The 127,121-nt window shown below is 42.3% G+C and overlaps 1 protein-coding gene and 1 pseudogene across 7 annotated transcripts; one reads left to right on the top strand and one right to left on the bottom strand.

Annotated features, from left to right (window-relative positions):
- Positions 1-25,586: 25,586 nt before the first annotated feature.
- LOC129860506 (sodium channel protein type 8 subunit alpha-like) lies at positions 25,587-113,788 on the bottom strand. Of its 7 annotated transcripts, none has more exons than XM_055930937.1 (27): positions 113,485-113,788; positions 106,011-106,343; positions 88,431-88,548; positions 85,611-85,701; positions 85,076-85,204; positions 84,435-84,526; positions 72,289-72,510; positions 72,051-72,114; positions 69,763-69,904; positions 64,918-65,124; positions 63,800-64,087; positions 60,593-60,916; positions 59,533-59,553; positions 58,381-58,516; positions 56,315-56,553; positions 53,918-54,091; positions 53,162-53,518; positions 52,439-52,912; positions 49,423-49,543; positions 49,048-49,202; positions 47,562-47,735; positions 40,229-40,351; positions 34,273-34,557; positions 33,719-33,910; positions 33,312-33,416; positions 32,340-32,610; positions 25,587-31,937 (listed from the first exon to the last, which is right to left on the bottom strand). In XM_055930937.1, the coding sequence occupies exons 2-27, from the start codon at positions 106,284-106,286 to the stop codon at positions 30,787-30,789; spliced, it is 5,931 nt and encodes a 1,976-aa protein (XP_055786912.1). In that variant the 5' UTR covers positions 106,287-106,343; positions 113,485-113,788; the 3' UTR covers positions 25,587-30,786. The 7 variants fall into 7 exon arrangements, with proteins under 7 accessions (XP_055786912.1, XP_055786911.1, XP_055786913.1 ...); XM_055930936.1 differs by lacking the exon at positions 84,435-84,526 and adding an exon at positions 84,116-84,207 and having other exon boundaries at positions 113,485-113,786; XM_055930938.1 differs by lacking the exons at positions 84,435-84,526; positions 113,485-113,788 and adding exons at positions 84,116-84,207; positions 112,644-112,791.
- An 868-nt stretch (positions 113,789-114,656) lies between these two features.
- LOC129861421 (serine protease hepsin-like) lies at positions 114,657-125,502 on the top strand (annotated as a pseudogene).
- The last annotated feature ends 1,619 nt before the right edge of the window (positions 125,503-127,121 follow it).

Genomic DNA, 127,121 nt, shown 5'->3' with positions numbered 1-127,121 from the left:
AAATGTCAGAATAATAGAGAGAATGATTTATTTCAGCTTTAATTTCTTTCAACACATTCCCAGTTGGTCAGAAGTTTACATACACTCAATTAGTATTTGGTAGCATTGCCTTTAAATTGTTTAACTTCTTATGACTGGGGGCAGTATTGAGTAGCTTGGATGAATAAGGTGCCCAGAGTAAACTGCCTGCTACTCAGGCCCAGTTGCTAATATATGCATATTATTATTCATATTGGATAGAAAACACTCTGAAGTTTCTAAAACTGTTTGAATGATGTCGGTGAGTATAACATAACTCATATGGCAGGCAAAAACCTGAGAAAAAATCCAAAGAGGAAGTGGGAAATCTGAGGATTGTAGTTTTTCAACTCATCGCCTACCGAATATACAGTGGGATATTGGTCATATTGCACTTCCTCAGGCTTCCACTAGATGTCAACAGTCTTTAGAACCTTGTTTGATGCTTCTACTGTGACGGAGGGGGGAATGAGGTCTCTTTGAGTCATGGGTCTGGCAGAGTGCCATGAGCTGACCATGCGCATTCACGTGAAAGTTAGACACATCGCATTTCTACAGACAAAATAATTATCCGGTTGGAACATTATTGAAGATTTATGTTAAAAACATCCTAAAGATTGATTCTATACTTCGTTTGACATGTTTCTACGAACTGTAATATGACTTTTCGTCTGAACTCTCGCATGGACTTGCCCCCGCGTCGTGAGTTTGGATTGTGTACTGAACGCGCAAACAAAAGGGAGGTATTTGGACATAGATGATGGACTTTATGGAACAAATCAAACATTTATTGTGGAACTGGGATTCCTGGAAGTGCATTCTGATGAAGATCATCAAAGGTAAGTGAATATTTATAATGCTATTCTGACATCTGTTGACTCCACAACATGGCAGATATCTTTATGGGCTTGTTTGGGCTCTGAGCGATGTAGTCAGATTATAGCATGCTGTGCTTTTTCCGTAAAGTCTTTTTGAAATCTGACACAGCGGTTGCATTAAGGAGAGGTTTATCTAAAGTTCTATGTATAATACTTGTCTTTTATCAATGTTTATTATGAGTATTTCTGTAAATTGATGTGGCTCTCCGCAAAATCACCGGATGTTTTGGAGGCAAAACATTACTGAACATAACGCGCCAATGTAAACTAAGATTTTTGGATATAAATATGAACTTTATCGAACAAAATATACATGTATTGTGTAACATGAAGTCATATGAGTGTCATCTGATGAAGATCATCAAAGGTTAGTGATTCATTTTATCTCTATTTCTGCTTTTTGTGACTCTTCTCTTTGGCTGGAAAAATGGCTGTGTTTTTTTGTGAGTAGGTACTGACCTGACATAATCAGATGGTGTGCTATCGTCGTAAAGCCTTTTTGAAATCGGACACTGTGGTGGGATTAACAACAAGTTTATCTTTAAAATGGTGTAAAATACTTGTATGTCTGAGGAATTTGAATTATGAGATTTCTGTTTTGAATTTGGCGCCCTGCACTTTCACTGGCTGTTGTCATATCGATCCCGTTAACGGGATCCCAGCCATAAGAAGTTTTAACTTGGGTCAAACGTTTTGCGTAGCCTTCCACAAGCATCCCACAATAAGTTGGGTGAATTTTGGCCCATTCCTCCTGACAGAGCTGGTGTAACTGAGTCAGGTTTGAAGGCCTCCTTGCTCGCACACGCTTTTTCAGTTCTGCCCACAAATGTTCTATAGGATTGAGGTCAGGGCTTTGTGATGGCCACTCCAATACCTTGACTTTGTTGTCCTTAAGCCATTTTGTCACAGCTTTGGAAGTATGCTTGGGGTCATTGTCCATTTGGAAGACCCATTTGCGACCAAGCTTTAACTTCCTGACTGATGTCTTGAGATGTTGCTTCAATATATCCACATCATTTCCTCCCTCATGATGCCATCTATTTTGTGAGGTGCACCAGTCCCTCCTGCAGCAAAGCACCCCCACAACATGATGCTGCCACCCCCGTGCTTCACGGTTGGGATGGTGTTCTTTGGCTTGCAAGCCTCCCCCTTTTTCCTCCAAACATAACGATGGTCATTATGGCCAAACAGTTCCATTTTTGTTTCATCCGACCAGAGGACATTTCTCCATTTATCTTTCTTAGTCCCCATGTGCAGTTGCTAACCGTAGTCTGGCTTTTTTATGGCGGTTTTGGAGCAGTGGCTTCTTCCTTGCTGAGCGGCATTTCAGGTTATGTCGATATAGGACTTGTTTTACTGTGGATATAGACACTTTTGTACCTGTTTCCTCCAGCATCTTCACAAGGTCCTTTGCTGTTGTTCTGGGATTGATTTGCACTTTTCGCACCAAAGTACGTTAATCTCTAGAAGACAGAACGAGTCTCCTTCCTGAGTGGTATGGCGGCTGTGTGGTCCCATGGTGTTTATACTTGCGTACTTTTGTTTGTACAGATGAACGTGGTACCTTCAGGCGTTTGGAAATTACTCCCAAGGATGAACCAGACTTGTGGAGGTCTACATTTTTGTTTCTGAGGTCTTGGCTGATTTCTTTTGATTTTCCCATGATGTCAAGCAAAGAGGCACTAAGTTTAAAGGTAGGCCTTGAAATACATCCACATGTACACCTACAATTGACTCAAATTATGTCAATTAGCCTATCAGAAGCTTCTAAAGCCATGACATAATTTTCTAGAATTTTCCAAGCTGTTTAAAGGCACAGTCAACTTAGTGTATGTAAACTTCTGACCCACTGGAATTGTGATACAGTGAATTATAATTGAAATAATCTGTCTGTAAACAAATTGTTGGAAAAAATACTTGTGTCATGCACAAAGTAGATGCCCTAACCGACTTGCCAAAACTATAGTTTGTTAACAAAAAAATTGTGGAGTGGTTGAAAAACTAGTTTTAATGACTCCAATGACTACAACATAAGTGTACGTAAACTTCCGACTTCAACTGTACAGTTGTTAAACTAAGTATGAACTTTTATTAAATCATTTCAAATACTCTATACCTTGGTGCAAAGCCTTATAGTGATAACTACTAGCAAATTTGCAAAGTTACTCTTAAATAGCTATTCTCCCATACTCTGCTAATGAAGTGTTGTTGTTGTCTTCTGATTGGTTCTCGGCCAACAAGAAGCAGGAAGTCAATCATCTTCCTGTCAGTGTTGTTAATTGGAAGTAATTAGGCGAGTAGATTTTATAATGAGATAATAAAAGATGCTAATGATGCACCATCATATTTACTCATAATACTGACAGAGGAGAGGAGAAGAGAAGAGAGGATAGGAGAGGAGAGGAGAGGAGAGGAGAGGAGAAGAGAAGGGAGGAGTGGAGAAGGGAGGGGAGGGGAAAAAGGAGAAGAAGAAGAAGGGAGGACAAGGGAGGCCTCACAACAAGCTTACAAAAACTTAATCACATTGCACATGGACACAATGTGAAGTCTGCCCCCCTCCCCCCTATCTCTGTCCAACTTTTCCCTATCGCTCTCTTTCTCTCTATCTCTCTCTCTTTCTCTCTCTCTCCACCTTGCCTCCTGCCTCTCCATTGTCCAGGCCTCTCTCCCCCCACCCCCACCCCCCCCTCTCTCTCCCTCAGTACGTTTCTCCAGCTCAGCGCTTCTTCTTGCCACTCCATTGTTCAGGCCATGCAGCACAACAGCCTTGATACTGACAAGGTTGACATCAGAGGAGAGACCTGACACGGGGTGAGTTAGAGCTGCCAGCTGCTAGCAATCAGGTCTATTTTGAAGTCAGGGACGCAGGGACCCCCAGGGCCAAAGCAGCAACCAGCCCAACCCCTACAGCCCCCACACTACCCCTTTCCCTACAAGTCCCACCGTAGCCCCCACAATCCTACCCCCCCCCCCCCCCCCCCCCCCCTGGGCCCACACTATAATACTATAACCTCCACTACTATCATGGCCCTCACCACCCCTATGGCCCGTATTGTGGCTTCCACACTGGCTGCCACCAAAGCCGCCACTCTCTGGCCCTCACTCTACCCAGGCCCCCACCTCATGTAGCCCCCATTTACCCTGTGCCCCACTCTGGATGGCCCACAAGCCCAGAGCCCCCCACCCCATGAGATACTCTACCCTACTCCTACTACCCTGCACAGCTCTATTGGTTCCAGATGTGCAGCCCAGACCAGTCCAGCAATAACAGCAGTGAAGGGCATTTACCTAGGAGCACCCCGAAAATGATTACAGGCTAACTGGTAGCGGAGAGTAGAAAGAAATCCCTGCATGCATCAATGCTCTATCCTAGCCAATACTCTACCCTACCCCTACTGCCCTAAACATCAATTCTCTGAGAGAAGGAATGGGGCTGAACCATACCCTATTTCAAAGAGGCTATTTCAAAATACTATTGAATTCAACATAGAATGAATAGGATTCCCTCAACCAAATGTCATATTCTCATATTTTATAGCCACCTTGTCCTTGTCCAGCAGCGATATTTTCATCCTATTTCACCCAGTAAATTAAAGAAAATATAACCAGAATTTGTAATGCCCTTGTAACGTTTATTTAACTAGGCAAGTCAGTGCCTTGTTCAGAACGACAGATTCATATTTTTTTTACCTTGTTAGCTCAGGGATTCGATCCAACCTTTCGGTTACTGGCCCAACGCTCTAACCACTAGGCTACCTGCTGCCTCAACGTAAGTTATCCTATTTGTATTGGCATGTTGGTTGGGGGTGTGTTTGTCTTCAATGTGTAGGCTACTAAAGACTGAAACTTGAATGACAACCCTGGCGGTGGCTGCTCTTGGTAGACTCTGATGGCATCTTTTGACAGGAAGTAAAAGTCAGTTGATATCATATTTTGGAACAGTACTACTGTTGTTTTGTTTATTTACAGACAAATTGTAGTAATATTTATGAAAAGAAGGTCTTTTCACTATTTAAGAGATCAGCTACTAACCCAACGTTTACCTCGACCAGAGAAGGCCAACATTGCCTTCAGAAAGTATTCATACCTCTTGACTTATTCCACATTTGGTTGTGTTACAGCCTGAATTCTAAAGAGATTAACCTTCACAGGCAGCTCACCCGGGCGGTTGAGCTGCCTGTTTAATTTAATTTTAAATGAAATCAAACATATGAATTTTGTTTGGCATATTTTATCGTCTCAACCAATGCCATTTAGTAAAATTATTTATCATATCATTCATTATCGGACTCCTGCATTTTTGTTTAACACACATTCAAATATGGTTGAAAACCAGGAAGTGAAGCAAAACCGAACCTCATTAATCACACATTTTCAGACCTAATTGTGTATAAAATGGGAAATTACAAGCCTGTAAAATGTTGTTGATCTCTAAAACATCCTTTTGGAATTATGAAATTATTCAAATGTTGTTTTATAATTTTAAGAACTCTTGAAAAATATTCTCTACTAGGCAGTTGAGTTGCCCATTAAAGGAATGCAATTTTGTCAAAGCTAGCTATTATGGACAATGGGAAAATATGTTACGGGATTTTATTGTCTGTGCAAATAGACAAATATTTTCATTTTCATATCAGTATTTACCGTCTGCCTGTTATCTTCAGTATGTTTCACAAAATTATTAATATCATTTTACGGGTATTATGAGCATATTAACAGTAAACACATTCATTTACATATATTTCAATATTCTTATTTTTTCTCCCCAATTACTATCTCATCACTGCAACTCCCCAACGGCTCGGGAGGCGAAGGTCAGGTCATGCGTCCTCCGGTTTGACCTGCCAAACGGAACTTCTTAACACATGCCCGCTTAACCCGGAAGCCAGTCGCACCAATGTGTCGGAGGAAACACCATTCAACTGACGACTGAGATCAGCCTGCAAGCACCCGGCCGCCCACCACAAGGAGTCGCTAGAGTGTGATGAGCCAAGTAAAGCTCCCCCGGCCAAACTCTACCCTAACCTGGGCGACGCTTGGCCAATTGTGCACCGCCCTATGGGACTCCCGATCACGGCCAAATGTGGTACAGCCCGGGATCAAACCCGGGTCTGTAGTGACATCTCTAGCACTGCGATGCAGAGCCTTAGACGGCTGCTCCACTCGGGAGCTGAATATACATACTTTGACAAAAAATGTATTATATTTTATTCCTATTTGATATCCGTCCTCATTTAACTAGGCCTTTCTTCTATTAAGTAACTGAAGCAGACAATGTTAATTAATATATATTTTTTTTAATGATTCATAAAGTCTATGCAAATTCCAATACAAAATTAGTTTACCGTAATTGGGCAACTTAACCAGCTGGTTGAGTTGTTTGCAATGAGTTAGCTATCAAATATTAAGTCATTCAAATAAAACATATTCATGTATGGCCTATATTAAGGCTAAATACACATATCTTTCTGGGATTTTTGTTCTGATATTTATTTCTTGCTGTGCCAGTTAAAGGGTTAAATATGTTTGTTCTCACCCATCTACACAATACCCCATAATTACAAAGTGAAAACATGTTTTTAGACATGTATTGAAAATAAAATACAGAAATATCAAATTTACATACAGTAAGCATTCACACCCGAGTCAATACATGTTATAATCAACTTTGGCAGCAATTACAGCTGTGAAGTCTTTCTGGGTAAGTATTTAAGAGCTTTGCACACCTGGATTGTACAATATTTGGACATTATTCTTTTAAAGATTCTTCAAGCTCTGTCAAGTCGGTTGTTGATCATTGCTAGACAGTCATTTTCAAGTCTTGCCATAGATTTTCAAGACGATTTAAGTCAAAACTGTAACAAGGCCACTCAGGAACATTCAATGTCGTCTTGGTAAGAATCTCCAGTGTATATTTGGCCTTGTGTTTTAGGTTATTGTCCTGCTGAAAGCAGTGCTTGACTTGGACGGAAATAGGTGCCGGTACTCAATTTGGGTGCCGGAACTGTTAATATTTAGGTGCAGGAGCTCCACAATACTTTTGCGCTTATAACAGGAGCTCAAGCAGTAGAACACTTGATTTGCCTGTACTCAGCTCCAGTGAGCTCCTGCCTAAGTCAAGCACTGGCTGAAAGGGGAATATGTCTCCCAGTGTCTGTTGGAAAGCAGACTGAACCAGGTTTCCTCTTGGATTTTGCCTGTGCTTAGCTCTATGCCATGTATTTTTATCAAAAAGAAAACTCCCTAGTCCTTGCTGATGACAAGCATACCCATAACATGATGCAGCCACCACCATGCTTGAAAATATGAAGAGTGGTACTCAGTGATGTGTTGTGTTGGATTTTCCCCAAACATAACCTTTTGTATTCAGGACATAAAGTTATTTTCTTTGCCACATTTTGTGCAGTTTTAAGTTAGCGCCTTATTGTAAACAGGATGCATGTTTTAGAATATTTGTATTCTGTACAGGCTTCCTTCTTTTCACTCTGGTATTTAGGTTGGTATTGTGGAGTAACTACAATGTTGTTGATCCATCCTCAGTTCTCTCTTATCACAGCCATTAAAGTCTGACTGTTTTAAAGTCACCATTGGCCTCATGGTAAAATCCCTGAGCGGTTTCCTTCCTTTCCATCAACTGAGTTTGGAAGGGCGCCTGTATCTTTGTAGTGACTGGGTGTATTGAAACACTATCCACAGTGTAATTAATAACTTCAGCTTGCTCAAGGTGATATTCAATGTCTGCTTTTTATTTTATTTTTACCCATCTACCAATAGGTGCCCTTCTTTCCGATGCATTGGAAACCTCCCTGGTCTCTGTGATTGAATCTGTGTTTGAAATTCACTGCTCGACTGAGGGACCTTACATATAATTGTAAGTATGGGGTACAAAGATGAGAGTCATTCAAAAAACATGTTAAACACTTTTATTGCACACCGAGTGAGTTCATGCAATGTATTATGTGACTTGTTAAGCACATTGTTACTACAATGGAGTTGAAAACTTATTGACTCAAGACATTTCAGCTTTATATTTAGATTAATTTGTAAAAATGTCTAAAAACATAACTCCACTTTTACATTATGGGGTATTGTGTGTAGGCTAGTGACACAAAATCTTAATTTAATCCATTTTAAATCCAGGCTGTAACACAAACATTTTGGGAAAAAGTCAAGGGGTGTGAATAGTTTCTGAAGGGACTGTAAGTACATTCAGACCATTCCCTAGCATTGGAGCCTGTAGAGGTACAGTATAAGCCTCGGAGAGTAGTACTGCCATCTGTTGGTGAATACGTATAACTACATGCACTGGGAGTAGAGAGGAGGGAAGCAAGCATGGCTGCACTATAATGATGTACAACACACTCACAAACTCACAAACAAACTCAGTATAGTCTCAGCTGCTGGGGCAAGGGGCTCCAAACAATGGGAGAGGGAGAGGAAGGGAGGAGGAAGAGGGGGAGGATGAGGTCGTGTTCATTACGGCATGCAACAGAAAACCTTTTAAAACGTTTGGCAATGGAAATTAGTGTTTCTTATTGATTAAGTCCAAGTAGTCTCTCCTGTTTTCTTTCATTTGGAGCCTAATAAATAGGAACCTGGAGTCTTTGTCTGTTTGTAGTATTTCTCATGCTGTAGGCTATACAGCACACACACCGTGAGAGAGGTGGGTAAACCACAGCCATCTGGCTTGACTCATATCCCAATTACAGCTGAGGAGTGTGTGGCCTTCTGCAGTCCTGCGGTATGTGACAGGGACCAGGCCTGACCTCATACAACCCCTAACCCTTGACCTCTGACATCATCACAGGCCCAATCCTGGGGTCACAGAGAGGAGTCTAATGAATGACAGACATAAAAGATTGTCCCAGAGCAGCTGACAGACCACAGGGTGGCCACACATCTCTGGCTTCTCTATTAGTATGCTATGGATTATTTCAAAGGAATTCTAACTACTGATCAGTTGGACATCAACTGTCGAACATCAACTGTGCCAAATAATGTTTGAAGAATACTGCCACATGTAATGGCCCTAGCAAAGATACATGTACATGTAAACTAATTGGAGTTTTTAGTAACTTATTCAAGTGAGTTGTAGGCTAGTACATAGTCTACGGCGCACATGCTGGAGGTGAATGCTGGCCATCTATTCAATTTGACTTTTATTAAATGTTAATGTCTCTCAAGAGAAACTGAAATGACATTTAAATGTTTAAACTAGGAGCATTCTAAACCGCAGTGTTGGGTGCTCTCCGGGGGCTTTATTTCTCTACGCCCATTTCTGACTCATTTCTGGCGTAAATGGAGATTCTAGGATTTGCGTGAGCAACAAATTATTAGGATTTATTTACGTATGTTTTCATTGATAAATCAGAGCCATACTACAATTTAAAAGTAAATGTTGCCTACAGCCCACACTTCTATACAAAAGACAAATTGTTGTGCAGCATTTTGTTTATCAATACATGATTGTGTTTCTATTTACTGCCTTGGTATAGGCTTTACTGCCTTGGTATAGGCTTTACTGCCTTGGTATAGGCTTTACTGCCTTGGTATAGGCTCTGAGATTAAATAGGCTATGACGTCACGTTCCTATCGCACAGAAATGAGTCTACTGTAGCCTACCCATACTCTCAAATATTTTAAATAGGCTACTGGTCTATTTACTTTCGAGCATGGTTGGCTATTGAATGAACGATGGATATAATTGTTAACCTAGTATTTGTTGTGTAGCGGGAATAAACCAGTCATGTCAGAAAAGGAGAGACATGCGCTGCAATATGATTAAAATGTAGGCCTGTATAATACAAGTCAAATAAATAACGGCCTGCTGCTATGCGATCTCCTTACCAAACGCAAATGCATCTGTTTTATCAGTAGGCCTAGGCCTAACTATACATGCTTACAATACAGTTGATCAACCACTAGAAATTGTGCATTTGCATTGTCTGAGATTTGCGTGGAGATACATACACTTTCCCGTCAATTTCGAAATGGATAAATACCAACCTTAGCGGGAAAACTGGCGCACTCAAGGTTTAGGCTTTTTTTGTGCGCACGCACCTCAGATAAATGAGTCCCATGCTCCTTCACACTCCCTGACACTGATGGAATATGTCCGCATTGAAATGCAAAGAAAGAACACTTCCTATCTTTTCCATAATGGCTTCTGTGACAGCATAGGTAACGTAATTGTGGGCTGGCTATCTCTTCTATGAGTGTATTTCTTACAAGTCTAAGCAGTTGAGGGGGGGGGGGGGGGGGGGGGGCTAGGATGACACGTGGAATTGTTTCAATACGGTGGTAGGATGGATCATTTAACTATTTGATTTATAATTTTAGGACCCCTTTAGATTTAATTTTTTTCCTTCATAAAATATAGAATTTGGTCTTTACTACTTTAGCCCAGAGAAACACATTGAATAACACATCCATAAATGGCAACAAGAAAAAGGCAATCAAAAAATGAAAATCACAAGAAACAAGGTTTTGAAGTGTTTCTCCTAGGAGATATAAGAATGCTCAGGAAAAATATATACAGTTGAAGTCGGAAGTTTACATACTCTTAGGTTGGAGTCATTAAAACTCGTTTTTCAACCACTCCACAAATGTCTTGTTAACAAACTATAGTTTTGGCAAGTAGGTTAGGACATCTACTTTGTGCACAACACAAGCTCTTAAAGACTTACCCAGAAAGACTTCACAGCTGTAATTTTTCCAACAGTATTTTCAGACAGATTACTTAACTTATATTTCACTGTATCACAATTCCAGTGGGTCAGAAGTTTACATACACTAAGTTGACTGTGCATTTAAACAAATTGTACAATTCCAGAAAATTATGTCATGGCTTTAGAAACTTCTGATAGGCTAATTGACATAATTTGAGTCAATTGGAGGTGTACCTGTGGATGTATTTCAAGGCCTACCTTCATACTCAGTGCCTCTTTGCTTGACATCATGGGAAAATCAAAAGAAATCAGCCAAGACCTCAGAATTTTTTTTGTAGACCTCCACAAGTCTGGTTCATCCTTGAGAGCAATTTCCAAATGCCTGAAGGTACCACGTTCACAATAGTACGCAAGTATAAACACCATGGGACCACGCATCTGTCATACCGCTCAGGAAGGAGACACGTTCTGTCTCCTAGAGATGAACGTACTTTGGTGCGAAAAGTGCAAATCAATCCCAGAACAACAGCAAAGGACCTTGTGAAGATGCTGGAGGAAACGGGTACAAAAATATCTATATCCATAGTAAAACGAGTCATATATCGAGATAACCTGAAAGGCTGCTCAGCAAGGAAGAAGCCACTGCTCCAAAACCGCCATAAAAATGCCAGACTACGGTTTGCAACTGCACATGGGGACAAAGATTGTACTTTTTGGAGAAATGTCCTCTGGTCGGATGAAACAAATATAGAACTGTTTGGCCATACTGACCATCGTTATGTTTGGAGGAAAAAGGGGGAGGCTTGCAAGCCAAAGAACACCATCCCAACGTGAAACATGGAGGTGGCAGCATCATGTTGTGGGGGTGCTTTGCTGCAGGAGGGACTGGTGCACTTCACAAAATAGATGGCATCATGAGGAAAGAAAATGATGTGGATATATTGAAGCAACATCTCAAGACATCAGTCAGGAAGTTAAAGCTTGGTCACAAATGGGTCTTCCAAATGGACAATGACACCAAACATACTTCCAAAGTTGTGGCAAAATGGCTTAAGGACAACAAAGTCAAGGTATTGGAGTGGCCATCACAAAGCCCTGACCTCAATCCTATAGAAAATTTGTAGGCAGAACTGAAAAAGCGTGTGCGAGCAAGGAGGCCTACAAACCTGACTCAGTTACACCAGCTCTGTCAGGAGGAATGGGCCAAAATTCACCCAACTTATTGTGGGATGCTTGTGGAAGGCTACCCGAAATGTTTGACCCAAGTTAAACAATTTAAAGGCAATGCTACCAAATACTAATTGATTGTATGTAAACTTCTGACCCACTGGGAATCTGATGAAAGAAATAAAAGCTGAAATAAATCATTCTCTCTACTATTATTCTGACATTTCACATTTTTTAAATAAAGTGGTGATCCTAACTGACCTAAAACAGGCAATTTTTACTTGGATTAAATGTCAGTAATTTTGAAAAACGGAGTTTAAATGTATTTGGCTAAGGTGTATGTAAACTTACGACTTCAACTGTATATATCTTTTTTTACACATATTTAACCCCTTTTTTGGGTACAAAACTACTTTCATACTTCCATTATAATTTGTTTTACCTGTACTGGTTATCTTTAGATGAGTCCCATGACACTTGTGGGGGTCATAGAGCAAAACGGAGAACACCATCATTTTCGTATAAATCTCCCATTTGCACGGTGGGGTCACACTGTTCGGACGCTACACACGTTTATTTTGAGGAGACCGATTTTCGGGATGTCTCATGGTCTGACATCGGCGGATGCGGTGGTTTGAGATGCACCCAATGCAAAAAAACAGATATCTCTAGCTTGAACTGATGGATGTTGATGGGGATTTTTGTATTATGCTATTTAGATTTATTGACACACTGGTGTGCCAATCAACTCTAGGGGGGTTATCAGTAGTTAGTAGACACACTGAATACAACCATCTACTGTCCTGGAGTATGTATAGTCTGGACAGGTATATAGCCAAGGTTGGTGATTTACTGCCACCTACAGTTATGGAATTTTTGGTCAGGAGTATAAGTAGTTGGCTGACACCTTCTGCTGACCTGGATGGAATTATTTGATCCTTCCTTAACCCATAGTAAGTCCCACACAGTTGACGTTGAACAAAGTCCTCATGACGCTGCCCTTTTTAAAACAGGCTTTGCGTCAAGTGTGTCCTCTATCCATCTCTATGTATGTCAGCCATCAGACACTTCCTGCCCTGTTCACACCTGCTGTATGAGAGAGTCGTGACTGATGGAAGACTCTGACCCTTAACCTGTATGGAGAGGTCACCTCAAACCATTTCTAATAACTTAATAACTTCCACCATAATGAGAGAGGGGGGGGGGGGGGGGGGGTAGGAAGAGACAGACAGAGAGAGAGAGAGAGAGAGGGAGAGTCTTTGCACCATGTGGGCCATCATAATGAGAGAGAAAGGGAGAGAAAGAGAGAGAGAGTCTTCAGAGAGTGTTGTGGACCCAACAGTGTGGGAGGAGGTGACCTAGCTGTCACAGAAAGGTATCCTTATTAAGTGACAGGGATGATGACAGCTCTCCAGTGGTTTGCGAGAGGAAGCCCTCTCTCTCAAAGTGTCTTCAGTCTACAGTAGTGTGTGCAGTGTACCCCTCTCTCTCAGATATTGTTTTAGGTAGATTGTTGGCTACAATAGACTTCAGCTCCCAGCGGTTCCTCTTGCATGCCACAAGCAACGTAGGCTGGAGGAAGACTTCCAAGGACCAGCGTCAAAACTCTGCTGCTGCACATTCTAAAGGTCAGTTTTAAAACTCTTCCATTGACTGCATGTTTGTTTGACCGACTGGGTTTGAATTTGGGTCGTCTGCGAGCCACAAGACCACTGTGTTAGCCCGCTGAGATAAAGCCTACACGTATTAGCTTGGGGAGCCAACATAAGTCTTCTGGACTCAGGCAAGGTACATGTGCTTTGCTCATGCTTGTCTCCCTGTTCTCCAGTGTGGCGACCAGACCAGACCCAGATTCAGGGATGTGTGGTGCAGTGTGGTGTCTCCTGCTGCTCTGTCCTGGTACTGATGAGATGGTGCTGGAGGAAAAAGCCTTAGCCAGCCAGTCAAGATGACACTTTAGGCTACCCTCAATGCTTATCTACCGGTAGTTAGTTATCTTTGTTGAGCCATGAAGTTGAAATGACTGAATAATACATTCTTCAAGGTTTATCCAGTCAGTCCAGGGTGTAAATTGAAATTCCAATATTGAAATATCCTAATTTTAAAAGTATTCTGTTTTAAAATCTACAAAATGGACTCTATTCAAGTAGTTATTAACATGCAAATCATAAGGAGAATAAATTGTTGCCCCTCATCGTTCCTTGTCTCTCCAAGGTGCCATTCATATGAGTTGGAGAGAGGACAGAATGGCATCACCACCTTCAAAGGGCATTCAGACGGAACGTTCATCAACGACTGCACCCACTCCCTGGATAAGATCAAGGCTAAAGAATTTGTACAGTGGCTGGCCAGCACCAAACGAGAGAGGTAATGGCACTGACATTTTGTCTAGTAGTACACCACAGATAGACATTCCAGTCAGGATCAGGGTATTGTAAAGCAGGCAGGCCATTGATGATGTGACTGACCTTATACACTTTCACACCACTGAGACAAGCAGAACCGAGCCAAACTGTACTGCACTGATCTGTTTACGCATCCACCATAGTTGTTGGAGCATTCTAAATGTGTTCTAGGACCATGTGAAAATATCTTATGTCTGAGCCAGCCCAATACGTTTCAGTTAGGGAGTCAGCGCAAACGTGTGGAAAGGAGGTAACACTTCATTTTAAGGGGTCCTTATTACATAAGTAATTACACTGTAACGAGTATTGTAACTAATTGTAAAAATTCATAGTTACACTGTAATAACATGTTGTCACTGCAGTCTGTAATTACAGGGGTGTAACAACGAATCCGTGTTACCATGCCTGTAACAAATGTTAAAGCTGCCATTAGCATCCCATTGCACCATGTTTCAGCCTGCACAAACCATGTGATAAGTGTTAGCCAATTGAAAACCCACCACCTCAATGACACAACTCTTGCAATAAATGGCCCTGGAGTCTGATGCCTGATGGTTCACAAATGGTTTGCATTAAAAATACTTTAAATTGTTAAATCATTTAATGGTGTATTTAACAATGGGTCAATTACTTTAACCATCAATTACATTTTTTTAGACACACTAATTAAAAATGATGATGAAAATCATTTGTGCTTCCCAAATTATAAGCCTATTAACTAAGCTTGATTGAATAATGATTTATAAATGCACTTAAAATGGTCATAAGACAAACCCATCATAAGACAAATGGTCATAAGACATGTAACCTTGCAACGGTTTCATTGTTGAGGAATATTCTCACTTTGGATGGGATGTATTTGTGCAATTATTTATCTATCCCAGGAATTAAGGCATCATCTCAAGGTTTACATACAGATTTGCTGCTCGTTCCCGACTGTAGGCTATTCATTATTATTTGGCTACAATCCACAATAATCTATTAATCCTCTGCGGCTAAATTATAGGCCTTCTCGTGGTCTAGTAGGCTATAATGAATTATTTAATTTATTTCTAAACAAACAGCAGTAATTTTGCCAAATTTATTTCAATGAATCAGGTGTGCTCCAGCTCCTCCAAAACCCTTCGCGAGGCTATGATACTCCAAAGAACTAAATGATGAAGTCCAACGCTGGAGAGATGAGTTGCAGGCTCATGTCTATCAGAGCAGAGAGGGAAAGAGATCATAGAAAGTGAATCTCATTGAAGGTATGTGAGCGATACAGACGTGTCTATCAGAGCAGAGAGGGAGAGAGATCATAGAAAGTGAATCTCATTGAAGGTATGTGAGCGATACAGACGTGTCTATCAGAGCAGAGAGGGAGAGAGATCATAGAAAGTGAATCTCATTGAAGTTATGTGAGCGATACAGATGCGCTTCTCACACAGCCACCGCCACCCCTTGGTCTCACACACAGTCGGTTACAATGTTGCGCAAACCATAAACCCGGGCCGGCCCCCACCCAAATCAACACTTAGAATATAGGCCCGGGCTGAAAATCAACTTTTTCACATTATGTTTTTTTGTGGGGAGAGGAGAATTAAGGAAGAAGCAACTCGAATGAACTTTGATCGTTTTTATTAGAATTTTTACTTTGCAAAATAATTTTTCATGCCATGAAAGTTACCGGATGCGGCCATATAGGTTCCGGGAACAAAGTAGTCCAAAACGGAGAGGTGCCGGATCTTGTTCCTGCAGGATCCGGCTCAAATTAACCACTGCGTTATGGGTTTATCCTCTCACTTGGATGGTAAGGAGGTTTAGGTTGTTATAATGGGTAATGTACACATTAATTAAATGTTATTTTATTATTATAATCTGGTATGACCCCCATGCACTCTAAAAACAACTAGGGGTTCAACAAGGGTTATTCTAAGATCCTCAAAGTTCTTAGAAGAACCTTAGGGTTCTTGGCACTGAAAATGGCCCCCAAAAGGTTATTCCAAGAACCCCATAGGAGGTGGGGTTCATAGAGGAACCTGCTTAGTTGGTGGGGGTTCTTGCAGGAACCTAACTGCCCAACTGAAACATTTGAATTTGAAAGGACAGCAGGTGCAGGCACTTAGCTGAAAAATGTAAAGACCTCCTCAATTTAAGGTAAGGTTTGTCCCTTGTATGATCTAAATAGATATTGTTTTATGATGATACCATCTATCTTTTCATATTTGTGCAAATCTTTCTAAAACAGAAAATGGATACAATTCAATGGATATCAATCAACAAAGAGGTAAGAATTTGTAGGCTATAAGAATATGTTGAAGGCTAGCTGTATTGCGTGCAGATGATAGAACTGCTCACTTTTGTGTCTGTAGGTATACAGACAAGGAGGCATACAAAGGTATGTCAATTGGTATTGGGGATACCTAGTCAGTTGTACAAGGTGTGTATGAAAACCATTATCAAAACCATGGTATGAATTCTGTTGTGTGAATGTTTTGTTAATCATCTGTAATTAATGTTTTTGGGATTCACAGACTTCTCCCTTCCTACACCTGGTGATCAGGAAACCCGTTCGATCACCATGCACTGCAAAATCATTTTGGCATGGATACGGAGAACATCAACACATTAACATCAACACGCCAGAGGATATACCCATTGGACTTGGGGCTGCTTTACACTAAAATCGGAATAAACACTGAGAACTAAAATAGTGTGTTATTGTTGTTATGCTTAAAAATAATAGGGGATTTTTTTTGATGAACTTATTGGGCTTCCCTCACAGTTTCAATTTGAAGAACCTCTAAAGGATACTCCAGGAACCTTTTCTTTTTAGAGTGTATGGTAGACCCAAATCAGTGTGGTTGACTTATATCTGCTCTTTTCTGTACACTCAATTTAACCCAGGTGGTACACTTTTGGTACTAGCAACAATACTGAATGGAGATTTTGAAGAGTCCACATTCTCGGGTAGGTAATTAGAGCCTTTTGAGCCTCCAACCTTTGTAATCTTGGACACCCAGCGCATCTGTTCACAGCAAATTACTACCTTGTGACAGTTATTAGTTGAGAAGAAAATAAACACTAAATTGGTGATTTTTTTTGTAACACACATGGTAACACGAATTTGTTGTTACACCTCTGTAATTACAGACTGCAATTACTACCAAGCACATGTTGTTATTACAGGGAAACTATGAAATTATGGAACTACAATGAACTATTATACTTGTTACAGTGTAATTACACATGTAATTACACTGTAATAATGACCCTTTAAAATGAAGTGTTACCGGAAAGGGTAAGACAAAGGTGAGGCTTCTACAGCCGTAGGAAAACTGTTAAATGTGTGTTGTGTCGGTATCTACCGGTGTACAGAGGCGACAGATTCAACTTGAACAACCTGAGTCTTCCCAACACAGGAGGTACCAAAGTAATTTAATCATATTAAACCATGTCATGGTCAACACCAATGTTTTCACATTTTTACCCTGCTTTGAATTAGAATAAAAGTCTTGCTCCGATTTGAAAATACCAGTGTGAACAGAACAATGTTCATTCCAGGGTTAAAATTAATTTTGTTACAATATATATGAACATTTGTGACCTTAGAATTACAAGGATCTATATGCAAAAATATGATTCTGAGATAATTGATAATACAGTTGAATGTTGTAAGCCATTTTTATTGGTAGAGAACATTGTACAGAACAAGGCCATGTCAATAACTCAATTTGTACACAAATGCAGATATAACCTTTCAAGCTCTTGATTTGTGTGAATATTAAATGTTTTATTTAACCTTTGTTTAACCAGGGAAACCCAGTGAAAGGAGGGTCTCATTTCCAATGATGCCCTGTGAACAACTATTCATCATATCAATACAATACTACAAAATAAATTACAGTTAACTTCAAAAGGGAGCAATAGGTATAAATTATATCAGTCCTCTATATCAGTCCTCATTTATCAGGTTGAGTGTCTTGAGTTCCAAGACACTTTTATGAGAACAGTCTGCCCTCAAATGCTAGCCACCTGACGTAAGCTAGCGAATCAGAGTTGGCAGTCATTTTAGCTAGCTAGCCTGTTGAACAAGCTAGCTAGCCTGTTATGCTAACAATGACGCTAACCGTTTAGCTAGCTAATGTCAGCAAGCGAAATACTGTACATAGCTATGAGTCTGGCTGGTACTGGCAGGAGTATGGGGTAGCGTTGGTTACATTAAATTCTTCAACATCTTGCTAACTAGCTAGCTTACAACATTAGCGAAGCCAGCGGCAGTCACATATTGGCTACCTAGCAACATGACATCGTTTATAATTTATGGATACAGTGGAAATGCAATTTGAGCTTGCCCACCAAGGCCAGTGCAACCTGGGTTGACTTCAACATGAAAACGGGGCTTAAGAGTTCCAAACCTCTTTGCCAATAACAGATAGTTTTCATTTTTCCCCTTCCCACTCAGACCACTCCCAGAGAGTCCTAGCAAAATTCTTGCTTGAGAAATTGCTCTTTGCTAAGAAGCTATTTTGTTTCTTTTTGACCATTTTGACTGAAAACAATTACTCATAAATGATTTGATATTGAGATAAAAATGACTGCATTGGACCTTTAAAGGACAGCTTTATCATCAATCCAAATACTGAAATACTTACAATGGGTATGTTTGTTGACTTCTGTTTGTCAAAATTGTTAGAAAATATCATCTTTTATGTTGTTGTTAGAATTTTTAGTTATTACATTGTTATTGAAACAGATGTTTACATTTCGACCTGCAGATGTGAGGACTTTCCCCTCCTTAACCTAGAGGGATGTGAAAGGACCCAGACACTAGAAGTACCACAAGGACATTTCCTAGCTCCTTATTACCAAATACAGCAACATAAAACAAGACTTTCTACCACCAAAAAAGAAAAGGCGTCCTGTCATTGGTTTATGTTGTGGTAAATTACATAGAAACCTGGACGTTATTTCTGAACTGTATTACAGGCTATGTCATGTATGGTAACAGGCTGTTCTGATTTTCTACAACAAAATGTCCAGGTGATTACATACAAATTGAGTTTGCTGTGCAACAGAATGTCAACCTTCAGGTCTAAACAGCTTACAATGTATTTTCAGTAAAAGTGGCCATTTTGGTTTTCAAATAGGACCGTAAAAATCCACATCAACCAAATTCGAAGGACAGTTCGGTCAGCGATAGCACACTATACAATGTCAGTCGGTAGAGCATGGCGCTTGCAATGCCAAGGGTTGTGGGTTTGATTCCCACTGGGGCCACCGATATATAAAAATGTATGCATAACTGTAAGTTGCTTTGGATAAATGGCATATACTATTATTATTTTGAGGGTTTTTATTGGATGATAATACGGGATAACAAATAAAACGTGTACTGCATTATGACATTTTTACATTTACTGTGAAGTATTTAACTTTGAGCATGAATTTGTGAACTGAAAATCTGCATTTATGGAAAAAAGCTGTATCATTCCAACAGACTGATACACTCTGTATTAGAGGTTGTACATTATGTTTGACAATTTAATAATTTGGATGGTGCTTATATTTGTCCTATTTCATACATGTACAAGTGTGTATTATATTATTTTTGCATTTCCCAACTCCCCCTGAGAGTGGGGTTGTGGTCAGCCATTATCAACATTGACCCTGGAACAATTAGGATTAAGTGCCTTGCTCAAGGGCACATCAACAGATTTTCACCTTGGGGATTCGAACTAGCAACTATTCGGTTCCCGGGAAGGTGCCACGCGCTGCCCTTGTTAGTGCATAGTCATGCTTGAGACACAGGGCTGTGACAGAGACAGGTGATTTCGCAATTAATCTTTCCTCAATTACTCTATCGTCTCTCTTCGGCTTTTACTCAGAGGCCGACAGGTAGCCTAGCGGAGAGAGTGTTGGGCCAATAACAGATAGGTCGGTAGTTCAAATCTCTGAACTGACATGGGGAAAAATCTGTCATTGTCCACTTGAGCATGCCACTTAACCCTAAATGCTCCAGGGTCGCCATTAACAATGTCAGGAAAGTTGTGATACACACTTGTAAAAACAAGCTGGATTTAAACCATATCGCCAATGACCCGTGTTAAAATGTCAAGTTAATATCTGGCATTTACTGTGAACGCAGGAACACGCCTGGAACTGTTCAGTGCTACAGCCCCAAATGTATTTTATTTTATTAAACTGTGTTGGAGGAGAGAAAGGGAGGAACATTATACTTTCTCCTCCAATACGGTTGAGAAGGAGATGAGGGGCAAGGAGATCATGGGCGCAAGGGATCATGGAAAGAATAATTGAGATAGAGCCTAATACATCATCTGAAATGAGACACACTGAGGGGGACTGTTGGTAGACTAGCCAATAATGCCAGCCTACTAGTTTCAGTACACTTACATCACCTAACCAGTAGTGGGCACCCTTGCTCTTCAGATGACACACCAGCCACCAACAACAGAACCACAGCTTCCCACCACAGACATGTATGTTGACTTGGGAATGTAGCCTAGAAACGCTATGCGTGGGAGTGAGTAACAGCATATGTTTAGCAATCACAGTAAATACACTGCAAACATCAACAGTGTCTTCCCACCACAGTAATTATTGCAGGCTATCATCCATGTTACTCATATGTGCTGGCTGTATCATGTGATAGATATCTAGAGAAGGAATGACTACCGGTAATAGAATTGCATTATCCACTGATGGAAGGAGGGCGAGATGGAAGGTGGGAGGGAGGGGATGTAGATGCAGGAGGGAAGGAGGGGTACATCGCAGTCTGTGTCCGCCTCTCATTGGAGGGAGATGCTGCTGGCCACTACTGAAATGGAGAGAGCCCGGTCCCTACTGAAATGGAGAGAGCCCCCTCCCGGCTACCCCCCTTCTCTACCCGGGTTCCCCTGCACAGCTCCCTGGAGAGAGACAGAGGATGCAGGGAGGACCAGGAGAGAGAGAGAGGGAAAGCGAGGGAGAGAGAAAGAGAGGTAGCGAGAGAGAGGGGGGAGGGAGAGAGGAGGCAATAGGACTAGGGGGGGATAGAGGCAGGGAGAGACAGAAAAGAGAGAGAGGGGTAGAAGAGAAGGCAAGGATAGACAGAAGAGAGAGAGGGGTAGATGAGAAGGCAGGGAGAGACAAGAGAGAGGGGTAGATGAGAAGGCAGGGAGAGAAAAAAGAGAGAGGGGTAGATGAGAAGGCAGAGAGAGAGAAGGCAGAGAGGAACAGGAGTTGCTAGAAAATGCTGAGAGAAGTCACACATGCTGTTCTCACTGCTGATTTTGGCTTTCACCACCTTGGTGTATTGAAAATGGCTAATTCCATATTGATTAAATTCTGTGTTAAATGTCTGTGTTAAATGGTTAATAGCTAGCACAATACACCTGTCATATATCATACACATGCTATTCCTGTGTGATACACGAATTGAAAGATCTTAACAAAGCTATACCAATAAACAATAATGGTTGATTATTATAGACGTAAATTGTTAACCAGAATAATGGCCCCCAATTCGTGTCATAAAGAGAGGAATCACATTCTAAGTACTGCAGCTACATGACCAAATACACCCCAGTGAGAGGGGAGGGGTGTGGAGAGAGAGAGAGAAAGGGGCAGTGAGAAAGCGAGAGAATGGGAGAGAGAGTGAGTGGGAAAGTAAGAAACAGAGAAGGAGACAGGAGAGAGAGCGGTAGGTGTGGCTGTCTATGAAGTAGGTCGGACTGTAAGCCTGCCTGCTCACACTAAACACATGACCATTCCGGGGCTCAGCCTATGCCTACAAGCTAACTTCCCCTCCCAGCAACCCATGGGACAAGGGGACTTTGCTCTGTAGCTCTGGTCCTTCAGGAAGGCTCAGCGTTAGCAAGCTGCACTAATGCCCTGGACCAGCGCTAACTGTACTGTAGCTAGCTAGCAGAGCACTCGCTGAACACCTACCTACCAGTTCACACAGACACCCCATCACACCGCCTCCACAAAATAAAAACATTAAATAACATCACTGTACATGTCTGTCCTGAGACGAAAAGAGGTATAGGGCTGTCCGTTATATTGGTTATAAAGCTCTATGAATGTGATATGTGTTTTTGTTTGGCGTGTGTAGTGTGAGCAAGGTGGAGGCAGGGAGGCTAGTAGCTAGCACAGCATATCCCAGTGCCATGGTGATGTCCCAGTGCTCTGGTTGTTGTCTCCCAGCACAGTCACTGGGCCATGTGTGTGTGTGTAAGTAGGGGGGGGGGGGGGCATACTGGGAGTGGGCTGCTGAGTCAGCCTGCTCTGCTGCATTAATTTATCTGCACTGCAGTGCTCCACTCCACCACTCCCTCCCCCTCCCCTTCCCTCTCTCTCTGCCGCTCTATCTCTCCACCTCACTGCACTCACACAGCCATCCCCGGCAGAGCGAGGGAGAGGCGAAGGAAGAGAAGAGACGGTCAATAGAAAAAGGACTGGGTCCGACACACATAATTGTCTAGATGAATGGATAAGATAGAGAAAAACATTTCATATAGAAAAAACCCTGTGAGACCGAACGAGAGAGAGGAGGAGCGGGGGAAGAAGAAGCGAGAGAAACACTGGGAGAGAGCTGAGCAGAGCAGGGGAGACCATGTGACTAGAAGAGAGAACCAGGCAGGGTTGAACATTTTGTGACAGTGAAAAAAAGGGAGAGGGAGGGAGGGGACAAGAAGACGGAGCAATGAGAAGGAGAGAAAGAGGGAGGGAAGGGACAGGGAGAAGGAGAGAGAAAGAAGAGGAAGGAAATGTGAATGTGTACAGTGCAATATACACATAAAGAGAGTCAGTACCATACACTGTCTGTGTGGACGTCAGCAATACAACTCTACTACATCAGATTCATACAACTCCATCTCCTCCTAAATGTATTTCCCCTCTTCCTGCTCTTATTTCAGGTGATGACAGAAATTCACACATATGCTGCATCCCAAATGGGAGCCATTTGGTCAATATTGCTGCACTATAAAGGGAATAGGGTGTCATTTGGGACACCTGATCAAAGGTAGTGAGCTATAAAGGGAATAGGGTGTCATTTGGGACACCTAATCAAAAGTAGTGAGCTATAAAAGGAATAGGGTGTCATTTGGGACACCTGTTCAAAAGTAGTGAGCTATAAAGGGAATAGGGTGTCATTTGGGACACCTGATCAAAAGTAGCGAGCTATAAAGGGAATAGGGTGTCATTTGGGACACCTGATCAAAAGTAGTGAGCTATAAAGGGAATAGGGTGTCATTTGGGACACCTAATCAAAAGTAGTGAGCTATAAAGGGAATAGGGTGTCATTTGGGACGCAAACAGGGTCTTAAGGTTAGGGGGGGTGATAGTGATACTGGACCATTGGGCTATCTACTCTCTGGTTCTTTACAATGTACCACAAAGAGAAGCAACAGTGTTGCTATACAGATGAACTCACCAACATAATGGTCTTTGGTCTGTCTTATGGCTGTGGGGGGGATGTCGTTAACATGGGGCTTTAAACAAATTCAATACAGGCCCTACATTTCAAAGGATGGCTTTCAACGGCCGGGAAGGACTGTTAGCTGCTATACCATACCACACTTGACTCTATTTCCTGGAGTGTGTTGTGATGCACTAATGACATCCACAGTACTGTAGGAACCAAACAAAACAAGCTAATACACACAGAATGGTGAAAGAGTGCAGGGCAAGGGATTCTCAGTGCTAGGCTAGTAACAACACATTGTAAATGATGAGTAAGAGTCAGTAAAAAAAGAACTATAAAAAACTTTCATATTCGAATTTGCATCAAAAGTGTTGCCTACTGTAACTAAAATGAGTGAAGAATCACAATATTATATAAGTCTATACTGTAGATACTGTGCCTTTGGAAAGTATTCAGACCCCTTGACTTTTTCCAAATGTTATTCTAAAACGGATTAAATACGTTTAAAAAATGTACAGAAGTATTCAGACACTTTGCTATGAGACTCGAAATTGAGCTCAGGTACATCCTGTTTCCATTGATCATCCTTAAGATGTCTCTACAACTTGATTGGAGTCCACCTGTGGTAAATTCAGTTGATTGGACATGATTTGGAAAGGCACACACCTTTCTACATAAGGTCCCACAGTTGACAGTGCATGTCAGAGCAAAAACCAAGCCATGAGTTTGAAGGAATTGTCCGTAGAGCTCAGAGACAGGATTGTGTCGAGGCACAGATCTGGAGAAAAGTACAAAAAAAATTCTGCAGCATTGAAGGTCCCCAAAAACACAGTGCCCTCCATCATTCTTAAATAGAATAACTTTGGAACCACTATGACTCTTCCTATAGCTGGCAGCCTGGCCAAACTGAGCAATCGGGGGAGAAGGGCCTTGGTCAGGGACGTGACCAAGAACCCAATGGTCACTCTGACAGAGCTCTCGAATTCCTCTGTGGAGATGGGAGAACCTTCCAGTATGACAACCATCTCTGCAGCACTCTGCCAATCAGGCCTTTATGGTAGAGTGGCCAGACGGAAGCAACTCCTCAGTAAAAGGCACATGACGCCCACTTGGAGTTTGCCAAAAGGCACGTAAAGACTCTCAGACCATGAAAAACAAGATTCTCTGGTCTGATGAAACCAAAATTGAACTATCTTGACTGAATACCAAACGTCGCATCTGGAGGAAACCTGGCACCATCCCTACGGTGAAGCATGGTGGTGGCAGCATCATGCTGTGGGGATGTTTTTCAGAAACAGGGAGACTAGTCAGGATCGAGGCAAAGATGAATGGAGCAAACTACAGAGAGATCCTTGATGAAAACCTGCCCCAGAGTGCTTAGCACCTCAGACTGGGGCAAAGGTTCACCTTTCAACAGGACAACGACCCTAAGCACACAGCCAAGACAACGCAGGAGTGGCTTCGGGACAAGTCTCTGAATGTCCTGGAGTGGCCCAGCCAGAGCCCGGACTTGAACCCAATCAAACATCTCTGGAGCGACCTGAAAATAGTTGTGCAGCAACGCTCCCCATCCAACCTGACAGAGTTTGAGAGGATCTGCAGAGAAAAATGGGAGAAACTCCCCAAATACAGATGTGCCAAGCGTGTAGCATCATACCCAAGAAGACTTGAAGCTGTAGTCACTGCCATAGATGCTTCAACAAAGTACTGAGTAAAGGGTCTGAATACTTATGTAAATGTTATATTTCAGTTTTTTTTATTTTTATATAAATTATAAAAACCCTGTCTTTGCTGTCTCATTATTTGGTATTGTGTGTATATTGATGAGGGGGAAAAACTATTTAATCAATTTTGGTATATGGCTGTAACGTAACAAAATGTGGAATAGTGAATACTTTCCGAAGACACTGCACGTGGAAATATTTTGAAATCTCAACCAATTGCTTTAATAAATCTCAATATTGTAGAAATCTTCTGTGCTGTAGAATACTGATATTCTGAATCTTGATCTATAGTTAAAAATAACCCACAGACAATACAGTTTGTAACTGGAAGGCTGCTTTATTGGTAATAAAAAGGTTCGTGCTCAAATGAAGACAATCTTTCATAAGTTCTTACTAAGAGTCCAAGTGGTTGTGCATCACTACCATCTTACTGTATATATCCTGTTTTATATCACGGTGTTCAAATGATAAACAACAGTTTGAAAAGCACTTTTTAATTATTTTTCAGCAAAAAAAGAAAAAAGCCTGTAATAAATCCATGCCAAAAAAAAAAGAAAGAAAAAATAAAACAAAGTCCCGTAATTTAATTAATTCAATATTGATACAAAAATAAATTTCAGATGGAAAGAACAGAAATATAGAAGGCAAGCTGCTTTTTCACAAGCGATAGAAGTGGGTGACACACATAAGCACAAGAAACATAACATTTTGAGTTTGAGCTGTTTTGTTAGGTAACATCACATTGTTGGAGTCTATCTAAAAGAGAAGAAGTGGGGTGTTAGTTTGTTTTCTGGCTCGTAATAGTTGTTAGGATGATCTGATCCTCGGCAGTATAATTTCTGACTCCTCGCGTCGTATGGTACGAACAGACGGTGTCATGCTGTAGGCTCGAGTCCCCGATATACGTTGTGCTCCATACGTTTCAACTCAACGACCACCCCACCCTCACCTGTTCCCTCCTTACACAGTTTTGAACATTTAAGTGTGGTATCATCATCTTCCCAAAAATCACAGAAAAAAGCAGAAAAAGGCACATGCCAATGAGTGGAGATAAACACTAGATTAGAAACAAATCATTCAAAGTAAAAGTGAGAGACGATTGAAGCACAAATGATCAGACATTGAAATGTTGAACTGTAACAGTACTGATGTTGTGTGGCTGTATTTATGTGTGGGTAGTTACTCCTAATAGGCTTTGTGGATGTAAGTGTGGATAGATACATTTACATTGACACGTAACGATAGATTGGCCTGCTATACCTTATGTATAGATAGATAGGTACTAGAGCGTATATCTATAGACAGATCTACTATGCCTTGGTTGGGATAGACATACTCCATCTTCACTGGAAGAGGCAGTCACATCCAACCTTGTTGGGACAAATGACTGATTAGTTAGGTTGGTGAGTGAATAGTTGTGTGTCAATTTGAATGTGTGTGTGTGTGTGTGTGTGTCTATTCTGTGTATGTGTTTGTGTTTGTTAAGTGAAGGTTAAAAAGTATGAAAAGTTTGCAGTAGAATGTGAGAAATGTGCTGGTAGCATAAACCTCTAATCATATCAGGCTACAATCCATGGCAGCAGCTCCAGTGACATTGTATGAGCTATTTCCCAACACATACAGTAGGGTGCTGGAAACCAACCAGTTTTAGACATCCACTGAACATGTTGCACATAAATCAAATGTGACAAACAAACAGTGTTCTTTTGTAATATGTATATACATATAGACATATATATGTATACATGTATATATATTTTTGTATTATATAATATCTATATTTCATTCAATTTCCGTCAACAAAGTGAAAAGTGTCTCAAAAAATCCAAAAGGTAACAAATGTGACAAAGGGCATAGCTGGAAGCCATTCTATACTGTTATTGTTTCATTTTACATTATTAGTGGTAACCTTTTAAAATTCCGTATTTACAAAAAACACAACAAAGCATGCCGATAAAATAAAAGAATATAATACATTATTTATAGTTTCTCTCAAAAAGTTCCTTCCTTTTCAGTGATTGTGCCACCATAGCCTGCACTGTACATATATTTCTTATTTTTGTTCATTTTTTCTCTCTCCAAGTAAGTTCAATGATCAATGCATCACTCATCTAAAACATCACATCCAAAATGAACACGGGTTAAAATTGGATGGCATTGTTTGCTCTTATGGTTGTATCGTCAGTGAACGATCAATCGGGAATGTATTTGGTTTTAAGTGTGCAGCAGCCAAACAGACGTTATCGTTATCTGGAGACATGTCTTCATATTGTAAACAGTCCTCTAGATAGTATTATAATAGACAGGACATGGGGATATCAGGTACGGGTACAGGCAGTGTTCAATCAACACACCACAATGGCTTTAATGGTGTGTCCGTAGATACCAGGTTGTTGTCCGACCAGGCATCCGTTTGTTTGTTTGTTTGTTTGTATAGAGGACCGACCATCACGCCTGTGTAAAAAAACTAACAGCAGACACCTTAAAGAGGAAGTGTTAATATTATGTCTCATCTTGTCTAACCTGCCTGTCACTCACAGAGATCTGACTCGTATCGTTGGTTCGGCCTACGCTGGCTTGGCCTGGCCTAGCGCTCGCTCTCTCATCTTGTTTCATCTGAGTCGTAGTAGCTTCAAACTGCCTTTAAAAACGCCTCACGTGTTCTTAAAGGCACGATTCTACTGTGAATCATGAATCAACTTACCATGAGTTGATACGAGTTGATCATACAAGGCCTATCTGATAGAAGTCTAACAAACTCTTATTCTGAAGAGACAGAGACAATCTGTGAGAAACTACGGTTGGACGGTTCACGCCACTTTGAGCTTATCCCCAGGCAGATTTTTCATTTATCAAACATACAGCAGGTGACCAATAAAAGAATAGCCTGCTAGCATATGACATGATGACGCAAGCCTGGGTCCAACATCCATACACTACAAACAGTGTTGAAGCGGTCCCACAAAGCGCAATGATACACTGACAAACATGGGACTTTCAGCACTCACTCCTAAGAAGACAAAATCACTATTCTCCCTGCTGCTCTGGCTCGCCATCTTTACTTTCTCTGATCATTTTCATTCATGGCAGTCAGTCTAGAAACTGTGGAGGGTCCGGGAGAGGATCTGTCGAGTCTCTCCATTGGTCCATTGTTATACCATCCTCCAGCTCCCTAATTAAGCCTATCAAATCAGATCTGTTTTTATTCTCTACAAACCTTCCATGGCCGACCGTCTTTTAGTCCCACAGCACATCATGCCAGGAGTGACTGAGCATGCCTTGCTGCAGCTGCTCTATGTACCCTCTATCTGCCCTCTATGTTACTTCTACAGTATGCATCTATGCTGCTTTATAGATGCCACATACATTCTCACTGCTCGAAAATTCAAACTTTCTTCTGAGAATGATTGCACTGCAAGAAGGACATCAGATTCAGAGAAGGACATCTATTTACTTCAGAGCTGGCAACTCAAAGTGTCTGGAAAAGGCCATTGATGTACCACTGGGTCACAGTGAACAATATTCTAAGGGAACTAACTGAGTGACAGAGGACAGAAGTGGATAAAACAGATATGAAAAGAAGAACGAATCTATGGAAGCATCACTATATCTTTAGTACATTTCAAACAGCTGTTTCAAAATCTGTTACATCTCCCCCTACAGATGACACTCTCTCTTCTCTGTCCACAGATAGACAAAGCATTGGAGGAGAATTAAACATTTCAACTGACACTTGAGCTCGCTACACACAAATCTGTAAAGGATATGGCTATACAGGATATGGCATCAAACATTGCCTGTTCGTACTGCCACAGCAACAACAACAACAAGGAGTTGGTTGGAGACCACAGGTAAGGGGAGTAGCCGTAGTAACACAGCTAAGACTGGTAACCATAGTAACACAGGCAAGGGTGGCAACCGTTGGATGTAAAAAGGTAAATCAAGGTATGTTGCTAAGCCCCAGATTTGGTTTCTTTAGAATGGTCTGAAAAGTTTTTTTCTAAATCTGTGCATCCTCATTCTGAAGATATACTCTTGGTACAACTCAGCAGCAACTTTCCCTATCCCTCTCAGTACAAACAGAGCAGCAAAAAACCCTTCTAGTTTCTATTTTTCATAAATGTGCCTGAATAAAACTTTGCCTCTGAGTGCCTCACTACATCCCCTGTTAAAATCCCAACGGGCTTCATAAAAAGATTGGTCTGGCAGTTGAAAAGCAACATTATAATAAAGGGTAGGTCATACCACTTTATTCCTTCAATATTGTATATGTAGATGTATATATATATATATATATATATAAATCATTTCCCAGTTATAGTTCTCATATACATTTTTCCAGTGGACGGCCTCAAACGTATGGTCAAGCCATTGTAGTGGTCAGAGAATTAGTGTCTTGTGGACTATGATTACGTCATGCATGATTCCTGATCAAAACATGCCTTCATGCAAGTCATTTCTATGCATTGAACGAGCACAATAATTATTAGTTATCTGAGACTCAGTCGGTCAGAGCGAGTCCCCGCCCTTCTTCAGCCCAAGTCTAAACGCTGACTAATGCCCCCTACCCAGTGTGACAGTGTGAAAGCTCATGTAGAAAATGTATTTTCCATTATGTCGGTATAACAAAGAGAGAGAAGATGAAAAGAGGCAAGTGTGACATGGGCTAAACGTTATTTGTTCTTTTTTTTGCTGCTCAAATAATGTAAAGACGCAAGTATATTCAGCACAAACAAACGAAAAGTAAAAACCCTTTGTCTACTGTTCTGGGTTTTTTCCTTTCTTTCTCTAATCTTTCATTCTTCGTATTTAAAACTTGCTTAGATGTTGATTATTGTATGTGTTTCCTTGATAAGAAGGACGGTACAGGAACTGGATGTTACAGAGGCCCAGTCAGACTGCGTGGTAGAACAGTTCTAGAGGGTTCTGTAGTGTTCCGTTCCGTTCCACTCCTGGGGTGCTCCCATAGTGGTGGACCTTTCGCTGCAGGGGCTCGTCCACACAGGGTGGTGGCAGTAAGAGACTATTTGCTCCAATAAATCTCCCTCCATTTTGTTTGCAGGGGTTTCTGTCCCTTTTTTCCCGACGATACCCAACATATATGTAATATGTAGTATGTCAATGGTGGGCACACTTTTATTATTATTGAGTTATTATTGATAATTAATTATATTATCATGGTTCTTCCTCACATTATTTCCAAGATATAAAGAAGAAATTCATCATTAGGCAGTAAAATCCTTTTGTGATAATGATGGTGTCCTAACTAAATCCTTATCGTGGGCAACATGTACATCGCCATCGGTGGTTTTCTTCAACCGACCCTAAGTATCCAACGACGAATCTCGATCCTTCATTTTGTATTGAATTTAAGTCCGTAAACATGTTTTTTTATATAGTTTTCGTACATTTTTTTTAACTTGCAATTGATCTTTTTATACAGTTGTCTGTTTGTTGGGCTCAGAGTCTGTTCTCGTTGTGTGTCTTAATTTGCTAATGACAGTCACTGAACCCTAACTAACACTTCGATTCCCGCTCATCTTTTTGGTTTCTGTCCTTCTCTTTCCTCTCTCCCTCGTTCTCCTCCTGTTTCTCCTTGTCAGGTTTGGTCACGCTGTCGTAGGAGGGAAGAGAGGCGGTGGAGGGTGTACTCTCTTTCTTCTCCTCGTTGTTGGTCCCACCATTCTCCAGCTTGGTCTTGGGCCTGCGCTTGCAGATGAAGCCCCGTTTAAGCAAGTGAGCGCGGTAGGCTTTCTGGATGCACCGTGCGGATACGTCCTCCTGGCGCCGGCGCAGTGTAGAAGTGATGGGCTCGTATGAGACCTTGGAGGGGTTAGCCGCCACAAAGCGCTCCTCCATCTGCGTGCGTAGCATGTCCAGCTCCCCACTGTCGCCCAGCACACGCTTGGTGAAGGCAAACAGGATGTCCAGGCAGTGGATGCGGTCGCCGCTGACCATGGGCATGTCCATGGCGATCAGCTCGATGGTGTTGGGTTTGGGAACGCGGAAAGGGTGCTCCAGGGTGTCGGCAAAGTCACCCAGTTTTTGGAAGGTGATGAACTGGGAAGCAGAGGGGTCGAATTTCTCCCAGATTTCATAGAAGGTCTCGAAGTCGTCTTCACTGAGCGGGTCGGCGCTCTCTTCTGTCGCTACACTGAAATTCTCTAAGATGATGGCGATGTACATATTGACTACGACAAGGAAGGAAATAATGATATACATGACAAAGAAAAATATGCCAACTGAGGGGTTGCCGCAGTTGCCTGTAGACGGTGCACCTGGGTTCTCCATGGTTGGGTCACAGTCAGGAGGGTAGTTGAGGATGGGGAGCAAGAGACCATCCCAGCCTGCAGACGTGGTGATCATGAATAAGCAGATCATGCTGTTCCCGAAGGTCTCAAAGTTATACATGTCGTCTATCCCGGCCCCGTGTTTGACGTAGCCGAAGTTGGACATTCCGAAGATGCTGAAAATGAACATGACCAGGAAGAGCAGGAGGCCGATGTTGAACAGGGCTGGAAGTGACATCATCAAGGCGAAGAGTAAAGTCCGTATGCCCTTGGCTCCTTTGATCAGACGCAGGATGCGGCCGATTCGAGCCAATCGGATAACCCTGAAAAGGGTTGGCGAAACGAAGTACTTCTCAATGATGTCAGCCAGGAACATGCCTGTGGAGGGAGAAGGTAGACAAGACAGAGCACACAGTCAGCAGAAATGACTCCCAGTGTCTACCTTCAAAATGTCTCTTCCCTTCTACGATTTTTGGAATTATAGTTACGTTTCCATCCAATTGGCTCCAGAATTTCATGCGAATATTCTACAATCCGCATAAAGAAAATCTGCCATTTTCCCACCAGCGGATTGTTTCCACAAAACGGACTTGTTGCGGATACAAATCAGTGCGTTTTGATGTAGTGCTCACAGAATGTACTTTTTCGCTGCGTCCTGGTCAATAAGTAGTGCACTACATAAGGAAGCGGGTGCCATTCTAGACACAGCCTCACACTTCTTACACAGCCTCACACTTCTTACACAGCCTCACACTTCTTACACAGCCTGACTCCACTTACCCGCGATGGACAGGATGACCACGACCGTGTCGAACACGTTCCAGCCATTGGTGAAGTAGTAGTGGCGCAGGGCGAAGAGTTTCAGGACGAACTCGATGGTGAAAGCCACAATGAAAATGAAGTTGACCCAATAGAGGATGTTCTCCGTCTCATCCGACTGGTCGTCTGTCTCCACCATCATGGTGACCATGTTGAGGCAGATCAACATCATTATGGAGATGTCGAAGACTTGCTGGGTCACAAAGTCAAACACCAACCCTTGGATATAGTTCTGTAGAGACAAGGAGACAACAGCAAGACACACACACACACACACACACACACACACACACACACACACACACACACACACACACAAACAGAAACGTACGCATGCAGAGAACACACACACACACACACACACACACACACACACAGACAACAACAACAACAACAACAACGACAACAACGACACACACACACATTTTGTTAATCGCAGGGAAATCAATATGTTATCGATTGAAATCAATATTTCAGTGTTAACATCAAATCAGAGTTTATTTGTCACATGCACAGGATACAGCAGGTGTAAACAGTACAGTGAAATGCTTCCTTGCAAGCTCTTCCTCAACAATGCAGTTATGTATAAGTCATATAAAATAAATACATGAGAATAGTTCAAATAATGCAACAAAAAAAACCCCACTAAAAACAACAGAAAACTGCAAAGTTGAGTAGGCGCTAGCAACAAGGCGACAGTCTCTGTCATCTTTCCATATCACTATTCAGTGTTCCGTCAACAATGAAATACTGACAATACTGATTTCATTCTTTTGTGGCAGTGTTTTACACCATAAAGACCGAGCCTTGTCCCATACTGTGTGTTGAGCTGGCTAAACAAATATGGAGTGATATTACTGCCAACAAACTGTTGGCACCAATATCACTCCATAAAAAAAGCCAAGCTAATAAAAGCAGAGAGCAACAGCCAACCTGTGGTCTGGGAATGGGTTTCTGGGGCTTCTTTGAACCCAGTTTCTTCATGGCGTTGTAGTACTTCTTCTGTTCCTCTGTCATGAAGATGTCCTGACCTCCAAAGTATAGGGACACACAAACATTTGGTTACAACCCACACCTAACCCTAACCAATAATACAACACTAGGCCATTAGCCAAACGTTGATAACAATACCATTAGCTGCTTTACACATTCAGAGCCGTATGCAAACAGTGTAAATAACTACATTAAACTGTGATACTTTCATATGACCAGGTATAATGCTTTATAACATGTTATAAGCATGTTTGAGCCATTATAATTTTATATTATGTATATAATATGCTATAGGATTTAGCAAAAAGAGGAGGATGAGGAGGAGGAAGAGAGAAAATAGGTCTTATCTTTTTCTTCTGTTGGTTGAAGTTGTCAATGATGACACCGATGAAGAGGTTGAGGGTGAAGAAGGATCCGAAGATGATGAAGATGACGAAGTAGATGTACATGTAGAGGTTGTCTTCATAGATGGGCTGGTCCTCCACCCTTCTGGAGTCTATGGCTGCGTACATGATGTCCATCCAGCCTTTGAATGTCGCCTTTGGAGGCAAAGAGATCCAATTAACTTAGAATATTCAAAGCACAAAAAAAGTTGCGTCTCGTTGTCATATGAAGAAAAATAAAAAATGTCGAACTCAAACCCAAATTTGATGTGTGTCCTGGAGGAGAGCTTGTACATGGAAAGAAATGAGGACATGTGGAAAACTGTATAAAGAACCAACAAATGGACAAACGCATAAAGGAGAGGAATAGAGGGAGAGAGAAGAGCCTCAGAGCACTGTGCAAGAGGATGGAAGGAAGAGAGAAGAGTAGACACAACATGACAAAATAGGTTAAAAACAGTGAACTGACGTGTGTGTGGGGGGGGTGAGAGAGAGAGGGGATGAAGTGACATTCTCACCACTTGAAGCAGAGCCAGGTATCCAGCGCCAACATTGTCAAAGTTGATCTTGACATTCTTCCACCTGACCTCAGTGAAGTTCTGATTGATAAGGGCCAGGCACTGTGTCTTGTTGTTGACCTCGGTGGCAAGAAAGTTATCCTCTGAGGTCTGGTTGAAACAGTAGTAGTACTTGCCCGCGAACAAGTTGACTCCCATGATACTGAAAATCAGCCAAAAGATGAGGCAAACCAGCAACACATTCATAATGGAGGGGATGGCTCCCACCAGGGCGTTGACTACCACCTAGACCCGACCCGACGGAGGAGACAGGAGGATAGAACAGTGTGAGAGACAAAACATACTCCATGATACCTATCAACCCCCATCAGAGCAGCAGCATACTGTTATGGCATCTTATAGCAGAAAGTGGTAGCGAAATTAAATTTGACATGTTTTATTATTGGAGTCATATAACAAATTGTGTTTCAACGTTATTATGATATTTGTATAAAGTATAGTATTGTCTACAGTATGGTTAAGAATATAGTTAGAGTACAATTTAGAGTATGTTTGTGTATATTGTAGTATTGTACAGTATAGTATAATGTAATACAGCACAGTATACTACAGTATTGTCCTAGTATAGTGTAGTACAGTATCATATAGTATATTACAGTATAATATAGTATAGTTTAGTAAAATCATATATAGTATAACGGTGAAAGAGCAGTATCAGCTCTGTTCTAATTAGAACGAATAGTCTTTGATCTGACCGAGCACACAGCTAGGATTGCCTAAGGGGTCTGCGCACAAATGCCGCACTTTCCTTTAGAGTGAGCATATAACTGTCAAACAAATTGAACTACAAGTGTTTTGCCACACCAGTATGCGGCCTCATCTCTTCCCAAACATTCACCACCCTCCCTCCCTCTGTCCCTTTTCATAAAACAGGCTCTAAACACCCTCCACCCAGACTAACACTATCATTTCAACACAATGCAATGGAAAGCATTCTGATCCATAGGGTGCATCCTAAATAGCACCATATTCCCTATACTGTATAGCGCATTACTATATTACAAAAGTAGTCCACTTTCTGGTTAAAAGTAGTTCACTATATAGGGAATAGGGTGCAATTTGAGGGACAACACATAGACTACGTCCCACTCCCCCCCGCCCCCCCATTTCCTCCTTTATAGCTTCTATCTCCACACAACCCAGCATCCGGACAGACCGGCCTTCCATACACTGACGTGGACTAAGCTCAGCGTTCTATACTATCCAGAACCTAAAAGGGTCATTCGGCTGTCCCCAAAGGAGAACCCTTTGAAGAACCCTTGTTGGTTCGAGGTAGAACCCTTTTGGTTCCAAGTAGAACCCTTCGGGAACCCTTTTTTCTAAGAGGGTAGTGCATAGTGGGGTTTACCACTAGCTCACTAACAGTGTTAGGCAGGCCGACCAGACCAGCAGCTCTCAGGCACACAGCTGAGCTAAGCATGCATGTCATCTGTTTTTAGCAGACAGACTTGTTTTGTGGAGCCATATTCCCTCCTTGCATACAGTCAGGCAGACAGAGAACAGAACGAGAGCTTCAGGAGCAGAATTCTCTCAGCAACGTGCAGGACATTGCAATGATTATTTAAAGCTACAGTCAGGGATTTTGGGAGCTGTTCAACGGTCATGTCAATGATGGATATTTATTGATTTACCCATTGGTTCTTGGAGGAATATTACTTACGAATGCTTTTAGTGCTTAGCATAAGTGGATGTCTTTATTTTAACCAAAAATATAGGTTAACTCTTCTCTTAGAGGTTAACATGTAAATTATGACATCATAGGTACTCTCTTTCTACATGTTATTGGAAGTGTTAACTACAGGCTTTTGACTGTTCCTCTTGAATGATTATGGCATATGGAGCTACTGGCTGCTAACTGGCTGCTATGGCACGGGGGTTGGATAAACACCATATGGCCAGAATGGACGCTTCAGGTAGTTGGGTGCCAACTTCTGTCTGTGTGAGTATTATAAAAATATTATAAAAATAGCTTACTGAAATAGCTGAATTAGCCGAAGGCTTGTTCTTGGACCTCTAATAATACATGTAAGAATCTATTGTGAAAAAATGAAATAGCTGTGAAGGAAAAGCTACCTTTTGAGAGGAACGATCACGATGCGTAAAGAGTTAGCAGTATGCTGCATCATCTCGCTAACATCACACCTCCCACCTTTCCCATAAGAGAACACATATCACTGCTTTCCCATAAGAGAACACATATCACTGCTTTCCCATAAGAGAACACATATCACTGCTTTCCCATAAGAGAACACATATCACTGCTTTCCCATAAGAGAACACATATCACTGCTTTCCCATAAGAGAACACATATCACTGCTTTCCCATAAGAGAATACATATCACTGCTTTCCCATAAGAGAACACATATCACTGCTTTCCCATAAGAGAACACATATCACTGCTTTCCCATAAGAGAACACATATCACTGCACGTGCTGAGAGAAGGAACTACTTGCTCCTACTGAGGTAGTATAATTTAACTTGTTTTCAAAGATTCAAGGTAATATTAGCCATGCCTTATATAATCAAATTGGCCATGCCTTATATCATATATAACATATACCTGTATATATCATATATTATAAATATATTCTCAAAGCAGAGGGAAAATGGCTTTCAAAAGTGCATAATGTGCATCGGCAATTAGAGTACATGCGTGTTGTTACATGGATGGCATTGTTGTGCAATCTCAAGAACCGTTCAAATCGATAAATAAACAGATAGAGAAATGTTTTGGATAGAGAGATAAAGAGATAACCGCCCAAAATGTTGCTCGTCTTTATGTTACATATCTACCTGACAAGTGGATTTGACACTTGTGTACCATCTAACACAAACCAAGACCAGTCCGGAATAGATGGTGTAGAGTTAGAATTCAGTCCCTCTGCTCTAAGAACTCAGACATCTGCTTTAAGGTTCTCAGAAGTCAATTCTAAGGTTCCATGGTTCTAAGGTCTCTGTGTGATTGGTCTGTAACTCATGATGTTTCCTGCTAACGTGTCCGCTGCACATTTTTTACATGATGCAGCTGGAAGGTATTGTTTTGTTTGTTTTACATTTAAAGTGAATAATATAAAACATGTTTTAGAACTAAACATTGAAAATGCAACCAAAGACTAGAGAGCAAGCTCATTAGATAATATATAGTGAGACAGTTGTAAGGGTGACTTGGCGACTGTGTCATGCTTGTACAGTACATTGCATTGCTCCAAAAGTAAAAAATGAGGCTACAAAGCAGCATACTTAAAGATATAGCATTTAACAAGTGAACATAGGCAGTCAGGTAGGTAGGAACAGCCCATTGCATCATTGCATGTTAAGCAGTGCAATATATTCAAATGTAAAGCTGTGTTATGCTGCCCTCTCTCAGAGCTGTTGACTTGCATTGGCCTCCACCATCACACAACCTTCCATGACCACAGCCAGGAAGCTCAAGTCAACAAGAGTTCTCAACATTCTAACTCTCCAGAATCTCTTGTCATTATTATGGTTGTCGGTGTCATCTCTCCATTCTCGTACTTCCCTATCCATTTATTTACTACTTTGACTTGTCAATTTTAATATCAAGTTTTCAAAACAAAATAGCAACTCAATTGATGAACATAGACATTGTCTTGAATAGGTGAGTAAGTAAAGTGTTTTATTTTATTTCACTGCTACAGGTATTAGCCTACTGGGCCACCCTCACCTCCTACCACACACACCCAATGAATGAGATCATTCATAGGGGCAATGCAATGTTTGACTACAACATTCCTTAAAAAATGTACCATCATTTTTCGCCCAAAAATGACATTGGAATTTGACCAGTCTAGCCGCCATAGAAATAAAACCCTTCTAATCCAATGCTAGTCTCATACCTGAGTAAACCAAACAAAGTAAGTATAGTAGCCATAAGAATAGTATAGTAGCCATAAGTATAGTAGCCTACATCCATAAAGCCTATCCAGGGCCTAAAAGTTTTGCGATGTCATCCTCATATTTAGCCACTGGATATTTAATATGAATGGGCACTTCAGTATGAACAGAAATGTCAGTCAAATTGATGATTAGCTAGCTAACTTCTCCTGTACCGTAGTAACAGTAGTGCATAGCACACGTCTAAGCCACTAAACCTGGTCTGTCATTTTTGGGACATTATGAAGAGGAATGGGGGAAATGCTCTGCGACTGTCTAGGGGTTAAGAAAGACGAGTGTTGTCCTTATAGTTTAATATAATATTAGCCCTGCCTGCCACCCAACCCACACCTATTATATAAGAAAATATGAGATATAAGAGAAAGCTCCAGTGTGCTAAACAATGTTGCCTCCCAGTTTTACTTCCTGTGGGAGTGGAAGGCAACAGGAAGCAGGAAGTAGGAAGCTCTATAAGACCTGCAGTATAGTTGCTATGTAGCATATTGTGTTATGACATGGGGATAGTAATGCCTTAGGTGAGATGGCAGCCTATCAGCATATTTCCTAAGCTTCTGCCTTAGGGTCAAGAAGAAGACGAAAAAGCTAACATACTGAATCTGGTCTGCATTTACATTAAATCGTCTCTCGGGCCACATCTGGCCAATGGGCCGTGAGTTTCAAGCCCCTGGTCTACATTGGACTAACTGACATGACTTAACTCACCTCTGCGATTCAGCCATTTAACATCTCAGCCATTTCACATCACACAAAGTGATAATCACAATGACACAGGCAGAAGCTTAGAAAATATTCTCTTCTCAAACCCACAACAATGTGAGTGTGGAGTGTATGTGTGGTTCTTTCTCAGTCCCTGATGATGCAGATAGATCCTGGACAAGCAGGAAACAGAGAGGAGCAGACAGACTGAGACCTGCTGCAGGCCCAGCAGATCTACTTGGCAAAGATGGAGTGAGCAGTGGAAGGTTAGGAGGAGAGGCAGGGGTAGAGGTAAGGGGGTGCTGCACAGTGCTGCACTTACATACGAGGCTTCAGGAGAGGGTGAGGGTGGAGAGGGTGGTAAGCTCAAACTAGACGACAACGCAACCAATCCAAGGATAGGGAGATAGAAAGGGACTACATGTGATAGAGAGAAAGAGGGACTACGGGTGACAACAACCAGTTGTAACCTGTCTTTACCACCAGGTACCTGGTTCCTACTGGTTGTTCTCTGTGCCAGATAGATGTGTTAAATGATAGGGTGAGTATAGTGGTTGGGGTGAGAGTTGGGGTGGGTTAGGGGAACTGGGGACAGGTGGTGGTAGGGGGGAGGGGGGCTTCTCGATTTAAAGCAGAGATTGAGAATCAGGCCAAATGAACAGCCAATTGTTGATTCAAATGTTCTATGAAATGGTATGTAGTTTGGCTTTGTTGACATGTAGTGTTGACTAGTATTAATTTGATCTTATCCCTCGAGCCAATCATAAAAAACTAAAAATAAATAAATAATAGTTAATTTTTCTAGTTTTTATGTGATGAGGCAGCTTTGTGACATATCCCTCTAGTTCACTCTTTTTTGTTCTTTTCTTTCTGTACATAGCAGTAATACTGAAAATATGAATTAGCATTTATATTTTTTTATTCAATTGAAACCAGGGAAATAGTTTCTGCTGGTAATACTGTATAACTTTGTAGCATTAATATTTAACATTACTTTACACTTCCAGCTGCATCATGACGTGTGCGTATATATATCTATATATAAATTGTATGTGTAAAGTATGGTACAGGATTTGTGTGGATGAAAAGGTGACTTCTTGTCTTGACTATTTTCTTCAAGTTTCTATAAAAAAAATCCCCCAATAAATAAATGTATCATTTTTTTGTCATTAAAAAAAATCGAGTTTGGTTACTTTTTGAAAATATTTCAGTTTCTAGCATGCTTTAATAAACTGTTGAATGGGCATGCGTAAGGATCAGCTGCTTAGCTTTAGGATCTTACCCTCATCCCTTCAAAACGTGACAAGGCTCTGAGGGGTCTCAAGGCCCTTAGTGTCCTTAGTGATTTAATAGGACCTAGATCCGAGTAGCCCAGTGCATTAGCTACCAGACTGATTATAGACACCTACACACAAACAGAGAAGCAAAAGAGTTCCAAACTGTTAGAAGTAGTGAGAATATTCTCTAAAAGTAGAAGAGAGACTCAGACGAGAGCCCTTGGAGCAATAGGGCTGGCATGGGTGGAGAGAGTTGCTTGACATACACACATAAATCTATATGTATGTATATACATGTATAATATTGCATTTATATATGTATATACATTGAGAGAGAAGGTCAATGTTTAGTATAGGTTTTATGTGCGTAGTGTTTTAGTAGCAGTAGTAGGTAGGCCGCAGGAGGAGGGGTTTGTTTCTGTTATTTAAGGGCAGTTGGACGAGACTTGACAAACTCCTTTGTACCTGCAAAGAAACTTGTGGTTGAGAGAGAGAGAGAGAGAGAGAAAAAGAGGAGAAAGAGAAATACATAAGACTCAAAGGAAGGGAAAAATAGGCCAAAATGTTTTGCCACAGCACACGACTGATTCAGTACAGATACAGACAGGCGAACGAAGGGGACCGGGGAGGAGGAGGAGGAGGGGAGGGAGGAAAGGAGAGAGGTTACAACCTGTAGAAGTTAATATAAAAACCCAACAGACTTGTAGAACCTTACCCTGGCCCCTCTAACATTGTCTCTCCATGTCTGTCGCTCTCGGCTGAGGCATAATATCCCATATAATTTAAGACAGACAAACTTAACGGAACCTAAGAGAAAGAATACAGGTAAATATGTACATGTACGTCATTTTGATTTGCCAAAAATCTCCTTATTATATTCACACAGCATTAGAATCAAATAGGAGGCACATACAATTCATACAGTTAACCACACACTGACAGTAGTAAAGGGCTGGGATAGAGGGTTAAGGGGAGATTGGACACATTAGTTATTTGGCACTGGATGGCACTTAAAGGACCACTGGAGAGACACTGAGTACAGTAGAGTTACACACAGGAACAGGTAACAACACACAACCTCAAAGAAACGGGTGCATCTCCCCCACTCTCACACACAATGGCCCAACACCAAATCAACCCCTAAGCTATGCACTTGTGAAGTACTGAGAGGATTTGTCAGGGGTAAGTAATACTGGTAATAGCTCCACCTTGCTCCCCCACTCTCACACACAGTACCGCAGCTGCCACTCAGTCATGGGGCCCGAGTTCTTTTATTTGGATACATTTCTTTTTTAAGATTCATGAGCGTTGATCAGGTTTTATTTGTACTTGCAAACATGATTTTGGGGGATAACACTAGCCAAAAAGAAAAGTTTACAGCAGTGACTTGTCTGTAATCAACACAAAGAATTCACGTAAACTTGACACTTTAAATATTGATTAGTCATCATTCTTCACATTTATCATTCATAGAAAGGCAACGTAACGACAGTCAACAAATTAATTGCTTCCATCTCAGAGGCTTTGTAATATAGCTAGATAATAATGCATTGGACCACTCAGTAAGTGCTTAGCCCAGAGCTGTGCCTCAGACTCTCAGCATTCTTAAATAAGCTCTGTTTTAACCTATGGAAATGGACTAGGAACCTTGGTACTAAGTTCAAGCATCAGGTTAGACACTCAGTGGAAAGGGAGCTTTTGCAGAGTCATCATTAACAGCAGAGTCTGGTGATCAATAGGCAGCAGCACATACTGTATGCACTGTATAGAAGCGAGGGAGGGGTGTTAAGAAATGATGAGGTAACCTCAAGGAGGCAATGCCTGTCATTAGAAGATGAAGGGGAGCTGCTGTGACCAGTAGGCCTGTACAGTAGCCACTTCCTGTTGTATCTCAGACACAATTGGGGTCGGAGCGCCATGAGTCTGGAAAGCAGAACCAGTAGGCATATAGTGAAGAGAGGAGAGCAATGTTTTTCAGTCAATTTAGGAAGTAAACTGAAATTCCAATGTCAACTTTCATCGTTAGTAATTTCCGTTCACTTCCTGAATTGAAATAGAATTGACCTGACGTGACTAAATGCTACTACAGTATCTCATTGACTCAACGTTACAGATGTCCATCTAATAGTTCTTAGAACGGCAAACACAAAAAGTTTGGCCCGATCTCTCACACTGCCATTGTTCAGGTGGTGAGACTGGGAAGAGAGAGGGCACCAGTTCCTTAACAAAGGGAAAACAGTGGTAGACAGTAAAAACATGTGAAGGCACCTCCAACCAGCCAACCAGACCATACTGGTCAAACTCACTGCAAAGAACACAACATCCAAAGCTGACCAGACCAGTCACAGATAGAGGGGGGATTCTAACAAAGGCAAAATCTTTATTTAGATTTTAAGGCCATTGGCGGTACTACAGTCTATGAAAACTGATATACTACGTACAATGGCACACTGGTCATTCCAGTTGACAGCGATGAAGCTATCGGCATGGAACTCACCACTGGACTCATGACTCATGATGAGTCATCTCTGGGTTATGTGGTTCAAGGGCTCCTGAGTCTCCAGGACTCCGTATGACCTGTATATTACACACGATTCCATCAGATTCTAGCTAGCTCAATTATTTTAGTTGAGGACATCCCATTTGTTAATAATCAGTATAGCTGTATAATAACCCAGAAAGCTGTATGATCTGGGCAATGATACATTTAAATATAAATAATTTAAATTTAAATATTTAAACACACACATCAAGGATAACACAATAAAGTCACTGACTTATTTCCATTGTGCTTCTTTAAAACAGATGCAAAAATAAAATAAAGATTTTGCCTTTATTCTACCGTCACAGTATTTGGGGTATTTGTCACCTTCAGCCTCAGCCTGACCCCTTGGAGTGCCCCTCCCCCTTAGAGATCAAGGGGCCTGCTGTGTGGGTGTGGCAGCCCTCAGCGAATCAGCGTCGAGCTCTGCAAGGCAAGGCCAATCACATCTCTGGGCTGTGATCCAATGAGGAACAGTGGAACAGAAACAGAAAGAAAAACAGAAAGACAACGGAAACTAAAATCAAACAGAACAAAAACAACAATGATGAAAATGGCTAAATGTCTTATAAAATAAAAGGATGGATGGATGGATCCAGCCTCATTCCACTATTACATAACGACTCCATCCCCAAACTCGACTGGATACTAGCTTTACTAGAAGGATTTGTTTTGATCTAGATTCTACCTTACAGCACTGTGGCTATGTAATTGAATGCTGAGTCCTGCATAAAAATGTGGGTACACAAAGAAATACTGTACTGTATTATTAGGAAAGTGTCATTAAGATAGCGGTGTACTGTAACTGACTGTTTTCTCAACAATGTAAAGCAACTGATTTGATAAAAATCTATTCTTCAACTTTGGACCAAATAGACTAGAGGTATATTGTAAGTAATGTATGGCTAAACAAAGCAAGGGTTCCGTAAGTCTTCTCATAGTAATTCTACTGTATCACATTTGCTATTCACATTTCTAAAATACAAATCAAGAACCAGAGGCCAATGAAAATATAACTCAACAGAAATATATCAAAACACAAAAGGTATGTGGAACAGATAAACACACACACACAGAGAGTAATTCATGCTCGTATAAACTTAAGCAATGATGGTGTCCCCCTTCTGATGGTGCCCACAGAGTGACAACGTGGTTAATTCCAAACCAAACCACAGACATCACAGTGACAATGACAGACAGTAGAGTCACAGACAGGCCACAAACAGACGGACTACCCAGGACGACCTAGACTCGGTGAGGCACAGCAGCATTATAAGAGGGACTGACTGCTTGTTTGCCAGTCTGGAGGACCAAACTTACCAACTGGCTGCCACCATCATTACATCATCACCTCAGCACAAGGTCACTCACAACATTCCTGGGGTAAGAGGAAGCGTAAGACTTTAAGGAGGACGGGAGGGGGGTGGGGGTTGGGTCGAGGGAGGGAGGGGGGAGAGGGGGTGGGGGTATGTCACACTTTGTTGTCAAACATTGACAGCTTGGGAGGGGATTGTCGGCCCCCGTACCATACGACCATCCCAAGTGCATCTTGGGAAATGTAGGCCACTGTACGGTCGTAGTACAGTACGGCCATCCTCCCAAGTGTTGGTTCACACCGCAACAATGAACACACTGCAGCTCTGTGCATCACAACCCTGTTGGCTCGGGCTGAAGCCGAGGGTTGTGGGTAAAGATGGGGGTGGGGAGGGGCATGGTAGAGCCATCAATATACAGAGTTTGGTGAAGTGTTCTGATAGAACCCCGTAGTGGCACCAAACTCACCACCTAACTATATTGTAGTGTATATCAATGGCTCTGGGTCGTGGGTTACATTGGAGTCAGTCAGTCCATAGAGGGGACACTAACTCTGTGGGGTACATATAAGACTTCAATTAGATTTAGGTAGAATTTGTTGTACCAGAATCAACACTGAAGGTAAGGTGTCTTGTGTTTTACATGATTGTTTTGTAAGCTACGGTATGTTTTAGGTTAGTGTTAACTATATTCTACTGCAGTTACTACTGTACATAAAACAGCACCATATCTGGAACATGTTTGACATTAACAATGACTGAAAATAGTTAGCAGAAAGACTGTAATTAATTCAAGTTGATTATTCCTTAGGGAATTACTGTGTAACAATGTCATTTTAAAGGCATGAAAAGGAAGTAACTGTACTAAAATGAGATCGGTATAACATGCCTTCAACTCTGACAATGGCTGATGCCAATCAATACAGCCTATTGTAAAGTCAAACATACTGTGACCGTAAAGGCCAAAACACACCATGACTACCAACAGCTAAAAACAGCGGGCGGCCGTCATTTTCTGTTCATTTCGAGTCTACATATTGTATCACCACCGTTCGTTGACACCCAGCAGGTGTTTGCTAACAGTGCACGGCCACCCGCTGCTTTTCGCCGGTTGTCTTTTTGGTGCGTCTCAGCAGTGTTTGTTCGGTGTTTAAGAATAGAAGGGTCAACCACAGAAATACATAGAGAATCACAGGATCTCTATGGGGTCAACAGTCACATTCTCATACTGTATCATCTCCAGTGGCGGCTGGTGGCACTTTAAACTGGAGGACGGGCTCACGGTAATGGCTGGAACGGAATGGAATGGTATCAAACACGTATTCCATCAATGTGTTTGATACCATTCCATTCCAGCTATTACTATGAGCCGTCCTCCCCTCACCAGCCTCCACTGATCATATCTAACCTCTAACCATTAGGGGTTAGATAGAACTCCTGTCAGACAAAGATGGCTTGGGCTGGACCATACAAACAGTGTGTCGGCGACTGTTGAGAGGTGGTTAGTTCAAGGACAGAGGTAAGAATTCAAAAACACACAGAAGAGAGCTTCTTCATCTTTCCAATGACAAGGTAATAACCAAGGTCATTGGCCAAATCTGACCATCGAAGCAGGATTTCCACACCACAGATACAGTTCAGTCAGGGGATCATATCTATGCAACATGACATTACTCAATGCCCCTTGCTGAGGTGTCAACTTTCAAGTCGGAAGGAATTTCTCTGCCTGTTTTTATATATATATATATATATATATTGTTGGTTGCTTTAACAGTAATATATATATATATATATATATATTACTGTTAAAGCAACCAATCGTGAATTATCATTCCCATAACTAATCAATTCAATGGTCCTGGATTAATTTAGAATGAATTAATCAACTTAGAATTAAATAACGGAATTAAAGAAATTCCACTGTTCCAAAGACTGTCAAGAGTGGTGTCACAGAAGGGGCAGAGAATGAGCAATAACAAAGAGATAGAAAAGACATCCAGTACATTAAGACATCCAGTAGATTACACTGTAGACAGGTCAGAGACACAGCAGAGGACACAGTAGAGACACGGTAGAAGACAGTAGAAGACGCACACCCTGTTGTTGCTGAGCATTGCTTGAATATGTTGATCAATAATCCTGGTTATTGATTGGCTGATTGATTCCAATGTGTGCTGCTGCTTAGCTACCAGCATTCACATTCCAATATCATTGTCATCAAATTTGAATCATTTTTCTTACCGCTGTTATGTCCTGAAACAATAGAATTGGTTTCCATTTGCACATGATGGGAAACAGAGAGCGCACAATTCCTTGCTTCATCGCACACGAAGGCACATAATAGCCAAACTCACAAACAGAGAATTGCCGTTCATATTCAAGCATTGCAGATTGACAAGAAACCAAGTAAACAGAGAGAGAGAGAGAGAAATTGCTTCATGGAGATGCAAGTGGTGAGAGACATAGATTCACTTAAAATTGATGGACTAACTCATGGTATAGTAAACATTACCATGTTCTCTTGGGATATGGATATTGGATATTGTAAGATTGATGTATCCTACACTTTCTGTTAATGTGAATATCATCATGTCTTCTCACCCATTGCGTAACATGAAGTTGCTGTTCGTTTACTGCTCTATCTATCCTCCCAACCCTACCATACCACACCACACCCTGTTAGACAGAAGCCTATGTTAGGAATCACTGTACCGAATACCTATATAAGGGATAACTTAAAGTAATTGTCCAGTGATAATCTCACTTTTAAAAACACATCATCTGTTAATTCATGCTCAAATCGAGATGTTGACTCGTCCTATACTCATATTTGTTGCCAAAGCATAAATTAGAGGAAAAAAACTCAAACTTGTATGACAAACAGACCGTTTGAAAAATGTTTTCTATTTCCTCATAGAGTATGACATACAGTAATGTTTTTGTCTGAGACGTCTCATTGGCTGAACTGGCCAATCACCTGTTAACTTGTCATAAAAAACATTTATTTATTGACAGGTATACGCCCACACCATTCTGTTGTTGGTGTACGCCCACACCATTCAAACACAGAAAAGCTGCTTTTTAACATACTTAATTAAAAAAAATTGGAAGGAAAACTATTTCACTCATATTGTAATTAATTATAGATCATATTTCATAGAAATCTGGAAACACTGGACAGCTACTTTAACAGTGTACTGTGTGACTGAAAGCACGCCTTAGGCCCTATATATAATATATGGAATATATCTATTTTTACATAAAAATGTGTGTTTTTCACTGTAACTCTACATGACAGGCAGTGTTTTAGAATGTACACAGTATAGTATGTTGCTTCAACAGAGTGTGGTTGCCATAGAAATAGAATTCCTAGAATGGGCCTCCCTATTCAAGTCAATTCTATTTCTATGATCCTAGCCTCCTATCCTGCCTATACAAAATGGCTACCAAATCTACCGTAAAGAACCAGAAAATGTTACTTACATCGACAATAAAGAAGTCGAGCCAGCACCAGGCGTTGGTGAAGTACTTGTGGAATCCGTAGGCGACCCACTTGAGCAACATCTCTAGGATAAAGATGTATGTGAACACACTGTCGGCGTATTCCAAGATGGTCCTGATGGTCTTCCTCTGCTGGATGTACACATCCTCAAAAGCCTGGTGGGGGGGAAGCACATACACGGTTAGCTTCAGCTGAATTGGGGGGTAAATGATTGATGAATTTATTGATCGATTTTAAATACATAGCCTATAAATTTTCCTCAGCCAAATACATATAACAATGAATATATAATAAATCATGGAGGATTAGAAACACAATAAAGTCAACAGACTATTTACATTAAAAGTGATGAAAATGTATACAACAACGGTTCTGTTGCTCAATCAGGACAAAAAAAATATTTTAAATTCCCAGGAAAAATGTAGCATTGATTGCACTATTCCATTCCTGCTGATTTGACGTCATGCCTGAGGACATAGCTCCCTTGGCAGCAGAAATAGATTCCCCCCGCCTATCCTATCTGATAAATCACACAGTCCATTAGATCCCCTCTCAGATAAATGGTACAGTCCATTAATCACAGAGAGAGTCCATATGTGTCTCAAATGGCAGCCTATTCCCTAAGTAGTACACTACTTTTGGTCAAAAGTAGTGCACTATAAAGGGAATAGACTGCCATTTGGGACACAACCTCAGTCAGGCTCTGCTCTGATGCTCCTGCCTGGACCCTCCCCCCCACTCTCCTTAGAACAGTGACTGGCTGAGATGCTCCTGCCTGGCCCCTACCCCAACCCTTCTTAATACAGTGACTGGCTGTGATGCTCCTGCCTGACCCATCCCCCCCACCCTTCTTAGTACAGTGACTGGCTGAGATGCTCCTGCCTGGCCCCTCCCCCCACCTTAGTACAGTGACTGGCTGTGATGCTCCTGCCTGGCCCCTACCCCCACCCTCCTTAGTACAGTGACTGGCTGTGATGCTTCTGCTTGGCCCATCCCCCCACCCTCCTTAGTACAGTGACTGGCTGTGATGCTCCTGCCTGGCCCATCCCCCCACCCTCCTTAGTACAGTGACTGGCTGTGATGCTTCTGCTTGGCCCATCCCCCCACCCTCCTTAGTACAGTGACTGGCTGTGATGCTTCTGCTTGGCCCATCCCCCCACCCTCCTTAGTACAGTGACTGGCTGTGATGCTTCTGCTTGGCCCCACCCCCCCACCCTTTTCAGTGACTGGGCCTGCTGACTGCACCACTCCATGTTTTGTCCTATGTCCTCATAGCCATGCAGAGAGAAACACAGCCCTTAAATAGCCAACCTTCTCCACTCACACGCGACCTCCTTTCTGCGTCTGAAATGGCACCCTAACCTATTCTCTAGCGCACAAATTTTGACCAAAGCCTCTCTGTCTCACTGTGTGTGTGTGAACATGCATTTTTTTGTGTGTGTGTTAACGTTCCACACTGTGACTTACCAGGGCCCCACTACTGAGTAGGATCATAAAGATAATGACGGTTTCGAACCAGTTATGCTCCACAATTAGATAGCATGTCTTTCTCAGGAACCACCAATATTTTCCCCACCCGTGAGTGATAGGCACGTCGCAGCATGGATACTTGATAATACACTCTGTACGGAAGGGGACAGGAGCAAACACACAACATCATACCGTTACTAAAACATTGAAAAGAATGTACGAATTACAAACTGGGAGGAGAGGGGCAGGGCAGGGACCGGCGCAGGGCGCAAGGGAGTGTCAGGGAGTGGTTTAGGGCAGGGAGGGCAAGGAGTGGTTCAGAGTGGGGGAGAAGGGAGGGGCGGGGCAAGGAAGAGCAAGGTGCAGTCCTACCAGGTGTCCAACAGTTTTCTGGGTCTAGGTACTCTTCCACAGCCTCCACCACCACCGCCTCCACCTCCACATCAGGCTTGATGTCTATGGTGCTGCCCTCCGATGAGCTGGTGTCGTCCAGCTACACACACAGACAGAGATACACACACACACACGCACAGAGATACAGACAGACGCAGAGCGAGAGAGAGGGACAGAGACACACAGAGATACAGGCAGACGCAGAGCGAGAGAGAGGGACAGAGACACACAGAGATACAGACAGACGCAGAGCGAGAGAGAGGGACAGAGACACACAGAGATACAGGCAGACGCAGAGCGAGAGAGAGGGACAGAGACACACAGAGATACAGACAGACGCAGAGCGAGAGAGAGGGACAGAGACACACAGAGATACAGGCAGACGCAGAGCGAGAGAGAGGGACAGAGACACACAGAGATACAGGCAGACGCAGAGCGAGAGAGAGGGACAGAGACACACAGAGATACAGACAGACGCAGAGCGAGAGAGAGGGACAGAGACACACAGAGATACAGACAGACGCAGAGCGAGAGAGAGGGACAGAGACACACAGAGATACAGGCAGACGCAGAGCGAGAGAGAGGGACAGAGACACACAGAGATACAGGCAGACGCAGAGCGAGAGAGAGGGACAGAGACACACAGAGATACAGGCAGACGCAGAGCGAGAGAGAGGGACAGAGACACACAGAGATACAGACAGACACAGAGCGAGAGAGAGGGACAGAGACACACAGAGATACAGACAGACGCAGAGCGAGAGAGAGGGACAGAGACACACAGAGATACAGGCAGACGCAGAGCGAGAGAGAGGGACAGAGACACACAGAGATACAGGCAGTGCAAAGCAAGAGAGAGGGACAGAGACACACAGAGATACAGGCAGACGCAGAGCGAGAGAGAGGGACAGAGACACACAGAGATACAGACAGACGCAGAGCGAGAGAGAGGGACAGAGACACACAGAGATACAGACAGACGCAGAGCGAGAGAGAGGGACAGAGACACACAGAGATACAGACAGACGCAGAGCGAGAGAGAGAGACACACAGAGATACAGACAGACGCAGAGCGAGAGAGAGGGACAGAGACACAAAAGACACAGAGATACAGACAGACGCAGAGCGAGAGAGAGGGACAGAGACACACAGAGATACAGACAGACGCAGAGCGAGAGAGAGGGACAGAGACACACAGAGATACAGACAGACGCAGAGCGAGAGAGAGGGACAGAGACACACAGAGATACAGGCAGACGCAGAGTGAGAGAGAGGGACAGAGACACAAAAGACACAGAGATACAGACAGACGCAGAGCGAGAGAGAGGGACAGAGACACAAAAGACACAGAGAGGACGTGAGAATGACAGGACAAGGGACAGAGGAAATACATCAGCAGCAGCAGGTTGACTGGTCAATAGCCCTGTCGGCAGCAACGGCTCTTGGGTTATTGGTACACAGAGAGAGACAGACAAGAGAGAGAGAGACATGACCAACGGAGAAGCCTCTCTCACAGCCATTCATACATACTGCTGCGTGCATTGCAGTGGGTCTCACTTCCTGTCTCAATGTATAAATAGCTACCTCCCTGAGGCTTCATATAGGTAGACAGACAGATGACGATACAGAAATGAAAGGATGATGAAGAAGAAGATGTAGACATAGTCCTGGGGCTAAGATACATTCTGGTCATACACATAATGAGCTGCGTCTACCCATGTCTACATGCGGAGTGTGTGATCTGTCATACTCGACGTGTTCTAATTGACCTTGAGTAAACACATGTCATGACTAGCAGAGTACCAATGACCTGGTTGTAATTCACCTGGACTTTACATTACATCAGAGAGCGCTAGATTTTAAACGAGAGCCTCCAATGAACGATTCAAGTTGACTTAAACGCTAAACTACCGTAATAATAAGCAAACGATGAGACTTAACTGTAAATATAAAAACTACAGCAGCTGACTGCGATTCCTAACATGATGATATGCCACAGATTTAAGACGTACTGTAGCCTACAGGGGTGGAATATCAAATAACCATCCACTCCAGCCATACTGCTAAATGTATTAGCGACGTTTTAAGAAAAAAAAAACACCAGTCAGCAGATATCCATTTCATCCACGGCTGTAGTCATTACTATATGAGTGTGTGTATATATGAGTAATGGAGTTACATAAGAGCCTTGGGCAGTGGTAACTAATGTTACACTGGTGACCACACCCATGCTTTACAGCCAGGAGACCACAAAACAACAACCATGGAGTAATGCATCACTACAACATTACTACAACATCACCGCAACATTACAATAAGATTACCTCAACATTACCAAAGCATTAATACAACATTACCACAACATTACAATATGATTACTGCAACATTACCAAAGCATTACTACAACATTACCACAACATTACAATACGATTACTGCAACATTACCAAAGCATTACTACAACATTACCACAACATTACAATACGATTACTGCAACATTACCAAAGCATTACTACATTACCACAACATTACAATACGATTACTGCAACATTACCAAAGCATTACTACAGCATTACCACAACATTAATACAACATTACCACAACATTACAATAAGATTACCGCAACATTACCAAAGCATTACTACAACATTACCACAACATTGATACAACATTACCACAGCATTACTACAACATAACCACGCCATTTGGTGACTACAACATTACCCCCATGCAACATAACTACATCGCTGCAACATTACAACATAACCACAACATTACTTACCCCCTGCAAAAATACCACAACATTACTACATAATCCTCAAATGACCTCCTGCAACATTACAACAACATCATTATTATCAAGAGACAAACTATGGGTGTATCTAAAATGGCACCCTATTCCTAGTCATGCACTACTTTTCATCAGAGCCATATGGATGTACCAGGTTCTCATCATATTCATTAAACATTTGGCTAACTAACTCTCTGTTCACTCACCTCTTTGCTGTTCTCGTTCTCCGACTCGCTACTGAAGTCCTCGGTGTTGAGGTTCTCGAAGTCGGACTCTCCGACCGCGATGGGAACGCACACGGTCAGGTTCGGATTATGGATGAAGGACATGTGGTCCTCGTCGATCATGTACTTCCCGACGCTGCTCCCTATACCACTAGTGGTGCCGTTACCATTCTTGGTGTAGTCCAGGTCGCGGTTGATATCCACACCACTGTGGTTGGCGATACAGTTCAGCTTCTTGTTGTACATGTCGTCTAAAGGTTTCTGTTCATCCTCCACCGGCGGCTTCTTGGTCAAGCTGAGCACCAACTCTGCCAGCGTGATCTTGAACCAGGCGACGCCCTTCTTGATGCGGATGACGGAGATCTGAAGGTTGTTCATCTCTCCGTCGTCGTCTGTTGCGGCTAAGTTGTCTGCGCTGAACGAGGACAGCAGCAAGGCAAGGAAAAGGTTCAACACCTATAGGGAGGAGAATCAGGCACACACTGGGTCAGACGTCTGGCATGGCCAACGGAGATGTGTGTACACATGGGACCTGGTATGTGTAGTGTAACGAACCTGCCGTTCATAAGACGGCAAACTGCTCCCAGAGAGTTACGTTTCTTGGGCCAGTGATTACGGTCACCGCCTTCGGTTATGGCGACTGGGGTTTGAGGACCATCAGGAAGGCTAGTATTGTATACAAAGATACACTCTGGGGACACTTACCACCAAGTTCCCGATAACCATGACCATCATGAAGACGATGAGACACATGCCCTGTCCGGCCACCTCCATACAGTCCCACATGGTCTCGATCCACTCCCCGCACAGCACCCGGAACACCATCAGGAACGAGTGGAAGAAGTCGTGCATGTGCCAGCGGGGCAGCTTACAGTCCAGGGCGATCTTACACACACAGTCCTTGTAGTTCTTGCCGAACAGCTGCATGCCGACTACGGCAAAGATGAAGACGATGAGCGCTAAGACGAGGGTCAGGTTTCCCAGGGCGCCAACAGAGTTACCGATGATCTTGATCAGCATGTTGAGTGTGGGCCACGACTTGGCCAGTTTAAACACTCTTAGCTGATGGAGAGGGGAGGGAGGAAGAGAGAGACAGGGAGGAAGAGAGGATGTGAGAATGATGGAAGAAGGGAGAGAGGAAAATACTCATTAGCAGCTGGGGTTTGAGTGATCAATAGTTCTGGTTGCGGTAAGGGCTCTTGGGGTATTGGTAGGGTAACTGATAGAGCAGAAGCAGTAATTATGAAAACTAGCAGTACACAGACTAGTAAGGCAGTATATACAGTAAGTTGTATTGCATACAAGTGAATGTATCACTACAACAGACAGTGCTGTAGTTGAGCAACACCATGTAATCATTCAGCACGTGAATCAACGCACGCTGTGGAATTGATATGATTGGTGTACACAACTGACAGACACGTACATTTGGCGGGAGGGCGGGGCTAAAAGAGAGATTACCAATCGGAATGATCTGAGCACGGACAGACCCTCCACGTCAGCCAATGCCAGCTCCACTAACGATAGGGTCACAATGAAGCCGTCAAAGCAGTTCCACCCTTCCTGGAAGTAGTAGTAGGGATCCATGGCAACCAGCTTGGCAAACATCTCCACAGCAAAGATCCCTGTGAACACCTGGCAGGGACAAATAGAGGTCAGAGGTCAGTTAGAGTAACTGCTATGGAAACATTTACCTTTCAAAGTGACAAACAGAGGTCAGACGTACTGTAGGAACTGGTACTATAATTCTTTTAAAAAGTTACCGGTGAGCACTACCTTAGATGGAAATTAAGATTAGCCCACTAGCAAGAGGCTAGCACTTACCTCAATTAAGATTCAAGAACGCTTTCTGGAGTCTCTTTGAATGCATTTCCAATGTCTCGATGGCGTGTGTTTCTCTGTCTAAAGATGACCCTTGTGTAGGCTGCCTTCAAAATGTGCAAAACTAGCTCCTTTAGGACAGTGACATTTTCATCACAGGACAGACATTTGGCTAGCAGAATGTCACCTAAGCTAGTAGAAATTGTGGTTTACTAGCCCGGCTAGTCAGTGCTCAAAATCCTTACTCTCCATCCCTTACAGCTGCTCTGAAGTCAGTAAGGCCATTGTGACACCTCTGTGTTCTGCTAATGAGTCTAATAAATGGCTGAAGGTCATAGTTAATCATGGAGTCAGCTGATGTAACACCCTGGGTGTCAAGGCGTGGCCGGGCAGTGTTTGTGTGTGTGTGTGTGTGTGTGTGTGTGTGTGTGTGTGTGTGTGTGTGTGTGTGTGTGTGTGTGTGTGTGTGTGTGTGTGTGTGTGTGTGTGTGTGTGTGTGTGTGCGTGAGAGCATTTGTGTGTGTGAAGATGACTCATGCTTCAAGGTTATACCCAACCCATGAATGAAAATACCTCTAACAGAACACACACACTGCCCGATGCTGAATATCACTAATAATTTCACAACAAACACACACTGGTCTAATATGTAAAAGACTGATCTCACAATTTACGGAAAGTGATACATTTTCCAGCTGCTGTAAATTGATCAAACCGCTAATATCAATATCATAACCTCACCACAGAAAGAGAGACTATGTTCTACTGACATGCTATCCATGCTAACAACATGAACTAGTAGCTTTAGCTAACATGCTAACTAGACAGTGAAATCCTATGTGCATCAGCTCTACTTTTACTGTGTTTCTGTGGAAATTCTAATAGCATCCATGATAACAGCATCAGTTGCTTTAGCTTTAGCTTGCATTAGCTAGTAGGCTTAAGGCCCTAAGCAATATGCTGAAACCGTATGTGCAGCTCAGGAATTTGACTCCGTTTCTGTAGAAATGCTAATTGTAAAAAGGGCCAGGTTGAGATTTCAGAAAAAAAAGAGCCGTTCTTCAGGCACCATTTTAGGGGAGCTCATCGATCAGGCAGCATCAAATATTAATGTGGGCCACCCACCAGCCTGGCATGCAGCACAGAGACAGAGCAGGCAGCGTGAAGCAGATTGCTGCCTGGGACAAGGAAATAGCAGCACAGAAGAATCATATGATAAGAGAGGGGGGGGGTTGAGAGGAAGGAAAAAGTACAGAGAGAGACTCCTACAGTATACAGACCAGCCCTGTGTAAGAAATGGGGAGATAGGAGGGGGGAGAGAAGGAGAGAAGGAGAGGAGCAGAGAGGAGAAAGACACAAGGAAGATGTGTATAGATACAGGGACACTGTAGGTAGGGGTTCCGGGAACGTTTTCATTTAGCTTTGAATAGCCAATGAAAGAACTGCCAATTATGTGTACCAAAATAACACAGCTCTCTCAGCAGACGACAAGCGAATGGATCTTATAAGAGGAGATGTCATTGTCAACCACGACAAGGACGAGATAACGATCAAATGCCAGATTCTGTTCAGTTTTTTAATGAACCCACTATCAATGATGGGATATACAATGGAAACGGAGACAGAGAGTTGAGAGAGAGAGAGAGAGGCCTGGGGTGGTCACATCGTGGTCTAGCTTGCAGTTAGTGTCGCCGCCCCCAGGTGCACACATATGAATCTGTCTGACACACACACTCTCCTCCTGTCTTTCCCGTCCCCTCTACTGACTGTCCTATCAAGTGGGTTGAATTATATGAGCTAAATACTAGAAAGTGTCTAATGTTACCGTATACTTTCTAAGTTAATAACATACAAATACTAGGTAAGTACTAACTTAAAGTACTTTTTAAAGTGGCACTCCACCACTTTTGTAACCTCATATTCATCATCTACAGCGCCATACCAGTGTCTACATGTGAATATAAGGTTAAAAAAATGCCTCTATAAGTACCAGCTTATAACGGCTGTCAAATATCACCAAAAAAAAGAGATCCTCACCAGGTTTCCCACAGACAGCACCTCCTCAAAGTGCGGGGTCATGGGGTAGTGCTCCATGGCCATGAAGAGGGTGTTGAGGACGATACAGATGGTGATGGCCAGGTCCACGAAAGGGTCCATGACGATCAGGTTGACAATCTCCTTGATCTTCAGCCAGATGGGACAACACTCCCAGATGAGGAAGATGTTGGAGAACTTATACCAGCAAGGTGGACAACTACGCTGAGACTCCTCCAGCTCTGAGAAAATTGATTAAGAGACCACGCCAGGAAAGGAATATATCAAAAATCCAAATAATAGAATAGTCTCCAACAGCGCAAATCCTGTCCCCGCCCACCTGGCGCTACAGCCATCCTTAAGGAAACACTCAAAGTATTTGAAAGAAAACAGAGATACATGTTATAAAATAATAATAATAATAATAATATGTCCTGTTTATGTAATAATAATATGTATGTCATGCATTGTCTGTAAGTACAAGAATGACAAGCAATAGTTTTAGAACACCTACTCATACAAGTGTTTTTCTTTATTTGTAATATTCTCTACATTGTAGAATAATAGTGAAGACAACAAAACTATGAAATAACACATATGGAATCATGTAGTAACCAAAAAAGTGTTAAACAAATCAAAATATATGTTGTATTTTGACATTCTTCAAATAGCCACCCTTTGCCTTGACAGCTTTGCACACTCTTGGCATTCTCTCAACCAGTTTCATGAGGTAGTCATCTGGAATGCATTTCAATAAACAGGTGTGCCTTGTTAAAAGTTAATTTGTGGAATTTCTTTCCTTCTTAATGCGTTGGAGCCAATCAGTTGTGTTGTGACAAGATAGGGGGGTATACAGAAGATAGCCCTATTTGGCAAAATACCAAGTACATATTATGTCAAGAACAGCTCAAATAAACAAAGAGAAATGACAGTCCATCATTAATTTAAGACATAAAGGTCAGTCAATAAGTAAAATTTGTCATTTGGTCTGGAGTCCAAATTGGAGATTTTTGGTTTCAACAGCAGTGTCTTTGTGAGACGCGGTATGGGTGAACGGATGATGTTCGCATTTGTATTTCCCACCGTAAAGCATGGCGGAGGAGATGTTATGGTGTGGGGGTGCTTTACTGATGACACTGACTGTGATTTATTTAGAATTCAAGGCACACTTAACCAGCATGGATACAACAGCATTCATCTGGTAGGACTATCATTTGTTTTTCAACAGGACAATGACCCAACACACCTCCAGGCTGTGTAAGGGCTATTTGACCAAGAAGGAGAGTGATGGAGTGCTCTATCAGATGACCTGGCCTCCTCATTCCCCCGACCTCAACCCAATTGAGATGGTTTGGGATGAGTCGGACCACAGAGGGAAGGAAAAGCAGCAAACAAATGCTGAGCACATGTGGGAACTCCTTCAAGAATATTGGAAAAGCATTCCAGGTGAAGCTGGTTAAGAGAATGCCAAGAGTGTGCAAAACTGTCATCAAGGCAAAGGGTGGCTATTTGAAGAATCTCAAATATAAAATATAATTTGCTTTGTTTAACACTTTTTTAGTTTCTACGTGATTCCATATGTGTTATTTCATGTTATTTCATAGTTTTGACGTCGTCACCATTATTCTACAATGTAGAAAATAGTACAAATAAAGAAAAACTCGAAAAAGAAAAACTTGAATGAGTAGGTGTTCTAAAACGTTTGACCGGTAGTGTATATAGATATAGATATAGGAGATGTAGAACTGTTCGTCCAACGAGAGAGAAGGGCACCTCAGTTGAATCCCGTTTGGGGATCAATAAAGTCTTAACGTAAAAATCGTATCTTATCTTAAATCAGTTAGAAAAGGAAATAGCGAAATCGAAAGAACTGTTCGTCCCCCAAAAAAAGGGTGTCTAAGGTGAGAGCCTGTTTTGACTAAGAAACTACAGGAAGTACGATCTGCCTTTCTTCGACATCAGATTTGAAACTTTTTGGTTTACACTGTCAGCTGAAAACAAAAGAGCATGGAAATTGCTAGTTAGTTAGTGTAGGGAAATGAATAGTATGAATAGTATAGGGACAGTACCCTCCACTAGTGTGTTGGTGATGACGCTCATGACACTGTTGGCCCGCTCTTTCCTTCCGAAGGAGGTATTGAGCTGGTCCACAGACACCATCAGGGAACCAGACAGCTTCTTCTTCACCTCAACCTCAGTAGTGGGCTGCCAGGAGGAAGAAGAAGAATCAAGCACTGATGGTAGTCAAACCATGAACACCATCCCACAGCGCCATCGCTGGCCAGGGAGGGATGTGCACTTGTAACAACACTGGATTGGAAGGAGGGGTTAGGCCCATATTGGAGGTTGGTCATTCTTTGGTTGGCACAGCGGATAGTAGTGTATTTGTCTTGTTGTTGCTAGACGTTGAGAATATGTTGTGTCTAGAGACATGCAGGTCATACGCAGCCAGAGTGGGAGCAGTGGTATGGGGATATTTGACTGTTACATAATACTTGAATAAGAATGTAATATTCCGATATTGAGCAGGGAAGTGTTTTGTATTTGTGTGTGTATGTATTAACGGTGTGACTTACCTATTCTCTGAAACTTGTAAAATAGGTTCCAACCACCATGACATCACACCCATTCTAACTAAATGTCCCCCTGCCTAAATGTTCCAATGCTGCCACTTTGACCGTGTCCGAATACCCGTACCTGCCCTCTCAATAGTAGGCTGATTGGGTGTAAGAAAATTGAACGTTTTAAAGTATGGGACATTTTGAAAATGTTGTATGGTTTAAATGCCAGGATGTCATACTAATTTCGCCTTTTATCTAGTAGAATTCGCGGCAACACTATCGAGGAAGAAGAGCGCCTTTTCAGACCCACGTGTGTTTGACAACAGCTGATAATCAGATAAGAGGACGCGCTCTACCAAAATGAAGGAATGACGGGAAACAACGCATTTGCGCATTAGATGACGCCTTCTCAGTATGGGTGAGCCTAGTATGGTGACATTTGTTGCTTACTGCATACATTTATTCTAAACAGTACGTTCTAAACAGTATGTAGTATGATTAGTGCACAGTATGCTGTTTTATTAAGTAGTAGGCAAGAAAGATTTCGGACACAGCCTTTTTTCTACTTTCCAAGCATTATCCTGTCCCTAACCCCATCAATACTCAGAACTCCACACTATCTGATAGTAATCCATTTTCTATTTGACCCTGAAATATCACCTTCAAGTCCTGTAACAAATCCTGTAGCATTTGAGGAGAACATAGAGGGAAGAGTAGTCTGGTTACTGTAGGAGAACACTAGGAGAACACAGGGGCAACACTATTCGGATTGCGGTCGTTCCAGTCGTCATGCATTGAGCATGCACCAAGTCAAAGAGTAGGAGAGGATAGGATAGACATCATAGCCACTAGTTTGGTTGTTATCATGCTGGCTAATTCAGAAACATTGTACAAGACCTGGTAGAAGGGCAGGTCAAACTACCATGCTGCTTACTAGCAAGAGAGAAAGATTGGTTTGTTTTTTTCGTTTTCTTTGTTTTGGTTTGCTCACTGTTGATTGTTTGAAAAGGAAGGAAATATTTCCTATATTTTGAAGAGGGTTTTGACTTACAATGACTGTTATATGTGGTTGTTTATACCTATCTTAGTGTGAATGCACTGACTGTACGTCGCTCTAAGATAAGACAGTTTGCTAAATGACTAAAATGTTAAAGGGATAGTTAAAGATTTTGGCAATTAAGCCCTTTTTTTCTACTTACACAGAGTCAGATGAACTCATGGATACCATTATGTCTCTGTGTGCAGTTTGAAGGAAGTTGAAGGTAGTTTCTGGAGCCATTACTAACTAGCATGAGTGCAATGACTGGAAGTCTACAGGAGCAAGGGCCTTGTTGCCAAAATCTCAAACTATCCCTTTAATGTCAATGTAATGTAACACCGTTTGGAGTGAGAAAATGAACACGTTGAGATATAAAACAACAGTATGCTGGAAGTCACTGAAAACCCCAGTTATAAAGTAACAATAAGAACATGTTCTTCTGATAAAGTAAACTAAAGTTTCTCTATTTTGCTTCTTTGGGTTGGGGGGCAGCATATCATACACGAGACACTAGGAGCAGGGGAGGAGGGCGAGCGCAGATAGCGCAGACATACGGACTTGCAAAGAAAAAAGTTGAGAAGAGAGACAGAGAGAATAAGAAAGTGAGGGAAGAGAGAAAGTTGAGAAAGAGGGGGCCATGCCTAGACGAGACGGGTCTGAGTTACTCATTGACTTCCTTACACTGTCGTCAGCAGATGCCTTATCTATTTTCACCTCAGGCAGAAGGCGTCCGCCGGTCCCCGGACTGATCAGAGACACCACGCCGTTGCAGTCCACCGTGGAGTTCCTCTTCCCGCCGCCGTGGTGGTAGCCCGTGTAGCTGCTCCGCCGGTACGGGCTGAACAGGGAGTCCCGCCTCTCCTCGCACTCCTCCACAGTGCTATGCTCGTCATCGGCGAACTCGTTCTCCGAGCCCACGTCCTTGCCGCGGCCCTTGAAGCTGAAGATGCTGCTCTTGCTGTTGTGCCTCGACAGGAACGGCGAGCCTGGGATACTGAGGAGGGACTGCAAGGGACAAGAAGACAATGAGATGAGGAGAGGAGAGGAAACGAGAGGAGAGGAGAGAGATTGATGTAGCTGTGTAAAACTCCTGACACAAAGCATACAAAAGAGCACTGAAGGTCGTGGGTTGAATCCCCACAACCACCTTTCCAACTATCTGTCCTCCTGCGTCTTTATCTGTTTTAGTACTGTCTACATCAGGGATCTCCGTCCCGTAGGTTCTCTCTCCAACCCTAATCCAGTGCACCTGATTGTAATAATTAGCTGGTTGACAAGTTGAATCAGGTTAGTTACAACTGGTGTTGGAGTGAAAACCTACAGGAAGGTAGTTGTCCAGGAACAGGGTTGGAGACCCCTGGTCTAAATGTAGCTTCAAAAATATGAAAGGAAGGTGGAATTCCTATTGAATTACATGTGGAATTATAGGATCCCTATGAGAAGTCCAATCTCCTTGAGAGAAGAAAAGAGATGAGGTTTTTTTTTTGAGTCGTTGATTGTGCCATTACTTGGGACAATCCTGGTTGTCATCAATTCTGGGGTCAAAATGAAAGGCAACGTGTGTGTGTGTGTGTGTGTGTGTGTGTGTGTGTGTGTGTGTGTGTGTGTGTGTGCGTGCGTGCGTGCGTGCGTGCGTGCGTGCGTGCGTGCGTGCGTGCGTGCGTGCGTGCGTGTGTGTGTCACTTAGGGAAATGCTGATGGAGAGTGATCAAGTGACCTAGTAAACACAGGGAAATGCATCATAATAATAATAATCATATTTTGGACTTCTATTTTCAATGATCCAATGCTGCTTTACAATTGTCGAAACTAAACAAAAAACAGAGATACAAACAAGACAGCGGCAGACTAACAACAGGAAGAAACAGAACATGTAACAAAGAGAAGGGGGAGGGGCTTAAAGAAGGGAAAAGATTGTGATGTGTTGCACTTGGGAACGGCAAGGTGGCCTGCTGTGGTGGAACGGAGTGAGCGAGTAGGGTGCTAGGGGAGAAGAAGGTCAGAGAGGTAGGGAGGGGGGGGGGGGTCAAGGTGACGAAGGGCTTTGTAGGTCAGAAGAAGGATATTGTAGTTCATGCGTCGGGAGACAGGAAGCCAGTGGAGTTCACAGAGGATGGGGGTGATGTGCTGCCAGGACTTAGTGTGCGTGAGGAGTTGGGCTGCAGAGTTCTGAACCATTTGGAGCTGATGGCGGGAGCTTGAGTTGATGCTGGAGAGTAGTGAGTTGATGCTGGAGAGTAGTGAGTTGATGCTGGAGAGTAGTGAGTTGATGCTGGAGAGTAGTGAGTTGATGCTGGAGAGTAGTGAGTTGATGCTGGAGAGTAGTGAGTTGATGCTGGAGAGTAGTGAGTTGCAGTAGTTGAGACAGGAGGTGATGAATGTGTGAATGAGGGTTTCAGCTGCAGGACGGAAGGGTTGAAGAATGAGGATTTGACAGTTTGTTGGATGTAGTGGTCGAAGGAGAGGGTGGAGTCCAGGAGTACGCCAAGGTTGCGTGCAGGGGGAGGGGGGAGAACCAATGGTGTCGTCAATGGTGAGAGTGAGGTTGCCAACTTTGCAGAGTGTGGTTTTGGTGCCTATGAGGAGGAGTTTTGTCGCTGTTTATCTTGAGGAAGTTGTGTTGCATCCAGGTTTTTAATGTGGCAGGATTCAATGTGGGTCAGAGGTGCGTTGAGGAGGGATTTGGTGCTCAGGTAGATCTGGGTGTCGTCGGCGTAGGAGTGGAAGTCGAGATTGAAGTGGCGGAGGATCTGACCAAGGGGGAGGATGTAGATGATGAAGAGTAGGGAACCCAGCACAGAGCCCTGGGGAACACCCTGTGTGTCAGCAGCGGAGTCAGAGGTATGGCCATTGAGGGAGATGTAGTGGGTCCGGTTGGTAAGGTATGATTGTAGTCAGTAAAGCGCTGTGCCCTCATACCCAGAACCTCAAGTCTGGTGAGCAGGATTTGATGGTTCACCGTGTCGTATAATCAAATAATTAGGCGACTGACATCCTACCCCAGCAAGGTCAAACACAGAACAGTCAGACAGGAGAAACACACAGCTGAGCCCAACACTGCATGGGAAAATATTCACTTCCTGCTTCTACTTTGTGTTTTTCTTCTATGGGTACACTCAATATTGCTGCCAGTCTACGCATTGTCGGAACATTGATTTGAATGGGATTCTCCATTGTAGTTATTCTATGGAAATATGAGCTGTTTGCATACGACTGTTCTCACTGTGAACCTGTACTGTATCTGTATCCTCTGTATCTGTATCCTCTGTATCTGTATCCTCTGTATCTGTATCCTCTGTATCTGTATCCTCTTACTAATGTTGCATATAGAATCCTCTTTCTTACTACTGTTATATACATGTTCGCTCTGCTGATTTGACATGTTTATGGTCACAAGCCTGCTTGAGTACTCATCTGGTTAGCGGGCCTATTCTCTAATACGGATGATGACAATGACCAAGATCTCAGACAAAACCTAGTTCTAACACCAACAGAATTCACATGAACGCATGAACGAATACTGCCCCGTGTTGCTGAACAGATACACTAACAGTACCCTATGAAAGATGCCAGAGAAATACAACACTGTGTGACTGCTCTTCTCTCACTGAAACATTCATGTACTCACTGTTAATAATTCAAGCCTTGGATGCATGCTACTGTATCTTTAGCTACAACAAATATACGCACAGTACTGTATATGTTATGATGCTATAAACTGGTTATAACCTTTAGCTACAACCAATTTACTTCACACACTGTAGTAGGAGCCTTAAACAGATACATTACAAAGCTCTAAATAGTGTTTATCTGAGTTTATCGCTCAAGGCTAAATTATCTATGGCTCAGAATACATTACACCGTGACCTTCAACCTTCGTCATCTCACCTGGTTCATGATGGAAGACTTTCGACCCAACCGGTTGTCAGGGAAACGGAAGCGGCTCCTCTTGCTGCCGTCGTCTGACTCGGATTTGACAAACTTCTCGCAGTCCCCCTTCTCCTCCCGCTGCGACTGCTCTTTCTGGCGCCACTTCTTCTTGCGGTTGCGCCGCTCTTTGGCGCTCTTGGAGCTGAGCTTGGACATCTCTGACGAGCTACAGGACAGGTTCCCCCCACCGTCGTCCTCCGCTACGTCCTCCGACACCGTGCCTGCCGACGTCGCCATGGCGTTGGCCTATCGCAGACCGCCACACCAGGACAGAGAGTGAAAAAAACACCTGTCTGTGTCCAGCCCTCCTGAAGCCTAATTTATACCCTGTGCAAATACGCAACGCACTTAGCTAGCTACTCAAAATGACGATCCTGCATACATAGTTTCATCAAGATACAAATTGCGGGGCTGCAGCTGCACTTTACTTACTTCACTTACTTGGGGCTGTGGAAGTATGCATCTTTTTGCTAAGCAAGTACGCAGAACGGCCATTTTGCGTAGCTAGGCTTCAGAGACATGGCTGTACAGCTTATATCAGGCTAAACAGATTTAAACTAAGCATATGTGACAGACAGGGTTCGAACCCCGGTTTGCTGTGAGCCAGAAGAGTGCATTAGCCCGCTAAGCCAAAACCTAGGCATTGGCTCAGGAAGCCCATGCAGATCTTCAGGTCTCAGGCAAGGTTACTCACCTCCGTCACAAACACAGTGAGGTATAGGAGCACGGTAACGAACACGCCTCCACTGCTTATATTAGGCACAACAGATTTAAACCAAAGAGACAGTCAAGGATAGGAGTGAAGTATAGTAAGCAGAGACAGTGGCAATAGAAAGACAAGCACATACAGTATACACAGAAAGCTGCTGAGAGACAGACAGACAGTCAGACAGAACTGACAGACAGAACAGAACAGACAGACAGACACTGACCTGTGTGGCCTCCTGCAGAGCCAGTGACAACAGAGACAGAGAAACAAACACAAATGACCAAACACATACGCACTATATTCGGAGAAGGGTGCCATTTCGCAACCTCATAGACATACTAAGACACAAAGACACTGGGATACTGACCTGTGCAGCCTCTTGCTGGTTCTTGATCTGCTCCAGCATGGCTTTGAACTCAGCCTCTTTTTGCTCGGCCTCCTCCATGGTGGCCTGGTTCTGCTCCTCATAGGCCATGGCCACCACAGCCAGGATCAGATTGACCAGGTAGAAGGACCCCACGAAAATCACCAGCACAAAGAAGATCATGTAGGTCTTCCCTGCTGCCCGCAGGGTCTGGGAGGGGAGAGAGAAGACAACAGAGGGTCAGATATACTGATATTTGACCTATAACCACTGACCTCTAAACCAAACAACATCGCTTGCCTGCCATCCTCTGGGTCTGGAAGAGAACAGAGAGTACAGCAGAGCATCAGACACTTGTCACTCATCCAGTTCTCCAGAAGAGGCCGTCACTTTGTTCCCCCTCCTGTACTCAGATCTGGTTCATTCCACTGCTAACTGGCTCATATGACAGGGCTGTGAGGTTCATATTGAGGTAGAGTTAGAGGGCAAAGGTCAGAGGTTATGTATCAGTTACTGAGTAGTCGTGAAGATATCCAGGCTGCGATGAAATTTAGAATCTACTGTAACACTTCCAACACAATAAATTATATTTAGATTCCCTTCTGCTTACTAGAGCGTGATGCTGATTCGAATGCACTGTCATGTACATTATGTACGCTGATAATCAATGATTTATAACTGATTTGAAACTAGGAAGTAGGAATTATTCTTGGGTGTGCCAGCGCCAGAAGCACTTCCATGCACTGACTGCATTTCGCTAGGTTCCCAGTGTGTGTGTTTGTATTAGTTTCCCAGCATGGGCACAACTCCCCAATATCTGCATTTTGACCTAGTTTTCCAAGCAGTGCAGTGGAAGCACACCCCACCAGCGAGCTAGCGAGCTAGCTAACACAAGCCCAATGATTTCAGTGAATTGGGATGCTATCCCCAGTGGAGAGAGGATTAAGAGGCTCAAGCAGCAACACAGAGCAGCAGACAAAGAAGACCCCAAAATACCTTTAAAAACAGCCTTTAAAAATAGCCCGTCTCTTAAATGTTTCATAATACTATTCAGAATTACATGTATGTATTACATGATCATGGCATGTACTAGTTTTCTATTGTATAAATGCAGTGGCAATATTTCAGTATACTAAAAAAAAGTAGTCCACTTAGAGAATAGGTTGCCATTTTGGATGCACCTTTAGTTCCCCTTTCAAAAGAGGGAGTAAAGTATGGTCTGCACTAGGGCCCTTCAAAAGAGGGTGTATGGTCCGTAGGGAGCAGAGTTGAGGCAGAGAGAGAGGACTTCCTGGGTTCTGGCAGAAGCAATTCCCTACCCCATCAATTATGGATGCGGTTTACATGTAGCGCTGGTAAGAATATTCAACACAACACACTGCGACACTCCCCAGCAAGACAGGGTAGGAGCACAAACTGACAAAAGGACAGAAACTCTACTGTTCTCCTGTTTCACACATAGACTTCCCCCCGACATTAGGACAGCAGAGTCCATAAAATAACTAGCTTACCAAGACCGTGACGTGTGGTTGTCTCTCAAAGCTACCTTAACATTTTACATTTCAAAAATATTTTTAAATGTTTTACCTTGCTCTGGATAAGCGCGTCTGCTAAATGACCCCATTGTAAATGTACTGCAGACCAAATATTCTACACATGCACACACACACCTGAGCCTACTCTGGACACAGTGCATATGATTGGCTGCAATCTTAAAACCTGGTAATGTTTGAGCGGGTAGTTTATGCATGCAAAATCTAAATCCTAGGTTGAACCATAATGGTCTGACAATCTGATACAATACAATGGGAAATCATTTCAGATCATTTCAGATTTTCCTCCTTAGAAAACAAGCACATATTGTACTGTAGTATCTTGATTTAAAACAGGACAGCACAAATATCCTTCTGGAATACAGATGAATGCAAACGGTGACTTGAGTCTCTATATTACAAAGCTCAGATGAGCGAACACTGGCACATGCACAACAGTAGATTTGGAGATCTGACAAAAAAAACGTGTCTGTTCTGAGCTAAGAGAGAAGAAGCCATGTAACCTGCATCCCAAATGGCACCCAATTCCCTATATATCCCTATATATTCCCTAAGCGTCTCTTTCCACCATTCCAGAGAACCTGTATGGCTGAGGAGCTGCATCTCATATGGCACCCTAAATATGCAGTGCACTATGGAATAAGGAGCCACAGTGTGGAAATTAGGCTGTAAAACAGGCAGCATGAGTCGAGCCAGGGGCCACAGTATGGAGATTAGGCTGTAAAACAGGCCGTATGAGTCAAGCAAGGAGCCACAGTGTGGAGATTAGGCTGTAAAACAGACAGCATGAGTTGAGCCAGGAGCCACAGTATGGAGATTAGGCTGTAAAACAGGCAGTATGAGTCGAGCCAGGGGCCACAGTATAGAGATTAGGCTGTAAAACAGACAGCATGAGTTGAGCCAGGAGCCACAGTATGGAGATTAGGCTGTAAAACAGACAGCATGAGTCGAGCCAGGAGCCACAGTATGGAGATTAGGCTATAAAACAGGCAGCCAGAAGCCACAGTATGGAGATTAGGCTGTAAAACAGGCAGCATGAGTCGAGCCAGGGGCCACAGTATGGATATTAGGCTGTAAAACAGGCAGCATGAGTTGAGCCAGGAGCCACAGTGTGGAGATTAGGCTGTAAAACAGGCAGCCTGAGTCGAGCCAGAAGCCACAGTGTGGAGATTAGGCTGTCAAACATGCAGCAGAAGTTGAGCCAGGAGCCACAGTATGTAGATTAAATTACTGAGCTGTAAAACAGGACAAATTGAGCTAAGAGCCATAGTATGAATATGAGAACGCTGAGCTGCAAGACAGCATGAGTCGATCCAAGAGCCACAATATGGAAATGAAGCATCTAGGCTGCAAGACAGTGCAAGTTGAGCCAGGAGAACACAGTATTTATATTAGACTGAAGGATGGGGAGTCTTTCTGTCATACAGTAGCAGGTGGAAGGTGGGAGGGATATCTTTCTCTTGACAGGAATCCAGTGTTCTCTACTAACGGATGTCATTGCAAGTGTCTGAAATGGCATCCAATACCTATATGTAGTGCACTACTATTGGCCAATGAGGCTCTGGGCAAAAGTAAAGTGCACCAAAAACAAAAATATTGGTGGGTGATTATATATGTTCTATTGTAAATGTTGTTTTTTTTGTTGCATATTCCACTCTCCTTGAGACACCAGGTGCTTCTACACCTGCATTGCTTGCTGTTTGGGGTTTTAGGCTGGGTTTCTGTACAGCACTTTGAGATATCAGCTGATGTAAGAAGGGCTATATAAATACTTTGCTTTCGTCAAAGATTCCTCTATTTGCAGCAATTACAGTCTTGCAGACCTTTGGCATTCTAGTTGTCAATTTGTTGAGGTAATCTGAAGAGATTTCACCCCATGCTTCCTGAAGCACCTCCCACAAGTTGGATTGGCTTGATGGGCACTTCTTACGTGCCCTACGGTCAAGCTGCTCCCACAACAGCTCAATAGGGTTGAGATCCAGTGACTATGCTGGCCACTCCATTATAGACAGAATACCAGCTGAGTGCTTCATCCCTAAATAGTTCTTGCATAGTTTGGAGCTGTGCTTTGGGTCATTGTCCTGTTGTAGGAGGAAATTGGCTCCAATTAAGCGCCGTCCACAGGGTAGGGCATGGCTTTGCAAAATGGAGTGATAGCTTTCCTTCTTCAAGATCCCTTTTACCCTGTACAAATCTCCCACTTTACCACCACCAAAGCACCCCAGACCATCATATTGCCTCCACCATGCTTGACAGGTGCCGTCAAGCACTCCTCCAGCATCTTCTCATTTTTTCTGCATCTCACGAATATTCTTCTTTGTGATGCAAACACCTCAATCTTAGATTTGTCTGTCCATAACACTTTTTTTCCAATCTTCCTCTGTCCAGTGTCTACGTTCTTTTGCACATCTTAATCTTTTATTGGCCAGTCTGAGATATGGCTTTTTCTTTGCAACTCTGCCTAGAAGAGCATCCCGGAGTCGCCTTTTCACTGTTGATGTTGAGATGTTGGTGTTTTGCGGATACTATTTAATGAAGCTGCCAGTTGAGGACTTCTGAGGTGTCTGTTTCTCAAACTAGAAACTCTAATGTACTTGTCCTCTTGCTCAGTTGTACACCGCGGCCTCCCACTCCTCTTCTATTCTGGTTAGAGCCAGTTTGCGCTGTTCTGTGAAGGGAGTAGTTCACAGCGTTGTACGAGATCTTCCGTTTCTTGGCAATTTCTTGCATGGAATAGCCTTCATTTCTCAGAACAAGAATAGACTGACGAGCTTCAGAAGAAAAATCTTTGTTTCTGGCCATTTTGAGCCTGTAATCAAACCCACAAATGCTGATGCTCCAGATACTCAACTAGTCTAAAGAAGGCCGTTTTATTGCTTCTGTAATCAGAACAACAGTTTTCAGCTGTGCTAACATAATTGCAAAATGGTTCCTAATGATCAATTAGCCTTTTAAAATGATAAACTTGGATTAGCTAACACAACGTGCCATTGGAACACAGGAGTGATGGTTGCTGATAATGGGCCTCTGTACGCCTATGTAGATATTCCATTAAAAATCAGCCGTTTCCAGCAACAATAGTCATTTACAAAATTAACAATGTCTACACTGTATTTCTGATCAATTTGATGTTATTTTAATGGGCAACAAAATTGCTTTTCTTTCAAAAACAAGGACATTTCTAAGTGACCCCAAACTTTTGAACGGTAGTGTATACTGTATATCATACCGCATAATGTATATAATACTGTATATAATACCGTATACCATAATTTATACTGTATATCATACTCACCAGCATGTAGAGGTTCTCCCAGAAGTCCTGTGTCATGAGTCTGAAGAGAGCCAGGAAAGCCCATCCAAAGCTATCGAAGCTGGTGTAACCGTAGTTTGGATTCCTCCCAGCTTTCATGCATGTGTAGCCCTCGGGGCAGCGGCTGGGGGGAGAGGAGAGAGGGCCATACAGCCATTCAGTGACTCAGCATTATATTGTATACAGTGCATTCGGGAAGTAATCAGACCTCTTCAATTCTTCCACATTTTGTTACGTTCCAGCCTTATTTTAAAATTGATTCAATCGTTTTCCCCCCCTCATCAATCTCCACACAATACCCCATAATTAAAAATCTAAAAATGTTTTTTAGAAATTTTAGCAAATGTATTAAAAATAAGAAACTGAAATATGACATTTACTTTACTCAGTACGTTGTTAAAGCAACTTTGGCAGTGATTACAACCTTGAGTCTTCTTGAGTATTACACTACAAGCTTGGCACACCTGGTTTTGGAGAGTTTCTCCCATTCTTCCCTGCAGATCCTCTCAAGCTCTGTCAGGTTGGATGGGGAGCATCGCTGTACAGCTATTTTCAGAACTCTCCAGAGATGTTCGATCGGGTTCAAGTCCGGACTCTAGCTGGGCCACTCAAGGACATTCAGAGACTTGTCCCAAAGCCACTCCTGTGTTGTCTTGGCTGTGTGCTTCGGGTTGTTGTCCTGTTGGAAGGTGAACCTTCGCCCCAGTCTGAGGTCCTGAGCACTCTGGAGCAGGTTTTCATCAAAGATCTCTCTGTACTTTGCGCCGTTCATCTTTGCCTCGATCCTGACTAGTCTCCAAGTCCCTGCCGTTGAAAATATCCTCACAGCATGATGCTGCCACCACCATGCTTCACCGTTGGAATGGTGCCAGGTTTCCTCTGAACGTGATGCTTAGCATTTAGGCCAAAGAGTTTAATCTTGGTTAAATCAGACCAGATAATCTTGTTCCTCAAGTCTTTCGTGGGCCAAGTGGGCTGTCAAGTGCCTTTTACTGAGGAGTGACTGTAACACTCGTCTTCTTCCTCTTCTGATGAGGAGTAGTATGAAGGATCGGAGGACCAAAATGCAGCGTGATGATTATCCATTTTAATAGAATACTTTAACAACGAACAAAAAACAATAAACAGACAAAATGAACGAAGACGAAAAAGTCCCGTAACGTGAATACAAACACAGGAACACAGTAACAGGAACAGGAACAATCACCCACAACCCACAATGACAAAACAGGCTACCTAAATATGGCTCCCAATCAGAGACAACAAAAAACACCTGCCTCTGATTGAGAACCATATCAGGCCAAACACATAGAAACAGACAAACTAGACATACAACATAGAATGCCCACTCCTATCACACCCTGACCAAACAAAACATAGAAACATACAACGCAAACTATGGTCAGGGTGTGACAGTGGCTTCCGTCTGGTCACTCTACCATAAAGGCCTGATTGGTGGAGTGCTGCAGAGATGGTTATCCTTCTGCAAGGTTCTCCCATCTCCACAGAGGAACTCTGGAGCTCTGTCAAAGTGACCAAAGTGACCTTGGTCACCTCCCTGACCAATGCCAGGGACCCGTATGCTCAGTTTGGCTGGGCCGCCAGCTCTAGGAAGAGTCTTGGTGGTTCCAAACTGCTTCCATTTAAGAATAATGGAGGCCACTGTGTTCTTAGGGACCTTCAATGCTGCAGACATTTTTTGGTACCCTTCCCCAGATCTGTGCCTCGACACAAACCTGTCTCGGAGCTCTACGGACAATTCCTTTGACCTCATAGCTTGGTTTTTGCTCTGAAATGCACTGTCAACTCTAGGACCCAAGCAACTGCCCAAGCAACTGAATTTACCACAGGTGGACTCCAATCAAGTTGCAGAAACATCTCAAGGATGATCAATGGAAACGGAATGCACCTGAGCTCAATTTTAAGTCTCATAGCAAAGGGTCTGAATACTTATGTAAATAAGGAATTTCTGTTTTTTATTTGTAATAAATTTGCAAAAAAATACAGTTCTCGCTTATGGGGTATTGTGTGTAGATTGATCAGGATTTTTTATTTATTTAATCCATTTTAGAATGAGGCAGTAACATAACAAAACGTGGAAAATGTGAAGGGGTCTGAATACTTTCAAAATGCACTGTACATACAAAAACATCATGGCTGCCGTATCGTACAGTTGTCTGGTTTAATAAAAGGATAAGAGAAGAGTGGGTCTGAAGAGGAGAAGGACAGAAAGACAGACAAGGAGACAGACAGACAGAGTAGGTACTCACCCAGAATCTGAGCTGTTGCCACATAAAAGGGCATCCAATTGTCCAGGCAGGAAGTAGAAATTGGCTGGTGAAAGAAACAAACACACACACAGAGAACAGCATCAGAATAACATCTCTCTAGCTATGTAGAGGGATATAGGACAAAGGTTTCCAGAGAATTGAAACCTTTTGCTATGGTGTGCCACTGTGCCCAAAATAACACAACCCTGGTGTGTTTGACTGTGACTAGGCTACTTACTGTCGTTATTGATGTATTCATTCCAGTCGAAGCCTTTGCTGCCGTTGGCCAAGTAGTTCTCGGTGGAGTTGATTGGCCAAATCACGCATTTTTGCCGTAGGTTGCCCATGAAGAGCTGTAGTCCAATCAGAGCGAAGACACTGAGACAGAAGACCGTGAGGATCATAACGTCTGACAATTTCTTCACAGATTGGATTAGAGCACCGACAATGGTCTTCAGGCCTGGAGAGGGAGAAACACACACACGCACGGACAAACGAACAGACAAACGTACGCACACGCACAAACCAAAGAGGTGATGCGGAAGGTGTGTATACTTGAAGTGTCTTGAAGTTCCCAAACAAGGTGACTGCGTTTAAAAAAAAGATGCTATAGCTACAGTACTGTACTGTACTATCCTGTCTGTTTTACAGCCATTCCTTCATCAGACAGTATTCAACTTACAGTATATTGTTTGAAGGGAATGGATTGTTCTGAGCAGCTATTATAATACGCATTTTAAAACCTAATGCCTGAGCTGGGTATTTAATCACATACAATACGAATGTATATGTTATCAGTATAATACACAGTTTGTATTTAAGCATTAAGGCCTGGGGGGGTGTGGTATATGGCCATTATACCATGGCTAAGGGCTGTTCTTAAGCACGATGCAACGCGGAGTGCCTGGACACAGCCCTTAGCCGTGGTACATTGGCCATATATCACAAACCCCCGAGGTACTATTATAAATGGGTTACCAATGTAGTTAGAGCAGTAAAAATGTTTTGTCATACCCCTGGTATACAGTCTGATTTACCACGGCTGTCTGCCAATCAGCATTCAGGGCTCAAACCACCCAGTTTAAAATATGTTATATGTTATGTACAGAACATTCGGAAAGTGTTCAGACCCCTTCCCTTTTTCCACATTTTGTTACGTTATTCTTAAATTGATTAAATAAAAACATGTACACACAATAGTGAAAACGTTTTTTTTAGGAAGTTTTGCAAATGTATTAAAAATAAAAAACAGAAATATCTTATTTACATAAGTATTCAGACCCTTCGCTATGAGACTCGAAATTGAGCTCAGGTACATCCTGTTTCCATTGATTATCCTTGAGATGTTTCTACAACTTGATTGGAGTCCACCTGTGGTAAATTCAGTTGATTGGACATGATTTGGAAAGGCACACACCTGTCTATATAAGGTCCCACAGTTGACAGTGCATGTCAGAGCAAAAACCAAGACATGAGGTCGAAGGAATTGTCCGTAGAGCTCCGAGAAAGGATTGTGTCGAGGCACAGATCTGGGGAAGGGTACCAAAAAATGTCTGCAGCATTGAAGGTCCCCAAGAACACAGTGGCCTCCATTATTCTTAAATGGAAGAAGTTTGGAACCGCCAATACTCGTACTATAGCTGGCCGCCCGGCAAAACTGAGCAATCAGGGGGAGAAGGGCATTGGTCAGGGAGGTGACCAAGAAACCGATGCCCTGACCCAGCTCCAGAGTTCCTCTGTGGAGATGCGAGAACCTTCCAGAAGGATATCCTTCTCTGCAGCACTCCACCAATCAGGCCTTTATGGTAGAGTGACCAGACAGAAGCCACTCCTCAGTAAAAGTCTCGACACCCCGATTGGAAAAAGGCACCTAAAGGACTTTCAGACCATGAGAAACAAGATTCTCTGGTCTGATGAAACTAAGATTGAACTCTTTGGCCTGAATGCCAAGTGTCACGTCTGGAGGAAGCCTGGCATCATCCCTACGATGAAGCATGGTGGTGGCAGCATCATGCTGTGAGGATGTTTTTCAGCTGCACGGACTGGGAGACTAGTCAGGATCGAGGGAAAGATGAACAGAGCAAAGTACAGAGAGATCCTTGATGAAAACCTGCTCCAGATCGCTCAGAACCTCAGACTAGGGCGAAGGTTCACTTTCCAACAGGACAACGACCCTAAGCACATAGCCAAGACAACGCAGGAGTGGCTTCGGGACAAGTCTCTGAATGTCCTTGAGTGGCCCAGCCAGAGCCTGGACCTGAACCCGATCGAACATCTCTGGAGAGACCTGAAAATAATTGTGAAGCGACATTCCCAATTCAACCTGACTGAGCTTGAGAGGATTTGTAGAGAAGACTGGGAGAAACTCCCCAAATACAGCTGTGCCACGCCTGTAGCGTCATACCCAAGAAGACTCGAGGCTGTAATTGCTGCCAAAGGTGCTTCAACATATTATTGAGTAAAGGAGCAGAATACTTATGTAAATGTGCACTCAGTTTTTAATTTTACATTTGCAAAAATGTCTAAAAAACTTTTTTTTGCTTTGTAATTATGGGGTATTGTTTGTAGATTGATGAGGGTAAAAAACAATTTAATCAATTTTATAATAAGGCTGTAAAGTAAAATGTGGAAAAAGTCAAGGGGTCTGAATACTTTCCCGAATGCACTTCGCAAACTGATTATACAAAACATTAAGAACACCTGCTCTTTCCATGACATAGACTGACCAGGTGAATCCAGGTGAAAGCTATGATCCCTTATTGATGTCACTTGTTAAATCCACTTCAATCAGTGTGGATGAAGGGGAGGTTAAATAATTATGTTTAAGCCCTGAGACAACTGACACATGCATTGTGTATATGTGCCATTCAGAGGGTGGATGGGCAAGACAAAAAATATAAGTGCCTTTCAACGGGGTATGGTAGTAGGTGCCAGGCACACAGGTTTGTGTCAAGAATTGCAACGCTGCTGGGTTTTTCACGCTCAAGTTTCCCTTATGTATCAAGAATGCTTCACCATTCAGCCAATTTGACACAACTGTAGGAAGCATTGGAGACAACATGGGCCAATATCCTTGTGGAATGCTTTTGACACTTTGTAGAGTCCATACCCCCAACAAATTTAGACTGTTCTGAGGGCAAAAGGTTTTGTGGGGGGGGGGGGGGGGGTCAACTCAATATTAGGCAGGTGTTCCTAATATTTGTTATACTCAGTGTATATCAAAAAGGTAAAATTGTCTTTAAGAAGGTGGACTGAAAAACTAACATTTGATTAAATCTTGGCAAATAGAATACTGAAAGTAGTTTCATTAACATAATCACAGAAATTTACATTTCATTGGTTAAAGACAGTCAAACTTTAGACAAATTTCAACAACTGAACACATACAACACATTTTAAAATACAAAACGAACAAGAAATACTAAAGAGCCATCCCCCTCTGTTCTGAGCTTCAGTATTGAGACACTCAATGGCTTTATACAGTTAGTCAGAGAAAAATACGACAGAGATAATATATCACTATTGAACCAGGAAGAGATATCACTATTGAACCAGGAAGAGACCTATAGTATCTTGCCTTTCAAAGATTTGCACTTCTAGCCAGCAGGGCCAATGGTGGATTACACCTGAACTAGAGGGGGAGGACGAAACAGAACAGTGAAAATCCATAAGAAAGAAAGGAAAAGAAAGAAAGGAAGCACAGCAGCACAACAAGGGGGCCATGATAAGAGGACAGAGGCACAAGCAGGCAGGAAGTCGAAACCAACCACATGCAGGTCATTTAAACTCCAAGGCTGAACAGAAACAATTCAATGCCATTGCCACTCTGGGGCCTTTCCTTTCTTCTTTTCTTGTATTTTAGTGTCGTTAGGTCGAAGCACAGACTCTTACCCCTTCTTAGCCCAACCCAACTACAGACTCTTTCTCCAAACCTACAGCGCTTTACTGAAGACAGAATCATATTATTTTACCTTCAGGACAGGCATCATCCGCAGGCAGAACTCACAGTGGCTGAAGCAATGAGTCCATAAAGTGCAGGAGGATTCCAAACATTTCCGGAACCGGAATGTCTCTTACTCTTGAAACCGGAAAGTCCCCTCAAACATGGAACTGAAACGCCTGAGGGGCTTCTGTTGACTCTTTACATTAGGGGTTCTTAAACCTTTCAACTCGAGACGCAAATGTAAAATTGAACATCGGTGACCCAAATTGTCATCCAACAACCCAAATTAAGAACAAAATAGGGTGTGATTATAGATGTATTCTCATAACTCGCGACTCACCTCTCACATACCCAGGGCCCATTTTTGGTTTAGGCCAAGCCTGCACTAGTGGTACAACAGGCTTGGCCTCTCATTCTATAATATGCTCCCATCTTATGGTGTGTTCAAGACAGCTCGGAACTCAGAACTCGGAAACAAGAAAATCTCAGAACTCTGACGTCATTCAATAGAACTGGGAACTCTGGCGTCAGTGCATTCAATAGAACTGGGAACTCTGGAAAAAAAAGAGCTCAGACTGTGAAAAAAGTTTTTAACTGTCATCCAACTTGGAATTACAAATCGGAAACTCTGGCATCTTCCTAGAGTCACGACTTCCCCGACATGAAGAGATCATTGACGACACCATTTTTCATAGTCTGAGATTTTTCCCAGAGTCCCCAGTTGTCTTGAACGCACCAAAAAAGTAAACCACTACGATGCAGACTAGTGGCAAAAAATGGACCACTAAGAAGGCGTCATGCACCTAATGAATATATCGTTGACATAATAAGAAACAATTTCTTCTATATTTTCAGTGACGCTCCTGAGTGAATTTAATTCATACATAATAAAATATATTTATTCTTAATGGCCTTGCCCGAATACCCATACTTGCGGTCTAAATAGTAAGCATTTTGGGTATGCGAAAATAATGTTTTTTAGTATATAAAGTTTAAAAGAAAATGGCTTTAAATGCCAGGAGGCCATAATCTTTTCGGCTTCTCATGTTACTGAGGAAGATAATTGTCTTTTCAGACCCACGTGTATTTGACAACAGCTGATAATCATCTGATAATCAGATAAGAGGACACGCTATACCAAAATTAAGGAATGGTGGGAAACAACATTAGATGATGCATTCTAAGGAGGAACGTGGGCTACCTAACCCCCTTCCTATAATTCTCACAGAAACCACTTTATGTCACCAATTTTATTTGGAACACTTTCCCTGGCTGCCAGACCTCTTGCTCAACTAATAATCTAATATTTTCCTCAAAACAAAAACTAAAAGTCATTCCGGCAAAACGATTTTGAGGTAAATGTATCTAATATTTCATAATTTAAGAAAAAGTTATATATAATCTAATTAAGTTATATATACACATACCATTAGGGGAGCCTAAACATTTATAATTTACTTGTTTAATAAAGCAGTACAATTTAAGGTGAGTATGACTGGAGCAATCCAATGCAAGTCTATGGTACATAAAACATTTTTTTAAATGGGTCATGATTTGGTGCAGAAATGAAAGGAGGCCCCTTACAGCCAAAACCTCATCGTAGTGAGGATATATACTGTGCCTTCAGAAAGTGTTCAGACCCATTGACTTTTTCCACATTTTGATACGTTACAGTCTTATTCTAAAATGGATTACATAAAAAAAAAAGATCCTCAGCAATCTACACACGATACCTCATAATGACAAAGCGAAAACAGGTTTTTTTGATTTTGATTTTATTTACATACCTTATTTACATAAGTATTCAGATCCTTTGCTATGAGACTCGAAATTGAGCTCAGGTGCATCCTGTTTCCATTGAGCATCCTTGAGATGTTTCTACAACTTGATTGGAGTCCACCTGTGGTAAATTCAATTGATTGGAAATGATTTGGAAAGGCACACACCTGTCTATATAAGGTTCCACAGTTGACATTGCATGTCAGAGCAAAAACCAAGCTATGAGGTCAAAGGATTTGTCTGTAGAGCTCCGAGACAGGATTGTGTCGAGACACAGATCTGAGGAAGGGTACCAAAAAATGTCTGCAGCATTGAAGGACTCTAAGAACACAGTGGCCTCCATTATTCTTAAATGGAAGCAGTTTAGAACCACCAACTCTTCCTAAAACTGGCCGCCCAGCCAAACTGAGCATACGGGGGAGAAGGGCATTGGCCCGGCAGGTGACCAAGAACTTGATGGTCACTCTGACAGAGCTCCAGAGTTGTGGAGATGGGAGAACCTTCCAGAAGGACAACCATCTCTGCAGCACTCCATCAATCAGGCCTTTATGGTAGAGTGACCAGCGAAAGCCACTCCTCAGCAAAAGGCACATGACAGCCTGCTTGGAGTTTGCCAAAAGGCCCCTAAAGACTCTCGGACAATGAGAAACAAGAGTCTATGGTCTGATGAAACTAAGATTGAACTATTTGGCCTGAATGCCAAGTGTCACGTCTGGAGGAAATCTGGCACCATCTCTACGGTGAAGCATGGTGGTGGCAGCATCATGCTGTGGGGATGTTTTTCAGTAGCAGGGACTGGGAGACTAGTCAGGATCGAGGGAAAGTTGAATGGAGGTAAGTACAGAGAGATCCTTGATGAATACCTGCTCCAGAGTGCTCAGGACCTCAGACTGTGGCGAAGGTTCACCTTTCAACAGGACAGCAACCCTAAGCACACAGCCAAGACAACGCAGGAGTGGCTTCAGGACAAGTCTCTGAATGTCCTTGAGTGGCCCAGCCAGAACCAAGACTTGAACCCGATCTCTGGAGAGACCTGAAAATAGCTGTGCAGCAACGCTCCCCATCCAAGAAGACAGAGCTTGAAAGGATCTGCAAATAATGGGAGAAACTCCCCAAATACAGGTGTGCCAAGCTTGTAGCGTCATACCCAAGAAGACTTGAGGCTGTAGTCACTGCCAAAGGTGCTTCAACAAAGTACTGAGTAAAGGGACTGAACACTTATGTAAATGTCATATTTTTTATAAATTCGCAAAAATGTCTAAAAAACTGTTTTTGCTTTGTCATTATGGGGTATTGTGTGTAGATTGATGAGGGGGGAAAATTATTTAATACATTTTAGAATAAGGCAGTAGCCTATAAAAATGTGGAAAAAAGTCAAGAGGTCTGAATACTTTCCTAAAGGCACTGTATAGTAACGTGTGATGCCATTTTGTTTCAATATTTAAAAAAAAAAAAATACCTACACTGTACAGGGGTTACCATGAATTTGGCAGTAAAATGTGGTATTTCATATTACATGGTATCAAAGCAAGTCATGTGTAATGACAGTATTTTACTGTAATTACAAGGGATTGGTGCAAGCAGGTTGGCTGCTAAGTCAAGTGTTTACAAACATTACAGGATATTAATGAATATTTGGTGTTTTATATCAATTGCACTTCTAGAGGCCTTAACAAATGCTTCCAAACTTGCAGCGACTACAGGGAAAACAAACCAAAAGGACATGGCAAAATGCTCAACCATTTAAGGTTTAAGACGCTGCCACTCCAATCTGTCCCCTGTAAATGTTTAATTGATGGGGCACTGTAACCACATACGAATGAAATTGGTACAGCATTCTCACTTAAGGGTGCAACAAATATAGCCTTTTACAAGGCACGCCTCAAAATGTGTTAATGCATCAGTAACAAAAATACCATGCACTCACTAGCGGTCAAAAGGTTTTTGGCACTGCAAAAATAAGGTGTGGTACTGTATTCTGTGGGGTGAAATTACAGAACAATTCGAAATACAGCAACATTTTCCCACAATGCACCATAATTTACAGTATGCTGCAATAAAACGTATTTTACTGTTGATAATACAAAACATTACTGTATAATTTACAGTTTTCCGTTAGGGTGTAGACTTTAGTTTTTAAGAGTTAACTACAAAAAAAGATATATTTCAATACATTCATTTTAACTCGACAGAGGGTGAAAACGCTGCTTTTCTAAAAATATATATTTTATTAAACAACAAAAAATGTGTTAACAGTAGCCACTGATTTCCCTTCATAGTTTGTTTGCCTAAGTATACTCATCATCACATACTTAATTATTACCAAACTTTACTTTTTTGAGCAAGCAATTAGACATTGTTCTTAAGGGGGGCAAGTTACCACAAGCTATGGATGAGTCTAGTATGTTAATATTTGTTGCTTACTGGATACATTTTTACTACACAGTTCTTTCTAAAAAATATGTAGTATGATTAGCACACATTAAGTAGTTTTAGTAAGTGGTAGGCGAGACTTCGGACACGGCCATTGACTATTATCCAGACAGCGTTTACTTTAAATTAATCTGAGCTTAATATTTGTTTATTTTTGGCACCTCACTGCTTTGACATCAACTGAGTTGTCAATACAACAGATTCCCCCAAAAATGTTCCATCAAAATAAGAGAAAACCGCAGTTACTCTTTTCTGTGAGAAGAACGATAACCCAGTGAGTAAACAGGTTAAAATGACATCATTACAACCAGAAACAGGTCATCATGATGTCATTTCATCATGAAGTTATCATTAGGTAATTTCAACCAGTTTTGCCCAGCTTTGCCTGCTGAGGATAAAGAACCACATTTGACCATCCTTCATATATCATATCATATACAGTACCAGTCAAAAGTTCGGACACACCTACTCATTCAAGGGTTTTTCTTTATTTTTACTATTTCCTACATTGTCGAATAATAGTGAAGACATCAAAACTATGAAATAACACATTTGGAATCATGTAGTAACCAAAAAAGTGTTAAACAAATCCAAATAGATTTTAGATTCTTCAAAGTAGCCACCCTTTGCTTTGATGACAGCTTTGCACACTCTTGGCATTCTCTCAACCAGCTTCACCTGGAATGCTTTTCCAACAACCTTGAAGGAGTTCCCACATATGCTGAGCACTTGTTGGCTGCTTTTCCTTCACTCTGCGGTCCAACTCATCCCAAACCATCTCAATTGGGTTGAGGTCGGGTGATTGTTGGGGCCAGGTCATCTGATGCAGCACTCCATGACCCGCCTTCTTGGTCAAATAGCCCTTACACAGCCTGGAGGTGTGTTGGGTCATTGTCCTGTTGAAAAACAAATGATAGTACCACTAAGCGCAAACCAGATGTGATGCCGTATCGGTGCAGAACGCTGTGCTAGCCATGCTGGTTAAGTGTGCCTTGAATTCTAAATAAATAACTGACAGTGTCACCAGCAAAGCACCCCCAAACCATCACACCTCCTTCTCCATGCTTCACTGTGGGAACCACACATGCAGAGATCATCCTTTCACCTACTCTGCATCTCACAAAAACACGGCAGTTGGAACCAAAAATCTCATATTTGGACTCCAGACCAAAGGACAGATTTCCACCGGTCTAATGTCCATTGCTCGTGTTTCTTGGCCCAAGCAAGTCTCTTGTTATTATTGGTGTCCTTTAGTAGTGGTTTCTTTGCAGCAATTCGACCATGAAGGCCTGATTCACGCAGTCTCCCCTAAACAGTTGATGTTGAGATGTGTCTGTTACTTGAACTCCGTGAATAATTTATTTGGGCTGCAATCTGAGGTGCAGTTAACTCTAATGAACTTCTCCTCTGCAGCAGAGGTAACTATGTGTCTTCCTTTCCTATGTCGGTCCTCATGAGAGGCAGATTCATCATAGCGCTTGATGGTTTTTGCAACTGCACTTGAACAAACTTTCAAAGTTCTTGACATTTTCAAGATTGACTGACCATGTCTTAAAGTAATGATGGAATGTTGTTTATCTTTGCTTATTTGAGCTGTTCTTGCCATAATATGAACTTGGTCTTTTAGCAAATAGGGCTATCTTCTGTATACCTCCCCTACGTTGTCACAACACAACTGTTCCTTAAGAAGGAAAGAAATTCCACAAATGAACTTTTAACAAGGCACAGCTGTTAATTGAAATGCATTCCAGGTGACTACCTCATGAAGCTGGTTGAGAGAATGCCAAGAGCTGTCATCAAGGCAAAGGGTGACTACTTTGAAGAACCTCAAATCTAAAATATATTTGGATTTGTTTAACACTTTTTTGGTTACTACATGATTCCATTTGTGCTATTTCATAGTTTTGATGTTTTCACTATTATTCCACAAACTGGAAAATAGTAAAAATAAAGAAAAACCCTTGAATGAGTGGGTGTGTCCAAACGTTTGACTGGTACTGTTTGTACTATAGGTACAGTATGAGTTGACTCAATGAAAGGTTAGTGGGTCATTCAGTCCCACCATCAGCATTCTACAACGCTTTAGAATATCAGCAGAAAATATGCTCTGTTCTACTTTCTTGTCAAGTATTATTTCTAAAAATGTATCATCAAAATAAACAAAACAACAATCGAAAACTGGAAAAACAAACGATTTCAATGCCATTTTGATATCAGCCAAGCTTCTTGGTAGGCTAATACTGTAAAGCAAGTGACTAAAAAGCATCATGCAGCATAAAATATGTCCACAAACTAGGCTTGGCAGTCTTCATCAATAATAGATATATTCACAGCCATATATATAGAGAGTTCACAGCCATACGTTCCGAGACACCACTTTTTCCTCCATAGCGATTATTAAGTGATTCTTAATGCTTCCATTTGTGCTGTTTATTTATTTAATTTATCTTGTTTAAAAAATATAAAAAATATCCCAAATTTCGTGCGATCTTATCTTGCAACTCCCCAACGGGCTGGGGGGAGCCGAAGGTCGAGTCATGCGTGCTCCGAAACATGACCTGCCAAACCGCGCTTCTTAACACCCGCCCAACCCGGAAGTCAGCCGCACCAATATGTCGGAGGAAACACCGTTCAACTGACGACCGAAGTCAGCTTGCAGGCACCCTGCCCGTCACAAGGAGTCGCTAGACCGCGATGAGCCAAGTAAAGCCCTCCCCTAACCCGGACAACGCTGGGCCAATTGTGCGCCGCCCTACCGGACTCCCGGTCACAGCTGGTTGTGACACAGCCCGGAATCGAACCTGGGTCTGTAGTGACGCCTCAGACCACTGCGCCACTTAGGAGGCTGTTTATTTCTGATAGTTTTCAAAACATATTAAGACGTCCAGTGAAAACAGATATGCAATTTGTTGAAGCTACAACACGTTATCCAGAATGCTAATCACTAAAAAAGTCTGTTCAATTCACTGCTCTGTTTTGCTTGTTTACAGTGGGTCATTTCATAGGTCATTTGTCGGAGGTGGTATTGTTACATCAACACCAACAATTATTCAAGAATAAAGTTCTATAATGGAGGCTAAAATGGCAGCCGTTCTAAAACCTGGTCTAACTCTCTATATATATGTTTCTGGATATATTCTGTGGGCTGTCGCTAAGAGCCATGTCAGCTCTCAACTTGACGTCAACATACTCTAGCTTTCTTCTTTAAGTCAGATACATAGAGTAAAATTCGGAAATGTCCATCCTTTGATATAAATAATGTAAATGGATTTGGTTAATTGAATCTTTTCGTCCAAGCCAATTATCAAGTTATTTTTGTATTATATGAATAATTATCTTCATCTTCCGAAAAACCTGGAGGCTTTTTCCAATGGTGAAAGTACTATGGGTGAGCTTTACTGTAGCTGATGAGCTCAACTGTCTTCGACAAAGTGTATAGTACAGCGAATTAGGAACGGTTAGTTAACTATAAGCTATTCCTTATGTTAAGCTAAATAAAAATGTATCCCATATATAATCAACATATATATTTGACTTTGTCTCTGGTTGTATTCTAGTGATATGCTATCGGACTGGTACTGTCAGTGTCCTTTTCTTTATAATAGCCATTTGCAGTGGCTTACAGCTATTTCTGAGGGGAACCACAGCTGCCTTGGAAACTAGAGCCTTATTTAGGATGAGAGTTTTAGTAGAAGAGAGTGCAGACACGTTGGAGGGCCCTGGAGTAGACTGCAAAGCCTATCAAAAATGTATTAGTACCATTTTTGATAATTTTGGAAAAATAAAAATAAAAATGATTATTATTTCCAAATCTTTTTTTTGTTGCTTAAAAATTATAATAATAGTGAGTATAAGAAAAGTAAAAGGGTGAGATATAAGTATCAGCCTTAGTGTTTAAACTGAATCTCACCTGGTATGACAGAGATAGTTTTCAATGCTCGGAGAACTCTGAATGTTCTCAGCGCAGAGACATTGCCCAGGTCCACAAACTCTGTTATATATCTGTAAACAGGGGAAGGATCACACACAAACAAACACCAATGACAAAACCACACGCAAGAGCACCACAACACCACCACGCACGCACCGAACCAGGAAGTAACCACGACGCCACTCACAGAGCCTGTCCACTGAAGGGGAGGAAAGGAAAAAGGAAAGAAAAAACAAGACCCACAATACACCTAACACTGACCCCATGGACCAAACCCCCATCCCCCATCCTGTCTTACCTGGAATTACAGAAATAGTTTTCAATGCCCTCAACACTCTGAACGTGCGCAGAGCTGAGACATTGCCTAGGTTTACAAACTCTGTTATATACCTGCAGAATCAAATCAAAGTTACAAACTCTTGTTATTTACACACAGATACAATCACAAATGTAGTGGTTCAACAGAAACACTTCTTGATGTTTAAGACATTGAAAGCCCAAGTCGCTGAACTAGTTCTACGTATCATCAAAAACATGGTAGCATATAGTTATAAATAGTTAGCGTTATAGTTAGTTTGTAAAAATGTAATGTATTAGTAATTATACATCTAAATACATCTATATCATGTCAAATCCAACATGGTGAGAGCAAATTGGAAGAGAAAAATGGAGATTGAGAGAGAGAGAGAGAGAGAGAGAGAAAGAGAAAATGGGGGAGAAATAAGGAAGTATGCAGGAACAGTCAGGAACCTTCTGAAAACACCTGATTGAACTATTCTTTCCCAAAGTAAAGAGAAAGAAAGAAAGACTGGACAGTTCTGGACAGTAAAAATAACTTGAGATGTATTTATGCTCTACTCAATGATCTCCCACAGTGATAATGCTAAGTATTTCTTATAAGAAGGAACAGGTAGGTATGTATAGGAGTCTGATACTTACGCCATAGAAATGACCATGAAATCCAGCCAGTTCCATGGATCCCTTAGGAATGTAAACCCATCTATACAGAATCCTCGAGCGACAATTTTTACAAGAGATTCAAACGTATAAATCCCTGTGAACGTGTACCTGGAAGACAGAAGCATGGAAGCGTGATCAGAATTATCAATTTATCAAATCCATGAACAACAAAGAGCTTTTATGTTGAAATGATGCACTGGTAGTACACTAAGGCATCGTCCGAATACCCAACTTGCGTTCTAAATAGAAGCCAATTTGGGTATGCGAAAATAGAACGTTTTATAGTATGTGGAATTGAGTATGGCCTAATTGGCAGTATTTAATTTTATTACACGGTATGTAGTTTTAGTAAGTAGTAGGCAAGAAAGATTTCAGACACAACCTACGACTTTTAGTGCGGTTAGTAATACACCAATGATAAAATTGAACTGATGTTGGTTGAGACATGCATAATAAACTTGTTCTAGTATTTACTATGTACTTGTGTAGATAAATATAATAAACATGTACTTACTCTACTTGTTTGGACCACTCAGGAGGATCACTAAAAGTCATGAATATACAGTTGGTCAAAATAGTACACATAATGATCATGCTGAAAAGAGTGAGGAAATGAATTAAGGAAAAGTCCAGAGATTCACAGTGGGAAACAAACCAAAAATGTCATCCAAAACAGTTTACTATCTATCACATTACGTTTGAGGGTAATCTTCCACTCAGTTCATGCAGATTATGCACACTCTTTTCACTATCTCTCATAGGAACATGACTGTATGGATGACTCACGTCAGTCACGTCTCCAAACTTAGGACATATATTTACATCATGGTACAGTACTGTATGTTCTAATTCAACCAAAGGCTATTACAAACATATTGTTAAGTTAAAATAGTACAAAGTCATTGTTCATACACCTATTTCTATTGAGTGGTGGCTGTGCATGGCTCTCTTTTACTCCTTCACTATGTTTCGGTAGCGGCACATTTTGTGGGGCGGTAAGGAATTCAGGTAAATATTTCAAATATGCAATACAAAACAAAGTGTGTGAGTACTCTAAATTATATATTGGAAGACGTGTGCTGAAAGTTTTGGGAAAATAGGATCCAAGTTGTGTTATTCTTTGCACCCCTTCTGTAGAATGGCCCATATCCTACTACTGTAGTACTACTGAACCATACTACTACATACTATAAATACAGATTTAGGATCTTAATTTGATCACCCTGTTGCAGGAGAACTTTCCTGCAATGCAGGATATTTAAAACTTGTAGTGTATGTGACGATTAAAAAGGCTTCTGAAGTTTGCAATTTCCATTTTGAAAATTCAGACTTGATTTTTCCTTACGAAAAATGTATCAACCCCTACAAAAAATGTTATTTAATTATAATTTCCTGTTGCTGCCAGATAATGTTCCTGCTGCAGCATACTGGCTCAAATTAAGATCCTACATTTGTAGAACTATTCATACATCTGCAAAACGCAAGAATGAACACATCAATCTAGCTTACAGTATATCCTAATGGACTTTTCATAGTAGATGAATTTAACACTAACTGAAATACTAGTATAATGGGTTAAGTGTGTCCACAGGTCACATATAGGTTCCCTCTAAAAACATTGTTTCCCATGAAATATTTATCTAACATATAGGTGGTGGGAGTGGACAGCACCCTATTCCCTTTATAGACCCCTATGGGCCCTGGTCAAACATAGTGCACTATAATGGTGCCCTTTGGGATGTAACCATGAACCATACTACACTATACCTTTCAAGACCAACAAGGCTTCACCACAGGAAAAAATATGTGGTTGTGTGAAGGAAACTCCAATGTCAGCAGTAGAGCAACCAGAGATGTATTTCAATACTCTAAAGTGACTTCCTCTCCTCTGTCTCCTTTCCTTTATCTGCACTGATCTCAAAACAGGCCATGTGAACATCAAAACGGAGTGTATTTAGCAATGAATTACATCTAACCTGTCTAGTGGTTTAATGACAAAGAGACGAGAAGTGACCAGTAGGAGACAAGGAGAGGACACATCTTCGGACTATTGAGATGCAACCCTGATGTGTCAGCAGACCCACATGGCAGGCTGTGATTGGTGCTGAGTGGGAAGTCCAATCTAGGAAGTGACTGACATGATCAAACTACTCAAGCCAGGATTAACCTTGAAGTAGTAGGCCTTATAGTACCAACACAATGGAGGATTTCCATAACTAAGACTCATCAGGACCGTATTCACAAAACGTCTCACACTCTTGTGGGTGCATGGATGGATTGTGGGTCAAATACACATTTTGTAACTGGATATGTCTATACATCTACCTGTCGAGTCTGTAGCGATATATAATGTCGATAATCGGTGCCCAGGTCAGGATCACGAATGAGGATCAGTTTCAGTGTTATTTTCAGCATCTTAATAGATCAATGGATGTAGGATGTACGGACTAAGCCATCTGACCTACTCTTATATTGGTAGACAATAGCTATCCCTTCTACTAACATCTAAAGACTGGATGTGACATCATTATTAGTCAGAGTTCCCTCCCCCTTCTCCATGGCTGAGAGTCATCCTGATGAAATAATACATTATAAGGGGGTCATTTATTATAACAAGTCTTAATACATTATAACTGAATAATACTGGATTAATACCGGCATTCTCTCCACTCCTCCCCTCTCCCAATTTAGAAATCTGCTCTAATCAGTTCCGTAAGCATAAACACAGGTATGTCTACGTTACCTAAGGTTTCTGTGGAAATCATTGGGTGCTAGCCCGGGTTAGTAGATACTAGAAGTCTCCCAAAAAAAGAGAAAGAAGAAAAAGTAATCCCTCTTTTTAGAAGACTTTAGAAGCCCCTCTACAAGGGGGCTTAGTAAGAGGGTTTATGGTTGTCAGGTTAAGGATTGATTAAATGTAAAACCATACATGTACTCTTTCCAAGATTAAGGATCATCTACTTTGGCATTTACCCATTCTCATTGGTGGTTTAATCTTCAATTTAAAGAGCATATCCATGTATTTTTCCACACTGTAGTTAACAGTCTTGCCCTTGCTGATATCTGCAGCTTTCAGACTCTATAGCGCTGAATGTGCGTCCAAAAACTTCACCCTAGCTTATTCCATATAGTGCACTATAAAGGGAATAGGGTGCCATTTTGAACATCAACCCATGACATGATACAGTCTATATTACCTGCACTGAAGCAGTAGTCATATGAACAGTAATAGCAGCATGCAGCAGAAACAGAAGGAGCAACATCATAGTAAATACTCTAAACGAACAGGAAAGACTGTTTTCTCTCCTGGTAGGACACCATTTGAAAGGATATGAATGTATCAAAATTTTTATAGCTATTCGCCTGAAAAGATTAAAAGGACTTATGATGTACAAGGCAGGGTTGGCACTAAAGCGGAAGATAGTCTTCCCTCTGTTTAGCACTATGAATGTCTGTGGAGAGAAGAAACAAAGAGAAAGGGATCAAGAGAAACAGAGAAGTGAAATATTGAAGTAATCATTTAAGGCATGCACACCCAAAATAGCTATAGGTAGTTCATCCATCCATATGTGTTCCCAAAAATGTCAGATAAAACATAGTCTACAACATACATCATACCAAACTTGTATGTATAATATAGATATTCATCTATTATTTGAACAGATAATTCCCAATACTAGTATTCTATTCGACCAGAATATATACTGTCGGGTTTTGTGTAAAAAAACACCTTTCACTAACAAAAAGCATAAATCTATCATTTTCTAATTCTCCACCTTATCTTACATCAGATCAACATCGGTAAACTACAGGTTTGAAATACTGTACTATACAACATCCTGAAAATGGCCACCAAGCAAACTCGATGCAGGGCAGGCAGCCTCTAATCTCTAGGTTTTACGCATCAGCCCCTCTCACCCAATCATAACAGGAAATGTGCAGTGTGTAGAGAAATGTCCTGTCGTAACGTTTCAGCTCCTGCCTCTACATTGTGTCCTGCCCTGCCTGCCGTGGATGGCTGTAGTGGTTTTGAAAGGAGTGGAAGCAAGCAGAGGGACCAACGGAGGAGGAAGGGGCTGGCAAACCTCTTTCAGCAGATAACCTCATAATTGTTTCAATAAAACATGACAATTTGCATGAAACTTTAATGAGACCCTGTGTGCATTTTCAAAAGTGATATGTACCCTTGTGCTTTTAACAAGACAAGGCTTCCCTGCATTACGCCTTGCAGAGCATAGACCACGGACCAGTGTTTTAGCCCAAAGACAGAAGAGAGGAGATGAGAGGAGAGAGTGTCCCAGCCCCATTGGGAGACCTCAAACTGGGCTCCCCATCTAGTCTTTCACTGAGAGGAGACGAGAAGAGAGGAGAGAAAGAGAGGCCATATACCGCGAGCACACTATATCATCCTCAGCTGCTCTAACATGCACTTTTGTATACATCCTGTACAGTTATGTATGAAATATTGTACAGTTATTATAGAAAAGTGCTATGGGGAATAATACTGTACAAGACACAGGATGGAAATCAAAACACACCCATATGACTTGACTTGTTTCAGTCACATGTTAAACAGACCTTCATTTGATTGCAATTCATATCAGAGCCTGATGTAAGTGGTGCGGCAGGCTAGCCTTGTGGTTAGAGCGTTGGGCTAGTAACCGAAAGGTTACAAGTTCAAATCCCTGAGCTGACAAGGTACAAATCTGTCGTTCTGTCCCTGAACAAGGCCGCCATTGAAAAAAAAAATTTGTTCTTAACTGACTTGCCTAGCTAAATAAAGGTAACAAGTAAGGCAGGGTTGAGTAAGTCGCTAACTACAGTACAGTGCTAACTCCTGGAGCTATATGGAATCATGTAGTTACCAAAAAAGTGTTAAACAAATCCAAATAGATTTTGGATTCGTCAAAGCAGCCACCCTTTGCCTTGATGACAGCTTTGCACACTCTTGGCATTCTCTCAACCAGCTTCACCTGGAATGCTTTTCAAACCATCTTGAAGGAGTTCCCACATATGCTGAGCACTTGTTGGCTGCTTTTCCTTCACTCTGCGGTTCAACTCATCCCAAAACATCTCAATTGGGTTGAGGTCGGGTGAAAAGCTTGAATGAGGTGTGTCCAAACTTTTGACTGGTACTGTATATATATATATGGGTCAGGATAGCGGGCCAGCGGCATTAATGCTATCATATATTCTGAACATTACAAGCCAACCGCACAGGTCCAGCTATAGCGTGATACACTTGGACATGTACCAATTGCCATTTAGATATGCCAAGAATACCAATATGACAATACAGTGGAAAGAAGCAGTTTCTTGTGCACACACACACACACAAGTTGTGCTACATATGCACTTACATGTAAGGAGAGACACATTTATGAACAAACACACTACAGATATGCACACAAACACACACACAGACACCACACCACCAACACACAGTCTCACACAGACACACCCGCATGTCCTTTTTGTAACGCATGACTAAACTGCTGCAAAGCGCCTGAAAATGTTATAATTCAGAGGAACAGGAAGAGACGCAGGCAGACCGAAAGGCTCTGGGCAGGCTAGAAGCAACTACAGTAGCAGTAGACTAGGTAGAGAGAGGGGGGGGCAGGCTAGAAGCAACTACAGTAGCAGTAGACTAGGTAGAGAGGGGGGGGGGGTGCAGGACAGAGGGAAGGACAGTGGCGAAGGAGTGGTAAGGAAAGTCAGAGTGAGGAAGAGGGGGATGGGAGAGAGAGAGAGAGAGAGAGAGAGAGAGAGAGAGAGAGAGAGAGAGAGAGAGAGAGAGAGAGAGAGAGAGAGAGAGAGAGAGAGAGAGAGAGAGAGAGAAAGCAGTAGCTCAAACGCTGTAGCTCCAGGGTTAGTGCTATCTGGAATCCTTTGCGATGTCCCTAACCTAAACCCTAAACTTAACCTCTACCCTAACCTTAAGAATAACTCTTATCTAACCCTAATATCCTCCACCCTTATCGTTATAAATGTCAACTTTTATGGGGTAACGTCAGAGTTGGGACGTCCCAAGGATTCCTGATAGCATTGACCGTAGCTCCAGTCACCAGGCACTAGGCAGAGCAGAAGAGGGTTGTTTGCAGTAGCAGCAGGATATGCATCCGAAGGGCAGCAGTGGCCATTTAACCTGTTAAACTAGCCGGGCTAGCTGCTTAGTGCTTACATCCTCAATTTAACTCTTCTTCAATCAATCAATCCATCCATCCGCTACCCAGCCACCACACCCCTATGTCATTCACTCTCTCAGTTTCCATATGTCAAGCATCCTCTCTCTGTTTTTTTAATTCACCTAATTCCATTGTGGTCCTCTCTATGCGACATGGACTCAGAGGTAGACATAACATAGTAAACATACATTTGTGACTCTCTAATTAGTATGATATGTTACGGTTCATATGGTATGTATTCATTTGTGGATCTCCATCATCCATTTCTTATGATATGTTACGAATTACATTTCATATGATATCTTACAACTTCCAAATTCATACAATATGTTACGAATTTGCAGAACATCTGATATGTTACAAATGGCAATTCGTTGCGGCTAACGTTAGCTAGGTGGCTAATGTTTGCTAGGCTAGGGGTTAGGGTTATGGGTGACGGTTAGGGTTAGGGTTAGGGTTAAGGTTAGGGTAGGGCTATGGGAGGCATTAGCTAATATGTTAAGTAGTTGCAAAGTAGTTAAAAAGTTGTAAAAAGTTGTAACGTTTCTGTCCATTCTGTTTATTTATTTATTTTATTATTTTATCTGTCGGCCCCAGCCGTGAACTCAGGCTCTGTGTGTAGTTAACCGACCCTCTCTGCCCATTCATCGCCATTTTACCTGTTGTTGTTTTAGCTGATTAGCTGTTGTTGTCTCACCCGTTGTTGTCTTAGCTAGCTCTCCAAATCAGCACCTGTGATTACTTATGCCTCTCTCATATGTCAATATACCTTGTATACTGTTGTTTAGGTTAGTTATCATTGTTTTAGTTTACAATGGAGCTCCTAGTTCCACTCATTATACCTCTGATACCTCCTTTGTCCCACCTCCCACTCATACGGTGACCTCACCCATTATAACCAGCTTATCCAGAGATACAACCTCTCTTATCATCACCCAATGCCTGGGCTTACCTCCGCTGTACCCGCACCCTACCATACCCCTGTCTGCACATTACGCCCTGAATCTATTCTACCACGCCCAGAAATCTGCTCCTTTTATTCTTTGTCCCCAACGCTCTAGGCGACCAGTATTGATAGCCTTCAGCCGTAGCCTCATCCTACTCCTCCTCTGTTCCTCGGGTGATGTGGACATAAACCCAGGCCCTGCGTGTCCCTAGGCAACCTCATTTGTTGACTTCTGTGATAGAAAAAACCTTGGTTTCATGCATGTTAACATCAGAAGCCTCCTCCCTAAGTTTGTTTTACTCACTGCTTTAGCACACTCCGCCTACCTCTGATGTCCTTGCCATGTCTGAATCCTGACTTAGGAAGGCCACCAACAATTCTGAGATTTCCATACCCAGCTGCAACATTTTCCGTCAAGATAGAACTGCCAAAGGAGGAGGAGTTGCAATCTACTGCAGAGATAGCCTGCAAAGTTCTGTCATACTTTCCAAGTCTATGCCCAAACAGTTCGAACTTCTAATTTTAAAAATTATTCTCTCCAGAAATAAGTCTCTCACTGTTGCCGCCTGCTACCGACCCCCCTCAGCTCCCAGCTATGCCCTGGACACCATTTGTGAATTGATCGCCCCCCATCTAGCTTCAGAGTTCGTTCTGTTAGGTGATCTAAACTGGGATATGCTTAACACCCCGGCAGTCCTACAATCTAAGCTAGATGCCCTCAATCTACTTTGCTAGATGCCCTTAACTACTTTGCAACTACTTATTAGCTAATGCTTCCCATAACCCTAATTCTAATCTTCACCCATAACCCTAACCCCTAGCCTAGCAAACATTAGCCACCTAGCTAACGTTAGCCACAACGAATTGCCATTTGTAACATATCAGATGTTCTGCAAATTCGTAACATATTGTATGAATTTGGAAGTTGTAAGATATCATATGAAATGTAATTCGTAACATATCATAAGAAATGGATGATGGAGATCCACAAATGAATACATACCATATGAACCGTAACATATCATACTAATTAGAGAGTCACAAATGTATGTTTACTATGTTATGTCTACCTCTGAGTCCATGTCGCATAGAGAGGACCACAATGGAATTAGGTGAATTAAAAAAACAGAGAGAGGATGCTTGACATATGGAAACTGAGAGAGTGAATGACAACCCTAAATCCGTAAACACGGGCACCCTCATAGACATTATCCTGACCAACTTGCCCTCCAAATACACCTCCGCTGTTTTCAATCAGGATCTCAGCGATCACTGCCTCATTGCCTGTGTCCGCTATGGGTCGAAACGACCACCCCTCATCACTGTCAAACACTCCCTAAAAAACTTCTGCGAGCAGGCCTTTCTAATCGACCTGGCCCGGGTATCCTGGAAGGATATCGACCTCATCCCGTCAGTCGAGGATGCCTGGTCATTCTTTAAAAGTAATTTCCTCACCATCTTAAATAAGCATGCCCCGTTCAAAAAATGCAGAACTAAGAACAGATCTAGCCCTTGGTTCACTCCAGACCTGACTGCGCTTGACCAGCACAAAAACATCCTGTGGCGGACTGCAATAGCATCGAATAGTCCACACGATATGCAACTGTTCAGGGAAGTCAGGAACCAATACACGCAGTCAGTCAGGAAAGCAAAGGCTAGCTTTTTCAAGCAGACATTCACATCCTGTAGCTCTAACTCCAAAAAGTTTTGGGACACTGTAAAGTCCATGGAGAACAAGAACACCTCCCCCCAGCTGCCCACTGCACTGAGGCTAGGTAACACGGTCACCACTGATAAATCCATGATAATCGAACATTTCAATAAGCATTTCTCAACGGCTGGCCATGCCTTCCTCCTGGCTACTCCAACCCTGGCCAACAGCTCCGCCTCCCCAGCTTCTCCTTCAGCCACATTTTGGTAGTTGGCATTGCAAATGGAGGCGTCTCCGAAGTTTTAAAGTACCTTTCCAGTGAAAATTGAACTTTTAAAATGTAATATTTTGTTGACTCATACCCAAATAATTTTATTGGCTCATCTTATATTCGTATTTGTGGCCAAAGCATAAATTGGACAAAAAACGAATTGGTCTTTTGACCAATCACATCAAATTTTTTACCAACCAATTAGTGAGAAAATAAATCAGATTTGGGTTGGCTGTGTGGCCAAACAGACCACTTCAAAAATGATATTTCCTCAGAGAATGATGTCATCCTCCATCATTCAGCAGTCTACACACATTCATATTTTTAATGACTAGTATACATCCACACCATTCTGTTTTTGGGGTACGCCCACACCATCAAAACACAGAAAAGCTGTGGTATTTCATAGAAATCTGGAAACAATGGACAGTTACTTTAAAGCTACAGTAATTTCCAGCAATTGCCATGGGGCTATAAAGAAAATGTGGAGTTTTAAAGCTAAATTCCTGCAATTCTGCCATGGCTTATGCCATGTTCTTATGCTATCTGAGTGACTCAAACATAATAACTAAATCAATTGGGGGCGATATGCCATGATATTTTTACAATTTTAGATTCTCCCTGACTATCTAGTTTCTATTTTGCTAATTGTTAGTTTTCAATGATGATGTTATTTAAAAATATATAGCTTTTCTACATACTTTATATCTGGTTTTAAGTTTACACTTAAATGTTTTACCATCCGCTGCTGATAAATGAACATAGGGGAAGCACTGATTGAATAGCACATGGTTACATCTGTATCGCTGTTGTTTCAAGTCCGATGCGCTCAGAAATGTTGTTACATTTGTATAATTTGATGGGAGTGCATAACAAGCAAAGTTATTTGTAGAACTTTACTTCGCCTATGAGAACCATTAGCACAGGCAAGTCTGATTAGACTTAGCTGTACCACAGCCTCTGCCATGGATAGAAACAAACGGAGTATGGCTTTGTGTCAGTGGTTGCACCTTTACAATGCAGAAAACCACTTGTCTCTAGCTCAAACTGTTCAAAATGAATGACCTATTTTACCTGAGCTATAAATAAATAAAATTCTACCATGGATTCGCGGGACGCTCTTAAAGGGTTACTCACACATTATCACAATGAATAAGGCATAATGAAAATAGTTTAAATAAATCTATTCATCTATAAAAAAAAAGACATTTGTCACAGAAAATAGATGATTGTAAATAATTATAACTTCATGAGGAATCATGAAAAAATGACAGTTAAAAGGAATATATTAGTTAAAGTAGACAAACAATTAAGCATATTTTTTTGTCTTGAAGTTAATTTACGAAAATCATTATTTTACAAGCTATCTTGCTAGCTAACATTAGCCAGCTACTTATACATTTAGTTTGCTATATGGGTGTTTGACATTTGTATGAATTGTAATTCATTTTTTAGGTACTCCTGAGCAAACCAGCAAACCATCTTGGGAAACCCAGTGGATGTAAAGAATGTAGCTAAAGCTTTTAATGTTACTGCAAATTGAATAAAACAATTTTGTAAGCTTGCCTTGCTGTTCATAAAAAAGTCAGACTTTCTATCGTTAACATTAGAGATTGAAGATATCTGTCAAGCAATGCAGCTGAAGTAATGCCAACTAGCTAACTATTTTTTCTTATTGTGTAGTGGAGGATAAAAATACCTGTATGCCTATGGATGCATAGCAATGTAGCCAATATGTGTATGGACCCTAAAATGTTTGGTATAAATGAACTCAGCAACTTCAGGACCCTGTCTTTCAAAGATAATTCTTAAAAATCCAAATAACTTCACAGATCTTCATTGTAACTGTTTCCCATGCTTGTTCAATGAACCATACAAAATTAATAAACATGCACCTGTGGAACGGTCGTTAAGACACTAACAGCTTACAGACAGTAGGCAATCAAGGTCACAGTTATGAAAACTTAGGACACTAAAGAGGCCTTTCTACTGACTCTGAAAAACACAAAAAGAAAGATGCCCAGGGTCCCTGCTCATCTGCATGAACGTGCCTTAGGCATGCTGCAAGGAGGCATGAGGACTGCAGATGTGGCCAGGGCAATAAATTGCAATGTCTGTACTGTGAGACGCCTAAGACAGCGCTACAAGGAGACGGGGTGGACAGCTGATCGTCCTCACAGTGGCAGACCACGTGTAACAACACCTGCACAGGATCGGTACAACCGAACATCACACCTGCGGGACAGGTACAGGATGGCAACAACAACTGCCCGAGTTACACCAGGAACGAATAATCCCTCCATCAGTGCCCAGACTGTCCGCAATAGGCTGAGAGAGGCTGGACTGAAGGCCTGTAGGCCTGTTGTAATGCAGGTCCTCACCAGACATCAACCTCAACAACGTCGCCTATGGGCACAAACCCATCGTTGCTGGACCAGACAGGACTGACAAAAATTGCTCTTCACTGACGAGTCGCGATTTTGTCTTACCATGAGTGATGGTCGGATTCGCGTTTATCGTCAAAGGAATGAGCGTTACACCGAGGCCTGTACTCTGGAGCGTGATCGATTTGGAGGTGGAGGGGCCGTCATGGTCTGGAGCTGTGTGTCACAGCACCATCGGACTGAGCTTATTGTCATTGCAGGCAATCTCAACGCTGTTCGTTACAGGGAAGACATCCTCCTCCCTCATGTGGTACCCTTCCTGCAGGCTATTCCTGACATGACCCTCCAGCATGACAATGCCACCAGCCACACTACTCATTCTGTGCGTGATTTCCTGCAAGACAGGAATGTCAGTGTTCTGCCGTGGCCAGCGAAGAGCCCGGATCTCAACCCCATTGAGCATGTCTGGGACCTGTTGGATCGGAGGGTGAGGGCTAGGGCCATTCCCCCCAGAAATGTCCGGGAACTTACAGGTGCCTTGGTGGAAGACCGGGGTAAAATCTCACAGCAAGAACTGGCAAATCTGGTGTAGTCCATGAGGAGGAGATGCACTGCATCCTAGCCGCCTCTGCTGTTCGCCAGGGAGTATTGTAGCGATGTCCTATTCCAGAGAGTTATTTAGCTCTCCCTACCACTAGTTGCTCGGTTTTTTGAGGGACACAAAAACATGAGGGGGAGGGCTAAAGGGAGAGTTATTGGGATTGAGCCTAAGTGTACCTCAAAGGTTCCTCACAGCGAAATACATTTCAATAACATGGGCTTGGCTGCATCTAAGAGAGAGTGATGCCGCTCTTTCACGCATCCTTGCACACGGCTTCCATTTCGCCCCTGTCCACCCCCCCCTCGCCTTCCTTTCCAGCCTCCCTCCCATTAAACTGGTCTGGTTGTGACAACATTCCACACCCGCCACAAGCTAGTCTCGCATTACCACACTGCATAGTCTCGTTCATCACTCGGCTGTTGAGAACAGACGTGAGGAAGCTTGGAAATTGAGGCTAAACACAATCTAGCTAGCACAGCCTGGCCCATCCCCAACTCAACCCAGGACAGTATAGCATGGGCCAGCCCTAGCCCCGGCCCAACACAACCCAGCCCGCATCCAGGTTGGCTGACCTGGTGTTCTGACAAACTGACCTAGACACAGAGGATGTGAATGAAGATTCCCAGCTACGCCCCAAATGGCATCCTATTCCCTATATGTACCCTAGGAAAAGAAGTGCACTATAAAGGGAATAGGGTGCCATTTGGGAATGGGACACACGCATCAGTATTCTCAGATAGTCAGAACAGCGTCCCAGTATAGCCCAGCCCCAGCCCCCCACACAGCAGACTGAGGCTGAGGTAGAGTGCTGCATCATCAACCATCAGCCAGCCAGACTGTTCGTTGGCCGGCCCTTCCCGCTCTCTCCCAGTCTCAGTCTTGACACACTCTAACAGAGCCAGTACTGTGTCAGGGGAGGGGAGACAGACCAATAGGGAAGCAGAAGCAACCTCCCATCCTCGCAGCTTTCTCCACATTATATTCTCCTCACATCCGTCCATCCATCCTCCATACACAGGCTGTTGATGTGTTCCCTTCATTTGCTTATTATTCCCCAAAGCAATAACATGGTCTCTCATGACTACTAGCAATAACATGGTGTTCTCCCATCATGGCTGTAGTATTCTCGCGAGCCATAACCGACTCTCCAGCTGAGAAACTGTAGATAGGCTACAGAGCTGGAAGAATCTTAGCCTAAGGAGGGTGACTTCCCTTTCAATAGCTTTTGCGCCTTCAAGCAGTAACTGGTTTCACATTATGGCTGTACAGGGATGCTATAATCTTAGCCAAGGAGGATCTGTTCCCTTTGGCATTAGCACAAGACTTGATGCTGGCCATAATCAGATTCCCCTGTTAGCTGAAAGCTGAGAGGGGTGTTGATAAAAGGCTGGGAGGGAGAGTGGTTGTAAAACAGAGGTTATGTCTAAAATAGCACCCTATCCCGTATACATTACACTACGTTTGACCAGGGCCCATAGGGATCTGGTCAAAAGTAGTGCACTTTGTAGGGAAAATGTGGCGTTTCAGACAGCCTAAGACAGATGAAAAACATAGATCTCGTTCCTCCCTGCATTCATGTGAGAGAGGCAAGAACAGAGTGGCTGGGGGTGGATTATAAACTGGCTCCCCTTCCCTCTACTGGCCCTGTGTCTGTTTTTCACATTTCATCAGGAGAACATCATTTCTTTCTTGTGCACTGAACTTGTTTGTTACATAACTGTCAGCATGTACTACATAGAGAGAGGGAGGTAAGTGAAACACACACATATACTAGAGCACGCGGGCTCTTTATAATATAATTTAACATAATTCTACATCATCCAAGACAATAACTTCCATAGAGGTTAGCTATAGATAGGGCTCTAAAGTGTGACCATTTTGGTCGCATACGCGCCAAAAAGATTTAGCTGTAAGACCTAGAATATTTATTTGGGAGAACGATTTTCTAAAAAAAAAAAATTAACAAACGTTTTGCCAGGTAGTTGGCGTTAGCTAGCGCTAGTCGGCTGTACCTGCGCCAAAATGCTGGTATTTCTCCTTCGTCATAATCTTCTTTTTAAATGGTGAGCCATCATGTTGTCAGCACTTTTGTTACCATGATTAATCAACACGCGTTTTCTCGTGTCTCTCTATTGTCCTTCTGCTGCAGATTTAGTGAGCAATTTGTTTGGAACATCGAATCATAATAAAATGGCAGTATCGTATCGCAATACGTATAGAATCGTGAGAATTGCAATACATATCATATTGGCACATAAGAATGAAGATAACAATTTGTATCATGATGTCCCTGGAAATGCCCAGCCCTAATTAGTAGAGAGAAAACGGATGGTTTCCAGCCCAAACTGTTCATAATATATGACCCATATTACCGGCGCTATGTTTTTTGTTACTGTCACGCATAGGCGATTTTTACATTCATAAACCAAGTCGCGGACAGTTTCTAAAACTACTTGCAGGCTAACCAATTGTTTACATCTTATTCAGTTATCAAGCTAATAACATGGTAACTTTACCAGTGTATCCGATCATTTGGGAGCACAGAAAGAAAGGAAAAGGAATAGCTTCATCAGGAGATCAATGACTGCACCAGATTTGTCCGTTCTTGCTGTGAGATGTTACCCCACTCATAGTAATTAAAGAATGAATGACTGATCTCTTGCATGTTGTCACTCACAACATTGATGTTCTTATAGAGACAGTGTTACATTTTCAATGTAATGCATCTCAATAGGAAAATAGTAGAAACCTATTCGACAAATGACTTTGTAATTTCAATGACAGGAATTTCTATTAACGTTTTAGCTTTTTTATAATAAACAATGTATTTAAAGGGTTATTCCTTTTTAGGGCGCAGCATGTGTGTTAAAAGTCACCAGAATTCTTATAGGCCCAATATATGCTTTATCTCAATCAATTTACAAACTCTGCTTATCTGGTGCTCCTAAAGTGTATTTTATGCTCCTAACTTTTTTTTATGTTGGGAGCACCAGCGCTGCCAATGACTTTTTAAAATGTAGAGCCCTGGCTAAAGATCCAGGATCAGGGCCTGTATTTATGAAGGGTCTTAGCTTATGAATGCTGATCTAGCTAGCTTATGAATGCTGATCATTCATTATCATCTAAAATAGTCAGGAGCCATTTTACATTTACATCGACATAGTTAAGACTGACGAAGGAGGGGAGTAGACAGCACGTCAACCAACATGTATATATCAACATGCATGATGACAAAAAAACATTTTCAAGGTCACGCTTACACTTGGAGCGGCAGTGGTTAGTGTTGGACTAGTAACCGAATCCCCAAGCTGACAAGGTAAAAATCTATCGTTCTGCCCCTGAACAAGGCAGTTAACCCACTGTTCCTAGGCCGTCATTGAAATTAAGAATTTGTTCTTAACTGACTTGCCTAGTTAAATAAAAATAATAAAAACAATGCAACATACATCACTCTTCACAAAAAACACACTGTCAGCTAGCTAATGCATGTCTGCTGGTTTGCTTTGCCTTATTTCTTCTACAGGAATACATTTTTGAACAATTACAAAAGTCTGTCACCTGGAACATCAGTGTTTCAACGAACAGTGTCTGCCATTAACCTTTTCCCCGTAGCCCTCTGAGCCATTGGGGAGAGGGAGGGAGAGAGAGGTGGACATAGAGGAGAGATGGGGGAGACAAGCAGGAACAGCAACTGAACCTCAACAACTAGAATATTCTAGAGTCATCTGCACTCAAGCACACTAAACCTTTAATGCCTTGGGGACAGCGGGGACATGGCATTGTACAGCATCATAATAATAAAACATATACTGTATGTATCTTTTAGGAGTGTAGCGGTTCCCCAAACCCACGATTCGGTAGGTAATGTGGTTTTGAGGTCACATTTCGGTACAGCAGGAAAATGAAATGCAATTCACAATGTTCACCATTCACAATGTTCACGACATTTTCTGTTGTGACCAGGTTGCTATGTTGGGCCTCTCAAGTTGCCACTTTGATTCTGCGTTAATAACCATGTGGGAGATGCCAGTTGTCAAGTCGTAAATACGAGTTGGATACCTTCATGTGATTTGAACTCGTTGACAGACGTCAATTGGCTAACGCCCAAGAAGCTGTGTCAACCATAAACTATAAGTACAGCTATCATGCTTGTAAACAAATTATAGAGTTCAAAAACCACATTCATAGATTGCTTTTTATACATAATTGCATTTAACTGCCAAAAATGCTGTTATAGAAACCATTTCCTTAGTAGGTGACGTCAGAGGTTACCATGTGGGAGAAGTGGGTGCTCAGGATGATAGACGAGTTTCCCACTAGTAATTACCAGTTTTAGGGCCGTTCAAGTGGATTTTTACCAGTCATTTGTGGTAAATTCCCACTTTCCACTTGGTTTCGAATGCACCATGAGCGTGTCTGTAGAACGATACATCTCCCACTCTGGGGTAATGGGATGGGCTGTCACTGTTAAGTAAGCGCAGGGTGCTTTGGCCAATTCATTGAAAACGTATGCTTTGGTTTGTGGGTACTACCTGTTTACTAAAATGGGTGCAAGAGGGATGTTCGTAAAGTGTCTTGAGTACTTTCACGAGTTGTTGAAACGCGCTATTCTCAACCACCGAGAATGGGCGCATATCCGCGGCTATAAACCAAAGACTGTAAAAAAGATATGAACATAGCCTACCTATCGCTTTTGTAATTTCTTTGACCCTATCAGAATCAGCTGCCAAGGGCAGCTTGAATGCAGAGAGGATACAATGTTGTGGTGTTGTTTCTTTGCTTTTCCATCTTGCTCCGGGATACTGTGGTGATGTTGGAGTAAATGTGTCTACATATTTGAGGTGTTGGCAGCTGCATAGGATATTCTCGTAGAGCGTGCCGACCTACTGTTAACGTTTAATCCACAACTCTCTATCCAACATCGTTGTAATCTACTGGGAAGCCAAAATGTTCCCACACTGAAGATTTAAAGGATGATGGAGAATCCTCTGATTCTGGTTTATCGACCCCACCGCTCACCAGCGTACAGACATAGTTCCCGGCTGCGCCTCACAAATAGTTTGAAATGCGCCAATTAACATAATACATTTGATTACAACTTCCGCATATGCTGTAGTTGTTTTAACAAAATAGTCTAAAAAAAAAATCCGCTCAGATTTACTCAAGAGACATACAACGCAACAAAGCCATAGCCTGTAGGTAGGTACAGTTGAAGTCGGAAGTTTACATACACCTTAGCCAAATACATTTAAACTCAGTTTTTCACAATTACTGACATTTAATCCTAGTAAAAATTCCCTGTCTAGGTCAGTTAGGATCACCACTTTATTTTAAGAATGTGAAATGTCAGAATAATAGTAGAAATAATCTTTTATTTCAGCTTTTATTTCTTTCATCACATTCCCAGTGGGTCAGAAGTTTACATACACTCAATTAGTATTTGGTAGCATTGCCTTTAAATTGTTTAACTTGGGTCAAACGTTTCGGGTAGGCTTATACAAGCTTCCCACAATAAATTGGGTGAATTTTGGCCCATTCCTCCTGACAGAGCTGGTGTAACTGAGTCAGGTTTGTATGCCTCCTTACACGCACACGCTATTTCAGTTCTGCTCACACATTTTCTATAGGATTGAGGTCAGGGCTTTGTGATGACCACTCCAATACCTTGACTTTTTTGTGCTTAAGCCATTTTGACACAACTTTGGAAGTATGCTTGGGGTCATTGTCCATTTGGAAGACCCATTTGTGACCAAGCTTTAACTTCCTGACTGACAGTTCGATACGAATACGTGTACCGTTACACCCCTAATAGCTACTGTACACAGACCAATCACGAGCCAAAAAGCAACTCCTGTACCACCAGTTTACACGATGCCATGATCTTTTGTGTCATGGGTTTATGATATCGGGAATTGAATAATAATATATACAAAGTGGGACTTACAGTAAATGTGTCAGCTACAGTATATCATGTGACTGAACAACCCCTTTATGTAGTTTAATTACATATCTCAACTGGACAACATGTCAGTATTTTGATGATGAGGTCTTTACCACATTTACATGAAAATAATTTCTTAAATATGCATCAAATATCTATACTGACATCAAACTGTCAAAACCACCAAGCCATCGATGACAGGAATCCTGTCCTCTAAACCAACTGAATAAGGTTAAAACTGATTGACAATGCCGAACCTGCAGAGAAGCTGACTCATTCTACACAGGACAGGACCTGAGTCATGTTGCTATCTTAGTTAGGGAATGACAGCCCTTATTACACTAACCTACAGTGCCTTCGGGAAAATATTCAGACCCCTTGACTTCTTCCACATTTTGTTCTATTACGGTCTTATTCTAAAATGTATTCAATAGTCGTCGTCCCCCCCCCCCCCCCCCCCCCCCTCAATCTACACACAATACCCCATAATGACAAAGCAAAAACAGGTTTAGACATTTTTGCAAAAAAAATTACTTGGAAATAGACATTTACTGATTGGTGGAGTGCTGCAGAAATGGTTGTCCTTCTGGAAGGTTCTCCCATCTCCACAGAGGAACTTTGGAGCTCTGTCAGAGTGACCATCGGGTTCTTGGTCACCTTCCTGACCAAGGCCCTTCTCCCCTGATTGCTCAGTTTGGCCGGGCGGCCAGCTCTAGGAAGAGTCTTGGTGGTTCCAAACTTCTTCCATTTAAGTATGATGGAGGCCACTGTGTTCTTAGGGACCTAAATGCTGTAGAAATGTTTTTGTACTCTTCCCAGATCTGTGCCTCGACACCTGTCTCGGTGCTCTACAGATAATTCCTTCGACCTCATAGCTTGGTTTCTGCTCTGACATGCACTGTCAACTGTGCGACCTTGTATAGACAGGTGTGTTCTAAATCATGTCCAATCAATTGAATTTACCACAGGGATGATCAATGGAAACAGGATGCACCTAAGCTCAATTTCGAGTCTCACTGCTCCTAGAATCTTGACTAAAACCAAAAAATGTGATCATATTACTCCAGTACTCCACTGTACTCCAGTGCTAGCCTCTCGACACTGGCTTCCTGTTAAGGCTAGAGCTGATTTCAAAGTTTTACTGCTAACCTACAAAGCATTACATGGGCTTGCTCCTACCTATCTTTCCGATTTTGTCCTGCCGTACATGCCTACACGTACGCTACGGTCACAAGACGCAGGCCTCCTTACTGTCCCAAGAATTTCTAAGCAAACAGCTGGAGGCAGGGCTTTCTCTTATTGAGCTCCATTTTTATGGAATGGTCTGCCTATCCATGTGAGAGACGCGGTCTCGACCTTAAAGTCTTTATTGAAAACTCATCTCTTCAGTAGGTCCTATGATTGAGTGTAGTCTGGCCCAGGAGTGTGAAGGTGAACGGAAAGGCACTGGAGCAACGAACCGCCCTTGCTGTCTCTGCCTGGCCGGTTCCCCTCTCTCCACTGGGATTCTCTGCCTCAAACCCTATTACGGGGGCTGAGTCACTGACACTCTTCCATGCTGTCCCTAGGAGGGGTGTGTCACTTGAGTTGTTTGAGTCACTGACGTGATCTTCCTGTCCGAGTTGGCGCCCCCCCTTGGGTTCGTGCCGTGGCGGAGATCTTCGTGGGCTATACTCTGCCATGTCTCAGGATAGTAAGTTGGTGGCTGAAGATATCCCTCTAGTGGTTTGGGGGCTGTGCTTTGGCAAAGTGGGTGGGGTTATATCCTGCCTGTTTGGCCCTGTCCAGGGGTATCGTCGGACGGGGCCATAGTGTCTCCCGACCCCTCCTGTCTCAGCCTCCAGTATTTATGCTGCAACATTTATGTGTCGGGGGGATAGGGTCAGTCTGTTATATCTGGAGTATTTCTCCTGTCTTATCCGGTGTCCTGTGTGAATTTAAGTATGCTCTCTCTAATTCTCTCGCTCTCTTTTTCTCTCTAATTCTCTCTCTTTTTCTCTCTTGCTCTCTCTCGCTCTTTCTCTTGGAGGACCTGAGCCCTACGACCATGCCCCAGGACAACCTGGCCTGATGACTCCTTGCTGTCCCCAGTCCACCTGGTCGTGCTGCTGCTCCAGTTTCAACTGTTCTGCCTGCGGCTCTGGAACCCTGACCTGTTCACCGGACATGTTACCTTGTCCCAGACCTGCTGTTTTCAACTCTCTAGAGACAGCAGGTGCGGAAGAGATACTCTTAATGATCGGCTATGAAAAGCCAACTGACATTTACTCCTGAGGTGCTGACCTGTTGCACTCTATACAACTACTGTGATTAGGCCTGCTGGTCATCTATGAACATTTGAACATCTTGGCCATGTACTGTTATCTCCACCCAGCACAGCCAGAAGAGGACTGCCCACCCCTCATAGCCTGGTTCCTCTCTAGGTTTCTTCCTAGGTTCCGGCCTTTATAGGGAGTTTTTCCTAGCCACCGTGCTTCTACACCTGCATTGCTTGATGTTTGGGGTTTTAGGCTGGGTTTCTGTACAGCACTTTGTGACATCAGCTGATGTAATGTGACATCAGCTGATGTAAATTTCTAAAAACCTGTTTTTGTTCATTATGAGGTGTTGTGTGTAGATTGATGAGAGGAAACTCCATTTAATTAAGTTTAGAATAAGGCTGTAACGTAACGTAAAATGTGGAAAAAGTCAAAGGGTCTGAATACTTTCAGAAGGCACTGTATCTTTGATGTAAGGTGTTGAGAAAAAGCAAGGGCAAGAAGGGATGTGTGTGTGTGTGTGTGTGTGTGTGTGTGTGTGTGTGTGTGTGTGTGTGTGTGTGTGTGTGTGTGTGTGTGTGTGTGTGTGTGTGTGTGTGTGTGTGTGTGTGTGTGTGTGTGTGTGTGTGTGTGAGAGCTAGAGAAGGGGATACGGAGGAGGTGTATTTCTTACTTACTTTCTGAGCCTGGTAAAAGGGGTCCAAATCCTCCAGTGGTGTCGCCACCATTCCACTAGGGATGTCGCCATAGATGAAGGGCAGATTCCGCCCAGCCTCCAGGTCGCTGTTGGGCTTGGGTTTATTGTCATCGTCGTCGTCGCGGTGACTGCTGTCCTGCTTGGGCGGCGGTTTGTTCTTCTCCTCGTTGATCCGGAGCTCGATGTTAGCCAATGATTCCGCGGTAAAATACTTGAAGCTGTCAGGTCCTGGTGGTGCCATAAGGGGTGCAGCCATGTTTTCATCCTGCAGCTACTTGGTCGTCAAGTATTGTACCATCCACTGTAACCAGCTCTGGGGGGCCAAAGAGAGAGAGTAGAGAGGAGGAGAAAGAAGAACAATTGAGCCAAGAGAGTACTTGAGGCCCTTGAGTTTTGGATGTGCTTTTCTTGAAAATAAAAGGCATAAAATATTAAATGGTTTGAATAATTTTGTATATTTTTTGTAAATGTCATACATGCATTATCATAACAGCAAGATGTATCTGTATGAACTGGAAGTATTATCATTATTATTACTCAGTGTAACTCTGTTTGTGCATGCACCATGGTCCCTGGTCCAAAGTAGTGCACTATGTAGGGGATAGAGTGCCATTTTGGATGCAGATACTCTCTCCCTGTTTGTCTACAGTAAGGAAGAGCCTCAGAGCAAGAGAAGGTCTTTCTAGTTCTGTCACAGCAGAGCCGTCACAGAAATGGACCAGTACAGTCTAGTCTTGACAGAAGAAGAAAACAGAGTGTGTGTCCCAAATGTGTCCCTATTACCTATATAGTGCACTACGTTTGACCAGAGTTCTATGGGTCCTAGTCCAAAGTATTGCACTATGTAGGGAATAGGGTACCATTTGGTACGGGCCCCCAGACACTAACACTGAATGAGAGATAATGTGAGATCATCAAACTAAAAATACCAACGAAAACATCAAATAATGATGCTGCTATTTTCGAAACACACTACAGATGTAGAAAGACGGAACAAATATGAGTCAATGGCTTTCATCTATGATAGATATTTTATTTATTTATTTATTTATTTAACCGTTATTTTACCAGGTAAGTTGACTGAGAACACGTTCTCATTTGCAGCAAAGACCTGGGGAATAGTTACAGGGGAGAGGAGGGGGATGAATGAGCCAATTGTAAACTGGGGATTATTAGGTGCCCATGATGGTTTGAGGGTCAGATTGGGAATTTAGCCAGGACACCGGGGTTAACACCCCTACTCTTACGATAAGTGCCATGGGATCTTTAATGACCTCAGAGAGTCAGGACACCTGTTTAACGTCCCATCCGAAAGACGGCACCCTACACAGGGCAGTGTCCCCAATCACTGCCCTGGGGCATTGGGATATTTTTTAGACCAGAGGAAAGAGTGCCTCCTACTGGCCCTCCAACACCACTTCCAGCAGCATCTGGTCTCCCATCCAGGGACTGACCAGGACCAACCCTGCTTAGCTTCAGAAGCAAGCCAGCAGTGGTATGCAGGGTGGTATGCTGCTGGCATTCATATGACAAGTAGGTTTGATCATTGGTTGCATCTCAAATGGCACCCTAGTCACTATATAGTTTACATAGCCCTATGGACCCTGGTCAAAAGTTGTCCACTATACAGGAAGCAGGGTGCCATTTGTGAGGAAGCCAGTAAGTGATGTAGGTGACACCCTGTGTTTTATTAAAATATATATTTATTAAAAGATAAGTATTTTGGGGGAGAAACTACTCAATAGCGTTTTACTCAGACTGATATATTATTTGTGCTCATTATCAATTGAAGATACTGATTGCATCATTTTAAAAGGTGTGGTTGATTCAGGCGTGTTGAAATCAGAGATGTGTCAACTTACTGAAAGAATTATGAATATTCACAGAATATTATGATGATGATGAAAGGATTTGGTGGGTAGCATCTTGGAGGAGGAGCTTCATCCTGACTACCAACCCAGTATAAAACACTAATATTGTCTACATATGGCAAGCATAGAATTAGAATGCTTGCCATTTCATTGTATGATGGCAAGTTTCTCACTGTCACAACCCATGCGGACGATGCTTGGCACAATGTAGGAAACGCAATAATATTATGGTAATAGTATAGTAGTATAGTAGTAGTATAGAAATGTGTCATGTCATGAATCTCTGTGCCAATACAGGAAATAAGAGACCCATCTGGCAACAGACCCAGCAGACCACAACAGACTAATGGGATGTGTAACTGTAAGGAAACACCTTCCACTGACCTGTATTTCCTGCTGATTCAGAGAATACACAGACACACTATAGTACAACAGAATCTGTTTTACAACAGCAGCACAATGCATAGCCTATCATTCATAGGCTCCCCCTCGTAAAAGAGGTTTCTTACCTTTTGGGTCTTTCCCGGTTTGATTAAAGGTAAAAAATGTTTTACAAAAATGCCTCATAAGTGCATTCATAGGGTCATGTTTCCTAGTTTGACAATATAGACACTTACTTGACAGAGCTAAAGATGCTACATGAGATGGCTACATGAGATGGCTACATGAGATGGCTACATGAGATGGCTACATGAGATGGCTACATGAGATGGCTACATGAGATGCTACATGAGATGCAACATGAGAGGGCTACATGAGATGCTACATGATCATGGGATGACATCATGCTTTTAGGGCTATATTGTATTTGTAGCTTTGCCTGCAGCCAAAATTTCACCCTATTCCCTTTACATAGTGCCCTACTTTTGACTAGTGCCCAAAGTAGTCCAGTGTTATAGGAATCTGGTCAAAAGTAGTCTAGTGTTATAGGAATCTGGTCAAAAGTAGTCTAGTGTTATAGGAATCTGGTCAAAAGTAGTCCAGTGTTATAGGAATCTGGTCAAAAGTAGTCCAGTGTTATAGGAATCTGGTCAAAAGTAGTCCAGTGTTATAGGAATCTGGTCAAAAGTAGTCCAGCGTTATAGGAATCTGGTCAAAAGTAGTCCAGTGTTATAGGAATCTGGTCAAAAGTAGTCCAGTGTTATAGGAATCTGGTCAAAAGTAGTCCAGTGTTATAGGAATCTGGTCAAAAGTAGTCCAGCGTTATAGGAATCTGGTCAAAAGTAGTCCAGTGTTATAGGAATCTGGTCAAAAGTAGTCCAGCACTTATAGGAATCTGGTCAAAAGTAGTCCAGTGTTATAGGAATCTGGTCAAAAGTAGTCTAGTGTTATAGGAATCTGGTCAAAAGTAGTCCAGTGCTTATAGGAATCTGGTCAAAAGTAGTCTAGTGTTATAGGAATCTGGTCAAAAGTAGTCCAGTGTAATAGGAATCTGGTCAAAAGTAGTCCAGTGTTATAGGAATCTGGTCAAAAGTAGTCCAGTGTTATAGGAATCTGGTCAAAAGTAGTCCAGCACTTATAGGAATCTGGTCAAAAGTAGTCCAGTGTTATAGGAATCTGGTCAAAAGTAGTCCAGCGTTATAGGAATCTGGTCAAAAGTAGTCTAGTGTTATAGGAATCTGGTCAAAAGTAGTCCAGCACTTATAGGAATCTGGTCAAAAGTAGTCCAGTGTTATAGGAATCTGGTCAAAAGTAGTCCAGCACTTATAGGAATCTGGTCAAAAGTAGTCCAGTGTTATAGGAATCTGGTCAAAAGTAGTCCAGCACTTATAGGAATCTGGTCAAAAGTAGTCCAGCACTTATAGGAATCTGGTCAAAAGTAGTCCAGCACTTATAGGAAGCTGGTCAAAAGTAGTCCAGTGTTATAGGAATCTGGTCAAAAGTAGTCCAGTGCTTATAGGAATCTGGTCAAAAGTAGTCTAGTGTTATAGGAATCTGGTCAAAAGTAGTCTAGTGTTATAGGAATCTGGTCAAAAGTAGTCCAGCACTTATAGGAATCTGGTCAAAAGTAGTCCAGCACTTATAGGAATCTGGTCAAAAGTAGTCTGGTGTTATAGGAATCTGGTCAAAAGTAGTCCAGTGTTATAGGAATCTGGTCAAAAGTAGTCCAGTGTTATAGGAATCTGGTCAAAAGTAGTCCAGTGTTATAGGAATCTGGTCAAAAGTAGTCTAGTGTTATAGGAATCTGGTCAAAAGTAGTCTAGTGTTATAGGAATCTGTTCAAAAGTAGTGCAGTGCTTATAGGAATCTGGTCAAAAGTAGTCTAGTGTTATAGGAATCTGGTCAAAAGTAGTCCAGTGTTATAGGAATCTGGTCAAAAGTAGTCTAGTGTTATAGGAATCTGGTCAAAAGTAGTCCAGCACTTATAGGAATCTGGTCAAAAGTAGTCTGGTGTTATAGGAATCTGGTCAAAAGTAGTCCAGTGTTATAGGAATCTGGTCAAAAGTAGTCTGGTGTTATAGGAATCTGGTCAAAAGTAGTCCAGTGCTTATAGGAATCTGGTCAAAAGTAGTCTAGTGTTATAGGAATCTGGTCAAAAGTAGTCCAGTGCTTATAGGAATCTGGTCAAAAGTAGTGCAGAAAATATGGTGCAATTTGTGACTCTTAAGAGAGAAGGATGAAGATACTAAGACAGAGGTCAGGGACACACACACACACACACACACACACACACACACACAGAGAGAGCCTAATCAATGAAAGACAGTCAGAAGAGCAAAACTCTGACACACTGTCACTACACAGTTTAATCCCACTAATAAAATACCGGAACTTTCACTTACATTGGCACTGTCTTACAGTAGCTTGCGTACGGGTTCCCAATACAGTATAACTATACCTTTGCTTTGAATTTCCTTAAGAAAGTATCAAAACAGCACCAATTCAGTTGCTGGTAGATCTATTTCCCACATCATACCTCACATAATAGGATACTGTACAGTACATGACATTAGTACAGAATCATGTTGGGGCATCACATCTGTCAAAAGACCATTTCAAAGCGTCTCTAGGAGGGTACTTCTGTCCATATATCAAAATCATGCTGTCCAGATTATAAGTATGTTAAACACATATCAGAACAAATCACACATTTTACAAATTGTACAGTCTATAGCCTACACGTACTGTATAGGTTTATATCTAACCTCTGAATCAGATCTCTCAGACCCAGAAGGTCGAAGGAGGATGAGGCCCAGGCCTACATCCAAAATGGGCCTATCATTAATCATTTATAAACCTGTAAATATCGAAACTTCCTGCTAACATATTGCAATGAATAACGTTGAATAAATCTCACGATTTCAAATGAAAGATTCAAATCAACAAACGACAAAATGTCAGGGCTTGTTCTCATGTTGAATGCTCGTCCACTGTAGAGCTTGTATAATTGTGTTGTTTGCATTGACACAATGTAACTAACTACAGAGACTGACAACATAACTAACCTTACAGCTCATGAAACACGTAGAAAAGGCTAAAATCTCATATTGCAGTCTAAAATCGGAGATAAGAGAAGGAAAGCTGCATTCCAATCCCTCCTCTCACGCTTCTCACGGGCGCTGTCCATTTCAGCACCACAAGATCAGCAAGGAAAGCGGCTGAAATATCAGGTTACAAAATAGCCGTTTTAATGCGATATCAACTTCGTCACTCTTTTTATATTATTGCTTTACACTCAAAAAGGATCTAGATAACAGGACAAACAAGACAACAAGATTTTGGGATGCATGCAGGCCATGAGCCTATAGACATTGGCTACAGGGTAATGGTTTACGAACAGGGATATGGGCTGCAGGTGTGGTATAATCCGATAATTAAATATGTCACGTTGATAAAACAAACACTTAACTCATCAAGCAAGATCAACATGCACATGATGGTTGTTTAGGCTACAGCGTTTACTTACCGACGTAAATGTTACTCACTGGCTGGTGTAAAATAAGGCTATGCATCAGCATAATGTGATAGCAACCATCCCTCATTCTATTCTTACTTGGACCCAATGGGACATACGAAATTAACCGTTTTTCAGTCATTTTGTTTCATCCAGTAGAGGTGCACCAGCATGTTTTATGTAACCATTTCAGACACAGAGCACCATGCAGCTTTTCCCGGTAACGACCGTGTCTCACAGGTAAACCGGTGGCCAAATGTCCTTAGGCTACCTAAATGCCCTTACATAATGACCAGCCCTTTCATTATCCAAACATACCCTAGGCTACACATTCGGCGTCATGGTATGATGGCAATCTATATTCTGTAAAGAAGCAGGCAGGTCTCAGTGGGTTGTTGCACCACCTGCCATATTCCTGGTAGTCAATGGCCCTGTCAATTTCAGCTTATACTATTGTTTACTATATTATAAACTCAATGACACCAATCTCCCTGGCAAAGACATGCACACTAGGCCACTGTATCGTTGTTATCTAATCTCATTTTTCACAGGCGCAATAGGCGAGCTATTGCTGAACGGTGTGTTTGTTCTGATGTATAAACATTAATATCGATCATTCTATCGTTGCCAACCGTATTCCAAAAGTCGGTTTGTAGACTTTACATAATGAGGCATGATAAGCATCGTGCACAGATATTGCGATGCACACGTTTAGCAGCAGCCTACCCAAAAGTGCGGCCCATCAGAGCCTGGGAAACGCGGCGAAATGCTGCAGTGGGTGGTTTCTATGTTATGCTCAGGTTTTTCCACGGAGCAAAAAAGTCCCATCTCGAACACATAGTCCTACCTTGTCGCCATCAACATCATAGACTCAGGAAAAAAAAACTTGTTCTCCATCATTTTCTCCAATAATTCAGTGTTTCTAGGATATTCTGAGCGTTTAACACGCTGCCTAGTCCTAAAATAGGCTCCTTGAAGGAAGGAGATACAGTATGTAGGCTACCACACCCGTAAAGCTATGTCGACCACCAGCTCGATACCAGGGTATGTGTATGCAACGAAATTACAATGGTAATAAGATTCTTGCTTTGATTATATTTTTTTAGATGAAAGGTGGGTGAAAAAGAGGTGTGAAGGATAGCGGCACCGTTTTAAAGGCTCTGGTACCAACACCCCTCTACATGTTAGAATAGGCTAGAATAGATGGATGATTTTTTTTAAATGCATGGTGGAGGAGTGAATTAGGCTATCACATTAGGCTACTTGTTCTCATCACCATACATTGGCCCATATTTGCTGCGTGTCATAACTATCACGAAAATAAATACACATTTAAACTCGAAATCATTCATTTTCGTTTGATAATGATACATTTAGATTTTTTAAAATAATTTCATCGTTTAGTTTTTTAAGCAGTCAAAATCGGGGACATCGTCACCTGATCATTTGTCCTATTTGTCTGAACAATATTATGGTTAGCTCTGTGAAGGAAATTAGCAATATATCGATTAAGCTGAAATATAACGGGAATCTGGTTTAGGCTCTGGCAGGCAGCCTATTCAAGCAACAACAAAAAATGCTGGTCAGAGAGCGGCTCTGCGACATTTTTATAAGGTTATTGACAGACTATAACCAACCGATTCGTCAAAACATGCAAACGTTTCAGAAAAAGCAAAGAATTCACCTACTTTATAAGCGTTACAAGGAACCCAGAAAGGCGTTGTTGGACTGCAGATGTCGAAAAGATTCGGGAGAAACTGCGGTTGTCGCCATATTGTTGCTGCTATCTTCCCTCTCAGTACTTGCAGCTACCCTGGCTGCATAATTGATGACTCTCAGCAGAAATGTAAGGGAGTGTCGCCAAGTGCCTTTCACTGAAGAAATCAGTGACCACCACCACCATTCATCTTCGCTTAAAAATAGGCCTATGATAAACAGGTAAATTGTTATGTAACATTTGCTCAAATACCTCCACGAGATGTGAAATCGTTAAAAAGACGAGCCTATAAGACGTTCAGCATAGGCACAGCAACTGAATGAGCAAAGCCATGAAGCCAATGAGCAAAGCCACCATCAGCTGAACATGGTGTGGACCACTTTTTACAGTCTTGTAAGATTTCTTTCTGATGGATGATACGCGGCTTACTACTTACTGTACATGGTGGGCAAAGTAATGAGTTGTTGGCATAGATCTACAGGAATGTTTTACTAAAATGATTACATGAGAAACTTGAAATAGGCCCTAAAATTCGTTGCAAATAAGGATATGCAAAATCAGAAATTATATTGCAGGCTATGGTAGGATAAACCTATAATATTGTTCAAGGGTATCAACATTATCCCTTTTTTTTTTTACAGACCTAGTAGGTTATTGACTCAAGTGACCTCTCGCACAGCCTGCAGTACTAATCAAAGAGTGACCAAACGTGGTATAACGTCACAATGCCGACACCTCTACACTTTGAAATAATACATGAAGAAATCAATGAATGAACCCCCTATTGGATCCACCTGTCAGTTTAGTCCATCTAGCCTACATGTCCTTACTCAAATAATGGACTTTAGGGCATTTGGAATCTTTCTATGTGCCCTGTAAGGGAGTGTATTGTTGTCTGAAGTTTCAGCACACGGAAGTAAATCGTAGACTTGTTCGCAACGAGTAGGCTAGGGTTTGCACTTGGAGCCCGCGCTAAACGATGCTTGAACGTGGCCTGAATGTGGCTCACTCAAAGTTGCCAATACATTCCGAGGCGATGACGCGAACGCTGATCCTATTTAACTGACACATGGGAGATCTTCCCCATTTCTAATGTAAATCAAAACTTTAACTGAAACTTAAATGTACATTCTAAACGTTTAATATTCGGTGTTGTTCATGATCGCATGCTGACAGCGGCCGTTGGCAGACGCTCCAGGAGCGTCACGTGTTGTTGGAGGGCGTGATGCACCATTGGGTGCTTGGCCTTGGCAGGCCAGCGTGCAAGTGAAGTCGTGGCACCTCTGTGGCGGGACTATCCTCAACAACCTCTGGGTGCTCACTGCTGCACAGTCGTTCCGTGAGTCATTTACAGGCCTGCAAGAATAGGCAGCCTATATTTAGTAGATATTTCTATTAGAGAAATCCTAGCCTGAGTGCCAGTCCGATTGGGCTATCATGCCAACTCCTTGTCACTCACTGTTATGCCATGCGTTTGGCTGGACAACGACAGCAATGTAGTTGGCAAGAGCACACATATATATTGGTATAGGCTCGAAGAATTACTGTAAAGCAGCTAAATCCAAAAAAGGCATAAAGGTATATTTACTTGATATAGGTAATTAACAGTGGAACTGATACATGCAGGCTTGGCTACACCTTTCGGATTACTATTTTGTTAATTGTTTAGCCCAAATAAGACAATGCTATAACACTTTGAAATGACATTAGTGACCGACACACGCTGCCATTTTTCCTTAGTCGTTGCTCAATGTAAAAAAGCTGCTATCACTTTTCTGCTAAATACAGTCATTTTTGTTGTTCACCCCAACTCTCTTTTCTGCTGCACCTAGACCCCATAGGATGTCCAGTCTACGCATGTTGGCAGAACTCAATGTGCTAACAGCGCTATGTTACAGAGGTCAGAACTCATGAGAAGTTTCACCACCCCAGCTTCTCCAATGACCTACCTCTGCTGCGTCTCTGCTCTCCACTGGAGTACACTGACTTTGTCCAGCCTGTCTGTACAGTGGAAGACGAGATGGAGGAATTCAATTTAAACCTCAACCTGTGTTTTGTCAGTAGCTGGGGCAGCACTTATTTCAAAGGTTTGTGTGGGATCTATTAGGAAATTACAATATTACCTTTATTAATCAAACTGTTACATCTGAAGCTGGTCTCATGCACTGCTCTCAACCCCCCGTATAACACAAAGACACCCATTTGAGAGGACCACAGGGTCAGCCACAGTTCAGTGCCCCTGGGTGAAGAGCAGTTAGGGGTTAAGACAAGGAGTTGACATGATAGCACAAACAGATCTGGGACTAGACTATAAGAGCCTTGCTCAAGGGCACAACAGTGCTGAATGTTGAATTTAGCACTAGATGAATACAGCATGTGTGTCTGGTCTCTCTTTAGAAAAGCCGATGGGCATACTGCAGGAAGTTGAGGAGAAGCTGATTGAGAGAAACACTTGTAATCGGATAGACTGGTACAACAGTTACATCAAGGATGGTATGATCTGTGCTGGCTCTGAGACTGGGGGGGTTGACACATGTCAGGTGAGATGGCCATCATTTGTGTGTCCAAAATGGCACCTTATTCCCTTTATAGTGCACTCCTTTTGACCAGAACTCATGGGAAATAGGGTGCGATTTGGGACGTAGACCATTTTGAACTTTTTTTATAGTCGCTCCCTGTGCTTACCCCATGCATTATGCCTGTCTCATAACTAAGGCGTTATATGTCTGCATATGATGCATTATAAAAAAAGGGGTTAATTTATTCATTTTTTTTCCTTCATGAATTCATTATGAGAATAAAGTTGTGTTCTCCATTACAGTGCCTTCGGAAAGTAGTCAGACCACTTGACTTTGTCCACATTTTGTTACGTTACAGCCTTATTCTAAAATTGATTAAATAACAAAAATGTACACACAATACCCCATAATGAAAAGCAAAAACAGGTTTATAGAATTTGTTGCAAATTTATAAAACATAGAAAACAGAAATACATTATTTACATAAGTATTCAGACCATTTGCTATGAGACTCGAAATTTAGCTCAGGTGCATTCTGTTTCCATTGATCATCCTTGATATGTTTTTATAACTTGATTGGAGTCCACCTGTGGTAAATTCAGTTGATTGGACATGATTTGGAAAGGCACACACCTGTCTATATAAGGTCCCACAGTTGACAGTGCATGTCAGAGCAAAAACCAAGCCATGAGGTCGAAGGAATTGTCCGTAGAGCTCCGAAACAGGATTGTCTCGAGGCACAGATCTGGGAAAGGGTACCAAAACATGTCTGCACCATTGAAGGTCCCCAAGAAAACAGTGGCCTCCATCATTCTTAAATGGAAGAAGTTTGGAACCACCAGGACTCTTCCTAGAGCTGGCTGTCCGGCCAAACTGAGCAATCGGGGAGAAGGGCCTTGGTCAGGGAGCTCCAGAGTTCAGCACTCCACCAATCAGGCCTTTATGGTAGAGTGGCCAGGCGGAATCCACTCCTCAGTAAAAGGCACATGACAACCTGCTTGGAGATTGCCAAAAGGCACCTACAGGACTCTCAGACCATGAGAAACAAGATTCTCTGGTCTAATGAAACCAAGATTGAACTCTTTGGCCTGAATGCCAAGCGTCACGTCTGGAGGAAACCTGGCACCATCCCAACAGTGAAGCATGGTGGTGGCAGCATCATGCTGTGGGGATGTTTTTCAGAGGCAGGGACTGGGAGACTAGTCAGGGTTGAGTAAAAGATGAACGGAACAAAGCACAGAAAGATCCTTGATGAATACCTGCTCCAGAGCTCTCAGGACCTCAGACTTGGCACACCTTGGCATACAGGTGTGCCAGCGTCATACCCAAGAAGCCTCGAGGCTGTAATCGCTGCCAAAGGTGCTTCAACAAAGTACTGAGTAAAGGGTCTGAATACTTACGTAAATGTGATATATATATTTTATATAATTTAACAAAACATTTTAGAAACCTGTATTTGCTTTGTCATTATGGGGTATTGTGTGTAAATTGATGAGGGAAAAAAAACATTTGAATCCATTTTAGAACAAGGCTGTAACGTAACAAAATGTGGAAAAAGTCAAGGGGTCTGAATACTTTCCGAATGCGCTGTATAGGGGATACAATCATCCCACCCCTGCAGACTTTGCTCACGAAGAGACAGACTCATTAGATCATTTGTTTTGGTGCTGTCCATATGTAGCTTGTTTTTGGTTGCAGGATACTGAATAAAAATATAAATGCAACATGCAACAATTACAAAGATTTTACTGAGTTGAGTTCATATAAGGAAATCAGTCATTTGAAATGAATTCATTAGGCCATAATCTATGGATTTAACATGACTTGGCAGGGGCGCAGCCATGGATGGGCGTAGGCCCACCCACTTGGGAGCCAGGTCTACTCACTGGGGAAGCAGGCCCAGCCAATGAGTTTTTCCCCACAAAAGGGCTTTATTACAAACTGAAATACTCCTCAGTTTCATCAGCTGTCCGGGTGGCTGGTCTCAGACGATCCTTAGGTGAAGAAGCCAGATGTGGAGGTCCTGGGCTGGCGTGGTTACATGTGGTCTGCGGTTGTGAGGCCAGTTGGACGTACTGCCAAATTCTTTAAAACAAAGATGGAGGCGGCTTATGGTAGAGAAATTAACATTAAATTCTCTGGCAACAGCTTTGGTGGACATTCCTGCAGTCAGCATTCCAATTGCAAGCTCCCTCAAAACTTGAGACGTCTGTTGCGTTGTGTTGTGTGACAAAACTGCAGATTTTAGAAAAAACTGCAGATTTTCTTTTCCCCAGCACAAGGTGCACCTGTGTGATGATCATGATTTTTAAACAGCTTCTTGATATGCCACACCTGTGAGGTGGATGGATTATCTTGGCAAAGGAGAAATGCTATAATTATCAAGGCTTGGGCTAAGACCCAGATGCAGACACAGGAGGTGAATAGTACGAGTCTCAGAGTTTATTATAGAACAAGGGGCAGGCAAAAGGTAAGTCAAGGCAGGCAAAGATAAGTCAAGGCAGGCAAAGAGTCGTTATCCAAATCAGAGTCAGGCAGGTACAGGACGGCAGGTAATTACATTTACATAACTATTCAGACCCTTTACTCAGTACTTTGTCGAAGCACCTTTGGCAGCGATTACAGCCTTGAGTCTTCTTGGGTATAATGCTACAAGCGTGGCACATCTGGATTTGGAGAGTTTCTCCCATTCTTCCCTGCAGATCCTCTCAAGCTCTGTCAGGTTGGATGGAGAGCATTGCTGCACAGCATTTTCAGGTCTATCCAGAGATCTTCGATCGGGTTAAAGTCTGGGCTCTGGCTGGGCCACTCAAGGACATTCCGAGACTTGTCCTGAAGCCTCTCCTGCGTTGTCTTGGCTGTGTGCTTAGGGTCGTTGTCCTGTTGGAAGGTGAACCTTCGCTCCAGCCTTTTCAGTCAGTTATGAATACCTGGCCTGGTATCCAAGATTTTTCAGATTTTTCAGTTTCCAGTACTTGTCTTATATTATTTCCAATGTATCGTCCATATAAAAAAAACTAGGCTGAAAAATATCCGACAATACGTTTTTAATTTTATGCGCTAGGTATTTTGTTAGAATTTTTGCATCACAACACCAAAGTGTAAGGCGCTTCCAATTTATTGAATGGACTGGATCTATATATTGTTTCAGTAATTGTGAAATCAGACCTTTTTGTTGAGTATGATAATCTACCATTTTTTTAGGAGTGGTTAAAACATCCTAATAACGGTCCTATGAGTACATCCAAAAATGTTTAATGTACCTTAACTGGTATGCCATCCAGCCCTGGAGTTTCCCCGGATTTAAAAGGCTTTAATTTCATCAAGAAGTTTCTCCTGTAATTTCGCCTTCACGTGAGTCTTTCTGTACAGCTGTTCATTATTAATAGAAAAAACGTCCGTACAATTAACTTTGGTTAGTGGAGATGGAGAAGACTGAAACAAAGACATATGCTTAAAGTACTTTGCTTCCTCTTTCAAAAGATAGTTTGGTGAATGATGGGTGACTAGCGTTTCTATGTTGAAGATTCAAAAATTATTTGGTGCATTATCCCCCATATTCCATCCAGTTCGCTTTATTTTTACAATATATTACACTAGATCTTTCTTGAATAAGTTCCTCCAGTTCTTTTTGTTTTTCCTCTTGCTTATTCTGTGCCTCTATGGTACCGTTTTAATTGCTATCTATCTGTACTGTTAGTCACTCTATTATGAACTCTATTGACCTATTATGATTTTGTTTTGAATATGAGCATAGAATTTCATGGCCTCTAAAGGCACATTTAAAAGTGTCCCATATAATAAATGGATCTGCTGTACCTAGGTTTTGTTGGAAAAAGGCAGCTATAAGTTCTTGTCTTAGTTTAAAAAATAAAATCATCCAAAAGGTTGATTAAATTGCCCAAGTGGAAATTCTGTAAGAGTAATGTACAGCGGGGAGAACAAGTATTTGATACACTGCCGATTTTGCAGGTTTTCCTACTTACAAAGCATGTAGAGGTCTGTAATTGTTATCATAGGTACACTTCAACTGTGAGAGGCGGAATCTAAAACAAAAATCCAGAAAATCACATTGTATGATTTTTAAGTAATTAATTTGCATTTTATTTTCTTGGGAACATGAACAATGGTGGCCCTCTTGAAGCATGTGGGGACAGCAGACTGGGATAAGGATTGATTGAATATGTCCGTAAACACACCAGCCAGCTGGTCTGCGCATGCTCTGAGGACGCGGCTGGGGATGCCGTCTGGGCCTGCAGCCTTGCGAGGGTTGACACGTTTAAATGTTTTGCTCACGTCGGCTGCAGTGAAGGAGAGCCCGCAGGTTTTGGTAGCGGGCCGTGTCAGTGGCACCGTATTGTCCTCAAAGCGAGCAAAGAAGTTGTTTAGTCTGTCTGGGAGCAAGACATCCTGGTCCACGACGGGCTGTTTTTCCTTTTATAGTCCGTGATTAACTGTAGACCCTGCCACATACCTCTCGTGTCTGAGCTGTTGAATTGCGACTCTACTTTGTCTCTATACTGACGCTTAGCTTGTTTGATTGCCTTGCAGAGGGAATAGCTACACTGTTTGTATTCGGTCATGTTTCCGGTCACCTTGCCCTGATTAAAAGCAGTGGTTCGCCCTTTCAGTTTTGCGCGAATGCTGCCATCAATCCACGGTTTCTGGTTTGGGAATGTTTTAATAGACGCTGTGGGTACGACATCACCGATGCACTTGCTAATAAACCCGCTCACCGAATCAGCGTATTCATCAATGTTGTTGTTCGCCACAATGCGGAACATATCCCAGTCCACGTGATCGAAGCAATCATGAAGCGTGGAATCCGATTGGTCGGACCAGCGTTGAACAGACCTGAGCGCGGGAGCTTCCTGTTTTAGTTTATATCTATAGGCTGGAAGCAACAAAATGGAGTCGTGGGCAGCTTTTCCGAAAGGAGGGCGGGGGAGGGCCTTATATGCGTCACGGAAGTTAGAATAAGTTAGAATAACATAACAATGATCTATAGGGTTTTGCCAGCCCTGGTAGCGCAATCGATATGCTGATAGAATTTAGGGAGCCTTGTTTTCAGATTATCCTTGTTAAAATCCCCAGCTACAATAAATACAGCCTCAGGATATGTGGTTTCCAGTTTACATAGAGTCAAATGAAGTTCGTTAAGGGCCATCGATGTGTCTGCTTGGGGGGGATATATGCGGCTGTGATTATAATCTAAGAGAATTCTTCAGGTAGATAATGCGGTTGGCATTTGATTGTGAGGAATTCTAAGTCAGGAGAACAGAAGGACTTGAGTTCCTGTATGTTGTTATGATCACACCACGTCTCGTTAATCATAAGGCATACACCCCCACCCTTCTTCTTACCAGAAAGATGCTTGTTTCTGTCGGCGCGATACGTGAAGAAACCAGCTGGCTGTACCAACTCCGATAGCGTGTCTCGAATGAGCCATGTTTCCGTGAAACATAGAACGTTACAGTCTCTGATGTCTCTCTGGAAGGCTACCCTTGCACGGATTTCATCTACCTTGTTGTCAAGAGACTGGACATTGGCGAGTAGTATGCTCAGGAGCGGTGCGCGATGTGCCCGTCTACGGAGCCTGACCAGAAGACCGCTCCATCTGCCCCTTCTACGGCGTCGTTGTTTTGGGTCGCCGGCTGGGATCCGATCCATTGTCCTGGGTGGTGGGCAAAACAGAGGATCTGCTTTGGGAAAGTCATATTCCTGGTCGTAATGTTGGTGAGTTGATGTTGCTCTTATATCCAATAGTTCCTCTGTATGTAATAAAACCTAAGATTACCTGGGGTAACAATGTAAGAAATAACATATAAAAAACGAAATACTGCATAGTTTCCTAGGAACGTGAAGCGAGGCGGCCATCTCTCTCGGCGCCGGAAGTTTTTGCTGACAGCTTTGCACATTCTTGGCATTCTCTCAACCAGCTTCACCTGGAATGCTTTTCCAACAGTCTTGAAGGAGTTTCCACATATGCTGAGCACTTGTTGGCTGCTTCTCCTTCACTCTGCGGTCCAACTCATCCCAAACAATCTCAATTTGGTTGAGGTCGGGGGACTGTGGAGGCCAGGTCATTTGATGCAGCACTCCATCACTCTCCTTCTTGGTAAAATATCCCTTATACCACCTGGAGGTGTGTTGGGTCATTGTCCTGTTGAAAAACAAATGATAGTCACTAAGCCCACACCAGATGGGGTGGCGTATCGCTGCAAAATGGTGTGGTAGCCATGCTGGTTAAGTGTGCCTTGAATTCTAAATAAATCACTGACAGTGTCACCAGCAAAGCACCCCCACACCATAGCACCTCCTCCATGCTTTGTGATGGGAAATACACATGCGGAGATCATACGTTCACCCACACCGTGTATCACAAAGACATGGCGGTTGGAACCAAAAATCTCCAATTTGGACTCCAGACCAAAGGACAGATTTCCACCGGTCTAATGTCCATTGCTTATGTTTCTTGGCCCAAGCAAGTCTCTTCTTATTATTGGTGTCCTTTAGTAGTGGTTTCTTTGCAGCAATTCGACCATGAAGGCCTGATTCACACAGTTTCCTCTGAACAGTGGATGTTGAGATGTGTCTGTTACTTGAACTCTGTGAAGCATTTATTTGGGCTGCAATTTCTGAGGCTGGTAACTCTAATGAAATGTTCCTATGCAGCAGAGGTAACTCTGGGTCTTCCTTTCCTGTGGTGGTCCTCATGAGAGACAGTTTCATCATAGCGCTTGATGTTTTTTTGCGACTGCACTTGAAGAAACGTTCAAAGTTCTTGAAATGTTCCGTATTGACTGACCTTCATGTCTTAAAGTAATGATAGACTGTCATTTTTCTTTGCTTATTTGAGCTGTTCTTGCCATAATATGGACTTGGTCTTTTAGCAAATAGGGCTATCTTCTGTATACCCCCTGTATACCCCACAGAACACTGATTGGGTCAAATGCATTAAGAAAATAAATTCCACAAATTAACTTTTAAGAAGGCACACCTGTTAATTGAAATGCATTCCTTATGAAGCTGGTTGAGAGAATGCCAAGAGTGTGCAAAGCTTTTTTGGTAACTACATGATTCAATATATGTTATTTCATAGTTTTGATGTCTTCACTATTATTCTAAAATGTGGAAAATAGTAAAAATAAAGAAAAACCCTTGAATGAGTAGGTGTTCTAAAACTTTTGACCGGTAGTGTATACGAATAACTATCAATAGAAAACAGGTATCTGTGTTGTTGGCTAGCTCTTGAACAACAGTGTCCCGACGAGAGAGTACATTTCTATGCCAGGTGAAATCTTGCATCATTAGCTCATTGTTATGGATGTAGCGAAATAAATGTCACTAGATAACAGCTTTAACAAATGCAAATGAAGCTACATTGTTGTTCTTCTGGCTGCACTGTTTGAAGTGACTAAGTTAGCCGTAGTTGGGCTAGCTACGACTGGGATGCATCCGTAGATACAGAACAAAAAGACAACGACTGGGTCGCGTCTCTGGCAACCGAACCGATTGAACAAACAACCAGCCGGGTTAGGAAGCAACCCTAGATTTGTGTCGGGACTATATCTTGTGGGATGAAATATTACAAGTAAATGAATCAAAATAAAATTTTTAATGAAAATATGTCAATCATTATTTGAATATGTTGGTAACCCGATGTATAAAAGTGATAATTCCCTCGATGCCAGGGTTTGGAGGATATATTGGCATGGTTTGCCGGCCCTCGACCTCGTCTTGGCCCTAACAACACCCGTGCCAATATATCCTCCAAACACCGGCATCTCGGGCATTATCACTTAAATATGTAACGTTAGCCTAGATGTAGCCTAGTAGGCTCACGTTAACTAGTGTCATGACTGTCCTGTGAGGATCCAAATAGGTCAGATCAGCTTTGCAATAAATAACTTCAACCAGACCCCCCCTCACCTGGAGAGGGGGGAGGAGGGAACTGGTGGGGGTTAACACCTCACGCCCTGTTGTAAGTCAAGGACAGAACATTCAGCATCTCCCTTTCCAATGTTCACCAGAGGAATGTGCCTTTGTTTTAAGAAGACTTCTCCTGCCGAAACTCTAACACGTAACTAACACGTTCTAAAGCGAATACTAGAACAATATTTCTAACTTAGGATGTGGGGAATGGTCAGAGGCGATCCAAAGAACACTAATGTCATTTTGGTTATTTTGTGATGTCATTAAAAATGTTATAAAGGAAATACTGTAACTTGGATAGTATATACCCACTATATGTGTGAAGTGTCCATTCTATGCGTTGTGCATGAAATATGAAAAATTATGAGTATTTTTGTTAAGAGAGGGACATGAAATTTGGAACCATAAGAGATAATAGTTTTACATAACTTTGCACAGTGACAAGTCACGCCTGTGAGTGAGGTCAGAGAGCGTGTCAGCCTGAAGGAACTGCCCTTTTGAACAAACTACATAAAATTATGAGATAAGAATTAACCTATCAGACCAGAGAGACATAGAGCTGCAGCTCACTTTTAAAGTAGTTTGAACTCAATCTCAACACGAGGTAGAGATGATAAAGTCACCTCCCGTACAATCACTGGTACGGCTGATTAGCTGTCCTAAGTAAAGTATCTTCAAAAGAGAATTTAAGTGGGACCATTCTACTACTCTTTTCAAACCATCGTATTCTCATCACCCCACTGGGAACCATCTACACGGCTGGCTGGCCTATCTTCAAAGAAGCTTCAGGAGCGAATGGAAGGAAAATCAACTCTGTAGTTCTGTTCAGGACTACACAACAAGTCACCGGATACCGGACGACTGCAGAGAAGAACAACAGTAGAAGACAGGTGGGGATCCCTTTTGGACAATCAGAGCCTTACAAGCGTGCCACGAAAAGGCCCAACCCCTTTCCAAGGCGGCCCAGTTCAGAGAGATACACAGCAAACCAAGGCATTTTCACGTAAATACATTCAGGATTTCTTACTTCAAGCGGGTGACGGTTGGTGTGTAAAGCATAGGAGTGCTATAAGTGAGAGTAGTATCTAAAATGTACCAACGTTAAGTGTCTCTGTCCCTCTCTCTCCATGTCTTTTGTAACAAGCAGCCATATTGTTGTCAGTCCGCTAGGAACCTGTTTTTAATGTATTAAGTGTGTATGTTTATCCAGTGTTACCGTTTAGTTAGCTAGTAAATAAATAATTAAACCAATTTGTGTAGTACTGAATCATAAGGCTCGGAAGTTTGCAGATGCAAAGAGGTTACGACTGTTCAGAATGATGATATGATACGAGGTTATGAGTAATAAGTTGACTTTATAAATGTGATAGGTAACCACCGATCCATGTTTCTGTTTTCCATTTGTTATGTCTTGAGTGTACACACCTGGTTCCCAATAAGTTATTATTATTTCCCTATTTAAGCCTCTGGTTCCCATTATGTCTTGTGCGTGAGTGTTCCTGGTTTGTGTTCGTCTTTTGTGTTAGGGTTTGTGATCCCTGCGTGGATTTATTCCCGGATTATTTTCCCGAGTAAAGTTAGTTATTTTACTCAGTTCTGTGTCCTGCGCCTGACTCCGTTCTCACCTCTGCACAACTAACACCTGACAAAAAGTCAAGTCACTAGCTAATTTAGCTGGTTCATTTTTGCCCATGCGAGGAAGTTAGGCTAGCAAGCATTTTATCTAGGTTCAACTAAACTTTTGTTTTTTTTACTCGCTTGCTTGTGCACACACACACACCAATCAGTACCATGGATAGCCACATTATATTAAGCTACATTGTTGAAAGACTTTTTTTTGGGTATCTTTATGCTTGTTTTCAGTGTATTAAACTAAGCATAGTATATAGCATTGTTGATTTTCTCATGTTTAAGTTCAAATGGTCCTGGAATAGCGGAGGCAGTGCTCCTGTTGTCTTTGTGCTGACTTGCCGTAACTACGTGGTTCTAAATCAGTAGCTCGTTTCTTTGTAAAATGACGAAAACATGAACTTGCTTCACTATGCTGCAGGTCATATAACTGCTTGTTACGTGCAATATTTGCTTTGTGGACTTCATTGGACAGATGTTGCTCTCCGGCTTTGTGATGAAACAAACGTATAGTGGAATTTATTCCACTACTCTGTGACTGTCGTCTTTTTGTTGTCGGCGCCTTATTGAAGGCCTATATCATGGTGGCGTATGAACGATTACAGAGCAAACAACGTAAATATCACAACATGCCTTGTAATATGGCTTTACTGGCTTGGCTTCCCCAGTGATTTTACCCACGTACCGCTACTGATCGTGGAAGTTAGGCCTCATCCATAGCTCAATTGATTCATTTGTGTAGTAACATTTTCCCAGCAGCCCCATCTCAATCAGCTTTATGTAGGCCAGGGATGGGCAACTGGTGGCCCGCGAGCAGGCCCTTGGATTGGTGGCCCGCGCGAAGGCCCTTGGATCAATTTCTACCCCCACCCCACAAAATATAGGCCTTATATAAACAGTGGCAAGAAAAAGTATGTGAACCCTTTGGAAATACCTGGATTTCTGCATAAATTGGTCAAAAGAATCTGATCTGATCTTCATCCAGGTCACAACAATAGACAACCACAGTCTGCTTAAACTAATAACACATAAACAATTATACGTTTTCATGTCTTTATGAACAGCGTGTAAACATTCACAGTACAGTGTGGAAAAAGTATGTGAACCATTGGATTTAATAAATGGTTTACCCTCTTTTGGCAGCAATAACCTCAACCAAATGTTTTCTGTAGTTGCTGATCAGACCTGCACAATGGTCAGGAGGAATTTTGGGCCATTCCGCTTTACAAAACTGTTTCAGTTCAGCATTATTCTTGGGATGTCTTGCATGAACTGCTGTCTTGAGGTCATGCGACAGCATCTCAATCGGGTTGAGGTCAGAACTCTGACTGGGCCACTCCAGAATGTGTATTTTCTTCTGTTCAAGCCATTCTGTTGTTGATTTCAAGTCTTGTTGTCCTATTGCGTCATCTAAGTTCTGTTGAGCTGCAATTGGCGGACAGAAATCCTAACATTCTCCTGAAAAATGTCTTGATTAACTTGGGAATTCATTTTCCCATTGATGATAGCAAGCTGTCCAGGCCCT

This window comes from Salvelinus fontinalis, chromosome 8 (genome assembly GCF_029448725.1).
Source record: "Salvelinus fontinalis isolate EN_2023a chromosome 8, ASM2944872v1, whole genome shotgun sequence".
Lineage (NCBI taxonomy): Eukaryota > Metazoa > Chordata > Actinopteri > Salmoniformes > Salmonidae > Salvelinus > Salvelinus fontinalis.
Note: the sequence above shows the minus strand (reverse complement) of the source record. Positions and strands in the feature narration are given on the sequence as shown.

What these genes read in the sequence shown, in the direction of transcription:
- LOC129860506 (XM_055930937.1), bottom strand. Translation starts at nt 106,286, where the DNA reads ATGGCTGCACCCCTTATGGCACCACCAGGACCTGACAGCTTCAAGTAT. An exon ending in ATTTGTTACAGGACTTGAAG is followed by an intron (nt 58,517 to 59,532) that starts GTGATATTTCAG and finishes TCCTCCTGGCAG; the next exon opens with CCCACTACTGAGGTTGAGGT. An exon ending in AGAAAACTGTTGGACACCTG is followed by an intron (nt 49,203 to 49,422) that starts GTAGGACTGCAC and finishes CCTTCCGTACAG; the next exon opens with AGTGTATTATCAAGTATCCA.